Source organism: Schistocerca gregaria, chromosome X (assembly GCF_023897955.1).
Source record: "Schistocerca gregaria isolate iqSchGreg1 chromosome X, iqSchGreg1.2, whole genome shotgun sequence".
NCBI classification, from domain to species: Eukaryota; Metazoa; Arthropoda; class Insecta; order Orthoptera; family Acrididae; genus Schistocerca; species Schistocerca gregaria.
Genome location: NC_064931.1, coordinates 125,134,565 through 125,278,743, shown reverse-complemented (window position 1 = coordinate 125,278,743; position 144,179 = coordinate 125,134,565). Strand labels below are relative to the sequence as shown.

The 144,179-nt window shown below is 42.3% G+C and overlaps 1 protein-coding gene and 2 pseudogenes across 1 annotated transcript; 2 read left to right on the top strand and 1 right to left on the bottom strand.

Annotated features, from left to right (window-relative positions):
• Window positions 1-31,626: 31,626 nt before the first annotated feature.
• LOC126299204 (ITG-like peptide) lies at window positions 31,627-123,373 on the bottom strand. Its single transcript, XM_049990990.1, has 6 exons — window positions 123,119-123,373; window positions 102,792-102,984; window positions 81,280-81,403; window positions 38,053-38,196; window positions 33,670-33,758; window positions 31,627-33,549 (listed from the first exon to the last, which is right to left on the bottom strand). The coding sequence occupies exons 2-6, from the start codon at window positions 102,960-102,962 to the stop codon at window positions 33,409-33,411; spliced, it is 669 nt and encodes a 222-aa protein (XP_049846947.1). The 5' UTR covers window positions 102,963-102,984; window positions 123,119-123,373; the 3' UTR covers window positions 31,627-33,408.
• On the top strand, window positions 91,630-91,747 carry LOC126299691 (5S ribosomal RNA; annotated as a pseudogene).
• LOC126299888 (5S ribosomal RNA) lies at window positions 110,101-110,217 on the top strand (annotated as a pseudogene).
• Window positions 123,374-144,179: the final 20,806 nt, after the last annotated feature.

Genomic DNA, 144,179 nt, shown 5'->3' with positions numbered 1-144,179 from the left:
TTTTATGCAGACAATAGATTCCTAAAACGAATGGCCATCGTTTTTGGAACCTTGTATTAAGGAAAATCGACACAGAGATGCTCTATTTCATCCTATTTGTGTTTCAGAATAAAAACAAGTACATCAAACTATATTAAATACAAAATTCAACGGAATCTGTCTTTCACATAATGTAATACCTAACTATATACATGTAACTTTAAACAGTATGTGACCTGCAGCCCAACGTGCCAAACACAAAGCTGAAATTGAGTGGCTGAAGCAAGAAATTAGATACCTACATACAATTAAGCACGAACTCAATGTTGAACTGTTCAAAATTCACCTAGAACTAGAGAATCACATAAAAATCTTGGAAATATTTAATGATATCATGAATACTGTCAAACAAAATACAGAATCACAAATAAAAACAAAATGGTATAAACAACAACAAAAACTAAACGCCCTCTTAAAATGAAATGAAATCATTACACACAAAAATAGCAAAGCAAACAAACCACACATTCCACAAACGTCGGGTCAACCTTACTGACATTCACCAACCTAACCAAGAAATAATTTTCTAGAAAAAGACCCAAAATACAATGTCAACACACACATTGCACATAAGACAGTGGAGAATCTTATCACAGAAAGTGAATGCATCATAAAAGAAAAAGAAAGGAACAGTAACCCAAACTTCAATGTAGGTCTGACAAGGGAGTTAGTTGCAGAAGAAATACGATACATAGTAAAGAAAAACAAGAACAAAAATTGAAGAAGAAAAAACATGCAGAAAAATAAAACACAAACTTAAAAACAACGACGCAGACAAGGGCAGCACCATGATAATAATGAAACAGGATGAATACAAAGATAAAACCTTAAAATTTCTGGAAGACAACAACATAACAAAGCTAACCAGTGACCCAAGATAAAGATACCAGAAAAACACACAAACTCTTGTAAAAAGTATCTCACACATAGCCACAAAACAGGAGACGAAATGGCTGAAACAAAAGAATGCCCAAGCTCCCACACTGAACAGCCTATTAAAGCTCCCCAAGGAGGGCATTCCGATGCGCCCTGTTGTCAATTTCAGGAGTGCACCCACATATTAGTTAGCCAGAGAAATGCACACATACTTACAGAAACATTACACATACACTAATAACAGAAGCATACACAACACCGAAGAGGTGATACAAAAAATCAATATTCCCACCACGGAAATCATCAACATCAACAAACAACAATTAGAAGAACAGGCAGAAATTCCCAATCTCCACATAAAAGAAATAGCTAACATTCTAAAACTAATCATAGAGCAAAATTATTTATCATTTGACAATCAGTTCTACTCACAAGAAGACGGACTTCCAATGGGGTCACCAATCAGTGGACTTCTAGCCAACATTTTTCTTAAATAAAGTATTTGAAACAATAGTAGGACCCAAACAATGCCAGATAATATATTGGTATCGTTATGTAGATGACGTCATATGCTTTCTAGATGAAACACCCAGTCGCATCCAACAACTCCATAGTGACATGACCAAAGTCCACCCAAAAATAAAATTCATCTTAGAAACATAAAACAACAAAATGTTAAATTTTCTTGACCTCACAATACACACAAACCTATAGAACTCCCCCCCCCACACACACATACACACACACACACACACACACACACACACACACCTCTCTGAGGAATTCAAAACAACCGCCAATGACATCTTAACTGTTTCACTGTCTGCCATCTTGTTTTCACACCTTCTACTGTTGCACTGTCCATCATCTTGTTATTAGAGCTGGTAAACACAGTGACAGTGACAACTCAATACATGGAACTTGACAATGAAGAAGATGACGAAGAAAGAAACCGTAAGTGAAACATAATGTAAATAGACACACACACCACACACACACACACACACACCCCCCCACACACACACACACACAGACACACACACACCTTTCACATGAATTGTTAATCTCAGGCATCGCCATAACAGTTAAGAAATCGTAATTTTTGCGTAAATGTTTCGTCTACATTAAGTTGTATGTAGTTAACAGGTGACAAACTGTAAAGAAAAACAGTCACTATAAAAAGGTAATACAGCAGGAAAACCACACCATGTGGTAAGAAGGTATAAATACAAAATTTTATGTGCTTTTCAGAAACCTGTAATTACGATTTAGAAACTAATATTTATATGTATTTAAACAGTAAAGAACATTCCTTATGTTCAACAGCCATAATAATAAAAAAAACCACTAATGATGTTGCAACTGCAGTGAAACATGCCTGGGACAACAAACAAAATTGTGTTTTGCTAAAGGCGGACCCCACTCAAAACATACGTTATTGTTAAAGCAAACACAAACAAAAGAGCTTCAGCATCAAGACGATTAAAACGAGTACTATTTTAATTATCTGAACTAAGCCTACTTAAACACTGTTTTTTGTCATACAAAAGTTAAGAGCCTTTCATGTAAAAAATTGTTGTCGCTCTCTATCAATTGTTATTGACATTTAACCTGCCATCAGACAGTATTTCCTTACTCTGTTCTACATGTTGTTGCTGACGTAGACGAGACTGAGCCGGTATGTGCCATCAGCTCTGTGTTAAAAATTACGTATGTCTTCTTCAAGGTGGACTAGGTCAGCTCACGCATTCATATAATCTAAAATAAGTTATCTTGGAGGACACGGATGGGTCTGCGTGCTGGGTGAGAATGTGAGTCGGCCGAGGTAAGTTCCGAGATAGTCCGTGCATTTGCGGTAAACACAGCGGCCGGGTGGCGCAGTAGTTAACACAACTGCTGTTCTTTCCACCAACCTGTTTTCTTCTAAAGTTATGTCTCCAGCGCAGAAGACAGTTCATCGCTCGTGGGATCTTCTTCTGTGATCATGCTTTTTATGGGATGCCAGTTGCCCAGGTTAGTCTCTATGTCTACAGAGAGCAAGATCTATAGTAGTGAAAATGATGGTAGGCGACATTTCTTATTAATGTATCCTGTTTGATTACTATTTAAATATTCACTCACTTTACATTGCCTTTTGCAACACTCAACATAGCTTTCTTAATTGTACAGTAAATTTTCGATTCAACTTCCGATATAGAGTACGACACGTGCCCGTCCCCCCAGAACACCCAAAACAGAATTACGTGTCCGAACGCCCGAAACAGGTTGACTAGCGCAGCCGAAGTACTTCGTCTCTCAGGCGCGCCAAAGCGACCCGACGGTGTCTGAAGCACTTCGGTTGAAATATCGTTACTATTATGTTTCTCAAAACTAGTGAAATTTAATAAACAAAAACTATAGACTCGTAGGGTAACCATGAGATTGTCAGACTAAAAATTGGTTTAAATACAATGAAAAGTATATAAATAATTAATAAGAGTAGCTGAGTACTTCGGTAGCTCAGTTGTCAGTCTGCGTTCGGCAGGGCAGCAGCGCGCACCGCGCTCGGCCGTCCACGCCGCTGCGCCCGCGGAGTGTTTTGTTTACATCGTCGTCACAGCGATTCTCAGTCGACCACGCTCTAATGGCCAACTCTTACAGGAAGAACACTCTTAAGTTCACCTTCTCAAATGAATACGCACGACCCAAAGCACTGGCCGTCGAACGCTTCCTACGCGAAGACGTGAAGATCCCCCGTGACGAACTCATCGGCATACACCTATCGATCATTAGCAGCGTCGTTTATGTTAAGATGACTTCTGACGCTGCCTGCAATGAGATTATTCAAAGGACGCGACATGGACTAAAATTTCGGCACTCCGACGGAAACGTCGGGCCTGTGGATGTCGACCATGCAGGACTTGGCCTTCGGACGATCCATGTATTCGAACTGCCTTTCGAGGTAAATGAAGATGAAGTCATCGCGGCGCTAAGCCCGTTCGGAAAAGTCCAGAGGCACGTAGCCGAGACATGGGCACAGTTTACGACGTATCCGGTGCTTAATGGTGTGAGACAAGTCCGAATCGATCTCAAACGGCACGTTCCATCGTACATTTCTATCGGCGGCTGCCGCGCGGTGGTCATTTACGACGGACAACCTCGAACATGTTCCGGTTGTGGCAAAGAAGGTCACGTCGGTAATGAATGCCTGCAACGCCGCATCACACAACTAAGGCCCGACGATACGAACACCGACAGAACCACGACCACCCTTCCAGTCACCTATGCGGCGACACTGCACGTCCAGCCCACACAAGAGGCCGTTCATGGGCGTCTCTCTGGTCCGATACACTCGGAGGCGTCCCAGCACCTTGACACCGACGATGCCGCCCGTGAACATGTCCAACAGCCGGACGCACCCACGCTAGAAGATCACAAGGATGCCAGTGAGAGTGTTCTGGGGAATGACGACCGCATCATAGCACCCGCGGCTTTTGTACCCGAACGACGTGAATCTCTTCCTTCCTCAGACACCGAAACCCATTGCCGAAAGCAGAAGTCGCCCAAACGACGAAAGAAACGCCGCAAGACATCAGAATCAACCATTGAGCCCCCTCCGCAGGACGAAGAGATGGCACATCACTCTGACGGAGAACACGATAACACTTTCTCCTCTGCCACGGAGACGCGTCATCCAAAAGACGGTGAACCGTCCAACAGAGAGCGTGCGCAAGCCCCGCGCCCTGAAGCCATGGAACATAGCACGCCTGTTGTCACCGACGCAGCTGAGCCGACTCGGCCGGCGCTGCCATCTCTCGCCGATGTCAAACCTGTCGGAAATTTTTCATGGGCGGATGACACGGATTTCCCACCTCCATCTGATGCGGAAATGAGATCTGTTCCTCCGTTAGACCAACACTAAAATGGGGGAAGTTTCTACGGCGACTCCTGCCACTTCTATGGACTTCCAGCATCCACCACAACAATCTTCACCAGCTACGACCCTATCGGCAGCACGAATCTCCCATCAGGCGTACCTAATAGCTACTATCAATACTAATAATATCGGCTCCCACGCTAAACTTCAACTGCTCCGTGACACGCTAAGAGCAGCGGACATCGACATCGCCCTGTTACAAGAACTGAGGACAGGAACTTGGGCTGGGTGTTATGGATATGAGACGTACGCCGCCCCTGCAGCTATGGAACACACAGGCGCAGCCATCCTCCTCCGAGAAGGGATTGCAGTTTCCGATGTCGCATACCTCCCAACAGCGCGAGGGGTGGCCATCACAGTTGACGGACTCAAAATCATTAATCTGTACGCCCCATCTGGCACTGATAAACGGAGGGATCGCTCCCGGTTCTATGCAGAAGATATCACACCTTTATTCCTCGGCCTATACGATCATCTCATCGTAGGTGGAGATTTCAACTGCGTTCTCGAGCGCACAGACCAATACCACCATTTCACCACATGTCCGGAACTTCGCTTCCTCGTCCGCCGCCTTCGTCTCCTCGACACTTGGCGAGTGGTACACGGCGACCGCCTGGGGTATACACACATTACGAGCCACTCCGCCAGCCGACTTGACAGAATATACATCTCTAACGCTCTAAAATCAGTTCTCCTCGACGCGGAACGTTGGCCGTCTGCCTTCTCGGATCATGACATCTACATCTGTACCATGAACCTACGTCGACAATCTATATGGCGCAGTGCAGGACCTTGGAAACTCAATGTAGCACTACTGCAGGACCCTGAATGTCGACATCAGGTCACCGACACGTGGCACACCTGTGTTCAACGAATTACGCGTTACGAGACCACACTGCAGTGGTGGTTGCTGTGCGCCAAACCGGCCATCCGACGCACATTGACACACTATGGCAGAGCCAAAGCCAGGTGGAATGACCATACAACTGATTTCTACTATAGCGCTCTACGTGAACTCATGGATCAACCTCCATCCCCGGATCGTCTAAAAGAAGCTCAACGCATTAAGGCCAAGATTTTAACCTTGACCAGATGTCGTCTAGAGGGAGCTATTGTACGAGCACGCAGCCAAGATAGGATTAACGGTGAAGAACCTTCTATGCATCATATTATTCAAAATGTTCGTCGACGACGACAGGCTTTAATGACAACTTTAGACTTACCTGATGGACGCCGGATGAATTCGCAAGCTACCATTGCGGATGCATTCACAACGCACTATAGACTTTTATATCAAGAGGTACCTGCCGGTGCAGAAGCCATTGCTGAGGTTACCCAGGAGACACTTGGTACTCTAAACGCAATAGCTGCAACCCTCCTGACTTCTGAAGTGACCAACGACGACGTCCAAGGCGCTGTGGCTAAAGGGTCTCTGAATCGATCTCCCGGCCCAGATGGTTTACCTCTCGAATTTTACAGAACCTTCCAAGATTTGATGATGTCACGATGGAGGGACATGTACTGGGAACTTTTGTCCGGCGCGGCGAACCCGCCACCAATGTTCATGGAAGGCTTACTTGTACCACTCCCGAAACCCGCAGGAGGAACACGACTCGACAGTTATCGGCCGATCACGTTACTCAATTCTGACTTCAAGATTTTCACACGCCTTCTAGCAGTGCGACTCAAACATGTCTTACGAGACATTGTTTCCCACGAACAAACATCTTTAGGCGGCGATCGTAATATACAGACAGCCCTCAGTAAATATCGAGATGTGATCGCTGTGGCAACACACTCGAGGCTGCCAGGCGCTTTAATCTCCATCGACTTCAAACAAGCGTTTGACCGCGTCAATCATGCATTCCTGAACGCAGTGATGAACCGAATGGCAATTCCCCCGACGTTCACGCAAGTGGTTATGCGGCTCCTTCGTGGAGCAACGTCCAGACTTTTCGTCAACGGCAGACTTACAGAACCTATACGGATTGAACGCTCAATACGGCAGGGTTGCCCCTTGTCGACGGTGCTTTATGCCATTGCGATGGAACCACTCATTTGCGGATTACGGCGACGTTTGACAGGTATTCCACTCCGGGATCATATGTTCCGCTGCCGAGCTTACGCGGACGACTTGGCCCTCGTCGTACGTTCAGCGGCCGACGTACAAGCTGCGATGCAGTGGATTACCCGTTACAGTGAAGGGGCAGGGAGCGCTATGAACGTGGCAAAATCATGCGCCATGAAGATCGGCCGTGGCCTTCCCGCAGACAGCGTCGTCCCATTTCAACTGGTGGACACTCTTCGCTGTCTCGGGTTGGTGTACACGCGAGACATTCGCCGCACCTCGGCGATCAATTATCGGGCGCTGCTGCAACGCATCCGGGCCAACATACAAAATCACATTCTACGCCTACTGAATATGTGCCAGAGAGTCACCTTCGTCAGTAACCATCTGGCAACCCGGATACCCCATATAGCGCAGATTCTGCCCATCACTGCATCACTGCGACAATGGCGGCCAGATTACAGGCGGCTTTCGGCTATTTCATTTGTTCTGGACACATATTCAAACTCCAGTATGAAGCTCTCACCTTACCGAAGCGGGATGGTGGCCTCGACCTGGTTAATGTGAGAGCCAGGACTACGTCACTTTACACCAATACTATGCTCCGGTTATGGAAAAGCCAAAATGCTAGTTTTACTGGAATGTTGACCACCGAGCTCGCACCTGTTTCGAGACGCCCACCGACGTCTTTGGCGCACATCCCACCTCCGATGTCACACATCGACCGTTTCTTTTTGGAGTACAGCTACATATGCACCGAGCTCCCCAGGACCAGGAAGACGACCACCCGTGACATCTACCGCCTTCTCCGAAGGTCTCCACCACGCAGCCCCGCCGAAACACGTCAACCTCAGGTTTCATGGCCTACAGTTTGGAAAACGATCCACCAACCATATCACACCACTGACACCACCTCTATGTGGTACCTTCTCGTCAACGGTAAGTATACTACAAGACAGAAACTGCATCGTATCGCACTGGTGGACTCACCCCTGTGCCTCAAATGCAATGTCGAAGATACAGATTTACATCGTTTTGAGTATGGGCCAGCAGCAGCTGTCTGGACCCTCGTACAGAAGATTGTGGCTTTCTACCTCCGAGTACCACCAGATCACTTTTCTCCTACCATGATGATATATCCTGACACGACCTACTTTCCACCGGCTAAGTGGCACGCCGTCACATGGATCAGTGGCATGGCTGTCAACTACCTCTTCCGGGACGACATCGTCGAGCCGGTGGACTTCTGGACACGCCTCCAAGTACGTCACCACACCCTTCGCCGACATGGACACTATCGGGCCACTTTCGCGAACTATTTACAGAGTATTTTCACCAACCTGCCTCAAAGCTGGAATCTCAACGAACATTGCCAGCCAAGACTGGACGATCCCACGTTCCCCATCAATGGTCAATGATAGAATGCATTTTGTTCTGATGGCGCTCCAAAGTGGAGCATGGCGCGGAAAGTATTCCTATTTTATTTCACTTCTCTTTTCTCCTCCTCTTCTAAGTTTTTTTTCTCCTTATACATGTTTATCCCTTTTACACATAGCTCTCTACCTGCAGCCTATTTGTTTTTCTTTCTTCTATGCTCCCCCTAAACAAAAACAAAAAAAGACTAAAAAAAGTTTGCTGCTGATGGTGAGACTGTATACTCCTTTATGTTAACAAAAAAAAAGAATAAAAATAGAAGGCCTTTGCGGAAATATAATTTTCCATTTACAAAGGGTATTGTGTTATTTTATGAAGAACGTCGTCTCTTATTTTCATGCACAAGAGGTTTTTATAAAGTTTCTTATTTTAAAAAAAATGGTAGAGCGCGAAAGGTAAAAAAAAAAAAGTTGGGAAAGAAAAGTTGGTAGAGCACTTGCCCGCGAAAGACAAAGGTCAATATAAAAAATAAAAAATAAAATAAAAAAAATTAAAAAATAAAAAAAAATTAAAAAATGTTGGTGGAGCACTTACCTGCGAAAGGCAAAGGTCCCGAGTTCGAGTCTCGGTCGGGCACACAGTTTTAATCTTCCAGGAAGTTTCATATCAGCGCACACTCCGCTGCAGAGTGAAAATCTCGTTCTGGAAACATCCCCCAGGCTGTGGCTAAGCCATGTCTCCGCTATACCCTTTCTTTCAGGAGTGCTAGTTCTGCAAGGTTTGCAGGAGAGCTTCTGTAAAGTTTGGAAGGTAGGAGACGAGATACTGGCAGAAGTAAAGCTGTGAGTACTTGCCGTGAGTCGTGCTTCGGTAGCTCAGGTCATTCTCGCTTCGCGCGTCGGGCGACTAGGTTGTGCTCTTAGTTCCGCCTCTACCGTAGCGCAGCGTGTTTTCCTCCTGTCAGTTTAGTGCCGTGTTGGTCTCCGTGCGCGTCGCATCGCTGGTTGTCGGCTGGTGTTTGGTGTTCGTGCGGCCCTTCCTGTCGCGGCGTCGTGTCTCGCCGTGATGTCCACCATGGTTCCCACGAAAGTTCCGCGTACAGGTACAGTCAGTTTTACCTTTGACAAATCCACGCGTCACGTCCAGCCCGGTTCTTTGGAGATACATGACTGGTTAGTCGATACAGTTAAGGTCACTACTGATCAGGTGCATACCGCATATTTCGACAGCGAATTATATGTGTTTTTTGTTAAGTTTCTTGACCCGCTCCAGGTTGATAGGCTACTTTCTCGTCATGGTTCTCAGGTACCTTTTACGCACCGTGATGGTTCCACTAGTATGGTTCTCTTGGCAAATGCAGAAGTTATATATACGAATGTTCGGGTATTTAACCTTCCGCCCGAGGTTGACGACTGTTTTCTGAAGTCCGTTTTGCTTCCTTATGGGGACGTACGCCATATTCGAAAGGAACGCTGGTCTGCTCAGCACCGCTTACAGGTATATAGTGGTATTCGGTCGGTGGAAATGGTGGTCAAAAAACCTATTCCTTCTCACCTACAGGTATGTGGTTATAGGGTCCGTATCACGTACAGTGGCCAGGAAGGAACATGTTATTATTGTAATGAAACTGGTCATTTCCGTACTAATTGTCCGCGGCGTGTGGTGGTATTAAAACCTACATACGAACAGCGTAAAAAATTGACTTTAGCTGATCTTCTCCCGCAAGGATCTCGGACTGAATCGCTCACTGTTACTGAGGGACGCAGTGATCCGTTGCCCGACAACGGCCGTGATTTTCCCCCGTTGTCCTTGAGTAGGGATGTTGCTGCCCTTAAATCCGATGTGCCCGCGCTGATTTCTCACAACAAGCGTCGGCGAGCACAGGATGATGCGGCTGATGAATCTTCCTTATTGGCTCGCCCTTCCGATGGGCCTCCGGTAAAGGACTCTCTTTCTCAGTGGGAAATCGTGGATGAGGACGCCACAGGTGCTATCACGCCTTTGCAGAAGCTCCCTGACACCTTATCTGACGTTGTTCCTGCTGCCGCGGCAGCCTCTTCGGAGACGCCCGTGACGGAACCTGCTTCTGGTTGCCACGTGTCTTCTCCGGTTCTCTCTGACACTTCTCCTATTGACTCTGTTTCGCATCCCCCTTCTGGAATTTCTGTCGCCCCCTCTGGGTCACAGCCTCCTCCCATCAAACAACTGATTGATTCTCCAGAGCCAGTGGATCCCGTTGTTATTCACCAACTGTCCCACCGTGAACCCATGTCTGCGGACGAGTGGGATGTAGAGGCCTCTCTCCCGCAATCTGACACGGAATGTCTACATGATGCTCCCACGCAGCCGAACGCTGCAGCGTCGGCACCGCGGAGCCGCAGTCGAATCCGTAAACAGCCACAGAGAGCCGCGTCACGGCCGAAGAAAAAGCAGTGGGAAGATGAGGGTTCTGTTTCGTAGTTTTTCTCTCTGTGGTTCAGCGCTTGTTTCTGGTATGATTACTTGTATGTTGCTCCGTCAGCTGACGGCTCTCTACCGATCTTTGTTCTTCTTTCTGGGTTGAAGTTCCATGCAAGCATATACATTTCTTACTCTGAATATTAACAGAATATGTTCTGAGCTTCGGCTCGCCGCTTTGCGACAGTTTATCTATCAGTCTGGGGCAGATGTTGTTTTTTTACAGGAAGTCCTATTCGACCAGTTTTCCATTCCTGGGTTCTCGACGTTTTTTAATGTCGCTTCCGAACTTTCTACTGGCACTGCCTTGTTTTATAGAGAAGGCATTCCGTTGATGAATTTCGAAGTACTCGACAGTGGAAGGGGGATCGGGTGCACGTTTTATGATCTCAGTTTACTCCTTCTTTATGCCCCTTCTGGTTCGGGTTGTACTACCGCACGTTCGAGTTTCTATAAAGAAGAAGTCATTTACCTGCTTCGTAAATCCCCGACAAAGATGATTTTAGGTGGGGACTTCAATTGTGTTCTACGGCCGATAGATCAGTCTCCTAATTTTAATTTCAGTAAAGAACTCGACGACCTTGTGCGCTCCTTGCACCTGCGTGACGTGTGGGTTTCTCGCTATCCTACACTTGTGCGACATACCTACTTTACTCCCACGTCTAGCAGTCGCCTCGATCGCTTTTACCTTTCCGATTCCTTGTGTGGGCAACTTCTGGCTGTTGATGTGATACCAGCCTGTTTTACTGATCATTGCGCTGTAGCCGTTACGTTTAATTACGAGCGACAACCGGTAAAATTGTTTCGTCCTCCTTGGATGCTCAATATCGCGTATTTGCAAGATACCTCCCTTGGTATCGTCCTGGAGGACATTTGGACTCGTTGTTCTCGTACTATGGACCGGTACCCGTCTATCGTGGCATGGTGGACACTGTATGCAAAACCACACATCCGTAGGGCTCTCATGCGTTTTGGAGCAGCGAAGGTGGCAGAAGATCGACGAACGCAAGAATTTTACTATTCTGTCTTACGTCAACTGTACGATAGTGCTACGCATGCTCCCCTACGGGTTACTGATATACAGCGCATCAAAGCCAAATTGCTGCAGCTCAAACGCATTCAAATGGAGGGCCTGCGGACGAGGTCTCAACCACGTTCCCTTCTACAAGAGGAACTGACGTCACTCTACCATCTATTCCGTTTACGGTCGCGCCGGAAACGTGGGTGCCTTGCCTCCCTCACAACCGCTGACGGCCGCGTGTTCACCTCTCACCGTGACATTTCTGACTTCGTTTACACCTATTTTACTGATCTGTACGATACTCATGTCCCGGCGGAAACCTCTCTTGACGACTTTACCTCCTTGCTTCCTCGCGTCGTCACTCCTCAATTAAACGACGCCTTTCTGCGTCCCTTTCAGAAGGATGACATATATGATGTTGTTGCAGGATCGCAGTCCCGCAAGTCGCCTGGATTAGATGGTATTCCTAAGGAGTTCTATGTTCAATTTTGGCCGCTCATTGGTGACACCTTAACGTCAATGGTAACTGAAGTGATGCGGGGAGTCTCACTTGCTGCTCCTTTTCAGGAAGGCAGAATGGTCCTCCTCCCGAAATCCACAGGTCGACCTGCAATTCATTCCCTCCGTCCTATTACTCTCCTTAACTTTGATTATAAACTTGTCGCTCGAGCAATTAATATCCGTCTCTCTAAGCTGCTCGATACCATTATTGCCGCCCACCAAAGCTGTGTGCCTGGACGCACGATACTGACTTCCGTTCTCGAATGTCGCGATGTAATCTCGGTGGCGGCTGCCGCTAATATCCCAGGGGCTTTGCTTTTTCTTGATTTCCAAAAAGCGTTCGATCGCGTCAGCCATGATTTTTTATCGAGAGTGCTCACCGCTGTCGGCTTTAATAATGATGCTCGACAAGTCTTAACTAATCTTTTTACCGGTATCAGTGTCTCGGTGATTGTGAACGGTCACCCTACCCCCCGGATATCGATCAGACGGGGGTTCCCCCAGGGAAGCCCCTTATCCATGTCACTTTTTGTTCTATCCTTAGAGACCTTACTTCGCCATCTCACCATGCAATTACGTGGCTGGAATATATTGGGGGAAATTTTTGCAGTCCGTGCATACGCCGATGACGTCATGGTTTTAGTACGACATGCCGAGGACATACCGCGGCTTAAGGATACCTTGGATTCATTTTGTGGTCTTGCTGGTGCTCGCATTAATGATCGCAAATGCACGTTCCTGCCGTTGAGAGGCTTTGATCATGTCGTCATTCCTTGGGCGACGGTTGTCGATCGCCATAAGACCTTGGGGATCATAGTGGATCGTAATCCGATCAAAATGGCGGCACTAAATTGGCGTGAGGTTACGAGTCGTGTTCACGGGGCGATCCTAGAACATGACCGCCGTTCCCTTAGCCTCCTTCACAAGGCACGGGTTTTAGAGACCCATGTCTTCAGTAAAATATACTACGTTGCGCAGGTCTTCCCGCTTTCCGCGATGATGGCCCGCAGGCTGAAACAGCTGTCTAGTCGATTTCTGTGGCGCCGCCATGTCTTCCGTGTCCGGTATGAAGTTGTGGCCAGGCCTCGGAAGCTTGGAGGATTGGGTCTTTCAGATATCAAAGTGAAGACGGCCATCTTATTTGCCCGCCGCAATGTTTTAACCTGTACGCGGGCTCCGCATTCAGTCACCTCTCGTTTACTTTCCCGCCTCCGGCCGGCCAGTCTGACCCCTCCTGTTGATGTTGGACGGATTAATCCTAAATTGCGGCACATTCGTGAATACTTTGTACTTGTCGGTATTCTGGGTGCTGATATACTTTCTATGACGCATATTACTACCAACATGCTACAAATCCGTTGGGGTACAGCATGTTTCCCTTCTTCTGTTGAACTTGCTTCCCCGTCAACGTCATGGAAAACGGTCTGGTCTCATCTTAGTCTTCCCATTTTGCCGATGGAGATTGTTTCAACGTGGTATAAGGTCATTTACCGTCTGATACCTGCCGGTGATCGTCTTTTTCGTATTGGCCTTCGTCCGACTGATCAGTGTGAGGAATGTCATCAAACTGACACCTTACTTCACAGGCTAGTTGCTTGCGGACGGGATCATTGGCTCTGGGTCCGCCGTCAATTAGCTTTTCTTACTAGAGGGCCTGAAACCGCATTCCCAGACGACATCTTCTTACATCCGGACATCTCTTATTTTCCTCAGACGAAAACGAACACTATTGTCTGGCTCTTGGGTTACTATGTCCACTACGTCATTGAAGGCGGTAATGACCCAGATCCCCGCGTTTTTCACCATTATTTGTCAACTGCGCATTGGAAATGGCAGCGGTTACCACAATACCGAACGCTTTTTGCGAATATGCTTTTTCTTGTGTTTAACCGTCAAGGTGTTGGTTAAGTTCCCCTGTGATTCCTGTTTCTTCCCTGAGCTTGAGTCCCCTCCCTTGTTGTATTTTTTCGTAATTGTTTTTTCTCTTTTGCATGTATATATATACACCCAAAATTCATACGGGTGGGATAACGGGTTGGTCTTCCCCTTCAGAAGTAATGTTTTATTTGTGTTTCAACTAATTTGTTGATTTTCTTTTTGCAGCTAATATTAAATGATGATTTGACTATGGTTGTCTGAATTCTCGTGAAATATACCAAGTCAATCTGATAATAAAAAAAAAGTGGTAGAGCACTGGTTAAAAAAAAAGATGGTAGAGCACTTGCCCGCGAATGGCAAAGGTCCCGAGTTCGAGTCTCGGTCTGGCGCACAGTTTTAATCTGCCAGGAAGTTTCATATCAGCGCACACTCCGCTGCAGAGTGTAAATCTCATTCTGTAATCAGAAACAGTTCGCAGACTCTCCCACGGGACTGGTACATACTGTACCATCTGTCGCTTCTACCTCACTCCACTTTTGTACAATACGCTACTTCGTGTGTATCGAGCTGCATTAAGGCGAGCGTCTAGTAAAATAAAATACTGGCGGCCACAGCCAGGAATGTTACACATCCTCCTCCTTCTCTGATTTCCAAAACTTACCTGTTCTCGAAGATAACTAACAAGTTTGGAAATGAAACAATTTTGCCCCAATTGTGAAAAAAAAATATTTTCCAGTCTCTCAGTAGCTCCCCTACTCTCTTATTCATGGAAATTCTTAAAAATACACTAGGAAATTGTTGTTCCTAAAATATTACCTCAAATAACCAAAACCATTGACTTACTAATACAACATATACCTTCTCATCTTAATTCTATGAAGAAACTTTAAATATGCACTCATTACATCATTAACTTCTTCTTGCTACGAAATATCATTTATGATTTTCAGCACATAGCTGTCCTTTAAATTTTCTGTAGTCTTGTTATTGAACAATGAACATCGGCAATTGGGCTATTAAATCTCCTCATAAACACTCACTACACTTATTGATGTTTATATATGATAGGAACTAAGCAATATATGTTATCGGCACAGTGGTGTCCATTTTTACACAAAACACGTTTTTCATCTAATATCAGCTCAGGGCCGTCTATTTTTACATAATAACACCTTTTCTTATCTAACGTCGGTGCAGTGCCATCCACTTTTACCTAATAACACTCACATTTTTTTACTTATGCCGACACTAGGCCGTCCATATATGTTGTTTACTATCACATAACTCAAAAATACTTTAAATTATATCAGCATATAAGTGTCCTTACATAAAATGCATACATAGATGTGACATAGTTTTAAAATATACAAAATGTTGCATTGAATATAATAGAATAATATTTCAAATGCCTTTGTCATTGCTGTGGTAAGTACAGGTCTTTCATTTCAATTGTCTCATCATGTTTTGTTTTGGTTTTTCTAACCTTGACTCACCACTCAGTGCACTCTCACCACCTGTTAATGTTTTGTCGTTACACATCAGGCGTGACTCATACAAGATAGCGAAACAAATCCTGTTGCTTTAATTCGCTTGTAGCTTATTATGGACTTTGCTGCTCAAACATGTAAACACTATGAATATAACAAACATTTCTCATGTGCTTTATGTATTTGTACCTCAGTTACTTATTATTGTCTGTGTCCTATGTGAGATTCGTGTCTTGTGTTCATTAGCTGCGTGGATAATATTTCTGCATTGTGATACAATTAATTATAATGCTTTGGCAGGAATGCCTCGCCTACTGATTCCAAAATGTGTGGCCAACTGTCACGTCGCCTATTATATGTATTGCAGTTAAAACCTCATCACTGCTTGTAATAACTTGAAGACCATCTTACAATTGTTGCTAATAAAGTTCAATCTAATCGTCTCAGGACCATTGTGTATTGTTTGTTGTAATTGTGTCCACTTTACTTGGTTTGGCGTCGTCCTCTTCCTCTGTGTCAGCTCCAAGCTAGTTAAATAAAGAAATGTAGACGATTGTTTTCTCTATATATATATATGTTTATGTAATTTCTTTGTTTATCATAACATACATAAAAAGTTTCTTTACATAGTTTGTAGGGTGTTCTCCTGCCTGTATGGATAATGATTTTAGGTCTTATAGCCTACGTTCTGTACTTGTTTTGAAAACTTCATGCTGCGTGTTATCTTTTGTTATACATAAGTATAGTCTATGTTTGGTTGCTTAACTATTCAATTAGTACGTCTTTTGGTTCAATTGATCCCTTTTTTGTCTCTTTTTGTATATTTTTATCTTGAACAGAGAAGAAGGATAGATGACAGATTTTAGTTCAGAATGATGAAGAGGAAGAACCAACAGCATGAAAAGAATGGAAGTAAACTCTTAGTTAATTTGAGTGCCTGGTAGGTTCAGCTACCTAGAAATGCAAAGAGTGCTATTGCCCCCTGAGGTTACCCACGAAAAGGAACAGTTAAATGCTGGTTCTTTTCCCAGTAGTGCTGAAAGAACCCCTTATGACTATCGCACCCACTGTTTTCAAAGCTCCTAACTTCAAATATTTCTGTTTTTATACTGTTTTGTGTATTGTGGACCAGTACTGATTTAAGAATGCTCTAACAAATTCTTGATATGTTTTACATGTGTTACTAGCTCCTGTTCTCTGTGATATTGCGCCCCCTTCAAAACGATTGGTTGCAAATTTGTTTTTCTGGTGTTCTGTCATGTTGTCAGGTATGATGCCCTCAAACTGATGAATGAAAGCAACTGGATGTGTACTACCTTTGCTAGAAAAGTTACGAAATTTGTAAGCATTGGCATTACTGACTACTTCATTAATATGAACAACGCCCTTACGTTTTCCTGTTCAACCCACGTTTCTAGTTTGTTTTAACACAACTTCCATGTTATCTATATTTTTACTCACCTCACTTAGTTGAGGTATGTTTTCTATCTTCTGCTCTCTTTCTCTCAAACGACCCTGAATCGTTCTATTTGTGATATTTTATGACTAATGACTGCATTTTCGTCCTTTAAGTCCACGACTTGTTTGTTTTGCCTTTCATGGGTGTCTTTGCAAGTTTTGTTTATATTACTCTGATCATTACTTAATTTAATGACTTCACTCTTAACTGACAATACGAAAGTATCTTCCACTTGCATGAAATCATTTATTTTCGCTACTTCATCATCAATCTTATGATTAACCTCTTGCTTACATTTATGTAATTTTTGATCCCATTCCTTATTCTCACGTTCAGTTCTTTTCTCACAAGGCCCTACTCTAGTTTCATGAGACTCAACCCTGTTCTCTAAATTTTTAAACTAATTAATTTTTGTTATGTCTTTATCTGTTTCTTCAATTTTATAAGCAAGTAATGTTTGCCCTTCCTTTAATTCGTTTTGCACCTTTTCTACCTGTTCTAGCTTTATTTTTAATTTTTTCCCATGTTCTATCTTTTCTTCTAGCCTTATTTTTAATTCTTTTGCCCGGATACTAACTCCATTAATATTACAACCATAATTTTATTATTATCTTCTATAGGCAATGTATTAGCTGATGCTGTTCCATGGCTTAATCTACTTGTTGTACTTATTGATTCAATAGTAATGGTGGTGTCAACATCACTTCTGACATCACCATTCACCTTATTTAACTTATTACTTACATTACTACTTTCATCTGCCATGCCCTACAATTGGCTTCCCTCTTCAGTTTCATTACCAGGAGGCTGCACTGCCTCTCTACTTCTAAGATTGTACTACGTTTTGCTTTCTCCTGACATTTTGTTATTAAAGAAATTACTGCGAGACACTTTAACAATACTCTTAAAAATCCCTATGGTTGTCAATGCTAGCTTCCTCCCGCTAGCTGTAAAGTGATCAGCATACACGCTACCTTCTTCTCCGGCGCGATGCTGATGCTCACCCCATTGTCTTTGTCGTGTTGAGTGTCTTATGCTGCCGTAGTCGACCACAGACGTCTATCTCTGCCGTTCGCAGCTCGCTGACGTTGGACTGCAGCTGTTGGAGGCGACAGGTGTTGCTTCCATGTCATCTGCATCGCCTGCTGTACGCTGCTCTGCTAACTGATCCCTGAAGCGTTGTTCTTCGTAGCAGTGAATTAAAACGTAATCCCTTTGGACCATGCACATATTTATAACTTTACACTTCGACCTGCGTTTTCGCGTTTTCACTTTCAACTGCGCGACGCAGATTAATTAGCGACATTTATAAATTTTGTTGCCTACCAGTTCAAAGAAACTTACAAAAGTTCAAACAATATACAATTTCACAGTTCACACAGTGTCGCTTATCTTTTTCACTGTTCATATGCTACTGATTCGGTCGTTTTATGATAATCATTACAGTCCACTGTTGTCGCTATGATTTTCACGTCTCACCCAGTTCACAGTTCTCAAAAAATGGCTCTGAGCACTATGGGACTTAACTACTCTGGTCATCAGTCCCCTAGAACTTAGAACTGCTTAAACCTAACTAACCTAAAGACATCACACACATCCATGCCCGAGGCAGGATTCGAACCTGCGAGCGAAGCAGTCGCGCTGTTCCGGACTGAGCGCCTAGAACCGCTAGACCACCGCGGCCGGCTCACAGTTCTCACTAACGGATATTAGCCTCTCCTTTAAATAAACGTTCCCCGCAAGGGATGCCATGTTTAAATTATGTGTCCTTTGGGAGTCACATCTGGAAGCTGGAGACATCTGGAGAGACTGAATAAGAGTCTCTAACCGTTCTTTCTACCAACCTGTCGTCTCTTAAAGTTGTGTTCCCAGCGCATAAGACAGCTCGTTGGTCGTGATATCTTCTTCGGCAGAGGCTGCTGTGCTGTCGTCTCGAATCTGTGAGTGTGCTTTCTATGGGATGCCACTTGCCCAGGTTAGTCTCTGTATCTACAGAGGACAAGACCTTCAGTACTGACAATGATGGTAGGCGACGCTTCTCATTAATGTGTCCTGTTTGGTTATTATTTAAATATTCACTCATTTTACACTGTCTTTTACAACACTCGAGAAAGCTTTTCCATCCAACTCCTGATATATACTACATGTCCGACTCTCCAGAACGCCAGAAACAGAGTGACTAGCGCAGCCGAAGAACTTCGTGTCCCTGGCGCGCCAAAGCGACCAGAAGGTGTCCGACACACTTCGGTTGCAATATCGTTGCTGCAATGTTTCTGAAAACTAGTGAAATTTAATTAACAAGAACTATAGACTCGTAGGGTAACTATGAGAGATTTGCCACACTAAAAACTGGGTTAAATACAATAAAAGGTATATAAATAATTAATAAGAGAAGTTAGCCGTTTTGACACCTAGCACCCGAATGTGCCGACCAATCACAAGCAAGTTCACGACAATTGGCGGACTCTCCGACGGGACTGGTCGCTTGTTCCTCATTCCACTTTTGTACCACATGATCCTTCGCGTGTATCAAGCTGCATTAAGGCGAGCTTCTACAAAAATAAATTACTGGCGGCCACAACCAGGAATATCACAGCAGGAGACCTCCGTTCTGGTCTCCGCTGCTTCCACATAAAGTCCTAATGTTTCTGATATCAGCTTCTTCCCTCTCCTTTCTTCCCCCTCCATCTTCAATTTACATAATATGCATCACAGTTGCATATTCTACATCTATATCTACATCTACATGATTACTCTGCAATTCACATTTAAGTGCTTGGCAGAGAGTCATCGAACCACAATCATACTAGCTCTCTACCATTCCACTCCCGAACAGCGCTTGGGAAAAACGAACACCTAAACCTTTCTGTTCGAGCTCTGATTTCTCTTACTTTATTTTGATGATGATTCCTACCTATGTAGGTTGGGCTCAACAAAATATTTTCGCATTCGGAAGAGAAAGTTGGTGACTGAAATTTCGAAAATATATCTCGCCGCGACGAAAAACGTCTTTGCTGTAATGACTTCCATGCCAATTCGCGTATCATATCTGCCACACTCTCTCCGCCATTACGTGATAATACAAAACGAGCTGCCCTTTTTTGCACCCTTTCGATGTCCTCCGTCAATCCCACCTAGTAAGGATCCCACACCGCGCAGCAATATACTAACAAAGGACGAACGACTGTAGTGTAAGCTGTCTCTTTAGTGGACTTGTTGCTTCTTCTTAGTGTCCTGCCAATGAAACGCAACCTTTGGCTCGCCTTCTCCACAATATTATCTATGTGGTCTTTCCAACTGAAGTTGTTCGTAAGTTTTACACCCAGGTACTTAGTTGAATTGACAGCCTTGAGAATTGTACTATTTATCAAGTAATCGAATTCCAACGGATTTATTTTGGAACTCATGTAGATCACCTCACACTTTTCGTTATTTAGCGTCAACTGACATCTGCTGCACCATACAGAAATCTTTTCCAAATCCCTTTGCAACTGATACTGGTCTTCGGATGATCTTACTAGACGGTAAATTACAGCATCATCTGCGAACAACCTAAGAGAACTGCTCAGATTGTCACCCAGGTCATTTATATAGATCAGGAACAGCAGAGGTCCCAGGACGCTTCCCTGGGGAACACCTGATATCACTTCAGTTTTACTCGATGATTTTCCGTCTATTACTACGAACTGCGACCTTCCTGACAGGAAATCACGAATACAGTCGCACAACTGAGACGATACCCCATAGGCCCGCAGCTTGATTAGAAGTCGCTTGTGAGGAACGGTGTTGTGTCTGTTCTTTCGGACATGTCCGAATGAACAGACACCGCACATTCGTATAATCTGAAGTTTGGTTACAAACGTGAGCTTCTGTCACCCCATATCACATTCTGACCATGAACCATTCTTTATTTAATGAGCTGAAGAGACGCAATCGAGTCTTTCCATTCCCTAATGTGAAGTTTAATAGTAGGAAGAGAATATTATTACACACATCAAAAAAGTTTTGCATCGTCTCGGTTCCTAGAATTCCGGAGCCTGTACAGAAAATTGGAATAGCGATCAATATAAACATCATTTTTGCCCTTTTTATTGCTCATGAAAGCCGCACATTGCATGTTGCACCACCATAGAGCTTGACCTTCAGACGTGGTGGTCCAGATTTCGGTACACACCGGTACCTCTAATATCCAATACCACGTCCTCTTGTACTGATACATGCCTGTATTCGTCGTGGCATACTATCCGCAAGTTCATCAAGGCACTGTTAGTCCAGATTGTCCCACACCTCAACGGCGATTCGGTCGTAGATCCCTCATTGTGGTTGGTGGGTCACGTTGTCCATAGACAGCTCTTTTCAGTCTATCCCAGCCATGTTCGATAGGGTTCATGCCTGCTGGCCGCTCTTGTCGAGCGATGTCGTTATCTTGAAGGATTTATTCACAAGATGGACACGATGGGAGGGCGAATTGTCGTGCATGAAGACGAATTCCTCGCCAAATGCTGCCAATATGGTTGCACTATCAGTCGGAGAATGACATTCACGTATCGTACAGCCGGTACGGCGCCTTCCATGACCACCAACTACGTTGGCCGCACATAATGCCACCCCAAAACATCAGGGAACCTCCACATTGCTGCATTCACTGTACAGTGTGTCTAAGGGGTTCAGCCTGACCGGGTTGCCTCCAAAGACGTCTCCGATGATTGTCTGGTTGAAGTCATATGCGACACTCATCAGTGAAGAGAACATGGTGCTAATCCTGAGCGGTCCATTCGGCATGTTATTGGGTCCATCTGTACCGCACTGCATGGTGTCGTGGTTGCAAAGACGGACCTCGCCATAGACGTAGAGAGTGATGTTGCGCATCAATGCCGCCTATTGCACACTGTTTGAGTCGTAACACCACGCCCTGTGGTTGCATGAATAGCATTATTCAACATGGTGGCGTTGCTGTCACGGTTCCTCCTAGCCATAATCCGTAGGTAGCGGTCATCCGCTGCAGTAGTAGCCCTTCGGTGGCCTGAGCGAGCCACGTCATCGACAGTTCGTGTCTCTCTGTATCTCCTCTATGTCCGAACAACATCGCTTTGGTTCACTCTGAGACTCCTGGACACTTCCCTTGTTGAGGGCCCTTCCTGGCACAAAGTAACAATGCGGACGCGATCCAACCGCGGTACTGACCGTTTAGGCATGGTTGAACTACAGACAACACGAGTCGTGCACCTCCTCCTTCCTGGTGGCATGACTGGAACTGATCGGCTGTCGGACCCTTTCCGTACAATAGGCGCTGCTCATGCATGGCTGTTTCCGTCTTTGGGCTGGTTTAGTGACATCTCTGTACAGTCAAAGGGACTGTGTCTGTGATACAATATCCACAGTCTATGTCTATATTCTGGGGTTCTGGGAACTGGGGTGATTCAAAACTTTTTTTGATGAGTCTAGCTATTTTTCGGTACTGACACACATTTAATTTACTCTGTCTAGATTTTTGCCTTGTGTTTTACCACGCCAGTACCCTTATACACCAACGGAAAAAATCTCAACACCAAGGAGTTTTGCAACATAAACGAAAGTTGGTAGGCATGTCTGTACATCTGAAAGATGATATCTATTCAAATTTCGCGCCAGTCGCGTAAGAGTGGCGCTAGTTGCGCCACTGTGAGGATGGAAATCTGGTGTACTTTAAACACACGCTGTCACGGCGGTGAGCATTAGTTACCATTGAGGTTGGACATGGTGAGTTTATGCTATTCAAGAAAGCCTTTAAGGCGGCAAAGATGCTATTATCAACACCTCATTGAGTTTAAACGAGGTCATGTAATAGACCTACGAGATGCTAGATGTTAGTTCCGTGATATTGCAGAAAACCTTGGCAGGAATGTAGCCACAGTACATGTCTTCTGGCAGCGGTGGCCACGGATAGGAAAGGTCGCAAGAAGACCAGGCTTCAGATGCCATGTGCACTACCTAGAAGGAAGACCATCGTTTCCAGTGTATAGCTCTGGCGCAACGGTGCATCTGCAGCAGCAATTTGAGCACTTGCTAGAACCACAGCGACGCAACGAACTGTTACAAATCGGTTAGTTCAAAGAAAGCTCTGAGCCAGACGATCTGATTCCACTGAGCCCTGACCACCACTGTTTTCGACTTCAGTGATGTCAAGCGAGTGGTCATGGAGGGATGGGTGGAGGTCTGATGTACTTTGCTGTGACAGCTGCTTCTGCCTGGCAGTGACGGTCTTGTGTCGGTTAGGATTGGGAGGAGGCCAGTTGAGGATCTGCAACCAGCCTGACTGCGTATTAGACCAACTGGATCTACACCTGGAGTTGTGGTTTAGGATGTGATTTCATATGAGAACTGTAGCTCTCTCATGGTTAACCCATGCACCCTGACTGCAAATTTGTACATCAGTCTGGTGATACTGACAGCCTTGGGAGAACCAGTCATGACAAAACTCTACCATCTGGTGAGCAAGATGTATGAGACAGGCGAAATACCCTCAGACTTCAAGAAGAATGTAATAATTCCAATCCCAAAGAGAGCAGGTGTTGACAGATGTGAAAATTACCGAACTATCAGTTTAATAAGTCACAGGTGCAAAATACTAACGCGAATTCTTTACAGACGAATGTAAAAAACTGGTAGAAGCCGACCTCGGGGAAGATCAGTTTGGATTCCGTAGAAATGTTGGAACACGTGAGGCAATACTAACCTTACGACTTATCTTAGAAGAAAGATTAAGAAAAGGCAAACCTGCGTTTCTAGCATTTGTAGACTTACAGAAAGCTTTTGACAATGTTAACTGGAGTATGTTGTTGTGGTCTTCAGTCCTGAGACTGGTTTGATGCAGCTCTCCATGCTACTCTATCTTGTGCAAGCTTCTTCATCTCCCAGTACCTACTGCAACCTACTTCCTTCTGAATCTAATTAGTGTATTCATCTCTTGGTCTCCCTCTACGATTTTTACCCCCCACGCTACCCTCCAATACTAAATAGGTGATCCCTTGATGCCTCAGAACATGTCCTACCAACCGATCCCTTCTTCTGGTCAAGTTGTGCCACAAACTTCGCTTCTCTCCAATCCTATTCAATACTTCCTCATTAGTTATGTGATCTACCCATCTAATCTTCTGCATTCTTCTGTAGCACCACATTTCGAAAGCTTCTACTCTCTTCTTTTCCAAACTTGTTATCGTCCATGTTTCACTTCCATACATGGCTACACTCCATACAAATACTTTCAGAAATGACTTCCTGACACTTAAATCTATACTCGATGTTAACAAATTTCTCTTCTTCAGAAACGCTTTCCTTGCCATTGCCAGTCTACATTTTATATCCTCTGTACTTCGACCATCATCAGTTATTTTGCTCCCCAAATAGCAAAACTCCTTTACTACTTTAAGTGTCTCATTTCCTAATGTAATTCCCTCATCATCACCCGACTTTATTCGACTACATTCCATTATCCTCGTTTTGCTTTTGTTGATGTTCATCTTATATTCTTCTTTCAAGACACTATCCATTCCATTCAACTGCTCTTCCAAGTCCTTTGCTGTTTGTGACAGAATTACGATGTCATCGGCGAACCTCAAAGTTTATATTGCTTCTCCATGGTTTTTAATACCTACTCCGGACTTTTCTTTCGTTTCCTTTACTGCTTGCTCAATATACAGATAGAATAGCATCGGGGATAGACTACAACCCTGTCTCATCCCATTCCCAACCATTGCTTCCCTTTCATGTCCCTCGACTCTTATAACTGCCATCTCGTTTCCGTACAAATTGTAAATAGGCTTTCGCTCCCTGTATTTTACCCCTGCTACCTTCAGAATTTGAAAGAGAGTATACCAATCAACATTGTCAAAAGCTTTCTCTAAGTCTACAAATGCTGGAAACGTAGGTTTGCCCTTCCTTAATCCAGCTTCTAAGATAAGTCGTAGGGCCAGTATTGCCTCATGTGTTCCAACATTTCTACGGAATCCAAACTGATCTTCCCCGAGGTCGGCTTCTACTAGTTTTTCCATTCGTCTGTAAAGAATTCGTGTTAGTATTTTGCAGCTGTGACTTATTAAACTGATAGTTCGGTAATTTTCACATCTGTCAACACCTGCTTTCTTTGGGATTGGAATTATTATATTCTTCTTGAAGTCTGAGGGTATTTCGCCTGTCTCATACATCTTGCTCACCAGATGGTAGAGTTTTGTCAGGACTGGCTCTCCCAAGGCCGTCAGTAGTTCCAATGGAATGTTGTCTACTCCGGGGGCCTTGTTTTGACTCAGGTCTTTCAGTGCTCTGTCAAACTCTTCACGCAGTATCGTATCTCCCATTTCATATTCATTTACATCCTCTTCCATTTCCATAATATTGTCCTCAACTACATCGCCCTTGTATAGACCCTCTATATACTCTTTCCACCTTTCTGCTTTCCCTTCTTTGCTTAGAACTGGGTTTCCATCTGAGCTCTTGATGTTCATACAAGTGGTTCTCTTATCTCCAAAGGTCTCTTTAATTTTCCTGTAGGCAGTATCTATCTTACCCCTAGTGAGATAAGCCTCTACATCCTTACATTTGTCCTCTAGCCATCCCTGCTGAGCCATTTTGCACTTCTTGTCGATCTCATTTTTGAGACGTCTGTATTACTTTTTGCCTGCTTCATTTACTGCATTTTTATATTTTCTCCTTTCATCATTTAAATTCAATATTTCTTCTGTTACCCAAGGATTTCTACTAGCCCTCATCTTTTTACCTACTTGATCCTCTGCTGCCTTCACTACTTCATCCCTCAAAGCTACCCATTCTTCTTCTACCGTATTTCTTTCCCCCATTCCTGTCAATTGCTCCCTTATGCTCTCCCTGAAACTCTGTACAACCTCTGGTTCTTTTAGTTTATCCAGGTCCCATCTCCTTAAATTCCCAACTTTTTGCAGTTTCTTTAGTTTTAATCTACAGGTCATAACCAATAGATCGTGGCCAGAGTCCTCATCTGCCCCTGGAAATGTCTTACAATTTAATACCTGGTTTCCAAATCTCTGTCTTACCATTATATAATCTATCTGATACCTTTTAGTATCTCCACGCTTCTTCCATGTATACAGCCTTCTTTTATGGTTCTTGAACCAAGTGTTAGCTATGATTAAGTTGTGCTCTGTGCAAAATTCTACCAGGCGGCTTCCTCTTTCATTTCTTTGCCCCAGTCCATATTCACCTACTACGTTTCCTTCTCTCCCTTTTCCTACTACCGAATTCCAGTCACCCATGACTATTAAATTTTCGTCACCCTTCACTATCTGAATAAATTCTTTTATTTGATCATACATTTCTTCAATTTCTTCATCATCTGCATCATCTGCAGATCTAGTTGGCATATAAACTTGTACTACTGTAGTAGGTGTGGTCTTCGTATCTATCTTGGCCACAATAATGCTTTCACTATGCTGTTTGTAGTAGCTTACCCGCATTCCTATTTTCCTATTCATTATTAAATCTACTCCTGCATTACCCCTATTTGATTTTGTGTTTATAACCCTGTAGTCATTCAGACTGTTGCCGCTGCAACTACTGAAAAGGCTGCTGCCCCTCTTCAGGAACCACTCGTTTGTCTGGCCTCTCAACAGATACCCCTCCGTTGTGGTTGCACCTACGGTACGGCTATCTGTATCGCTGAGGCACGCAAGCCTCCCCACCAACGGCAAGGTCCATGGTTCATGGGGGGAGTACTCTCTATCAAATTCTGAAGGTGGCAGGGGTAAAATACAGGGAGCGAAAGGCTATTTACAATTTGTACAGAAACCAGATGGCAGTTATAAGAGTCGAGGGACACGAAAGGGAAGCAATGGTTGGGAAGAGAGTGAGACAGGGTTGTAGCCTCTCCCCGATGTTATTTAATCTGTATATTGAGCAAGCAGCAGAGGAAACAAAAGAAAAATTCGGAGTAGGTATTAAAATTCATGGATAAGAAATAAAAACTTTGAGGTTCGCCAATGGCATTGTAATTCTGTCAGAGACAGCAAAGGACTTGGAAGAGCAGTTGAACCGAATGGACAGTGTCTTGAAAGGAGGAAATAAGATGAACATCAACAAAAAAAACGAGGATAATGGAATGTAGTCAAATTAAATCGGGTGATGCTGAGGGAATTAGATTAGGAAATGAGACACTTAAAGTAGTAAAGGAGTTTTGCTATTTAGGGAGTAAAATAACTGATGACGGTCGAAGTAGAGAGGATATAAAATGTAGACTGGCAATGGCAAGGAAAACGTTTCTGAAGAGGAGAAATTTGATAACATCGAGTATAAATTTAAGTCTCAGGAAGTCGTTTCTGAAAGTATTTGTATGGAGTGTAGCCATGTATGGAAGTGAAACATGGACGATAAATAGTTTGGACAAGAAGAGAATAGATGCTTTCGAAATGTGGTGCTACAGACGAATGCTGAAGATTAGATGGGTAGATCACATAACTAATGAGGAGGTATTGAATAGAACTGGGGAGAAGAGGAGTTTGTCGTACAACCTGACAAAAAGAAGGGACCGGTTGGTAGGACATGTTTTGAGGCATCAAGGTATCACAAATTTAGCATAGGAGGGCAGCGTGGAGGGTAAAAATCGTAGAGGGAGACCAAGAGATGAATACACTAATTAGATTCCGAAGGATGTAGGTTGCAGTAAGTACTGGGAGATGAAGAAGCTTGCACAGGATAGAGTAGCATGGAGAGCTGCATCAAACCAGTCTCAGGACTGAAGACTACAATAAACAACCACTGGTGATTCGACCCGTTGTGCTGCGATTCATGGACAGCATTCCAGCAGATGTTTTACAGCTCTCGCCCACATACCGCTATTGTAATCAACATGCTCTACAGTTTGTCGACATGCTGCCTAAGCCTGCTCGATCACCAGATCATTATGTACTCCAATCGAGCACATATGGGACATCATCTGACGACAACTCCACTGTCGTCCACAAACAGCATTATCGTCCTTGTATTGATCGACCAAACGCAAGAGGCATGGTAATCCATCCCACAAAGTGATATTCGGCATATGTACAACAAGTGCATGTACGTTTGCACACCTGCATTCAACATTTTGGAGGTTACATCCGTTATTAATGTATCACAATTTCACATTTGCAGTGGCTTATCTCGCACTTATACTTATCTGTTACCTTGCAATATTAATCACTGAAATATTTTACCCAGATAAATGTATTCCCGAAATTTCGTTATTCTACATTAATTATTTTTTGGTGTTGCGTTTTGTTTCTGTCAGTGTATTTTGTACTTTCCTGGCGTATTTTAACATTTTACCTTCTTAGACTAATGTGAATTATTAATTTTTATGTGTTTTTCAGCATAAAAGATTTACAGTGGCGTTGAATTAGTGGACCATGGTTTTCCTTAATGTTCATTGATGAGGTAGGGAGTATTGTTCTTATGTTAGACAATGGACATGCATTTGATGTGCATGAGCATTATAATCCCATGACGTAACTTAAAATGGTTTTTAAGTGAACAGGTATATTTTTTCTTTAGTTTTTCTGAGATTTACACTATTATTTGGCTGTATTGGCAATTTTCGGTGATATATCCAAGTTAAGGGATTGATAGTTTATCACATGCTCTGGTTAGTTTATGCTACCATTTCTCCAGTTGAAACTACAGGTTAATTTTGTTATAGGTGTAATAATTCGCTGTGTCTCTCTTGCTGTGTGCTCTCAAGTATGCTACAGTGTGCTATGTTATCAAGGACTGTTTCTCTGTGAGGAATTATAAAGTATTTTAAAGTGAGTAGGTAGGATTTTAATATTAGAAGTTCATGGGTTTCATTGTGTAACCTTTACTATCCCTTAATTTTAACCGTAACTCCAGTGGTTTGTCGGTTCATTGTCTTTTTAAGTGGTCCAAGCTAATGGTATCAACGTCGAGGCTTAATATATCAATGATTGCTTTTATGAATTGTATTTTACTTTTATCCAGCTGTTTTAAGCAACTAAACTTAAATATTGAATTGTATTTACCTTGGGATCAATTTAGCATCTCTTGTTAATGTTAAACTTGTAACTACTTCTTCAATTGGAACAGTCTACATATATTTTATGAGTTGTTAGTTTTTACTACCGTGCCTCACCATCATTATGATAGAGTATAAATTTGTGGCATTCTAAGGAAATCAACCACCTGCTTGCACCCAGAAACTAGACATTTTTCTATTTTCTGAATGAGAATATGTTGTGTAATAAAAGAAAAGATTTTGTACTTCTGTATTTTAACATTGGTTAATGTAGATTAGGATTTCCTTTGTTTTATGCTACACAATTTCTTGCACGTAGTAATGGAATTTTGCATTTTTATTGAAACTGTCGTGATATGTTGTAGTCTGTAGAACTGTGTGCAACTATTACCCCTAACTAATACATGGAGGATGTTACTACTGTCTTTCAATTGTACTTAATCCAGTTCTAATGTTTTGCAGCGTGCTGATTATTGTATTATTCACCCAAATTATTGATTTGTAGGGAGTTAAGTGTTCTGTTAGGTTGATGATGCATTTTACATTTGTTGTCTTGGTGTCATTATGCAGCAGAGAGATAAATATTTGCTGGACAACACAAACAACTACCAATTTCTAGGGGCACATGTGAAACTTTAAAATATCTGTGCTGATTAAGTTCACCAATATCTAGCAATTTATTACACAGTGTTTAGCAGTGTAAACCATAAACTATTAAGATAAATTTTTTGATTCATCAAAATTCATTCTATTACTGTATTGTAATCATTCTTTTACAGTTCTGACTATCTGATTTACTGAGAACACTACAGACTTTCACAAAAGTTGACTATTTAATATTTCACTGTTTACTTACCTCAAGATTTTGATGAATGTGGCTATATGTAAGTGAAAGCAAAATAATTTTTAAGTTCCCAGCTCGAGAAAACCGTCGTACTAGGGACTGGCTGACAGCCTTCTGTAAACTATGTGACTCACCACTCCTCTGGAAAGGGGAAGCATGTACAACGTAGCAGCCAGTTAAGGACTATTTTAGGGAACTGACTGAAAAAAAATTATTTTAAAGGCCCCAACCAAATGTTTACAAGTTTTCTCCAACTGAAACTTCGGCGTTGCCCACAGGACACAAATTGCCTACCTTTCTGAATCAAGGCAGTTCTGTCCGGTTAAAGATGCCGACATGGGATGCCTTTAGCCCTCTGTTGAAATCGATAGCAAATTCATGTCTTTGATTTCAGCAGTAGTGTGTTTGGAAGGAAGGTGATGTGTGCGGATGCTGGAGGGCTCTGCAGAGCAGAACACAGCTGCTTCTCTCTCTTACGAACCAGACCTCGAGTAGAGCTGGCGTCTTTTCTTGGGAGGCAGAGGCTCTGGCACTGAACTCCATGACCGGTCACCAACAAAACTTAGTATGGATCACGTCCCCTCTCGTTGCCCACTTTATTTAGTTTGTTCGACCTCCTAGACTGAGAATATGCTGTGTAATAAAAGAAAAGATTTTGTACTTCTGTATTTTAACACTGGTTAACACAGATTAGGTTTCCATTTGTTTTATGGTACACAATTTCTTGCACTTGGTAAGGGAATTCTGCATTTTTATTGAAACTGTCTTGATATGTTGTAGTCTTTAGAACTGTGTGTAACTATTACCCATAACTAATACATGGAGGATGTTATTACTGTTTTCAATTGTACTTAATCCAGTTCTAATCCAAGTCAGGTGTCAATGTTTTGCAGTGTGCTGATTATTATATTTGTCATCCAAATTATTGATTTTTTTCCTACTCTAAGCACGCCCCTTGTATCCCATAGACTGAAATATTTTCTCTTTCTTTGACCAAATCTCCTGTTCTATGAAATGTATTCTCTTTCTTTGACCAAATATCCTGTTCTATCATTGAGTGTCAGCCCTGGTTGCCCAGTCACAAGTCCTGACCACTCGACCACCTGTACCCTGTCGTCACACGCGGGATGCAACAGCCTCCTTGTATCCACACAACTGTACAATGGTTTAGAGCATTTTAAATTTATTTAAGATAATAAGTCTGTATTTCTTTTGAATATATGATTGTTCATTATGTTTATATACTAAGCAGAATACTTCAGTTCAGTGTAACTGCAGAATATACACCATTGAGTATCTGACTATAGCGAATAATTTTCATATTACATATATCAGCTGGCGAACTGAAAACAGTACAGTACTATTCGATTGTTTCCTGTTTGGATTAAGCTGCAAGGAAGGGGATCCACAAAGTTTATACCGCAATGTAAATGCGTGTCCAGATTTATGATACCTGCACTTTCTTACTGAAATGCTCGCCTCCTGTTCTTGATGTATCATCAGCAAATGATTTCGAAAAAAATAGTGATTTTATAATGTGAAACAGAATTGATACTTCTGTTAATAATCGTGCAGGCACAACATTGTTACTGTGGAAGACAATAGAGAGGCATAGATATATGAAAGAAGAAAGAAGGAATGTTCATTTTTTTCTGATTAATGTTTTGTGGATAGAGTTAAGCAAAACAGGACATTTACTTCAAGTTATATATTTAATGGTACAGTTTAACATACATTAAATCTGAATGATGATCTTCCCTCTTAGTCAAAATAAGTTACAATCTATGTTGTAATATAGAAAAGATTTTCACAGAATATGAAAAATAAAATACAGACTTTTCATACATTAGACTGATGACAAAAAATACATATGACAGGTTTCAAAGGAATATTCCTTAAATTTCATTCTTGTCAAGACTATACTCTGAGAAAAAATAACAATTATACATCTGTTAATCTCATGCCATGAAGCTGTCTTTTAAAATTAATTATGATTTATGTTAAAAAAGTGTCTTTTGGATGGTACATATGTTTATACTTTAATTCACTCAAATGTATAAACAGTATATAATGACATATGTTAAAATATATTGATTCGTGCATTTGCCTTGATATGTGTTTGTGGAAAGTATGTTGCATTTTGCATCACCTCATATAAATATAATTCACACTAAACTTTAATAGATCTTATGAAATGTAAATTTCAGTATTAAATTATATTTAAAAATACTTTTCTTTATTTGATATGTATCGCAATGGATGTTTTTGTTAGTGTTTTAGAGATATTAAGTCATGTAAATTTCTTGTAATATTTTAAAGTATAATTGAATTAAAATATGTAGTCATATAATATCTTCAATGATGCAATTAGTTTACTGTAAATGAAATTAAGGAAGACAACTGTGTGGAAACATGTTGCAATAAAGTCATATTTCTCAAATATCACAACAGCTTATAATGAGGCCATAGACGAGAGGAACAGTGAACACTATCGATGAGGATGTTCTATACTTTTAAGAGATAACCTTGTGATATTATGCTGTAGTTTTTGTCAGTGGTATTTGTAATCTCTTACACATCTGTAACTTCACTTTTTTGTCATTATGTCAGCAGTTGTCTATATTATTCTCAACATTAAATATAAACATCGATTTATTATATATTTTATTCATACAGGAACATCAACATAGATACATAAATTTTCAGGGATTGCTGGGAGTATAGGACAGACTTGGTAATATATATGCAGCAGTCATTAGAGCATTTTTGTGTTAAATGAAGCTCATAATTTTATAACTTATGAGAGGATTTGTCAAAGTAACTTTCCAGGAATTTTTAGCCACATATTATAATGCTTCATAGGTTGCTTCGAATGCCCATCTTTTACTATAACGCTGAATGTGAATTTCATCAGAGCAATGTCTCATACACTTGCACCATGTTGTGAATGAAATGGGATTCACAATCATGCTATGCTTAATATCTCATCAAATATTTAAAAACAAGTTTTTTCTGTTCAGTATGAATTCTTGCTTTGTAATTTCGTAGAAATATAATATGCTTTTCGTTCATAGAACTTCATTCCTAAAAAGTTTTAAAGGTACTATGACAATGCAGCAGTATAATACTGTTCTCCTTATCAAAACATTTCAGTGACTTCTTTATTGAATAAATCCACTGCACTTAAGGATACAGAGATAAGGAAAACAGACTACCGCGAAATTTATTTAACTTGTTATTTACTACAACAATTTTATCAAAATCCTCTCATAATAACAATGCAAAATGAAACTCTAAGCCTGTGAACGTTTACGATGAACATGGGGAGTTTCAGAGATTAACTACTGCAAGGACACTCATTCATTCTATGTAATGCTTTTCAAAATCCAGAGAATTTTTGAATATTTTCTTTGTTTGTGTACGCCATAATCACAAGATGATTTATATAGGCCTTAAGTAATCATGTGTCTTCCAATTATTTGCGACGAATATGATTAAATGAAGCCACTTTCCCAGTAATACGTTTCTCCCCTGCAGTGTGCTCTATGTCTTCCTTCACTTGGTCGGCAGCAACAGGACCAATGCAGATGAGGGGATCTTTGAAGTACGAACAAACCTATAAGAGCAACAGACAAAATTAATGTAAGCCACATCACGCACTGGAATTCCGAAATTACTTCCTTTTGCAATTTCGGATTCTATTAATGGGTAGCATGTAACTGTAACTTGCACTAACCTTGCGAGGGGCCTGGCGGTGACGTCTCTGCAATTGGCAGCACAGACCTTTACTGATGTCACATTCACTGCTCATAGTACAGTCTTCACCTGGAAACAAATACAATTGTCAATTTCAGACTGACATAAATATATGCAAGGTTTAAGCTGTAAATGATATCAAAGCTTTTATAGCGGTCACCACACTGAGAATTCGCTGCTGCAAGTCCATCGCAAAGAGTAAACACTTCAAAAAGGGATCAAAATGTATTGTTGCTGACAAATTTCCATCGCCTCACACTCATTTATTCATTCGATCCCCGCGAAACCCTACATTTCAGCAGGATAATGCACGACCGCACGTTGCAGTTCCTATGCGAGCTTTCCTGGATACAGAAAATGTTCGACTGGTGCCCTGGTCAGCACATTCTCCAGATCTATCACCAATTGAAAACTTCTGGTCAATGGTGGCCGAGCAACTGGCCCGTCACAATACGCCAGTCACCACTCTTCATGAACTGTGGTGAAGCTGCATGGGCAACTGTACCTGAACACGTCATCCAAGCTCTGTTTGACTCAATGCCCAGGCGTATTAAGATCGTTATTACGGCTAGAGGTGGTTGTTCTGTGTACTGATTTCTCACGATCTATGCACCCAAATTGTCTGAAAATGTAATCACAGAAAATGGTTCAAATGGCTCTGAGAACAATGGGACTCAACATCTGAGGTCATCAGTCCCCTAGAACTTAGAACTACTTAAACCTAACTAATCTAAGGACATCACACACATCCATGCCCGAGGGAGGATTCGAACCTGCGACCGTAGCAGTCACGCGGTTCCAGACTGAAGCGCCTAGAACCACTCGGCCACTGCGGCCGACGCCTCACACTCAAGCTCACAAACACAGGACGAGATTAGAGCACAACATCAAGTCCCATCGCACAGAAAAACAAGTAAAACTTAATTTTTGTAAAACATCAAGCGTATAAAATTCGATATCTTTGGAGGGACAAAGAGTTGGCATAGTGTCTTAATAATCTGAAGCATTCACGGAGTCGTTAAGATAAAATATGAATGACATTTTAAATTTCTTGTGGCAGAAGAAACTCATTTCGGAAGACACGTGTTGTGTCAGCTGCCAAAATGCAGCAATGTGGAAGCTTTGCTCATTCCTACACAATAGTAATGCGCTCTACGAGAATGATCTGTCCTCTCTCTGCATTCCCCTGTTACAATCTCACCCGTCCTAAGCGTACAATCGAACGGGGTTTGGAGGTTGTAATAGCAGTTGATTGTAACGTAATCTTTGTTCCATTTTATCTCGTAATACTGATGTATTACATTTTACTGACGGAAATGGAAAACCACTCCAGTAAACGAGGAAAACGTAGTAAAAAAAAAACCTTAACAACCATGGCTACCAGATTTCTGATTGTTCATTCCGTACATCATTTTCTCCAAACGAGGTTTGTGAAGCATTATGCCCTAAAAAAAATTCACCAAAATGTAAAAATTGCAATATACAAAATATTTTGAATATTCATATTTGTGTCTGCGCGCTATTTGAAGTGTAGAGATATTTAGTTGTTGTTTTTGATACGATCAACATAGCTTTAGTATGACTGGATCATGATCGCTATTATAGCATAGATGTAGAAAGTATCCCCACTGCCATTTCGAGCGGTTTAAGAAAACAAAGAAGCAGTCGTACCGCAGTTCGAGCCTTGTCGCCGACAGTTACAATGCAACACCTACAATGAACAACATAATTAAAGGATCAGTTTTCCGAAAGCCCGTAACTGCGACCCAGTGCGACGCTTAAGTTTGAAAGTTCGCTCTAAGTTGCGTATAACCTTCTTGTGAAATGGCACAAAAGTGTGCCGCTCTGCGACGTCACCCTCGGGATCGACGAAAGGTCGTCACAGCCCGTCTTATCAACATTTCATCCCATTTCGACCGGCTTTGAATTTACGCATTCTTCTTATGAGTGGCGGCGCTGATGAGCTCGATGTTGAGCGCCCGTAAGCCCCAACACACACTTATGAGTGGCTGAGGAAAACATTCCAGACTCACCGCCGCTCAGAAAATGCTACACGTGGTGGCGTTTAGGGGAATCAATGCAAGCACCCCCTTCCGTGGGATATCGACTCTCGCACATTTCGCCATCAAAATAGACAGTTCGCGGTCACAACTGTTGCGAGTGCTGACTCCCTCAGTTGTTTTAACGCTTCTCTAAGGACAATTTGGGACTGCATCCCCATCAACGTTGTCGCACCCGTTATATGGAGTGCAACAATTTTTGCTCTAGTGTACAGATTGGAACATCCTGCCTCGGGCATGGATGTGTGTGATGTCTTTAGGTTAGTTAGGTTTAAGTAGTTCTAGGGGACTGATGACCTCAGAAGTTAAGTGCCGTAGTGCTCAGAGCGATTTGATTTTTTGAACAGATTGGAACCAGTAGGGACCATTCAACACCATTCGACGAAATCTGAACGTGATTTGAAGCAGATTAGGGTGCTTACGCTTTTTCAGCGCTCCTACTTTGTGTCCCCTTGTGCCGTGCTCAGGGGGACGGATGCGACATTAATACATGCATGAAGAAAACAGCAAACTGTCTCTCTAAGACCGCTTAGTTCGGCAAAACCCTCGGTGACACCTGCCCACCTTTATTGAGAATTTTAAAAATGTACAGGCAGATGCAGTGACGGAACCTAGGAGCTTCCACACCTGCAAGCCCTTCGATAGTCTAAGATCCCAGATGGCTGACGATCATGCGCAAGAGAAGCAATGTCGTGGCAAACGAGTAGCAGCATAGCCTGCCCGCAAACGCCTGGTACTATCTTTACGGCTGTGTCTGTACAGGCTGGTAACGAAGTGCTGGACCTCCACGCCTCCTCACAGAACGCAAAGGTCGGAGTCCTCTCCGCCCTGGAAATCGGGATAGACGGCTATCTGTCGCAGATCTGACGATAGAATACAGAGGTAGTGCAGGTACAAGTGTTCAAGGTCACTCCGTCACAGATCATTATATTGAAGATGTGGCTTCGCAATAGACGACCCCTAAGTGTTCCGCTGTCGATCCAACGATGTGGTCTGATCATCAATTATGGTTGCAGCGGGCATGGGTGTATCCATTTTCGACGTGAATCAATGGAAAGTGTCGGCTGGTCGGATGAATCACGTTTTTTGTTACACTGTTATCCAGGTAAATGGCTGCTAGCAACATGCACTGTGCTACGGACAGAGGCCAATGGGGGCAGTATTATGTAAAAGGGGAAAATCACCTGGAATTCTACTGAACCTGTGGCAGTAGTCGAAGCCACAATCACAGCTGTGGACTACGCGAACATTACTGCGTATCACCTATATATCTTCAAGTTTGATCTCTTTCCCAGTGGCAATGGCATGTTCAGCAGGTTAACTCCGTATCACGAAGACAGAATCGTGCTGCAGTGGTTTGAGGACCATGATAGTGAACTTACGTTGTCTTGGCCACTGAATTCGCTTGATCTGAAACCGATGGAGATATTTCATATGTTATTGGCTGCAGATCTCCATTCATAAACCACCAGCCCATAAATTGCGAGAACTGTGTGAACTGAGACTAAATACCTGGTGCTGTATACCTCCGAAAAACTACCAAGTACTTGCCGAATCCATATCACGCAGAATAACTGCTGCATTGCGTTCCCAAGGTAGACCAACACTTTATTAAGCAGGTGGTTATAACATTTTGGACATCGGTATATTTGGTTTAATATTTATCACAGATCCACAAATAAGTAACTAAACGAACATTTCCCACAGTAATTTTGCCATCCTCGTGTCATCTTTGTGATAGATTTAGAAATTTTAGAATGTCTTTCATGTGTGGAAGGAGGTAAGATTAAGGTTTTACATCCAGATGGTGATGAGGTCATTAGAGATTGAGTTCAAGATTGGACTGGCGAAGGATGGGGAAGGAAGCGGTTTAAAGTTCCGTCGACGTCGAGATCATTAGAGATGGCGGCCAAACTCCAACTGGGGATGGATGGTGAAAAAATGGTTTAACGTCCCGTTGACGACGACGTCATTAGGGACAGACCTCCAACTCGGAATGGGGAAGGGTTGAGCAGAAAATGGTTTAATATCCCACCGATGAAAAGGACATTATAGACAGAGCAGACAGAGCTTACGCTCAGACTAAGGAAGGATGAGAAATGAAATCAAATGAGTCATTTTTAAAGGAACCATCCTGGCAATTTCCTTCATTGATTTTAGGGAACTTGAACTGTTGTCTTCCTGAATGCGAGTCCTCTGGCTTAGTAGTGTTGCCCTTCGCTCCCTGGTCTGTAGAGCTTAGGAGTTGGAGACAGGTGAGGCAATGGGTTCTACAATGGGGAATATAATCAGAAAATACTTACTGTACTGCTTCCTGTTGGTGAGAGGTGGCTGGCAAGTGCGGCCATCTGCGGAGTCTGCACACAACAAACCCGTCTCGCAGTCGCTGTCTCGGCGGCACAGCTCCCCCTGTTTCAGCCCGTACGCGAATAGGCAGGACCCTACAACTGAAAAATATATCACCGCTGCTGCGGGCTCATCACGTCACAGCTTCCATAGGGCAGAATCTCACAGGCAAGGGACGAGGTAAGTCCTCATATTGACAATTTTGTGTCAAGTTAAAGAACACTGAGACAGTGGTACGACACCAAATGAAGGGCATGCGTTATCTGACGAACAGATTACACAAGCTTGCAATACTCGAACTGTAATTCTCTTATGCAGACACTAACACAGAAATAATCTTAGAAGAGGTAGCTGTTGTGGAAAACTAATAATTTTCTAATTTACAATGTGACAATGAAAGAAAACATAAATAGCGTTTTGCAGGACTCACTGCCATTCGACGTGGAAAGGCGATTGTGTACCTGAGATAGGAGCAACAACCAAGTGTAAGACACTGTCATCCAGAAAGTATCCACTTTAAATATTAGCTACATTGCAGCGAAATGAAAGTGTGACTAGCCTTGCACAACGTGAAAGACGTTCATTGGCCACACAGTAACGTATATTAGATACAAACGAACAATTGCGGGGGTCATTTTCTAAACTAAAAGATAACTAGAACCCACAAAGATAGTTACAGTCAAATGAGAAAACACTGATGAGCAAAGTTATCGGTGGAAATAAATGGAAAATTTATTAACATGAATTATAATAATAACTAATGAATGAGGTTCGTATTAGCATGTGACCATATGAGTAAGAAAACGCATAATGAAGTACAGCTGATGAAGTAATGATACAGCGAAAGCATCAGTGAAACAAAACATTTCCACTTACAGTCACAATTAATGAAATTCAAAAAAGACCGATAATCAGAGTGTCAGTTGCCTACAAGACACACCTGGTGCCTTTTTTTTATCGGAAACAGAGCTTAATATGTATAACCAAAACGTCGTTTCCTGTCGACAGAAAACTATTGCTACCACAGTTCAGCAGCACAAAAACGGTGAAGAGACACACCAACATAGGCACCCATGTGCCATAGGATTAACGACAAGTTGCACCTAACGAACCTCAGTAGTTACAATGAATATTTTTGGGGATAACTAGAATAAAGATTAACGTTCAACAACCTGAATGTGGCGAGATTATTTGAGACAGAACACAAGTCAAGATCAGGAAAGAAATGAGCGATAATTGTGTTGCCAAACTCGACACAGTTCTGTGAGTGGCAGCCGTCTTCAACTACAATACTGACGTCTGCAAGCATTAGCTTGTCAAAAATAAAACGACTGCTGACCTTTCTAATAAGAAGTTGAGGTATAGTGTGGCTTAAGCAGTCACTATTGCCTATTGTGGCTCCATGTGGGGTGGCTCTTTCCTCTCCAATACTTGTCCTATTAACAGCGTCACCCCCTGCGACTGACTTTTTTTAATGATTATTCCTTTTTATTTATGTGGGATCCTCCATCCACCCCTCACACTCCCGCCTGTCACTCACCGATTTCGCTTTCGTCAGCGCTGGCAAATAAGCCATAATTCCTCGGATTATCACTCGTAGGATATAACATTCACTACATCACGTTTACTTCCATATATGTCTGATATAAAATTAACAGGCTGATGTGGCGTGCGTCTTCTACTTTGAGTGCTTGTACTAAACAAAAACAGCGACTGCCTTCATTCTAATTGTTCCGCCCTTTATAACTTGGAGGATTCCATCCACCAGTCACAGACCTACATTTAACTTGCTACTATTGTCTACGTCAACGCTCGCACATTGGCCATAAGTACCCACATTATCCTTGGTAGACAAATGAAATTTGTTAGGGGCACTACGATCTTTTCAGTATGGGGCTCAGATTGTATAACCGAACTGAAATAGTAAATAGAATTGATAAACATCGGAGAGAAACTTCCAATGATGATAGTTCTCCTATTTGACAGATTTCAAAAAGTCAAAATAATGACACCTTCATTGGAGCCAGCATATAGACAACAATTACGCGAATTATTCGCTACAAATTGTATGTGTCTCCTACTGATTTTTAATACTTTTATTTGTACGATTACCTAGATTTTGTAGATAGTTTATATTTCCTTTATAGCTACATTTTTTGTACAGATACCTGATGATGGCAACGTCCAAAATATGTTGCTAGAATATGAAACTCAGCTTGGTACCAGAAAATGACTTTCCTTGAGAGACATAATCACGCGATTGTGGGCAGCACCAATTGATAGTCTGTATGTAATACCAGGCATACAAGAGTGAAACCGTTGACTCAAGGGTGTTAAGATATTTCTATAAAAAGTCTTTTCCTGTCAACAGGAGACTGCTGCTACAATAGTCCCACAGCGATAAAACGGTGAACACACAACGCTGTACAAACTTTTAGTACCTTCCCTTTGGATGTTGCTATAGAAAATAAGAAACGACATTCCAAACACTAACAAGGACATAACACACCAAACAATACGACACAGATATAAGAACACACTTACAGGTATTGAACAAGGGAAAGTATGAATATTCGCAATAAACAGTGGAAAGACAACAATAACATGACACAGCAGGAAATATTGTGAAATAATAAACACACATAATATAAATGCACATGGAAAAGTTAAATATCAACCTTAATACTAACGTACAGTATAACCTCGTTAACGGGAACTCGAATAAGCCGAACTCTCAATTAACGAAAAAAATTTTATTACCGGCAGGAAAACTGTATGTGCCAAAAGCTGATAATGAGGTGCAAGAAAAGCCATCGGAAGAAAGTGAAGAAGAAGATAAAGTGCTGGGTTTACGGAAGCTATCATTAAAATCGGCTGTGAAATTACGAAATATTATCGTTCCCATGACGTCAGCGGACTATGAACGAATATTATAACAAGAAGTTACGTACATGATTTGTGACTACTTGGACATTACAACCACTTTATTGAGTATACTTATTAAAATCTGTTTTTCATTTCACACGAATTTTTTAACACAAACTCCGGATTTTGCGGTCCCTTCGGATTCGGGTTAAAGAAGTTTAACTGTATTACATGCTTTCTCCCGAGACCGGTTAGGTCATTGACCCGCATGCACCAGTCTTTACAGCCTTTGAGCGCTTAACCTAAAGGAGGGACAGTGCCACTGGCCGGTTAAGTCCTAATGACTTGCATGCACCAGCCTTAGGCGTAGCACTAAAAAAATATGGGGACATAAAAAAAGTGTACACAATAAAATGACACAAAGACAAGAAAATACACTTGGCATAAACAGCAATGTCGGTGAATAAAATATGAAGGCGCCAACAAGTATGTATCATATCGCATAAAATCACACAGACACAATATATTCATAAGTATTCGATATGAAAGAAAGTGAAAATTTTCAAGCATAGAATGACAAACATGGTATACACAGCACAATTATAATTAAAAAAATGGGCATGTCATAATAAGTGATAGAAAATCACTTTGATGTCATTTAAATTGTAAGCTTATACGTACCACCTCACCCACAGATCCTTTGTCAGCTGTACCTCCTCTCGGATGTGATCATCTAGGGATGTCCACATCAATATGTTTGCATCTGTTTGGCACCTATATTCTGTGTGAGGCTAGCCACTCACACACTTAACACTTCCAACCAGATTGATACACAGCCACACCAATAGAGAATATCATATGCCAAAGGCATAATGATAACTCTCACAACTCGACAACCTGGGTATGGATTATGAAGGAGAATAAAGATGAGGGTTTAACACCCTTACAACAAAGAGGTTGTTAGAGATGGACCACATGCTGCGATTAGAGAAGCATTTCAGGGAAGTCAGATATATTAATTTCAAAGGAACCATCCATGTATTTGTCCTAAGCGATTTAGACTCAGCACAGAATTCTAAATGTGGATGGCCAGACCGGGATTGGGTCTGCTGTCCTCCCGAATGCGAGTCCAGTGTGTTACCACTGCATGACCTCACTCCGTATATTCATCAGGGTATAGGTACATTCGTCATTTCTGTGAGTATAACAGGCCTAGAAAACTAGATCAAGAGTGTTCCACCACCTGAACACACGCACGTGAAATAATTTAGCGGTGGCATTAAAGATGTTGAATGATGTTGCCGAACAACTCTACAGAAGAAAGACATACCTCACATTATGACTACAGAGAGCATCTAAAGTAGAACTGAAGCTTGAGAAACCTGCAGGCACTTAGAGCTACACTAATTAAGTGTGGATATTGGTTTCACCTAATGAAACAGTTGGCTGTATATTAGTTGTGACATGAAGTCATGCAGCTGTTATGGAACCGTGTTGAAACATACGTGAAGTTTTCAAAATCTGGAGTAGGTAGCTTTTGGTAAAGTCGTCCAGAGAATGGAAGCTGTATTTACTACTTAAGTTTAATAAGTTTCAGACACTGTCATTAGCACATATCTGTAGAAAACAAAATAAAATGTAGTAGGTGTAAATAAAAATAAAGTGAACTCCATGGGAAGAAAATCGGATTCACAAAAGATTGCAAACCATTTGAAGATACATACCCTGTAAGATCACGTTCATAATAGATACTGTAGTTACATGTTGCAGTAGTAACACTCACAAGCACAATGATAAAAGTGTGCTTATTTGTTATACTAAGATACATGTGCTGGCTACTGATACTCGGTGTGAGTGAGACTAATCACACATGTCCAACCAGACTGTTGAACACACACACCAACAGTGTAGGATCCCATGTAACAAATGGATAACGACGAGTCATACCTAGTATAGAGATACTGACGACTGAAGGCATTAGATTGTCACAAATTAAACGAATGCTGACCTTTGCAATAAGAGGTTGAGGTATAGTGTGGCTCAAGCAGTCACTGTTGCCGAATGTGGCGTGGCTCTTTTCTCTTCAATACTTGCACTAGTAACAGTGTCACCCCCTGCGACTGACTTTTTAAAAACTATTATTCCTTTTTATTTATGTGGGATCCTCCCACCGCCCATCACACTTCCGCCTCAATCACCAATTTTGCTTTCAAAAGCGCTGGCAAATAAGCCAAAATTCTTCAATAGCGTCAGATGTAGCGACTACCTTCATCCACCAGTCAGAGACCTACATTACACCTGCTACTATTGTCTTCGTCAACGCTCACACATTGGCCATAAATTCCCAGATTATCCTTCGTAGACAAATGACACTGCTTTTCAGTATGTGGCTCAGATTGTATAACCGAACTGAAACAGTAAATTGAATTGAAATAAATATCAGACACATTTTAAATAATGACAGTTCCCCTATTTAACAGGTCTCAAAAAGTCAACATAAAACACCTTCATTGGAGCCAGCATATAGGCAACCATTTCACAAATTATCATTCGCTAGGAACTGTATGTGTCTTCTACTGATTTTTAAAACTTTTATTTGACGATTACTTAGATTTTGTAGCTAGTTTTTATTTCATATAGAGCTACATTTTTTGTACAGATATATGATGATGGCAACGTACAAAATATGTTGCTATAATTTGAAACTCAGCTTGGTACCAGAAAATGACATTCCTTCAGAGACATAATCACGCGATTGTGGGTAGCACCAATTGATAGTCTTTATGTAATACCAGGCATACAAGAAAAAAACCTTGACTCAAGGGTGTTAAGATATTTCTACAAAAAGTCTTTTCCTGTCAACAGGAGACTGCTGCTACAACAGTCCCACAGCAATAAAACGGTGAACACACAACGCTGTACAAACTTTTAGTACCTTCCCTTTGGATGTAGCTATAGAAAATAAGAAAAGACATTCCAAACAATAACAAGGACATAACACACCAAACAACACGACATAAATATAAGAACACACTTACAGGTATTGAACAAGGAAAAGTAGGAATATTCGTAAAAAGAATGGAAAGACGACAATAAAATGACACAGCAGGAAATATTGTGAAATAATAAACACACATAATATAAAAGCACATGGAAAAGTTAAATATCAACCTTAAAACTAACGTACAGTATAACCTCGTTAACGGGAACTCGAATAAGACGTACTCATGGATAACGTGTAAAAAATATTATTCCCGCCAGGAATACTGTATGTGCCAATAGCTGATAATGATGTGCAAGAATGGCCATCGGAAGAAAGTGAAGACGATGAGAATACAGATAGCATTGCACCTTCCCGTCAGGAGATGTTTACAGCGATAGACTGATTAGAATGGTTCGCTTCAACATCTGACGTCAGTGCTGTGTTTACGGAAACTATCATTAAGATCGGTTGTGAAATTACGAAATACTATCGCCCTGATGAACATCAGCGAACAATGACCGAATATTTTCCAAGAAGGAACTTGGAATTTACAATCACTTTATAGTGTTATAAGTCTACAATAACGTGATTGAGAGTGTAGTGTATTACACATTAGTGTACTGCTGTACATGTATACTGCTTAAAATCTGTTTTCCACTTCACACGAATTTTTTTCACACGAACTCCGGATTTTGTGGTCCCTTCGGATTCGGGTTAACGAAGTTTAACTGTATTACATGCTTTCTCCCGAGACCGGTTAGGTCATTGACCCGCATGCACCAGTCTTTACAGCCTTTGAGCGCTTAACCTAAAGGAGGGACAGTGCCACTGGCCAGTTAAGTCCTAATGACTTGCATGCACCAGCCTTAGGCGTAGCACTAAAAAAATATGGGGACATAAAAAAAGTGTACACAATAAAATGACACAAAGACAAGAAAATACACTTGACACAAACAACAATGTCGGTCAATAAAAATTGAAGGCACAAAAATGAATATATCATTTCGCAAAAAATCACACAGACACAATATATTCATAAGCATTTGATATGAAAGAAAGTGAAAATTTTCAGGCATAGAATGACAGACATTATATACACAGCACAATCATAATTCAAAAAATGGGCATGTGATAATAAGTGATAAACGATCACTTTTTTTCATGTAAATCGTAAGCATATACGTACCACCTCACCCACAGATCCTTTGTCAGCTGTACCTCGTCTCGGATGTGGTCATCTAGGGATGTCCACATCAATATGTTTGCATCTGTTTGGAACCTATATTCTGTGTGAGGCAAGCCACTCACACACTTAACACTTCCCACCAGACTGATGCACAGCCACAGCAATAGAGAATATCACATACCAAAGTGATAATGATAACTCTCACAACTGGACAACCTGGGTATGGATTATGATGGATAATGTAGATGAGTGTTTAACACTTTTACAACAAAGAGGTGGTTAGAGATGGAGCACATGCTGAGATTACAGAATCATTGGAGGGAAGTCGGATATATTCATTTCAAAGGAACCATTCATCTATTTGTCCTAAGCGATTTAGGTTGGTGGGTTGGTTTGGGGAATGAGACCAGACAGCGTGGTCATCAGTCTCATCGGATTAGGGAAGGATGGGGAAGGAAGTTTGCCGTGCCCTTTCTGCGGAACCATCCCAGCATTTGCCTGGAGAGATTTAGAGAAATCACGGAAAACCTAAATCAGGATGGCCGGACGCGGGATTGAACCGTCGTCCTCCCGAATGCGAGTCCGGTGCTAAGCGATTTATGCTCAGCACAGAAATCTAAATGTGGATGGCCAGACAGGGATTTGAACTGCTGTCCTCCCGAATGCGAGTCGAGTGTCTTACGAATGCACGACCTCACTAGGTATATTCATCAGGCTATAGGTACATTCGTTATTTCGTTGAGTATAAGAGGCCTAGAAAACTAGATTAAGATTGTTTCTCCACCTGCACACACGCAGTTGAAATAATTTAGTGGTGGCATTGAAGAGGTTGACTGAAGTTGTCCAAGAACCCTACAGAAAAAAGACATACCTCATATTATGACTACTGAGGCCATCTAAAGTTGAAACCTTGAGAAATATTCAGGCACTTAAAGGTACACTCAGTAATTGCGGATATTGGTTTTTCCTAATAAAACAGTTGGCTTTTTCTTAGTTGTGACATGCAGTCATGCAGATGTTATGGAACCGCGTTGAAATATACGTGAAGTATGCAAAATCTGGTGTAGGTGGCTTTACGGTAAAGTCGTTCAATGAATGGAAGGTGAATTTACTACACCACTGTAATAAGCTTCAGGCATAGCTATTATCACATATCTGTAGAAAAAATAAAATAAAATGAAATAGCTAAAAATGAAAGTCATATGAACTGAAAGACGAAGAAAATCGGACTCCGAAAAGATTGCAAATCATTTGAAGATACATAACCTGTCAGATTACGTTCCTCATAGATACTGTAATTACATGTTGTAGTAATAACATTCACAAGCACACAGATAAATGTGTGCTCCGTTGTTATAGTAAGATACACGTGCTTGCTACTGATACTCTGTGTGCGTGGGACTAATCACACATGTCCAACCAGACTGTTGAACACACACACCAACAATGTGGGATACCATATAGCAAAGGGATAAAGACGAGTCACATTTAGACAACCTCAGTAGGCATAATGAATGGGTTTGAGGAAAACAGGTATAGAGATTAGAGTACAACATTCTTAAAATGACGAAGTTATTTGAGAGAGAACACAAGTTCAGATTAGGGAAGAACTTGTGTTGCCACACTCTACGCAGTTCTGTGGGTGGCAGCCGTCTTTAACTTCAATACTGACGACTGCAACCATTAGCTTGTCAAAAATTAAACGATTGCTGACTTTTTTAATAAGAGGTTGAGGTATAGTGGGGCTCAAGCAGTCACTATTGCCGAATGTGACTCCATGTGGCGTGGCTCTATTCTCTCCAATACTTGCACTAGTAACAGCGTCACTCCCTGCTACTGACTTTTTTTAACGATTATTCCTTTTTATTTATGTGGGATCCTCCCTCCGCCCATTACACTTCCGCCTCAGTCACCAATTTTGATATCGAAAGCGCTGGCAAATAAGCCATAATTCCTCAATACCGCCAGACTTAGCGACCGCCTTCGTTCTAATTGTTCCGCCCTCTATATTTTGAGGGCTTCCATCCACCAGTCAGAGGCCTACATTACACCTGCTACTATTGTCTACGTCAACGCTCGTACATTGGCCATAAATTCCCAGATTATCCTTCGTAGACAAATGACACTTGTCAGTGGCAATACGCTGCTTTTCAGTATGTGGATTAGATTGTGTAACCGAACTGAAACAGTAAATTGAATTGAATAGATACCAGAGAGAAACTTCCAATGTTGATAGTTCTCCTATTTGACAGGTCTCAAAAAGTGAAAATAATGACACCTTCATTGGAGCCAGCGTATAAGCAACAATTTCACGAATTACCATTCGCTATGAATTGTATGTGTCTTCTACTGGTTTTTAATACTTTTAATTGTACGATTACCTAGATTTTGTACCTAGTTTTCATTTCATATATAGGTACTTTTTTGATACAGACATCTGACGATGGCAACGTACACAATATGTTGTTAGAATATGAAAGTCAGCGGGTACCAGAAAATCACTTTTCCTCTGAAACAACATTACCCCATTGTGGGCAACACCTATTGATAATCTGGATGTAATACGTGGCATACAAGAGTGAAAACGTTGACTCAAGTGTGTTAAGATATTTCTACAAAAAGTCTTATCCTGTAGACAGAAGACTGCTGCTACAAAGGTCCCAAAGCATAAAAACTGTGAACACACAACGCTGTACAAACTTTTAATACCTTCCCTTTGGATTCAGCTATAGAAAATAATAAAAGACATACCAAACAAAATCAAGGACATACAATACCATAGAATACGACATAGATATAAAAACACACTTACAGGTATTGAACAAGAAAAATATGAATATTCGTAAAAAGAATGGAAAGACGACAATAAAATGACACAGCAGGAAATATTGTGAAATAATAAACACGCATAAAATAAATGCACATGGAAAAGTTAAATATAAATCTTAAAACTAACGTACAGTATAACCTCGTTAACGGGAACTCGAATAAGACGAACTCTCGGTTAACCCGTAAGAAATATTATTCCCACCAGGAATGCTGTATGTGCCAAAACCTGTGAATAAGGTGCGAGAACGGCCATCGGAAGAAAGTGAAGAGGAAGAGAATACAGATAGCATTGCACATTCCCTTCAGGAGATGTTTACAACGTTAGACTGATGAGAATGGTTCGCTTCAACGTCTGACGTCAGTACTAGGTTTACGGAAGCTATCATTACAATCGGCTGTGAAATTAAAATATTATCGTTTCCATGAACATCAGGGAACAATGGCCGAATATTTAAAAATAATTAACGTACATGATTTGTGAGTACTTGGATTTTACAACCACTTTATAATGTCATGCGTCTGCAATAACGAGATTGATGGTGCAGTGTATTACACATTAGTGTACTGCTGTACAAGTATACTTATTAAAATCTGTGTTTTTCAGTTGACACGAATTTTTATAACACGAACTCCGGATTTTGCGGCCCTTCGGATTCGGGTTAACGAAGTTTAACTGTATTACATGCTTTCTCCCGAGACCGGTTAGGTCATTGACCCGCATGCACCAGTCTTTACAGCCTTTGAGCGCTTAACCTAAAGGAGGGACAGTGCCACTGGCCGGTTAAGTCCTAATGACTTGCATGCACCAGCCTTAGGCGTGGCACTAAAAACAATATGGGGGCATAAAAAAAGTGAACACAATAAAATGACACAAAGACAAGAAAATACACTTGGCACAAACAACAATGTCGGTGAATAAAGTTTGATGGCACCAACAAGAATGTATCATATCACAAAAATCACATAGACACAATATATTCATAAGTATTTGATATGAAACAAAGTGAAAATTTTCAGGCATAGAATGACAGACATGGTAAATACAGCACAATCATAATTCAAAAATTGGGCATGTCATAATAAGTGATAAACGATCACTTTCATATCATGTAAAATGTAAGCATATACGTACCACCTCACCCACAGATCATTCGTCAGCTGTACCTCGTCTCGGATGTGGTCATCTAGGTATGTCCACATCAATAAGTTTGCATCTGTTCGGCACCTATATTCTGTGTGAGGCAAGCCACTCACACACTTAACACTTCCCACCAGACTGATGCACAGCCACAGCAATAGAGAATATCACATACCAAAGGGATAATAATAACTCTGACAACTCGACAACCTGGGTATGGATTATGAAGGAGAACGAAGATGAGGGTTTAACTCCCTTACAACAAAGAGGTCTTTAGAGATGGAGCCTATGCTGAGATTAGAGAACCGTTTCAGGGAAGTGAGATATATTGTTTTCAAAGGAACCATCCATGTATTTGTCCTAAGCGGTTTACTCTCAGCACAGAAATCTAAATGTGGATGGTCAGACAGGGATTTGAACTGCTGTCCTCCCAAATGCGAGTCCAGTGTCTTACCACAGCACGACCTCACTCGGTATGTTCATCAGGCTATAGGTATATTCGTCATTTCGTTGAGTATGAGAGGCCTAGAAAACTAGATTAAGATTGTTTCTCCACCTGCACACACGCACTTGAAATAATTTAGTGGTGGCATGAAAGAGGTTGAATGATGTTGTCCAACAAACCTAAGAAAGAAAGACATTCCTCACATTATGACTACAGAGACCATCTAAAGTAGAAGTGAACCTTGAGAAACCTTCAGGCACTTAGAGCTACACTCATTAAGTGTGGATATTGGTTTTTCCTAATGAAACGGTTGGCTGTATCTTAGTTGTGACATGAAGTCATGCAGCTGTAATGAAACCGTGTTGAAACATAGCTGACGTTTGCAAAATCTGTTGTAGGTAGGTTTGAGTAAAGTGGTTCAGTGAACGGAAGGTGTATTTACTACTCCAGTATAATAAATTTCTGACATAGTTAACATCACGTAAATGTAGAAAACAAAATAAAATGATGTAGCTATGAATGAAATTTAAATGAACTTCAAGACGAAGAGAATCGGACTCAAAAAGATTGCAAATCATTTGAAGATACATAACCTGTAGTATCACGTTCCTCATAGAAACTGTAGTTACACGTTGCAGTAATAAGAATCATAAGCACAATGTTAAAAGTGTGCTTATTTGTTATACTAAGATACATGTGCTGGCTAGTGATACTATTTGTGATGTGAGACTAATCACACATGTCGAGCCAACGAGTTGAACACATACACCAACTATGTTGGATCCCATGTACCAAATTGTATAACGAAGAGTCACACCTAGACACCCTCAGTAGGCATAATGAATGGGTTTGAGGATAACACGTATAGAGACTGGCGTTCAACATACATAAAATGACAATGTTATTTGAGGCAGAACACAATTTCAGATTAAGGAAGAAATTGTATTGCCACACTCTACAGAGTTCTGTGAGTGGCAGCCGTATTTAAGTTCAATACTGACGGATGGAAGCATCGCTGACCTTTTTAATAATAGGTTGAGGTATAGTATGGCTCAAGCAGTCACTATTGCCGTATTTGGCTCCATGCGGCGTGCCTCTTTTCTCTCCAATACTTGCACTAGTAACAGCGTCACCACCTGCGACTGACTTTTTTTGACGATTATTCGTTTTTATTTATGTGGGATCCTCCCTCAACCCAACATACCTCCACCGCCATCACCAATTTTGCTTTTGAAAGCGCTGGCAAATAAGCCATAATTCCTCAATAGCGCCAGACTTAGCGACTCCATTCATTCTAATTGTTCCGCCCTTTATAATTTAAGACCTTCCATCCACCAGTAATAGACCTACATTACACCTGCTACTACTGTCTATGTCAACGCTCGCACATTGGCCGTAAATTCCCAGATTATCCTTGGTAGACAAATGTCATTTGTCAGGGCCACTACGCTGCTTTTCACTGTGTGGCTCAGATTGTATAACCGGACTGAAATAGAAAATTGAATTGAATAAACATCGGAGAGAAGCTTCCAATGATGATAGTTCTCCAATTTGAAAGGTCTCAAAAACGGAAAATATTGACACCTTCATTGGAGCCACCATATAGGCAACAATTTCACGAATTATCATTCGCTAGGAATTGTATGAGTCTTTCAATGATTTTTAATACTTTCATTTGTACGATTATCTAAATTTTGTAGCTAGTTTTTATTTCATATATAGCTACATTTTTGGTACTGTCATCTGATGATACAAAACGGCTGAAATATGTTGCTAGAATATGAAAGTCAGCAGGTAACAGAAAATGACTTTTCCTCAGACATAATCACGCGATTGTGGGCAGCACCTATCAATAGTCTGGTATACAAGAGTGAAACCGTTGACTCAAGTGTGTTAAGATATTTCTATAAAAAGTCTTTTCCTGTTAACAGGAGACTGGAGATACAACAGTTCCATACGCAAAAAACGGTGACACACAATGCTGTACAAACTCTAAGTACCTTCCTTTTGGATGTAGCTCTAAAAAATAAGAAACAACATTCCAAACAATAACAAGGACATAACACACCAAAGAATACGACACAGTTATAAGAACACACTTACAGGTATTGAACATGGGATAGTATGAATATTCGCAATAAACAATGGAAAGACGATAATAACATGACACAGCAGGAAATATTGTGAAATACTAAACACACATAATATAAATGCACATGGAAAAGTTAAATATCAACCTTAAAAATAACGTACAGTATAACCTCGTTAACGAGAACTCGAATAAGTCGAACTCTCGATTTTTTGCGTAATAAATATTAATCCCGGCAGGAATACCGTATGTGGCAAAAGCTGTGATAAGGTGCAAGAAAGGCCGTCATAAGATTGTAAAGAGGAAGAGAATACAGATAGTATTACACCTTCCCGTCAGGAGATGTTTTCAACGTTAGACTGATTAGAATGGTTCGCTTCAACATCTGACGTCAGTGCTGGGTTTACGGAAGCTATAATTACAATCGTTTGTGAAATTACAAAATATTATCGTTCCCATGTACGTCAGCGAACAATGACCGAATATTTTACAAGAAGTAACGTACATGACTTGTGAGTACTTGGGGTTTACAATCACTTTATAATGGTATAAGTATGCAATAACGTGATTGATAGTGTAGTGTATTACACATTAGTTTAGTGCTGTACATGTATACTTATTAAAATCTGTGTTTTCCACTACACACGAATTTTTTTAACACGAACTCCGGATTTTGCGGTCCCTTCGGATTCGGGTTAACGAAGTTTAACTGTATTACATGCTTTCTCCCGAGACCGGTTAGGTCATTGACCCGCATGCACCAGTCTTTACAGCCTTTGAGCGCTTAACCTAAAGGAGGGACAGTGCCACTGGCCGGTTAAGTCCTAATGACTTGCATGCACCAGCCTTAGGCGTAGCACTAAAAAAATATGGGGACATAAAAAAAGTGTACACAATAAAATGACACAAAGACAAGAAAATACACTTGACGTAAACAGCAATGTCGGTGAATAAAGTTTGAAGGCACAAAAAAGAATGTAATATTTCGCAAATACACAGACATAATATATTCATAAGTATTTGATATGAAACAAAGTAAAAACTTTCATGGATAGGATGACAGACATGGTAAATACAGCACAATCATAATTCAAAAATTGGGCATGTCATAATAAGTGATAAACAATCACTTTCATATCATGTAAAATGTAAGCATATACGTACCACCTCACCCACAGATCATTCGTCAGCTGTACCTCGTCTCGGATGTGGTCATCTAGGTATGTCCACATCAATAAGTTTGCATCTGTTCGGCACCTATATTCTGTGTGAGGCAAGCCACTCACACACTTCACACTTCCTACCAGACTGGTGCACAGCCACACCAATAGTGAGTATCACATACCAAAGAGATAATGAGAACTCTTAGAACTCGACAACCTGGGTATGGTTTATGAAGGAGAACGAAGATGAGGGTTTAACACCCTTACAACAGTGAGGTCGTTAGAGAGGGAGCACATGCTGAGATTAGATATGCATTGCAGGGAAGTCAGATATATTCATTTCAAAGATCCATCCATGTATTTTTCCTAAGCGATTTAGGCTCAGCACAGAAAACTAAATGTGGATGGCCAGACGGGGATTTCGACTGCTGTCCTCCCGAATGCGAGTCGAGTGTCTTACCACTGCACGACCTCACTCGGTATATTCACGATTCCAGAATGAGATTTTCACTCTGCAGCGGAGTGTGCGCTCATATGAATCTTCCTGAGAGATTAAAACTGTGTACCCGACCGAGACTCGAACTCAGGACCTATGTACATTCGTAATTGCAAAACCTTTGAAAATACATAACCTGTAGGCTCACGTTCCTCATAGTTACTGTAGTTACACGTTGTAGTAATAACAATCACAAGCACACTGATAAAATTCCGCTTATTTGTTATACTAAGATACATGTACTTGCTACTGATAGTCTGCGTGAGTGAGAATTATCACATATTTCTAACCAGACTGTTGAACACACACACCAACGATGTGGGATCCCATGTACCAAATGCATAAAGACAAGTCACACCTAGGCAACCTCAGTAGGCATAATGAAACGGTTTGAGGATAAAAGTGTAGAGATTAGATTTCAACATTCTTAAATTGACGAAGTTATTTGAGACAGAACACAATTTCAGATAAGGGAAGAAATTGTGTTGCCACACTCTACACAGTTCGGTGAGCGGCAGCCGTCTTTAACTTAAATACTGACGACTGCAAGCATTAGCTTGTCAAAAATTAAACGATTGCTGACCTTTGTAATGAGAGGTTGTGGTATAGTGTGGCTCAAGACGTCACTATTACTGCATGTGCCTCCATGAGGCGTGGCTCTTTTCTCTCCAATTTTTGCACTTGTAACAAAATCACCCCCAGTGACTGACTCTTTTAAAGACTATTCCTTTTTATTTATGTGGTATCCTCTCTCCACCTATCACACATCCGTCTCAATCACCAATTTTGCATTTGAAAGGGCAGGCAAATAAGACATAGTTCCTCAATAGCGCCAGACTTAGCGACTGCCTTCAATCTAATTGTTCCGCCCTTTATAACTTGGGCGCTTCCATCCACCAGTCAGAGACCTAAATTACACCTCTTACCATTGTCTATGTCAACGCTCGCACGTTGCCCATAAATTTCCAGATTATCGTTGGTAGACAAATGACATTTGTCAGGGGCACTACCCTGCTTTTCAGTATGTTTCTCAGATTGTATAACCGAACTGCTAAAGTAAATTGAATTGAATAAATATCATAGAGATATTTGACAGGTCTCAAAAGTCAAAATAATGACACCTTCATTGGAGCCAGCATATAGGCAACAATTTCACGAATTATCATTCGCTTGGAATTGTATGGGTCTTCCACTGATTCCTGATACTTTTATTTGAACGATTACCTAAATTTTGTTGCTAGTTTTTATTTCATATATACCTACATATTTTTGTACAGACATATGATGATACAAAACGTCCGAAATATGTTGCTAGAATATGAAAGTCAGCAGGTACCAGAAAATGACTTTTCCTCAGAGGTATAATCACGCGATTGTGGGCAGCACCTATTGATAGTCTATATGTAATACCTGGCATACAAGAGTGAAAACGTTGACTAAAGGATGTTAAGATGTGTCTACAAAAAGTCTTTTCCTGTCAACAGGAGACTGCAGCTACAACAGTCCAATAGCAAAAAAACGGTTAACACACAATGCTGTACAAACTCTTAGTACCTTCCCTTTGGATGTAGCTATAGAAAATAGGAGAAGACATTCCGAACAATAACAAGGACATAACACACCAAACAATACGACAAAGATAGAAAAACACACTTACAGGTATTGAACAAGGGAAAATATGAATATTAGTAAAAAGAATGGAATGACGATAATAACACAACACAGCAGGAAATATTGTGAAATAATAAACACACATAATATAAATGCACATGGATAAGTTAAATATCAATCTTAAAACTAACGTACAGTATAACCTCGTTAACGGGAACTCGAATAAGACTAACTCTCGGTTAAAACGTAAAAAATATTATTCCCGCCAGGAATACTGTATGTGAAAAAAGCTGATAATGAGGTGGAAGAAAGGCCATTGGAAAAAAGTAAAGAGGTAGAGAATACAGATACCATTGTACCTTCCCGTCAGGAGATGTTTACATCGTTAGACTGGTTAGAATGGTTCGCTTCAACATCTGACGTCAGTGCTGGGTTTAGGGAAGCTATCAATAGAATCGGTTGTGAAGTTACAAAATATTATCGTTCCCATGAACGTCAGCGAACAATGACCGAATATTTAAAAAGAACTGACGTACATGATTTGTGAGTACTTGGATTTTACAATCACTTTATAATGTTATACGTCTGCAATAACGTGATTGATAGTGCAGTGTATTACACATTAGTGTACTGCTGTACATGTATACTTATTAAAATATGTGTTTTCGACTACACACGAATTTTTTTAACACGAACTCTGGATTTTGCGGTCCCTTCGGATTCGGGTTAACGAAGTTAAACTGTATTACATGCTTTCTCCCGAGACCGGTTAGGTCATTGACCCGCATGCACCAGTCTTTACAGCCTTTGAGCGCTTAACCTAAAGGAGGGACAGTGCCACTGGCCGGTTAAGTCCTAATGACTTGCATGCACCAGCCTTAGGCGTAGCACTAAAAAAATATGGGGACATAAAAAAAGTGAACACAATAAAATGACACAAACACAAGAAAATACACTTGACATAAACAACAATATCGGTGAATAAAGTATGAAGGCACCAACAAGAATGTATCATATCGCAAAAAATCACACAGCACGATATATTCATAAGTATTTGAAATGAAACAAAATGAAAATTTTTAGGCATAGAGTGACAAACATGGTATATACAGCACAATCATAATTCAAAAAATGGTCATGTCATAATATGTGATAAACTATCAGTTTTATGTCATGTAAATTGTAAGCATATACGTACCATCTCACCCACAGATCCTTCGTCAGCTGTACCTCGTCTCGGATGTGGTCATCTAGGGATGCCCACACCAACATGTTTGAATCTGTTTGGCACCTATATTCTGTGTGAGGCAAGCCACTCACACGCTTAACACTTCCCACCAGACTGATGCAAAGCCACAGCAATAGAGAATATCACATACCAAAGGGATAATGATAACTCTCACAACTCGACAACCATGGTATGGATTATGAAAATTTGTCAGTAGAAGGAGAATGAAGATTCGGGTTTAACACCCTGAGAACATTGAGATCGTTAGAGATGGAGCATATGCTGAGATTAGAGAAGCATTGCAGGGAAGTGAGATATATTCATTTCAAAGGAAGCACACATGTATTTGTCCTAAGTGATTTGGGCTCAGGACAGAAATCTAAATGTGGATGAGTTGACAGAGATCTGAACTGCTCTCCTTCCGAATGTGAGTCGAGTGTCTTACCACTGCACGACATCACTCGGTATGTTCCTCAGGCTATAGGTACATTCGTCATTTCATTGAGTATAAGAGGCCTAGAAAACTAGATTCACATTGTTTCTCCACCTGCACACACTCACTAAAAAATAATTTAGTGGTGGCATTAAAAAGGTTTAGTGATGTTGTCCAACAACTCTAGAGAAGAAAACCATACTCCATATTATGACTACAGAGACCATCTAAAGTAGAAGTGAAGCTTGGGAAATCTTCAGGCTCTTAGAGCTACACTCCTTAAGTGTGGATATTGGTTTTTCCTAATGATACAATTGGCTGTATCTTAGTTGCGACATGAAGTCATGCAGCTGTAAATGAACCGTGTTCAAACATACTTGAATTTTGCAAAATGTGGTGTAGGTAGCTTTGGGGAAAGTCGCTCATTAAATGGATGGTGTAATTTACTACTCCAGTATAATAAGTTTCAGACATAGTTATTATCACCTATCTGTAGAAAACAAAATAAAATGATGTAGCTATGAATAAAGTTAATATGAACTGCAACACGAAGAAAATTCGACTGAAAAATGTTTGCAAATCATGTGAAGTTACATAACTTGTAAGATCTAGTTCCTCGTAGATACTGTAGTTACATGTTGTACTTATAACAATCACAAGCACGCTGATAAAATTGTGCTTATTTGTTATACTAAAATACATGTGCTTGCTACAGATACTCTGCGTGAGTGAGACAAATTACACATGTCCAACCAGTCTGTTGAACACACACACCAAGGATGTGGGATGCCATGTACCAAATGGATAAAGACGAGTCACATTTAGACAACCTCAGTAGGCATAATGAATGGGTTTGAGGATAACATGTATAGAGATTAGAGTTCAACATTCTTATAATGACGAAGTTATTTGAGACAGAACACATGTTCAGATTAGGAAAGAAATTGTGTTGCCTCACTCTACACAGTTCTGTGAGCGGCAGCCGTCTTTAACTTCAATACTGACGACTGCAAGCATTAGCTTGTCAAAAATTAAACGATTGCTGACCTTTGTAATGAGAGGTTGTGGTATAGTGTGGCTCAAGCAGTCACTATTGCAGGATGTGTCTTGGCTCTTTTCTCTCCAATACTTGTACTAGTAACAGCGTAACCCCCAGCGACTGACTTTTTTAACTATTATTCCTTTTTATTTATGTGGGATCCTCCCTCCACCCATCACACTTCCGCCTCAATCACCAATTTTGCTTTCGGAAGCACTGCCAAATAATACATAATTCCTCAATAGCGCCAGACTTAGCGACTCCATTCATTCTAATTGTTCCGCCCTTTATAATTTAAGAGCTTCCATCTACCAGTGAGAGACCTACATTACATCTGCTACTATTGTCTATGTCAACGCTCGGACATTGACCATAAGTTCTGAGACTATCCTTCGTAGACAAATGACACTTGTCAGTGGCACTACGCTGCTTTTCAGTATGTGGATTAGATTGTGTAACCGAACTGAAATAGTAAATTGAATTGAATAGATATCAGAGAGAAACTTCCAATGATGATAGTTCTCCTATCTTACGGATTTCAAAAAGTCAGAATAAGACATCTTCATTGGAGCCAGGCAACAATTTCACGAATTGTCATTCGATAGGAATTGTAAGTGTCTTCCACTAATTTTTAATACTCTTATTTGTATGATTACGTAGATTTTGTAGCTAGTTTTTATTTCATATAGAGCTACATTTTTTGTACAGATGTCTGATGATACAAAACGTCCGAAATATGTTGGTAGAATATGAAAGTCAGCTTGGCATCAGAAAATGACTTTTCCTCAGAGACCTAATCACCCCATTGTGGGGCAGCACCTATTGATAGTCTGCATGTAATACCTCTCATACAAGAGAAAAAACGTTGATTCAAGGGTGTTAAGATATTTCTACAAAAAATCTGTTGCTGTTGACAGGACACTGCTGCTACAAATGTCCCATGGTAAAAAAAAACGGCGAACACACAACGCTGAACAATCTTTTAGCACCTTCCCTTTGGATGTAGCTATAGAAAATAAGAAAAGACATTCCAAACAATATCAAGGACATAACACACCAAACAATACGACACACTTACAAGTATTGAACAAGGGAAAGTATGAATATTCGTAAAAAGAATGGAAAGACGACAGTAACAAGACACAGCAGGAAACATTGTGAAATAATTAACACATGTAATATAAATACTCATGGAAAAGTTAAATATCAATCATAAAACTAACGTACAGTATAACCTCGTTAACGGGAACTCTAATAAGTCGAACACTCGGTTTTTTGCGTAAAAAATATTATTCCCGCCAGGAATATTGTATGTGCCAAAATCTGTGAATAAGGTGCAAGAAAGGCCCTCATAAGAAAGTAAAGAGGAAGAGAATACAGATAGCATTGCACCATCCCCTCAGGAGATGTTTACAGCGTTAGGCTGATTAGATTGGTTCGCTTCAACATCTGACATCAGTGCTGGGCTTACTGAAGCTATCGTTACAATCGGTTGTGAAATTACAAAATACTATCGTTCCCATGAATGTCAGGGAACAATCACCGAATATTTTCCAATAAGTAACGTACATGAACTGTGAGTACTTGGATATTACAATCACTTTATAATGTTATAAGTCTACAATAACGTGATTGATAGTGTAGTGTACTACACATTAATTTAGTTCTACACATGTATACCTATTAAAATCTGTTTTTCACTAAACACGAATTTTTTTAACACGAATTCCGGATTTTGCGGTCCCTTCGGATTCGGGTTAACGAAGTTTACTGTATTACATGCTTTCTCCCGAGACCGGTTAGGTCATTGACCCGCATGCACCAGTCTTTACAGCCTTTGAGCGCTTAACCTAAAGGAGGGACAGTGCCACTGGCCGGTTAAGTCCTAATGACTTGCATGCACCAGCCTTAGGCGTAGCACTAAAAAAATATGGGGACATAAAAAAAGTGTACACAATAAAATGACACAAACACAAGAAAATACACTTGACGTAAACAGCAATGTCGATGAATATAGTTTGAAGGCACAAAAAAGAATATAATATTTCGCAAAAAATACACAGACATAATATATTCATAAGTATTTGATATGAAACAAAGTAAAAATGTTCAAGGATAGAATGACTGACATGGTATACACAGCACAATCATAATTCAAAAAAATGGGCATGTGATAATAAGTGTAAAACAATCACTTTTCTTCATGTAAATCGTAAGCATATACGTACCACCTCACCCACAGATCCTTCGTCAGCTGTACCTCGTCTCGGATGTGGTCATCTAGGGATGCCCACACCAACATGTATGAATCTGTTCGGCACCTATATTCTGTGTGAGGCAAGCCACTCACACACTTCCCACCAGACTGATGCATAGCCACAGCAATAGAGAATATCACATGCCAAAGGGATAATGATAACTCTCACAACTCGACAACCTGCGTATGGATTACGAAAATTTGTCAGGAGAAGGAGAATGAAGATTAGGGTTTAACACCCTTAAAACAAAGAGGTCGTTAGAGATGTAGCACAAGTAGAGATTAGTGAAGCATTCCAAGGAAGTCAGAAATATTCATTTCAAAGGAACCATTCATGTATTTGTCCTAAGCGGTTAAGGCTCAGCACAGAAATCTAAATGTGGATGGCCAGACAGGGATTTGAACTGCTGTCCTCCCAAATGCGAGTCCAGTGTCTTACCACTGCACGACCTCACTCGGTATGTTCATCAGGCTATAGGTACATTCGTCATTTCGTTGAGTATAAGAGGCCTAGAAAACTAGATTCACATTGTTTCTCCACCTGCACACACGCACTTGAAATAATTTAGTGGTGGCATTAAAGAGGATGAGTGATGTTGTCCAACAAACCTAAGAAAGAAAGGCATTTCTTACATTATGACTACAGAGACCATCTAAAGTAGAAGTGAACCTTGTGAAACCTTCAGGCACTTAGAGCTACACTCATTAAGTGTGGATGTTGGTTTTTCCTAGTGAAACAGTTGGCTGTATCTTAGTTGTGACATGAAGTCATGCAACTCTTATGGAACCGAGTTGAAACAAACGAGAAGTTTGCGATATCTGGTGTAGGTAGCTATGGGTAAAGTCCTTAAGTGAATGGAAGGTGTATTTACTACTCCAGTATAATAAGTTTCAAACATAGTAATTATCACATATCTGTAGGAAACAAAATAAAATGATGTAGGTACAACTGAAATTAAAATGAACTGCAAGAAGAAGAAAATCGGAATTTAAAAAACGGATGCAAATCATTTGAAGATACATAACCTTTAAGATCACGTTCCTCACAATTCCTGTAGTTACATGTTGTAGTAATAACAATCACAAGCACACTGATAAAACTGTGCTTATTTGTTATATTAAGATGCATGTGCTTTCTACTGATACTCTGCGTGAGTGAGTCTTATCACACATGTCCAATCATACTGCGGAACACACACAATAACAATGTTGTATCCCATGTACCAAATAGATAAACACGAGTCACACCAAGACAACCGCAGCACACATAATGAATGGGTTGGAGGAAATCAGATATAGAGGTCAGAGTTCAACATTCTTAAAATGACGAAGTTATTTTTAAACAGAACACAAGTTCACATTAGGGGATAAATTTTGTTGCCACACTCTACAGAGGTATGTAAGCGGCAGCCGTCTTTAACTTCAATACTGACGTCTGCAAGCATTAGCTAGTCAAAAATAAAACGACTGCTGACCTTTGTAATAAGAGGTTGAGGTATAGTGTGGGTCTAGCAGTCACTATTGCTGAATGTGGTGCCATGTAGCGTGGCTCTTTTCTCTCCAATACTAGCACAAGTAACAGCGTCATCCCCTACGACGGAGTTTCTTACAGATTATTCCTTTTTACTTGTGTGGGATCCTCCCTCCACCCATCACACATCCGCCTCAGTCACGAATTTTTGATTTCGAAAGCAATGGCAAATAAGTCATGATTTCTCAATAGCGCCAGAGTTAGCGACTGCCTTCGTTCTAATTGTTCCGCCCATTATTATTTGGGGGCTTACATCCACAAGTCAGAGACCTACATTCCACTTGCTACTATTGTCTACGTCAACGCTCGCACATTGGCCATAAATTCCCAGATTATCGTTGGTAGACAACTGACATTTGTCAGGGGCACTACGATCTTTTCGTTATGTGGCTCAGATTGTATAACCGAACTAGAATAGCATATTGAATTGAATAAATATCGGAGAGAAACTTCCAACGATGATAGTTCTCTTATCTGAGAGATTTCAAAAAGTCAAAATAATGACACCTTCATTGGAGCCAGCATATAGGCAACAATTTCACAACTTATTCGTTACTAATTGTATGTGTTTTCTACTGATTTTTAATACTTTTATTTTTACGATTACCTACTTTTGTAGCTAGGTTGTATTTCATTTATAGCTACATTTTTTGTACAGATATCTGATGATGGCAACGTCCAAAATATGTTGCTAGAATATGAATGTCAGCTTGGTACCAGAAAATGACTTTTTCTCAGAGACCTAATCACCCCATTGTGGGCAGCACATATTGATAGTCTGCATGTAATAGCTGGCATAAAGTAGTGAAAGCGTTGACTCAAGGGTGTTAAGATGTTTCTACAAAATGTCTTTCCCTGTCAACAGGACACTGCTGCTACAACAGTCCCATAAAAAAGAAAAACGGTGAACACACAACACTGTACATACTTTTAGTACCTTCCCTTTGGATGTAGCTATAGAAAATAAGAAGAGACATTCGAAACAATAAAAATGACATAACTCACCAAAGAATACGACACAGATATAAGAATACACTTATAGGTATTGAACAAGGGAAAGTATGCATATTCGCAATAAACAATGGAAAGACGATAATAACATGACACAGGAGGAAATATTGTGAAATACTCAACACACATAATATAAATGCACATGAAAAAGTTAAATATCAACCGTAAATCTAACGTACAGTATAACCTCGTTAACGGGATCCCGAATAATACGAACTCTCGGTTAACGCGTAAAAAAATATTATTCCCTCCAGGAATACTGTATGAGCCAATAGCTGATAATGAGGTGAAAGAATGGCCATCGGAAGAAAGTGAAGAGGATGAGAATACAGATACCATTGCACCTTCCCGTCAGCAAATGTTTACAGCGTTAGACTGATTAGAATGGTTCGCTTCAACATCTGATGTCAGTGTTAGGTCTAGGGAAGCTATCATTAGAATCGGTTGCGAAATTTCGAAATATTATCGTCTCCATGAACATCAGTGAACAATGACCGAATATTTTCCAAGAAGTAACGTACATGATTTGCGAGTACTTGGATTTAACAATCACTTTATAGTGGCATAAGTATACAATAACGTCATTGATAGTGTAGTGTATTACACATTAGTTTAGTTCTGCACACGTATACCTATTAAAATCTGTTGTTCACATAACACGAATTTTTTTAACACAAACTACGAATTTTGCGGTCCCTTCGGATTCGGGTTAACGAAGTTTAACTGTATTACATGCTTTCTCCCGAGACCGGTTAGGTCATTGACCCGCATGCACCAGTCTTTACAGCCTTTGAGCGCTTAACCTAAAGGAGGGACAGTGCCACTGGCCAGTTAAGTCCTAATGACTTGCATGCACCAGCCTTAGGCGTAGCACTAAAAAAATATGGGGACATAAAAAAAGTGTACACAATAAAATGACACAAAGACAAGAAAATACACTTGACACAAACAACAATGTCGGTCAATAAAAATTGAAGGCACAAAAATGAATATATCATTTCGCAAAAAATCACACAGACACAATATATTCATAAGCATTTGATATGAAAGAAAGTGAAAATTTTCAGGCATAGAATGACAGACATTATATACACAGCACAATCATAATTCAAAAAATGGGCATGTGATAATAAGTGATAAACGATCACTTTTTTTCATGTAAATCGTAAGCATATACGTACCACCTCACCCACAGATCCTTCGTCAGCTATACCTCGTCTCGAATGTGGTCATTTAGGAATGTCCACATCAGTAAGATTGCATCTGTTCGGCACCTATATTCTGTGTGAGGCAAGCCACTCACACACTTCACACTTCCTACCAGACTGATGCAAAGCCACACTAATACAGAATATCACATACCAAAGGGATGATGATAACTCTCGCAGCTCGAGAACCTGAGTATGGATTATGAAGCAGAATGAAGAAGAGGGTTTAACACCCTTACAACAAAGAGGTCGTTAGTGATATAGCACATGTAGAGATTAGAGAAGCATTCCAGGGAAGTCAGATATATTCATTTCAAAGAAAGCAGCCATATATTTGTCCTAAGCGATTTAGGCTCAGCACAGAAATCTAAATGTGGATTTGAACTGCTGTCCTCCCGAATGCGAGTCCAGTGTCTTACCACTGCACGACCTCACTCGGAATATTCATCAGGCTATAGTTGGATTCGTTAATTCGTTGAGTATAACAGTCCTAGAAAACTAGATTAAGATTATTTCTCCACCTGCACACACCCACTTGCAATAATTTAGTAGTGGCATAAAGAGGTTGAGTGATGTTGTCCAACAAACCTACAGAAGAAAGACGTACCTCGTAGTATGACTACAGAGAGGATCTAAAGTAGAAGTGAACCTTGAGAAATCTTCAGGCACTTAGAGCTACACTCAGTAAGTGTGAACATTGGTTTTTCCTAATGAAACAGTTGGCTGTATCTCAGTTGTGACATGAAGTCATGATGCTCTTATGGAAGCGTGATGAAACATAAGCGAAATTTGCAAAATCTCGTGTAGGTAGTTATAGGAAAAGTCGTTCAGTGAATTGAAAGTGTATTTACTACTCCAGTATAATAAGTTTCAGACATTGTTATTATGACATATCTGTAGAAACCAAAATAAAAAGATGTAGCTATAAATGTAATTAAAATGGACTGCAAGGCGATGAAAATCGGACTCACCAAAGTTTGCAAATCATGTGAAGAGACATAACCTGTAAGATCACGTGCCTCATAGATACTGTAGTTACATGTTGTAGCAATACGAATCACAAGCACAATGATAAAAGTGTGCTTATTTGTTATACTAAGATACATGTGCTGACTACTGATACTCTAAGTGAGTGAAACTAATCACACATGCCGAACCAACTTGTTGAACACAGACACCAACAATGTTGGATCCCATGTACCAAATTGTATAACGAAGAGTCACACCTAGACAACGTCAGCAGGTATACTGAATGGGTTTGGGGATAACATGTATAGAGGTACTGACGACTGGAAGCATTAGCTTTTTAAAAATTAAACGTTTGGTGACCTTTGTAATAAGAAGTTGAGGTGTAGTTTGGCTCAAGCAGTCACTATTGCCGAATGTGTCTCCATGTGGGGTGGCTCTTTCCTCTCCACTACCTGCACTAGTAACAGCGTACTCCCTGCGACTGACTTTTTGAATGATTATTTGTTTTTAATTATGTGGGACCCTCCATCCACCCCTCACACTCCCACCTTTCGGTCACCATTTTAGCTTTCGTCAGCACTGGCAAATGAGCCACAATTCCTCGGATTATCATTCGTAGTATATAACATTTACTGTCCCATATTTTCTTCCATATATGCCTGATATAGTATAAACAGGCTGATGTGGCGTGCGTTTTCTACCCTGAGTCCTTGTACTAACAATAGATCCAGACCCAGCGACTACCTTCATTCTAATTTTTTCACCTTTTTAATTCGGGGGCTTCCATCCACCAGTCAGAGACCTACATTCCACTTGCTACAATTGTCTACGTCAACGCTCGCATATTAGCCATAAGTACCCACATTATCCTTGGTAGACAAATGAAATTTGTCAGGGGCACTGCGCGGGTTTTCAGTATAAGGCTCAGATTCAATAACCGAACTGAAATAGGAAATTGAATTGAATATAGTCGGAGAGAAACTTCCAACGATTATACTTCTCTTATTTGACCGATTCCAAAAGTCAAACTAATGACACTTTCATTGGTGCCAGCATATATGCAACAATTACGCGAATTATTCGCTACAAAATATATGTGTCTGCTACTGATTCTTAATACTTTTATTTGTACGATTACCTAGACTTTGTAGTTAGTTTATATTTCATTTATAGCTACATTTTTTGTACAGATATCTGATGATGGCGACGTCCAGAGTATGTTACTAGAATATGAAAGTCAGCTTAGTACAAGAAAATGACTTTTCCTCAGAGACCTAATCACCCCATTGTGGGCAGCACTTATTGATAGTCTATATGTAATACCTGTCATTCAAAAGTAAAAACGTTGACTCAAGGGTGTTAAGATATTTCTACGAAGAGTCTTTTCCTGTTGACAGGAGACTGCTGCTACAACAGTCCCATAGGCAAAAAAACGGTGAACACACAATCCTGTACTAATCCTTAATACCTTCCCTTTGGATGTAGCTATAGAATATAAGAAACCACAATCCAAACAATAACAAGGACATAACACACCAAAGAATACGACACAGATATGAGAACACACTTACAGGTATTGAACAAGGGAAAGTATAAATATTCGCAATAAACAATAGAAAGACGATAATAACATGACACAGCAGGAAATATTGTGAAATACTAAACACACATAATATAAATGCGCATGGAAAAGTTAAATATCAACCTTAAAACTAATGTACAGTATAACCTCGTTAACGAGAACTCGAATAATTCGAACTCTCGGTTTTTCGCGTAAAAAATATTATTCCCACCAGGAATACTGTATGTGGCAAAAGCTGATAATGAGGTGCAAGAAAGGCTATCGGAAGAAAGTGAAGAGGAAGAGAATACATATACCATTGCACCTTCCCGTCAGGAAATGTTTACAGCGTTAGACAGATAAGAATGGTTAACTTCAACATCTGACGTCAGTGCTGTGTTTACGGAAACTATTATTAAAATCGGTTGTGAAATTACAAAATACTATCGTTCCCATGAACTTCAGCGGACAATGACCGAATATTTTCCAATATTTAACGTACATGGTTTGTGAGTACTTCGATTTTGCAATCACTTTATAATTTTATAAGTCTACAATAACGTGATTGATAGTGTAGTGTATAACACATTAGTGTACTGCTGTATATGTATACTTATTAAAATCTGTATGTTTCACTTCACACGAATTTTTTTAACACGAACTAAGGATTTTGTGGTCACTTCGGATTCGGGTTAACGAAGTTTAACTGTATTACATGCTTTCTCCCGAGACCGGTTAGGTCATTGACCCGCATGCACCAGTCTTTACAGCCTTTGAGCGCTTAACCTAAAGGAGGGACAGTGCCACTGGCCAGTTAAGTCCTAATGACTTGCATGCACCAGCCTTAGGCGTAGCACTAAAAAAAATATGGGGAAATAAAAAAGTGAACACAATAAAATGACACAAAGACAAGAAAATACACTTGGCACAAATAACAATGTTGAATAAAGTTTATAAGGCGCCAACAACAATGTATAATATCGCAAAAAATCACACATGCACAGTATATTCATAAGTATTTGATATGATACCAAACGAAAATTTTCAAGGATAGAATAACAGACATGATACACACAGCACAATCATAATTCAAAAAATGGGCATGTCACACTTATTGATAAACTATCACTTTCATGTCATGTAAATTTTAAACATATACGTACCACCTCACCCACAGATCCTTCGTCAGCTGTACCTCGTCTTGGATGTGGTCATCTAGGGATGTCCACATCAATATGTTTCCATCTGTTCGGCACCTATATTGTGTGTGAGGCAAGCCGCTCACAAACGTACCACCAGACTGATGTAAAGCCACACCGATATAGGCTAAAATTTCGCGAATTGTTTGCTACTAATTGTATGTTTCTTCTACTAATTTTTAATAGTTTTATTTGAACGATATCTAGACTTTGTAGGTAGTTTATATTTCATTTATAGCTACATTTTTTGTACAGATATCTGATGATGGCAACGTCCAGGGTATGTTACTAGAATATGAAAGTCAGCTTAGTACAAGAAAATGACTTTTCCTCAGAGACCTAATCACCCCATTGTGGGCAGCACTTATTGATAATCTGGATGTAATACCTGTCATTCAAAAGTATAAACGTTGACTCAAGGGTGTTAAGATATTTCTACACAAAGCCTTTTCCTGTTGACAGGAGACTGCTGCTACAACAGTCCCATAGGCAAAAAAAAACGGTGAACACACAATGCTGTACAAACTCTTAGTACCTTCCCTTTGGCTGTAGCTATAGAAAATAAGAAACGACATTCCCAACAATAACAAGGACATAACACACCAAAGAATACTACACAGATATAAGAACACACTTACAGGTATTGAACAAGAGAAAGTATGAATGTTCGCAATAAACAATGGAAAGACGATAATAACATGACACAGCAGGAAATATTGTGAAATACTAAACAATCATAATATAAATGCACATGAAAAATTTAAATATCAACCTTAAAACTAATGTACAGTATAACCTCGTTAACGAGAACTCGAATAGTTCGAACTCTTGGTTTTTCGCGTAAGAAATATTATTCCCTCCAGGATTAGTGTATGTGGCAAAAACTGATTATGAGGTGCAAGAAAGGCCATCGGAAGAAAGTGAAGAGGAAGAAAATACAGATACCATTGCACCTTCCCGTCATGAGATGTTTATAGCGTTAGACTGTTGAGAATAGTTAACTTCTACATCTGACGTCAGTGCTGTGTTTACTGAAACTATCATTAAAATCGGCTGTGAAATTACAAAATACTATCGTTGCCATGAACGTCAGCGAACAATGACCGAATATTTTCCAAGAAGTAACGTACATGATTTGTGAGCACTTCGATTTTAAAATCACTTTATAGTGTTATACGTCTACAATAACGTGATTGGTAGTGTAGTGTATTACACATTAGTATACTGCTGTGTATGCATACTTATTAAAATCTGTGTGTTTCACTTCACATGAATTTTTTTAACACGAACTCCGGATTTTACGGTCCCTTCGGATTCGGGTTAACGAAGTTTAACTGTATTACATGCTTTCTCCCGAGACCGGTTAGGTCATTGACCCGCATGCACCAGTCTTTACAGCCATTGAGCGCTTAACCTAAAGGAGGGACAGTGCCACTGGCCGGTTAAGTCCTAATGACTTGCATGCACCAGCCTTAGACGTAGCACTAAAAAAATATGGGGACATAAAAAAAGTGAACACAATGAAATGACACAAAGACAAGAAAATACACTTGGCACAACAACAATGTCGTTCAATAAAGTTTATAAGGGACCAACAAGAATGTATCGTATCGTAATAAATCACACAGACGCAATCTATTCATAAGTATTTGATATGAAAGAAAGTGAAAATTTTCAGGCATAGAATAACGGACATGCTATACACAGCACAATCATAATTCAAAAAATGGGCATGTCACAATTAGTGATAAACTATCACTTTCATGTTATGTAAATTGTAAACATATACGTACCACCTCACCCGCAGATCCTTCGTCAGCTATACCTTGTCTCGGATGTGGTCATCAAGGTATGTCCACATCAATAAGTTTGCATCTGTTCGGCACCTATATTCTGTGTGAGGCAAGCCACTCACACACTTCCCACCAGACTGATGCACAGCCACACTAATAGTGAGTATCACATACCAAAGGGATAATGATAACTCTCAGAACTCGACAACCTGCGTATGGATTATGAAGGAGAACGAAGATGAGGGTTTAACTCCCTTACAACAAAGAGGTCTTTAGAGACGGAGCCTATGCTGAGATTAGAGAACCGTTTCAGGGAAGTAAGATATATTGATTTCAAAGGAACCATCCATGTATTTGTCCTAAGCGGTTTACTCTCAGCACAGAAATCTAAATGTGGATGGCCAGACCGGGATTTGGACTGCTGTCCTCCCGAATGCGAGTCCAGTGTCTTACCACTGCACGACCTCACTCGGCATATTCATCAGGCTGTAGTTACATTGATCATGTCGTTGACTATAACAGGCCTAGAAAACAAGATTAAGTTCGTTTCTCCACATGCACACACGGACTTGAAATAATTTTGTGGTGCCATTAAAGAGGTTGAGTGATGTTGTCCAACAACCCTACAGAAGAAAGACGTACCTCATATTATGACTACAGGGACATTCTAAAGCAGAAGTGAGAACTGAGAAATATTCAGGCAGTTAGAGCTACACTCATTAAGTGTGGAAATTGGTATTTCCTAATGAAACAGTTGGGTGTATCTTAGTTGTGACATGAAGTCATGCAGCTATTATGGAACCGTGTTGAAACATACGTGACGTTTGCAATATCTGGTGTAGGTAACTTTGGGTAAAGTCGTTCAGTGAATGGAAAGTGTATTTACTTTTCCAGTATAATAAGTTTCAGACATTGTTATTATCACATATCCGTAGGAACCAAAATAAAAAGATGTAGCTTTAAATGTAATTAAAATGGACTGCAAGGCGATGAAAATCGGTCTCACCAAAGTTTGCAAGTCATTTGAAGAGACATAACCTGTAACATCACGTTCCTCATAGAAACTGTAGTTACATGTTGCAGTAATAAGATCATAAGCACAATGTTACAAGTGTGCTTATTTGTTATACTAAGATACGTGTGCTGGCTACTGATACTCTGTGTGAGTGAGACTGATCACACATGTCGAACCAACGAGTTGAACACACACACCAGCAATGTTCGATCCCAAGTACCAAATTGAATAACGAAGAGTCACACCTAGACAACATCAGCAGGTATACTGAATGGGTTTGAGGATAACATGTATAGAGGTACTGACGACTGGAAGCATTAGCTTTTTAAAAATTAAACGTTTGGTGACCTTTGTAATAAGAAGTTGAGGTATAGTTTGGCTCAAGCAGTCACTATTGCCGAATGTGTCTCCACGTGGGGTGGCTCTTTCCTCTCCACTACCTGCACTAGTAACAGCGTACTCCCTGCGACTGACTTTTTGAATGATTATTCGTTTTTAATTATGTGGGACCCTCCATCCATCCCTCACACTCCCACCTCTCAGTCACCAATTTCGTTTTCGTCAGCACTGGCAAATAAGCCACAAATCCTCGGAATATCAGTTGCAGTATATATCATTTACTGCCCCATATTTTCTTCCATGTATGCCTGATATAGTACAAACAGGCTGATGTGGCGTGCATCATCTACTCTGAGTGCTTGTACTAAAAATATTTCCAGACCCAGCGACTGCCTTCATTCTAATTTTTTGCCGTTTATAATTTGGGGGCTTCCATCCACCAGTCAGAGAGCTACACTCCACTTGCTACTATTGTCTACGTCAACGCTCGCAAATTGCCATAAGTACACACATTATCCTTGGTAGACTCACGAAATTTGCCAGTGGCACTGCGCTGGCTTTTAGTATGTGACTCAGATTGTATAACCGAACTGAAATAATAAATTAAATTGAATAAATATCGGAGAGTCACTTCCAACATTTATAGTTCTCTTATTTGTTTTATTTATTATTATAGTAGTCAAAATAATGACACCTTCATTGGAGCCAGCATATAGGCAACAATTTCGCGAATTATTTTCTACTAATTGAATGTGTCTTCTACTGATTTTTAATACTTTTATTTGTACGATTACCTAGATTTTGTAGTTAGTTTACATCTCATTTATAGCTACATTTTTGTATAGATATCTGATGATTGCAACGTCCAAAATATGTTGCTAGAATATGAAATTCAGCTTGGTATCAGAAATTGACTACTACTCCGAGACCTAATCACCCCATTGTGGGCAGCACCTATTGATAATCTGGATGTAATATCTGGCATTCAAAAGTGAAAACGTTGACTCAAAGGTGTTAACGTATTTCTATAAAAAGTGTTTTCCTGTTGACAGGAGACTGTAGCTACAACAGTACCATAGGCAAAAAAACGGTGAACTCACAATCCTGTACAAATCCTTAATACCTTCCCTTCGGATGTAGCTATAGAATATAAGAAACCACAATCCAAACAATAACAAGGACATAACACACCAAAGAATACGACACAGATATGAGAACACACTTACAGGTATTGAACAAGGGAAAGTATAAATATTCGCAATAAACAATAGAAAGACGATAATAACATAACACAGCAGGAAATATTGTGAAATACTAAAAACACATAATATAAATGCACATGGAAAAGTTAAATATCAACCTTAAAACTAATGTACAGTATAACCTCGTTAACGAGAACTCGAATAATTCGAACTCTCGGTTTTTCGCGTAAGAAATATTATTCCCACCAGGAATACTGTATGTGGCAAAAACTGATTTTGAGGTGCAAGAAAGGCCATCGGAAGAAAGTGAAGAGGAAGAAAATACAGATACCATTGCACCTTCCCGTCAGGAAATGTTTACAGCGTTAGACAGATAAGAATGGTTCGCTTCAACATCTGACTTCAGTGCTGTGTTTACGGAAGCTATCATTAAAATCGGTTGTGAATTACAAAATAATATCGTTCCCATGAACGTCAGCGAACAATGACCGAATATTTTCCAAGATTTAACGTACATGATTTGTGAGTACTTCGATTTTAAAATCATTTTATAGTGTCATAAGTCAACAATAATGCGATTGATAGTGTAGTGTATTACACACTAGTGTACTGCTGTATATGTATACTTATTAAAATCTGTATGTTTCACTTCACACGAATTTTTTTAACACGAACTCCGGATTTTGCGGCCCTTCGGATTCGGGTTAACGAAGTTTAACTGTATTACATGCTTTCTCCCGAGACCGGTTAGGTCATTGACCCGCATGCACCAGTCTTTACAGCCTTTGAGCGCTTAACCTAAAGGAGGGACAGTGCCACTGGCCGGTTAAGTCCTAATGACTTGCATGCACCAGCCTTAGGCGTAGCACTAAAAAAATATGGGGACATAAAAAAAGTGAACACAATAAAATGACACAAAGACAAGAAAATACACTTGACACAAACAACAATATCGGTGAATAAAGTATGAAGGCACCAACAAGAATGTATCATATCGCAAAAAATCACACAGCACGATATATTCATAAGTATTTGAAATGAAACAAAATGAAAAATTTTTAGGCATAGAGTGACAGACATGGTATATACAGCACAATCATAAATCAGAAAATGGTCATGTCATAATATGTGATAAACTATCAGTTTCATGTCATGTAAATTGAAATCATATACGTACCATCTCACCCACAGATCCTTCGTCAGCTGTACCTCATCTCGGATGTGGTCATCTAGGGATGCCCACACCAACATGTATGAATGTGTTCGGCACCTATATTCTGTGTGAGGCAAGCCACTCACACACTTCGCACCAGACTGATGCATAGCCACAGCAATAGAGAATATCACATACCAAAGGGATAATAATAACTCTCGCAACTCGACAACCTGGATATGGATTATGAAGGAGAACGAAGATGAGGGTTTAACACCCTTAGAACAATGAGGTCGTTAGAGATGGGTCACAAGCTGGATTTAGAGAAACATTGGAGGGAAGTCAGATATATTCATTTCCGAGGAACCACCCATGTATTTGTCCTAAGCGATTTAGGCTGAGTCCAGAAATCTAAATGTGGATGGCCAGACCGGGATTGGAACTGCTGTCCTCCCGAATGCGAGTCCAGTGTCTTACCACTGCTTACTTTCACTCGGTATTTTTGTCAGGGTATAGACACATTCGTCATTTTGTTGAGTACAACAGGCCTAGAAAACTAGATTAAGTTTTCTTCTCCATTTGCTCACACGCACGTGAAATAATTTAGTGGGGGCGTTAATGAGGTTGAGTGATGTTGTCCAACAACCCTACAGAAGAAAGACGTACCTCATATTATGACTACAGGGACATTCTAAAGCAGAAGTGAAAACTGAGAAATATTCAGGCAGTTAGAGCTACACTCATTAAGTGTGGAAATTGGTATTTCCTAATGAAACAGTTGGCTGTATCTTAGTTGTGACATGAAGTCATGCAGCTATTATGGAACCGTGTTGAAACATACGTGACGTTTGCAATATCTGGTGTAGGTAACTTTGGGTAAAGTCGTTCAGTGAATGGAAAGTGTATTTACTTTTTCAGTATAATGAGTTTCAGACACCAAAATAAACAGATGTAGCTATAAATGTAATTAAAATGGACTGCAAGGCGATGAAAATCGGACTCATCCAAGTTTGCAAATCATTTGAAGGACATAACCTGTAAGATCACGTTCCTAAGAGATACTGTAGTTACATTCTGTAGTAATAAGAATCATAAGCACAATGTTAAAAGTGTGCTTGTTTGTTATACTAAGATACATGTGCTGGCTAGTGATACTATGTGTGATGTGAGACTAATCACACATGTCGAGCCAACGAGTTGAACACATACACCAACAATGTTGGATCCCATGTACCAAATTGAATAACGAAGAGTCACACCTAGACAACCTCAGTAGGCATAATGAATGGGTTTGTGGATAACAAGTATAGAGATACTGACGACTGGAAACATTAGCTTGTCAAAAATTAAACGTTTGGTGGCCTTTGTAATAAGAAGTTGAGTTATAGTTTGGCTCAAGCAGTCACTATTGCCGAATGTGTCTCCATGTGGGGTGGCTCTTTCCTCTCTACTACTTGCACTAGTAACAGCGTACCCCCTGCGACTGACTTTTTGAACGATTATTTGTTTTTAATTATGTGGGACCCTCCATCCACCCCTCACACTCCCACCTTTCACTAACCAATTTCGGTTTCTTCAGTTCTGGCAAATAAGCCACAATTCCTCGGATTATCATTCGTAGAATATAACATTTACTGCCCCATATTTTCTTCCATATATGCCTGATATAGTATAAACAGGCTGACGTGGCGTGCGTTTTCTACCCTACGTGCTTGTACTAACAATAGATCCAGACCCAGCGACTACCTTCTTTCTAATTTTTTCGCCGTTTATAATTTGGGGGCTTCCATCCACCAGTCAGAGACCTACATTCCACTTGCTACTATTGACTACGTCAACGCTGCCACATTGGCCATAAATTACCAGATTATCGTTAATAGCCAAATGAAATTTGTCAGGTCCACTACGCTGCTTTTCGGTGTGTGGCTCAGATTGTATAACTGCGCTGAAATAGTATATTGAATTGAAATAAATATCAGACAGAAACTTCCAGTGATGATAGTTCTACTATTTGGTAGATCTCAAAATATCTAAATATAACACCTTCATTGTAGCCAGCATATAGGCAACAGTATCACGAATTATCATTCTCTAGGATTTGTATGAGTCTTGTACTTATATTTAATACTTTTATTTGTATGATTACCTAGGTTTTGTAGCTAGTTCTTGTCTCATATGTAGCTACAGTTTATGTACATATATCTCATAATGGCAACGTCCAAAATATGTTGCTAAAATATGAAAGTCAGCTTGGTGCCAGAAAATGACTTTTCCTCAGAGACCTAATCACCCCATTGTGGGCAGCACATATTGATAGTCTGCATGTAATACCTGGCATAAAGTAGTGAAAGCGTTGACTCAAGGGTGTTAAGATGTTTCTACAAAATGTCTTTCCCTGTCAACAGGACACTGCTGCTACAACAGTCCCATAAAAAAGAAAAACGGTGAACACACAACACTGTACATACTTTTAGTACCTTCCATTTGGATGTAGCTATAGAAAATAAGAAACGACATTCCAAACAATAACAAAGACATAACACACTAAACAATATGACACAGATATAAGAACACACTTAGAGGTATTGAACAAGGGAAAGTATGAATATTCGCAATAAACAATGGAAAGACTACAATAACAAGACACAGCAGGAAATATTGTGAAATAATAAACACGCATAATATAAATGCACATGGAAAAGTTAAATATCGATCTTAAAACTAATGTACAGTATAACCTCGTTAGCGCGAACTCGAATAAGACGAACTCTTGGTTACTGCGAAAAAAATATTGATCTCGCCAGGAATACTTTAGTTCTTATGGTATGTTTTATCGATTAACACGAATTTCGGTAAAGGCGAATTATAAACTCTCTTTCAGTTCCTAGCGTAATTAAATTTCACTGTAACACAAACTTCCGATCTTAAAGTACTCTAAAGTGCAACGTTTTTTGCGAAATGAATGTAGGAAATGTAGCTACAAAGGTAATTATACTTATTGTCGAATCTTTTTTAACGTATTGTATGTCTGTAGCCGCGATTATCACCTCAACAATCAGCGTAAGCTGTACATTGTGAGACATTCAGTAATGTGTGCAGCAGGAGTTAGGAATGGACTCAATGTCAGATTTGACAGGTGCTATGTTAGTTGTAGCTGTATCAAGTTGGAATACTGAATACAAACTTCAGTTACAGCCGGTACCGTACCACGCAAACATGTCAAAGAGGAAACAGACAGTTCTAAATGGACAGTTAAAGCTTAAGATTTTAGATGATATGGACCGTGGTACCATGGAAAACAGCTATTGCAGAGCAATTTGGAATACCTAAATCTACTTTATTTCCGATTATTAAGAATCATTAAATAATTATTACTGCTATGGCATCAGGTTCTGGGTACAAATCTAAACGACTTCGTACCGCCAAGTATGAAGACATCGAGACCTTACTACTACAACGGTTAAATCATAATCGTGTATCTAACATACCTTGAACTGGCCCTGTGATTCAGTCAAAAGCAAATGATATTGCTAAAGATAAGGGCATCGAAGACTTCCGTTGTTCTGCAGCTCGGTTGTATCGGTTCCAAAAGAGACACTCAGTTTCATCTGTACAAATTTGTGGTGAAGCAAATAAAGTTGATGAAGAAAGTGTGAACATCGGGCTGCATGAATTCAACCGAGTGAGGGAAAGGTGTGCCTCGTGTGATGTGTTAAACATGGATGAAACTGGATTTTTCTACAATCTTTTTCCAAATCACACCCTGGGGATAAAAGATGATAAGCGTCACGGTGGAGCTAGAAGCAAACAACGTGTGACTGTTGTACTGTAATGCGGACGGCAGTGAGAAATTATGTCCGTGAGTTATCGGTAAATCCGAGATATCACGTTGTTTTAAAAACATAAATATGGACACTTTACCTTGCATCTACTCTTACGACAAGTGAGGTTGGATCGGTGGCAGATCATTTCGCAAGTGGCTTCTTCGTTTAAACAGTCGAATGATTGCTCAAAATAGACAAGTTCTTCTTACATTGGACAGATGTACTGCCCATAACGTTCATGATCTGAACCTATAAAAAATAAAAGTTCAGTTTTTTCCACCCAACGCCACAAGCTGCCTTCAGCCTTAAGACCAAGGCATAATCTCTCTCATAAAGAGAGCTTACGTAAGTGACTTGTAACAGCTGCAATTCGTGCAGCTGAAAACAATATTGAAAACCCAAATTGGAATGTGCTGGACACAATAAAAGCCATCGCAGCAGCCTGGAACTCAGTATCCCCACATCAAATAGGGAAGTGCTTTAACAGAGCTTGGAGACATAGCAACACTGATGGTGTCCACGAGTTAGAAGATGCCACTTCACCTGATGAATGGACAGTTCTTTAGGACGTTGCGAACCCTGGGAAGAGTCTCGAAGAATTCATTGGTGTAGACGATGATGTTGCCGTATGTGCTTCTGTGGAATTGGATGTGCCAAAAGCTGTAAACGAGGTGCAAGAAGGGCCATCAGAAGAAAGTGAAGAGGGAGAGAATACAGATACCATTGCACTTACCCATCGGGAGATATTTACAGTCTTGGACTGATTACAACGGTTCGCTTCAACATCTGACGTCAGTGCTGGGTTTATGGAAGCTATCATTACAATCGGTTGTGAAATTACGAAATATTATCGTCCCCATGAACATCAGCGAACAATGACCGAATATTTTCCAAGAAGTCGCGTACATGACTTGTGAGTACTTGAATTTTACAATCACTTTATAATGTTATAAGTCTACAATAACGTGATTGATAGTGTAGTGTATTACACATTAGTGTACTGCAGTACTTGTATACTTATTAAAATCTGTTTTTCACTTCAAACGAATTTTTTTAACACGAACTCCGGATTTTGCGGCCCTTCGGATTCGGGTTAACGAAGTTTAACTGTATTACATGCTTTCTCCCGAGACCGGTTAGGTCATTGACCCGCATGCACCAGTCTTTACAGCCTTTGAGCGCTTAACCTAAAGGAGGGACAGTGCCACTGGCCGGTTAAGTCCTAATGACTTGCATGCACCAGCCTTAGGCGTGGCACTAAAAACAATATGGGGGCATAAAAAAAGTGAACACAATAAAATGACACAAAGACAAGAAAATACACTTGGCACAAACAACAATGTCGGTGAATAAAGTTTGATGGCACCAACAAGAATGTATCATATCGCAAAAATCACATAGACACAATATATTCATAAGTATTTGATATGAAACAAAGTGAAAATTTTCAGGCATAGAATGACAGACATGGTACAAACAGCACAATCATAATTCAAAAAATGGGCATATCATAATAAGTGATAAACAATCACTTTCATGTCATGTAAATTGTAAGCATATACGTACCACCTTACCCACAGATCCTTCGTCAGCTATACCTCGTCTCGGATGTGGTCATCTAGGTATGTCCATATCAATAAGTTTGCATCTGTTTGGCACCTATATTCTGTGTGAGGCAAGCCACTCACACATTTCCCACCAAACTGATGCACAGCCACAGCAATAGAGCATATCACTTACCAAAGGGATAATGATAACTCTCAGAACTCGACAACCTGGGTATGGATTATGAAAATTTGTCAGGAGAAGGAGAATGAAGATTAGGGTTTAACACCCTTACAACAAAGAGGTCGTTACAGATGGAGCACATGCTGAGATTAGAGAAGCATAGCAGGGAAGTCATATATATTCATTTCAAAGGAAGCATCCATGTATTTGTCCTAAGCGATTTTGGCTCAGCACAGAAATCTAAATGTGGATGGCCAGACAGGGATATGAAATTCTGTCCTCCTGAATGCGAGTCCAGTGTCTTACCACTGCACTACATCACTCCGTATATTCATCTGGGTATAGGCACATTCGTCATTTCATTAAGTATAACAGGGCTAGAAAACTAGTTCAACATTATTCCTCCACCTGAACATACGCACTTGAAATAATTTAGTGGAGGCATTAAAGAGTTTTAATGATGTTGCCCCACAACACTACAGAAGACAAACATATCTCATATTATGACTACAGAGACCATCTAAAGTATAAGTGAACCTTGAGAGATCTTTAGGCACTTAGAGCTACTCTCATTAAGTGTGGATATTGGTTTTTCCTAACGAAACAATTGGCTGTTATGGAACCGTGTTGCAACATACGTGAAGTCTGCTAAATCTAAAGTAGGTAGATTTGGGTAAAGTCGTTCAGTGAGTGGAAGGTGTATTTAGTACTCCAGTGTAATAAGTTTCAGACATTGTCATTATCACATATCTGTACAAAACAAAATAAAAAGATGTAGCTATAAATGAAATTAAAAGGAACTACAAGGGGAAGAAAATCGGACTCTCAAAAGATTGCAAATCGTTTGAAGATACATAAGCTGTAAAATAATGTTGCAGATAATGTTCCTCATAGACTCTGTAGTTACATACTGTCACTAAGCTGTTTTTCACTATGTGGCTCAAGTTGTATAAACGACCTAAAGTAATAAATTGAAATGAAATAAATATCAGAGGGAAACCTCATTTGGGATTATGGAAGGTTTTCAGGAGAAGGAGAATGGCGATTGTTGTTTAACATATTGACAACGATGATATTTTTGCAGATAGAGTAGATATTCGGTATAGCGAGACATAGCAAGGAAGTCCACTGTCTTACCACTGTGCCATTTCACGTTGTTGTTTTATCAGGTTCTGATCACATTCGGCATGTTGTTGAGAAAGGCAATGTGAGAAAATTAGTTCATGATGGGTTCTCCAGGTGAGCACCCACACTTTGCTCCACAACACTATAGAAGACAGAGGTACTTCATATTATGATTACAGAGGCCGTCTAAATTAGAAGGGTCTCTTGTGAATGCATTAGGCACTGATATCGACTTTCACTAATTGTGGATATTGGTTCTTCCTAATGAGACTATTGGCTATAAAATAGATGCGAAATGATGTAATGAGGTAGTTATGGGACCATGTCTCCTGTAGCATAGCGGCAAACGGGGCTGCTCCCTCGACTCTGTTATGTAGTTCACTTGAAGATTGTTTTTAAATGCCTCCCGAAGAACTGTTGAACACTGCTTGGTGCAAAGCCTGCCAAGTAAGCTCTGTGTACGTAACTGTAGGATTTTCTCGTAAATTGGCGAAACAACTGGATACTGATTGCAATAGCGTTATTTGAAATCATTGTCCATCCAAAATGAAAATCGTATACACAATTCGTTTGTTGGTCGTTTGTGTGTGTTTTTTTTTTTTACTCTGGGATCCTTCATTAACCGATGAGGTGTTAAATATTTAAAGATAAGTTACGCCATCCAACAAGAGTTTGTTTAAGCAGTATGGGTGTTCGGAAGATCAAGGATACACTAACCAATACGTATCTGAAAGATATTCCTTACTCCCACAGACTTTGCGTAATGATGATGGTGATGAAATCTGAACAAAAAGTCGATCAGATCTTAGAGGCATGCTTACAGTTGTTCTTCTCGCGTCAGTACCCGCCAGTGGGGTGGGGGGGGGGGGGAGGGGGGGGAAGGGAAAATGACATTGGTACACAATCTACCCTCCACTATTCTGCCTATGTGTTTCGTCTATTGTAGAGGTATATGCAGAAGCACAGAAACACAGCTGTAGTAAAATTTTAACTTGAGCTGGAAAACAAATTGTAGGGTATAGGAGTACCTTTTTAAATGTTACATTAACGCTGTGATTTTTCATCTTTTCGGACGAAGAACATGCTTGATCGTTGTGATAAAGTAGCGCAGAGTGTCAATGAAAAAGGTTCCATGAAGAATATTTAAAAGGAAAATTTGAAAACTGGTAAGAGGATTGCAATAGAAGATAACCGAAACTTGTCTCGATAGAAGCTGACAGGAATATTAATTTCGTTGTGGTATGGGATAGAGTATAGACTTACAATGGAGTTCTCGTTGCGAAAACTTTTCTAGAGTATGCATTTATTTCAGTGCCATCCGACATACAATTCCTTCTGCGGCTTCCTACACCGAGAACTGATGAAAAGTTGTCTCAGTGTTACGAATGACAAATTGACTTTAAGTCGCTATTTCTTGTGATAGAGAGACAACTATGAGAAGTTTATATGTGTGGTAGCGAGTGCTGTACATACATTGTCAGCCATGAACAACGGCGATTGTTTGAGAAGTACCCTCAACTACCAGAATTGGTTACCATATAGAATTGAAGTGACTACAAAAGAAAGTGACACTGCCACACATCAGTAAGACATTCTTTACAGATACGGTTTTAGTTACACTGGACTAGTCTCGAATGTACTTAAGTCAGTGCGACGTCATGTCGTTTCAGTGCATAAACAGACAAGAATCATTGTGGCAGCCTAGAGGGTGTATACGGAAGCTACGAAAGTGATGAGACCAGCAGCAGTGAGTAAGATACTCACTTCCATCTACGTCCACGCAGACTGTTCCCGGGCAGCAATGCTCGTTGGAAGTGCATTTTTTCCCGTAGCAGGGCTCCTCATCTTCCTGTAGCTCCTGGAAGACCTCCACCGGATTGTGAAACCTCTGAAACAGAAAAAGAGTATTATTCACTTTGTTATTCATTGCATACTTTATTTCATGAACACGTAAGAGCATTACAAATGTCTTTTATGATTGTAAGAAATTGTACTGAGGGAATTATGCGAGGAAGTGTATCCGTGAAGACAGTAGAGTATGTGCTATTAAGAAACGGTGTTTTGGAATTTCCAGTTCAATGCACCCACCAGCTGTAACGCAGGGGATGCTGCCTAGTTTCCCAAGGATTACATATGAGGCAACTGACTCGTATGGTGTCTACGAGGATGAAAAGAATGCTGCAGCAATTCAGTATCTTAAACACGACGAACTCAGTGAGACGAGGTAAAGCAAAGACTCACGTATCGCAAAAAAGAGACCACTCTTAAAATTCAAGCGCAAAACCTTCCAAGAGGAGTCGAGGAACATACATTGAGGTGAAAAAAGACATAGCATACCTCGTAATACCGTGTCGGACCTCATTTACCCGGCTTATTGTAGCAGATCGACCTGGCATGGACTCTACAAGTCGTTGCAAGTCACGTGCAGAAATATTGATCCATGCTGCCTCTATAGCCGTCCATAATTGCGATAGTGTTGCCGGCGCAGTATTTTGTTCGAAATTGGCATCTCATTTATGTCCCATGGATGTTCGATGGGATTCATAACGGATGATATGGGCGGCCAAATCATTCGCCCGAATTTACCAGAATATTCTTCAAACCAGTTACCAACTATTGTGGATGGGTGACATGGTGCATTGTAATACACAAAAGTTCCATTGTTGTTTATATACGAGGGCTGTCCAGAAAGTAAGTTACGATTGATCGCGAAATGAAAATCACAGTGAAAATCAGAAATGTTTCATTTGTAACAGTTAGCTACACCTTTCAGCTACTTCTCTACGTAGTCGCCGTTCTGACTCAGACATTCGTCGTAGCGTTGTACCAACTTTCCAATACCCTCATCATAGAAGGCAGCCGCCAGTGCTTTCCGCCAATTCTCTACGCTGGCCTAAAGCTCGTTGTCTGTGCCAAAATGTTGTCTTCATAACCAGCGGTTCGTTTGAGCAGAGATGAAACTCAGTGGGAGACAATTACGGGCTGCATTGTGGGTAACCAAACATTTCCAATTGAAACGATGCAGGAACATCTTCTGCAGAATAAGGCTCAGAATTGTCTTGAAGAAGAAACCGCATGACAGTTATGTAATGTTGGTTGCATAGCTTCAGGGGAAAATTCTCAGCAGGCCCTCGTACTTGGCGGGAGACACTATTCTCTATAACATCTTTACGCACTCACTAATAGCTCAGGAATGGAAAGAGCGACATAATTCTACCTAGAGTCATACTAGAGACACTGCCCAACACATCTTTGCAAAGCTTTATCGGATTTTCATATTCGTTCCATTTCGCGACCGATCGTAACTTACTTTCTGGACAGCCCTCGTACATGAAGTCCACGAGTCCGAACATAACCATTGCCAGTCAATGATGGGTGCAGTTGGACCAGAGGACACAGTCCATTTCATGTAAACGCAGCCCACACCATTATGGAGGCACCAGCAGATTTCACAGTGACAACCTGGATCCATGGCTTCGCAGGGTCTGAGCCACACTTGAACCCTACCATCAGCTCTTACCTACCGAAATCGGGACTCACCTTACTAGACCACGGTTTTCCAGTCGTCTAGCGTCCAACAACCAAGGTCACGAGCCTAGGAGAAGATCTGCAGACGATGTCGCGCTGTTAACAGAGGTAATCGCGTCGGTCGTCTGCTACCATAACCCATTAACGCCAAATTTAGCCGCACTGTCCTGACAATTGCGTTCGCCGTACGTCTCACATTGATTTCTTCGGTTGTTTCACGCAGTGTTGTTTGTGTGCTAGCGCTATGACTCTACCCAAACGCCATTGATCCCGGTCGTTAAAGTGTAGGCCGTCAGTCACTGCGTTGTCCGCGGTGAGAGGTAATGCTTCAAATTTGGAATTCTCGGCACAGTCTTCAACACTATGGTTCTCGGAATATTTAATTCCCTATCGGTTTCCGAAATGCAATGTCCCATGCGTCTAGCTACAACTACCATTCCGCTTTAAGAGTGTGTTAACTCCCGTCATGGGGTGATAATCACGTCGCAAACGTTTTCACACGAACCACCTGAGTACAAATGACAGCTCCGCGAATCCACTGCCGTTTTCTACCTTGTGTACGCGATACTACCGCCATCGGTATGTGTGTAAATCGGTATCCCATGTCTTTCGTCGCCACAGTGTATGACTAGACTCCATCACACATAAGGAGGAATGGAGAATTGGTATAATGAGTGAAGTTCGATCTCGTGCACAGCGGAACTGGCAACTGTTCTTCTTGCCCTCCATTTGCGTGTGGAGTAAAAGATGGAGTAATGATACTGCTCCGCTGCTACCTTCCTAGCATCTTGTCGTTGTGGTCTTCAGTCGTAATTCTGGTTTGATGTAGCTGTCCACGCTAATCTATTTTGTTTCAACCTCTTCATCTCGGCATGACTACGGCAACATACATTCATCTGAACTTGCTTACTGTGCTCATGCCATGGTGTCTCGCTACAAATTTTATCAACATCTTTCCATTATCAAGCAGACGAGTCCTTTATACCGCAAAATGTGTTCAGTCAGCCGATCTTTTCTTTTAGTCAAGCTGTGCCACCAATTTCTACTTTCCTCATTTGCATTCAGTAACTCGTTACTTATTTTACCTGTCCGTTTAATCTTCAGCCTTGTCGTATAGCACCACGTTCCAACTGCTTCTATCCTCTTCTTGTTTGCGCTGTTTATCGATCACGCTTCGCTTTCATACAAAACTAAATTCCACACAAATTCGCCCAGAAAAGACTGCCCATCATTTAAATTTTCATCCGATAATAACAAAAGTCTCTTTCTCAGAAACGCTTTTCTTGCAAAGGCCAATCTGCATTTTGTATCCTCACAACATCGGCCATCGTCAGTTATCTTGTTACCCATATAAAAATACTCTTTTACTAGTTTTGGTGTCTCATTTCGTGATCCAAATCTATCAATATCTGATTTAACTCGTCTACATTCCATTACTTGCTCTTTACTCTTGATGGCGTTCATCACCTCTCTTCAAGACGTTATCCATTACATTCAACTAATCTTTCAAGATCTTGCCGTTTCTGACAGAGTTACAGTGTCATCGGGAAACCTCAAAGTTTTTTATTTCTTGCCTCTGAACTCTAATTCCCTTCCAAATATCGCCTCTGTTTCCTTTAATGCTTGCTCAGTGCACTGATCACAGAATACTGGGGAGAGGTTACAACACTGTCTTACTTCTTTCTGCGAAACGCTATTCAGAAAATTTAGAGGACTGGCATTTGAAACTGACTGCAGAGCGATTCACTGCCACCAACGTACGTTTAGCGCAAGGACCGCGAAGATACAAGAAATTAGGTCTCGTACGAAGACATATAAACAGTCGTTTTTCCCAAGCTCTATTTACAAGCAGAACAGGAAAACGAACTATTAGTAGTCGTACAAGGTACCCTCCGCCATGCACCATTCGGTGCCTCTCGGAGAATGTATGTGGATATAGATGTAGAACTACAGCTTTCTTTTCCTATCGTTCGATTCTCATAACTGCAGCCTCTTTCCTGTAAATGAAGAGAATCCTAAACTGAGCAATTTGAGACAATGAACTAATCGCCAGAGACGAATGTTTAGTTCCTTTTATAGGGACAAATATACGGAAGGGAAAAAATCACAATATGATGAAGGAGTTATGCTACATGAACGAAAGTTGCTAAGCATGTTTCTACGACTGAAAGATGATGGTTATTTAAATTCCGCCCCAGTCGCATAAGAGTGGTGCTGTAAGGGTCGTGAGCGTTAATTACCTTTGAGATTGAACGTGGTGAGTTGATGTTATTTAAGAATGTCTTTAAGGTGACCAAAACACCATTGTCAACACCTCCCTGAATTTGAATGGTGTCGTGTTACAGTGGAACGAGAAGTTGGATGTTCCTTCTGAGATACTGAAAAAAGACTTGGAAGGAATGTGGGCACTGTACATGATTGCTGGCAGTTGTGGTCATGGGGATGTACTGTCGGAAGAAGACCGGGCTCCGGACGACCACATGGCGCTACCGAGAGGGAAGACCATCGTGTTCGGGGTTCGGCTCTGGCGCATTGTAGTGCATCTGCACCAGCTGTTTGACCAGCAGTTGGTACCACAGTGGTGACACAACGAATTATTACAAATAAGCTGCTTCAAGGACAGCTCCGAGCCAGATACCCTGTAGCGGGCATTGCACTGACCCGAAACTACCTTCATTTGGGACTGCAGTGGTGTCAAGCGAGAGCTCACTGGAGGGCAAGATGCAGGGTGGATGAGGTTTGTTGTGTTTTCTAATGAAAGCTGGTTCTGCCTCGGTGCCAGCAACGGCCGTGTGTTCGTTAGAGGGAGACCAGTTGAGGATCTGCAACAAACCTGTCTGCGTGCTGTACCCACTCTACCTAAACCTGGTCTGGGGTGCGATTTCGTATAACAGCAGGAGCACTTTCGTAGTCATCCCACGCACCCTGATTGCACATTTGTACGACAATCTGGTGATTCGACCTATTGTGGTACCATTCATGATCAGCATTTCAGGGGTATTTTCCAACAGGATAACGCTCACCCACATACCACTGTTGTAACCCAACACGCTCTGCAGAGTGTCGACGTGTTACCTCGGCCTGCCCAATTTCCTGATCTGTCTACAGTCGAGCACACATGGGCCATAGTCGGACGACATCTTTAGCGTCATCCACAAACAGTATTAACTCTGCCTGTACTCACAGGACAAGTGCAACAGGCAGTGAACTTATCCCACGAATTTACATCCGGCACCTATGCAACACAAAGTATGCGTGCTTGCATTCAACATTCTGGTGGTTACACTTGTTTAATGGCTTATCTCGAGCTTACATTACCTTGTGATCTTTCAATGTTAATCACTTAAATATATTCGCCACTGTGTACTTAGCACGTGGTAAACCGTTCAATGAAATTACATTTGTATCCGTGGAAGGATATGGAAATGGCTCAATCGGCCCCCTTGGGCCATTCTGTTTTTGAAATGCAATTATTCCGTGTAATCTGACAATGTTTATTTGTTTTCAACAGATCTGGTATGAGACCACTTAGCTTTCTAGATTTTCTAGTTGCGGAAGAAAATTGTGCTTTACCCACCAATAAAGTTGAGAGAAGGCACTTGGTGTTATTCCTACTGTTCTGGATTCATAGCCACCGACAACAGTATCGTCGCAATTCACAGATTTAACGCTGTAGCACTAACCGAAAACGTTTGACTCAGCGTTTTAAGCGTCAAATCTAATCCGAGATCAGCTACTATGATTTTAACAGCTATTAAAAGAACTTGTGATTAAACCCACTACTCTTGTTTGGATCTTTTCTATGATCGCATCTTGATTTTTTTTTCTTCGAAACCGCACGCCCGATGCTTTTCCAGGTAAACTGCTTTTCAGGCAATGAGCCCCACGTTGCCTACAGCTGGATGGACGCTAAGAGATTCGGAGCAAATTTTAAAATTTCTAAGAAAGAAAACAAAAGAGATTAAAAAACGCGGAATTGGCTGGTTCAAATGGCTCTGAGCACTATGCGACTTCTGACGTCATCAGTCACCTAGAACTTAGAACTAATTAAACCTAACTAACCTAAGGACATAACGCACATCCATGCCCTAGGCAGGATTCGAACCTGCGACCGTAGCGGTCGCTCGGTTCCAGACTGTAGCGCCTAGAACACGGAATTAATACCAGAGCTAATGAACATAGCCTCCTGAACACAACAAATACAATGGGCTGGATTTGCACGGTAGGCATTTATGAAAATTATGTTGTTTTGCGCAATGGAGCGTGGCGGTCCCTAAATAAGTCATTGTACGTGACGAAAAATAATGTTTTTTTTTTAATTTTACAGAAAATTGACGTCAGGGATACGGATATAGGTTTTCTCATCGACAAACGATGTATCAACGAATGTGCAGGGAGAACGCGTCATAGTACCAATGTTAAAGTTACAACGGAAAATCTTAGATTGTTCTTACACACTCGCATAAGTGTGGCCTACATAACCTTAATGAGACGTTTGAGCACTGTCAGCAATGTTTACTAAATCACACTGAACAGTGAACGAATTTGAGGGTACTGCCCGCCCTGCGTCTTGCCCGTACTAGTCATAAAAGAAAAGGAATGATACAATTTAATCTCGTCGGAATCGAGGTCTTTAGGGAGACGCTACAGATTATTTGTAATGGTTAAAATGTTGAACTCGTACGTGGTAAAAAGTTATCCCCCTTCTTACTGAAGAAGCTGTTGCGGCACAGGTCCAAAGTAAAACAATAGGGAACCTAAATTGCTATGATCGGACAAAGATTTGAAACTGCCTTCTCTAGGTTACGGGTCTAGTGACTTAACCACTGCGCTAGGCCTGCCAACGGGAATAAGCAGAATTAGGCAAGTTACGTCTACGGGAGCTTACTGGCCATAATATCATAACCTCCCCTCCCTGCTTCATAGATGAGCATATCGGTGTCTTTGGATCACTACATATCTGGTACTGCTGACGTAAGCTATGTATGGCAGTTATGTGTCGTGTATGTGCCAGACGATTGAATGGAATCATCGTACTGAAACGTATCTATGTAGATGCGTGACAGAACGGCGCTTTTGTGTTTGGAACATGCCCATGACCATACTGTATCTGAAGTTACCCGATTTACTAATATCAGCGTGGACTCTGCATCGTTTCTATAATGAATGGTGTACCACCCCAAGTTGTGTAACAAGCAAAACGAGCAGGGTACCACACCTTGCCAGTGACGATCGGCTTCAAACCCGACAGGAATTACTACTGCCAGCGAACGCAGGTCCATTTCAAACAGTTTACGAGCGAATTTTGCGGAGGGATATGCTTATAATCGACGTTATGAATCAGGTATCGTGCAGTGGCACATAAAGCTGCATGCCTTCAACGGGACAAGCAACATAAAACTAGGTCAGTAGCCGACTAGAGGCACGTAGTGGACTTCGACGACATGCGATTTTGCCTCTTTTCAAATTGTGGTGTCACCGCCAGACACCACACTTGCTAGGTGGTAGCCTTTAAATCGGCCGCGGTCCGTTAGTATACGTCGGACCCGCGTGTCGCCACTATCAGTGATTGCAGACCGAGCGCCGCCACGCGGCAGGTCTAGAGAGAGACTCCCTAACACTCGGCCCAGTTGTACAGCTGACTTTGCTAGCGATGGTTCACTGTCTACTTACGCTATCATTTGCCGAGACGACAGTTTAGCATAGCCTTCAGCTACGTCATTTGCTGCGATCTAGCAAGGAGCCATATTCAGTTACTATGTCTTCTGAACAGATAATATTGTGACTCATGTTCCTTCAAGAGCGACGTTCATCATTAATGAATTAAAGTTCAGTATCTCACTAATTACGTCCGCTTTCTGAATGCTAATTTCTTGTCATGTTCCAGACCTCACGTCAGTATAGTCCTTCCCTCCTCACGCCAGCCTGCGTGAGCTAAACGCGTGCATTTCGGCCTCCAATAGTAACGCGGTGTTGGCTCTTCTGCCAACACTACACAAATATTGCAAGGCGATGACTGCACAGGCAGTCCAATGAGACGTTTAACGCTATGCGCAGATGATACCTTGGTAGACTAATTTTTTGTGCAGTGTACTCACGTTCTGCCTTAAGTAATTAACGACATGTGATCGTATGGTACTGAGTCCTCACCTGGGGAAGTTAGGCCGCCGAGGTGCAAGTCTTTATAGTTGACGCTACATTGATCGACTTGCATATCGATGATGATGAAATGATGATGAGTACAACACAACTCCCAGTCCCCGAGCGGAGAAAATGTCCGACCGGGCTTGCAATCGAACCCGGGCCCTCTGCATGGGAGTCACAGGCGCTGACCACACAGCTAAGGGGACAGACAGCAGCAGACAAAAATAGCAGATCAGGGACCAATAAAAAGCGGAACTTAAAAAGTGGTACATACTTAATTAACACAGGTACAAAAGAAAAACTAATGTTTCAGACCAATGTTGAAAAAAATCACAAAAAAGTATCGTATTTCGTGAAGTCGCCACGTGTCGCAATAAGATATTTTTTCCGTCATGGCGTCAGGCAACAGAGGTGTCAGATGTGTTCCTCATACACAGGGTGTTACAAAAAGGTACGGCCAAACTTTCAGGAAACATTCCTCACACACAAATAAAGAAAATATGTTATGTGGACATGTGTCCGGAAGCTCTTAATTTCCATATTAGACCTCATTTTAGTTTCGTCAGTATGTACTGTACTTCCTCGATTCACCGCCAGTTGGCCCAATTGAAGGAAGGTAATGGTGACTTCGGTGCTTGTGTTGACATGCTACTCATTGCTCTACAGTACTAGCATCAAGCACATCAGCACGTAGCATCAATAGGTTAGTGTTCATCACGAACGTAGTTTTGCAGTCAGTGCAATGTTCACAAATGTGGAGTTAGCAGATGCCCATTTGATGTATGGATTAGCACGGGGCAATAGCCGTGGCGCGGTGAGTTTGTATCGAGACAGATTTCCAGAACGAAGGTGTCCCGACAGCAAGACGTTCGAAGCAATTGATCGGCGTCTTAGGGAGCACGGAACATTCCAGCCTATGACTAGCGACTGGGGAAGACTTAGAACGACGAGGTCACCTGCAATGGACGAGGCAATTCTCCTAAATGTCGGCGTCAGAGAGGTTGCTGCTGTAGAAGGTAACGTTGACCACGTCACTGTATGGAGAGTGGCAGGGGAGAACCAGTTCTTTCTGTACCATGTAACCAGTTCTTTCTGTACCATGTAAAGCATGTGCAGGCACTATCAGCAGCTGATTGGACTCCACGGGTACACTTCTGCAAATGGTTCATCCAACAATATGTCAATCCTCATTTCAGTGCAAATGTTCTCTTTACGGATGAGGATTCATTCCAACGTGATCAAATTGTAAATTTTCACAATCAACATGTGTGGGCTGACGAGAATCCGCAAGCAATTGTGCAATCACGTCATCAACACAGATTTTCTGTGAACGTTTGGGCAGGCATTGTTGGTGATGTCCTGATTGGGCCCCATGTTCTTCCGCCTACGCTCAATGGAGCACGTTATCATGATTTCATACGGGATACTCTACCTGTGCTGCTAGAACATGTGCCTTTACAAGTACGACGCAACATGTGGTTCATGCACGATGAAGCTCCTGCACATTTCAGTCGAAGTGTTCGTACGCTTCTCAACAACAGATTCGGTGACCGATGGATTGGTAGAGGCGGACCAATTTCATGGCCTCTACGCTCTCCTGACCTCAACCCTCTCGACTTCCACTTATGGGGGCATTTGAAAGCTCTTGTCTACGCAACCCCGGTACCAAATGTAGAGACTCTACGTGCTCGTATTGTGGACGGCTGTGACACAATACGCCATTCTCCAGGGCTGCATCAGCGCATCAGGGATTCCATGCGACAGAGGGTGGATGCATGTATCCTCGCTAACGGAGGACATTTTGAACATTTCCTGTAACAAAGTGTTTGAAGTCACGCTGGTACGTTCTGTTGCTGTGTGTTTCCATTCCATGATTAATGTGATTTGGAGAGAAGTAATAAAATGAGCTCTAACATGGAAAGTAAGCGTTTCCGGACACATGTCCACATAACATAGTTTCTTTCTTTGTGTGTGAGGAATGTTTCCTGAAAGTTTGGCCGTACCTTTTTGTAACACCCTGTAATTTCTATCGCGTGGCAAAGAGATTAATAGCGCAGTCTTTAACGTACAGGTTGACGTACTCGGGAGAAATTGCGTTCATAATCGTGCACAAACTCACTGAGTGTGAACGAGATGGTGTGACAGGGCTACGAGAAGCTGGATAATCCTTTGTAGACAATGCAGAAAGACGTGGATGTAGGTACTGTACATGAATGGTCACGCGAATGTACGGTCGCGGGAAGACCGAACTCCGGACGGCCACGAGCGGCTATCGGGACGGGCGACCACTGCGTACGGCGTGTGGCTCTGGCGCATCGTACTACGTCTGCAGCAGCAACTTGAGCTACGGTTGGCATTACAGTGGCACAATGAACTGTTACAAATCAATTACTTCACGGACGCCCTGTAGCGTGCATTTCACTGACCCCAAACCATCGCATTGTCAACGGTCTAGCCGCAGTGGTAACACCGGTTCCCGTCAGATCACCGAAGTTAAGCGCTGTCGGGCTGGGCTAGTACGTGGATGGGTGACCATCCGGTCTGCCGAGCGCTGTTGGCAAGCGGGGTGCACTCAGCCCTTGTGAGGCAAACTGAGGAGCTACGTGATTGAGAAGTAGCTGACATACGGCCGCGAGCGCGGTATGCTGATCACATGCCTCTCCTTGAAATACTAAGCACCTTTTTCCAAAGCTGTTTCACAGAGGAAGACCGCACTGCAGTTCCTTCTCTAAATCCTCGCACAAAATGGCTGACATCGAAATAAGTGTCCAAGGAATAGAAAAGCAACTGGAATCACTGAACAGAGGAAAGTCCACTGGACCTGACAGGATACCAATTCGATTCTACACAGAGTACGCGAAAGAACTCGCCCCCCTTCAAACAGCCGCGTACCGCAAGTCTCTAGAGGAACGGAAAATTTCAAATTATTGGAAAAGAGCACAGGTAGTCCCAGTCTTCAAGAAGGGTCGTCGAGCAGATGCGCAAAACTATAGACTTATATCTCTGACATCGATCTGATGTAGAATTTTAGAACATGTTTTTTGCTCGCGTATCATGTCGTTTCTGGAAACCCAGAATCTACTCTGTAGGAATCAACATGGATTCCGGAAACAGCGATCGTGTGAGACCCAACTCGCTTTATTTGTTCATGAGACCCAGAAAATATTAGTTACAGGCTCCCAGGTAGATGCAATTTTCCTTGACTTCGCCGGCCGCTATGGACGTGCGGTTCCAGGCGCTTCAGTCTGGAACCGCGTAACCTCTGGCGTGCCACAGGGGAGTGTTATGGGACCATTACTTTTCACAATATATATAAATGATCTAGTAGATAGTGTCGGAAGTTCCATGCGGCTTTTCGCGGATGATGCTGTAGAATACAGAGAAGTTGCAGCATTAGAAAATTGTAGCGAAATGCAGGAAGATCTGCAGCGGATAGGCACTTGGTGCAGGGAGTGGCAACTGACCCTTAACATAGACAAATGTAATGTATAGCGAATACATAGCAGGAAGGATCCTTTATTGTATGATTATATGATAGAGGAACAAACACTGGTAGCAGTTACTTCTGTAAAATATCTGTGGAGTATGCGTGCGGAACGATTTGAAGTGGAATGATCATATAAAATTAGTTGTTGGTAAGGCGGGTGCCAGGTTGAGATTCATTGGGAGAGTCCTTAGAAAATGTAGTCCATCAACAAAGGAGGTGCCTTACAAAACACTTGTTCGACCTATACTTGAGTATTGCTCATCAGTATGGGATCCGTACCACATCGGGTTGACGGAGGAGACAGAGAAGATCCAAAGAAAAGCGGCACGTTTCGTCACAGGGTTAATTGGTAAGCGTGATAGCGTTACGGAGATGTTTAGAAAACTCAAGTGGCAGACTCTGCAAGAGAGGCGCTCTGCATCGCGGTGTAGCTTGCTGTCCAGGTTTCGAGAGGGTGCGTTTCTGGATGATGTATCGAATATATTGCTTCCCCCTACTTATACCTCCCGAGGAGATCACGAATGTAAAATTAGAGAGATTCGAGCGCTCACGGAGGCTTTCCGGCAGTCGTTCTTCCCGCGAACTATACGCGACTGGAACAGGAAAGGGAGGTAATGACAGTGGCACGTAAAGTGCCCTCCGCCACACACCGTTTGGAGGCTTGCCTAGTATAAATGCAGATGTAGACATATCTGCATCCAGTGACGCCTGTAGACTGAGGATGACATGGCGGCCGATCGGTAGCGTTGGGCCTTCATGGCCTGTTCGGGAAGAATTAGTTAGTTAAACCATCGCATCTACGACTTCAGTGATGTAAAGCGAGAGCTCATTACGGGGCACGTTGGAAGTCCCTTGTATATTCTGATGAACGCTGGTTGCGCCTGGAGTATCGACATATTGCCTCGGCCTGCTCGATCACCTGATCTGTGTGTAATCGAGCACATATGGGACATCACCGGATGAAAACTCCAGCGTCATCAACAAACAGCATTTACTGGCCTTGTATTGACCGGCCAAGTGCTACAGTCATGGACGTCTGTCCCACAAACTGACAGCCGGCACATTCACAACACAATACACGAACATCTGCGTGCTTGCATTCAACATTCTGGCAGTTACACCGGTTACTAACGTACCAGCATTTCACATTTGCAATGGCTTATCTCACGCTTACATTAATCTGTGATCTTGCAGTGTTAATCCCTTAAATATGTTACCTACAGGAATGTATTCCCGAAATTTCATTATTCTACATTAATTATATTTTGTGTTGCAATTTTTTTCCGTCAGTGTACCCAAGAAAAGCGTTGCCTATGGGCAGCCGCATTTCACTACTGTCTGTCTTCCCGATGCGCAAAAATATCGCACTTCTCATCTGTTTGATAGTAGTTTTCATTTTATTGATGATACATCTTCTTTTTTTTCGGGCACAGCTCCTGACGTTCGTACTGAAGACGACAGTAATCGTGATGTTTCTGGTGACAATTACTTTGCTGCTATTTTAGGACTGACCGAGAGAAATCCGATGGCTTCACGTTGCATCTAGCAAGAATTTACAATCTTACTGAGAGAGGAGCGGATTCACGCTGTTTTATGAGTATGTTGCCATTGTCATTTCTTGATATGACAGTGTTCAATTTTAGGCTGTCGAGGGCGTTGACACTCTTGGAGCGGGCAAGTCTACTGTAGAGCAGCTTCTTGCACAACACTGGACGTGACTTTGAAGGAAGAAGTGCACAGGTCCAGTGTTCGCAATCCAACGAATAATTACATTGGACCTTGGCCCGCCAAACGGCCGACTCTTTAGCATTACAGTGGTCTATGGCCCGCCAAACGGACGCTGCTGCATCCTTTGCGTTGGCCATCGCGGCGCTACGGCGCCCATGTGACACCACAACTGCTGCCTTTAAAGTTGAAGCTGCTCTTTCTAACAGAGCGGAACCAATTGCTCCACTACCACACGGAGACTTTTGTTTCTCTCAGACTGGAGGCTGAACTTCGCTAACTACGCTTTTGTAACTGTAATTCACTCATACCCAACAATCCCGTAAGTCCCATAAAGGTCACCGTAGACCACATAAAATGCCAAAAGAACCAACCGATTTGCTCGATTTGCCTAGGCAGGCGGAAGTGTGAAATATTCATACTATGAGTCTGTACTGTAGGATAGTGACACTAAGATAATCCTTCTGTTCATTATACAAATTGTCCCTAGCCCAAGGGATGTCCAAAACACTTGATCCTGCCTTTTTATTACCAGATGAACCCGAGGTATAATCACCGGAAAATTCAGTTTTAATGAGCGACGTTTTAGAGCATTTTAGGTACGCATGCTGTCACATGCTTGCCGATTAAGTATACCAATTTCCAAATTCACAGCTAGTTTTCGGACAGTAGAGTGGCATGAAAACTAAGTGTCTCGAAAACGGCAACGGATACTAGAAACTACAAGCAACGTTTAACAGGTGAACTCTAAACTACCTTACGTGAGGGCTTGCCACGTAGATGTGCTCGCCAGCTGACCGCTAGCATGACAGCCAGGTAAATACACATCTCCGTCGACTGACTGTACGTGCTGTCAATAAGAAATCCAATATACACACATCAAAAAAAGTTTTGCATCACCTCGGTTCCGAGAGTTCCGAAAGCTGTACAGAAAACTGGAATAGAGACCAACATAAACATCATTTCCGCAATTTTTATTGCTCATGAAAACCACGCATTGCATGTTGTAACACCATACAGCGAGACCTTCAGAGGTTGTGATCCAGATTGCTGTACACACCGGTACCTCTAATACCCAGTAGAACGTACTCTTGCATTGATGAATGCTTACATTCGTCGTGGCATACTATCCACAAGTTCCTCAAGGCACTGTTGGTCAAGATTGTCCCACTCCTCAAAGGCGATTCGGCGTAGATTCCTCAGAGTGGTTGTTTGGTCACGTCGTCCACAAACAGCCCTTATCAAACTATCGCAGGCACGTTCGATAAGGTTCATGCCTGGAGAACATGCCATCCACTCTAGTCGAGCGATGTCGTTATCCTGCAGGAAGTCATTCACAAGATGTGCACAATGGGGGCGCGAATTGTTGTCCATGAATGCCTAGCCAATATGCTGCCGATATGGTTGCACTATCGGTCGGAGGATGGCATTCACGTATCGTACAGACGTTACGGCGGCTTCCATGACCACCAGTGGCGTATGCCGGCCCCACGTCATGCCATCCCAAAACAGCAGGAAACCTCCTTCTTGCTGCACTAGCTGGGCAGTGTGTCTACGGCGTTCAGCCTTGCCGGATTGCCTCCAAACTCGTCTCCGACGATTGTCTGGTTGAAGGCATATGCGACACTCATCTGTGAAGATAACGTGATGCCAATCCTGAGCGGTCCATTCGGCATGTTGTTGAGCCCATCTGTGCTGCGCTGCATGGTGTCGTGATTGCAAAGATGGACATCGCCATGGACATTGGGAGTGAAGTTGGGCATCTTGCAGCCTATTGCACACAGTTTGATTCGTAACACGACGTCCTGTGGCTGCACAAAAAGCATTATTCAACATGGTGGCGCTGCTGTCAAGGTTCCTCCGAACCATAATCCGTAGGTAGCAGTCATCCACTGCAGTAGTAGCCCTTGGGCGGCCTGAGCAAGGCATGTAATCGACAGTTCCTGTCTCTCTGTATCTCCTTCATGTCCGAACAACATCGCTTTGGTTCATTCCGAGACACCTGGACACTTCCCTTGTTGAGAGCCCTTGCTGGCACAAACTAACTATGTGGACGCGATCGAACAGCGGTATTGGCCGTCTAGGCATGGTTGAACTACAGACAACACGAGCCGTGTTCCTCCTTCCCGGTGTACTGACTGGAACTGATAGGATGTCGGACTCTCTCCGTATAATAGGCGCTGCTCATGCATGGTTGTTTCCATCTTTGGGCGGGTTTAATGACATCTCTGAACAGTCAAATGGACTGTGTCTATGACACAATATCCACAGTCAACGTCTATCTTCAGGAGTTCTGTAACCGGGCTGATGCACAACTTTTTTGATGTTTGCAGTTAGAATTTCTACAGGAATAACCGCCAAATCTCTGGATGTGAAGCAACGAAAAGACATAAAGGAAAAGACCCTTCACTAAGGGTGAAAAAACTGGGGACTGACTTCCCGAACATTGATGGAATGTACTGAAATGTAACACTTTCCTCTCTTTTACACGCTCGCATTGCCTATCTGCAGAGATGTTTTGACAGTCGTAATGCATAGTAAACAGCTTATAATGGTGATTGCACGTGTAAATTATGACGTCTTCAAGGTTGTTCGTTGCTATCAGAGTTCTTATGTAAAGTGCATGACACACGCAATTCTTAAATTTTCAAATCTACTGTTTTCAGATGGTGCAGTTCTCTGAATAGCAAGTTCTTTGAAGTTATGCTAAAGCAATACACTATGTGCAGATGCAAGCAATTATTATTATTATTATTATTATTATTATTATATACTTTACTGTGATTAAGCAATTTATTATTATTAAATTAAAGCACTGCATATATTTTGGTACTATTATTGAAATCGTACGCATCTGTGACATATTAAAAGTTGGGATGGAGGCAAGTTATATTTCGGGGTGGGGGGGGGGGGGGGGGGGAGGGAAGGAAAGAGAAAGGGAAAGAGAGAGAGAGAGAGAGAGAGAGAGAGAGAGAGAGAGAGAATAAGGAAGTATGACTCTCCCAATATTGACAATTCGAATACCGGTTCCTGTATACGCACGTGCTGAAAGACGATGTAGAATTTTTCATGACTATTAGTATATGATCTGTTGTTCTCTTCACCACCAGTTTATTTGACCCTTCAGTGATACCAAGTTATTCAAATAAACTGGAGAGTACGTTGACTGGGCTTTTAGTGTTACATCAGTCCAGTCAACACTGAACCCTATGGCCCAAATTATTTGACATTTTACTGCAAGTTTGGTTGATTTTAAGGCACTCACGAGTAGATTGCAATTTTCACTATATTATTTATTAACCTACAAACTATGTATGCAGTGAGAAAGTTATAATAGCCAGAATAATGATAATGATTCTAAAACATTAGTAGTCCAAAATAATACCGAAGTAAAGAAATTTTCACAGCAGCGAACGTGTTCAGTTAGTAAAATATGAACCAGCTTCCTGACTTAAGCGATGAGTATTTACTTACTGTATAGTTATTTCAGTTACTGAAATCAATCAGTTATTGGTGACCTTTTCTTTTCTATGTGATTTCAGGTAACATTCTTTTTCTCCGGAAAATTAATCGTCCTCATAGCAATGACACAATCATAGCACTCGACGTTTGCACTGGTCGTTCTTTATCTTCTCTGTCATCTACGTTGAAATTATTTTGAATTGCAGTTTCAATGCCTTTGATCAGAACTTCAGTTATCTTGAAAATTTCATTGGTGCTCTAAAAAAATCAATAACACCATTTCATAACACTTCTTCGACGTTGTTCATGAATCATTCGTCAAGTGCGTCGGAGTGCTCAATAGTTTATCCCTCCAAGTGAGGAAACGTTCTTGTGTGTACTTAATATTAATGCGATTCATAATCCAACTTCCTCTAAGTGATAAAATTAGAGTCCAGTATTTATGGGTTATGGACCTTTTCATGCATAATGAATAAATTACTAATGCTGTAGTGTTTATCAATGAAAAAACTTGATACTCATAGCATTACATTTCGAGAAAATCTGACTCTCTGAGGTAGAAATTTATAGACTGATATTTAATTTGTTGTGCTAAAACTAACATTAAAATCATTTCTCTTGTACTGCAACATTTCGTCAGTGATATGAACGGAATCTTCTAAAATCAAAGGTTCACTGTTCATAATTGTAATGGAGGGGCTACCACTTTCTTACTCCGACTTGCAACTCAACATGTAAATATAACCATGGGTAGACGTGCTCAGTATTACACCATGATTTCCTATAGTTCAGTCACTTTAAATATTGGAAAAGACCTTGCTACCAGTCAGAGAACTTTTTGATCACTATTTTGATGATTTTTGAACTTCATGTACCATACGAGTTTGAAACGAAGCGGCTGATGGGAAAATATTGTTAAAAAAATACTATATTGTTAAAGTTAATGGCACTTTACAATGGAAACAAACTGGAACAAAAGATACAGAAACAGGAGGTGATATTAAGGGTGAATATTATTTTTGTCATTACTTACGTAACATATGCTTTTGCTTTTTCATAAATGGTTGCCCGTTCTATCTTTTAGAGTGAAAGAAGTGGATTAACATAATCTTCGAATCCAGGGACCATACGTCCAGCAGAAACTCGGTTACCACGTTACTGTTTCGTGACTTGGTAGCTAAGCTGTTCTCGATTTGAGCTACTCTGCGTACATGCAAGCTAAGTGACTGCTCGAAGCGAATACGTGAAACTCGTAAAGTTCTCCTGAAAGGGCGGAGCAGATCCAGAAGCTGATTCGAGAACGAGTTGCAGTAAAACGGTGACACGAAATTTTTGTCTCAGATACGGCTTCCAAGGCCAAGAATTAGCCGCCCACTTCGCGTGCAGCGTCACGTTGCGTGAGATTAACAGCAGCGTTCGCAGAGCTACGCCAGCAACGATAAGGATGCAAATTATTCGCTTTAAAAATCGTCTCGTAAGAAAATTTTCTTGGCCGTAATTAGCAAACAACAAGGCTGGAGAGGTACAGTCACGCAAAGTTCCTACTGATAGCATCAGTTGTTATTCTATCCTTGCTAAGGTAACTGACATAGCAGCCACTTAATCCGTTCTGGACATCCCGTGAAGTCCCACAGGATTATCGAGGTATTCTCTTCTTCCTTTTGGTAAGTCTAAAGACTGATGTATAAACGATAAAGAAAGGTACTAAGTCGAAGAGTTTATAAAGGACAAGCAATCTTTAAAAGCAAATCTGCTTCATCCGGCGAAGAGAGGAACTGATATATTGTCAAACTGAAAGTGTTTAACTTTGGGAGAGTTTGTGCTCACGGATACCCCATGGACTTACCACGCAACTTTGTTGGTTGTTTGATTCCGGGGAGGGGACCAAACAGCGATATCATCAGTCCAATCGGATTAGGGGAGGATGGGGAAGGAAGTCGGTCGTCCCCTGTCAAGGGAACCATCCCGGCCTTTGCCTGAAGTGATTTATGGACTTAACGGAAAATCTGATCTAGATGGCCAGACGCTGGTTTGAACCGTCGTCCTCCCGAATGCGAGTCCAGTGTGCTAGCCACTGCGCCACCTCGCTCGCTAAGGAATTTTGTGTTTCAAAGTTTACACAAGGTTGGAGTAAAAAAAAATGTAGTACTGCGGACCTGTTATCTAGGAGACCCAGAGGAGTTTTATGGCTTTATGTACGATGACACCTTTATTTGTCCTTGTATTTAAGCATCGCTGATTGATATAGGCGACAGCGATTAAGGACGGAATATTAACGTCCCGTGGACGACGAAGTCATATGAAATGGGGCACAATATCGGCTAAGGTAAGGGTAGAGAAGATAACCGACTGCGTCTTTTTCAAATGAACCATCGCGGAACTCACCCTAATCGATTAAGACAAAGTTCAATCTTACTTCACCGACGAGAATTTGAACCCCGCTCCTTGCGACTCGATGGAAGGAAGCAAGGTTAGAGTTTAACATCCTCTCAACGACGACTCCATTACAGAGGGAGCACAAGCGATTTAGGGAAACCACGTGTAATGACGCTGGACCATGCCAGAGCCTGGTGCTGAAATCCAGGCTCTAGTACCATGCACTGGTTCAGCATTACGCCATGGCAGCAGTTCCGCAACCAGCTGGGGCAATCAGTAGTGTTCGAGATGACGCTGGACCATGCAAGAGCCTGATGCTGAAATCCAGGATCGTAGTACCATGCGCTGGTTCAGCATTACGCCATGGTAGCAGTTCCGCAACCAGCTGGGGCAATCAGTAGTGTTCGAGATGACGCTGGACCATGCAAGAGCCTGCTGCTGAAATCCAGGATCGTAGTACCATGCGCTGGTTCAGCATTACGCCATGGCAGCAGTTCCGCAACCAGCTGGGGCAATGAGTAGTGTTGGAGATGACGCTGGACGATGCCAGAGCCTGGTGCTGCAATCGAGGCTCTTAGTACAATGCGCTGGTTCAGCATTACGCCTTGGCAGCAGTTCCGCAACCAGCTGGGGCAATGAGTAGTGTTCGAGATGACGCTGGACCATGCCAGAGCCTGGTGCCGAAATCCAGGCTCGTAGTACCATGCGCTGGTTCAGCATTACGCCATGGCAGCAGTTCCGCAACCAGCTGGGATCATGAGTAGTGCTCGAGACCTTTTGGCGGCGCTTGGCAAGCTGCGTGACCCCTGGAGCAACATGACGTGCCCTGTTGTGTATGAACGTTAGCTGCGCGACCAGGCTGATCACGGGTGCAGCTGCGCTACGAATCGGCGTTCGCTTTGTACAGGCCTCCGCCGCGAGGCCGACAACGTTCTTCCAATATCTCGAGGAGACCGCGAGCCCGAGGGTTTAGACGGGCAGAGGGTCGAAATAAGAGGCTCCCATCCCAGAGCCATTGGGGTCCGCCAATGCTAGCCACCGCTTTCCAGCTACTGGTCTGGGGTTTGGCCCTAGACAACGCCACGGACTACCACTGGGCGGGCCGACCCCGTGGAAGAGCGGTTCTAGGCGCTTCAGTCCGGAACCGCGCGACCGCTACAGTCGCAGGTTCGAATCCTGCCTCGGGCATGGATGTATGTGATGTCCTTAGGTTAGTTAGATTTAAGTAGTTCTAAGTTCTAGGGGACTGATGACCTCAGATGTTAAGGCCTATAGTGCTCAGAGCAATTTGAACCATTTGAACCACTGGGCGGAATATTGGATCACTTCACTCACAGTTCCCTGAGCAACGCGCGGTCGCGTAACCTGGTACTGCGAAGCAACTTGGAATATGCAGCTAGGCATGGTTACTCATTGCAGAGCATGGTGGACAAGTAGCGTTGACATTGGAGTGTCAGCACCAGTCCGCCTGGATCAGAGGTTCATCATTCTCCGCCTGACACCCGGCACTCGTGGGAGCGTATTTACAATGCACGTCTATTCAGAAAGTCAATAATTTGTATGGTCAGTCACTGGCTGCCTTCATCTTCTACCCATCCACCCCACCTACACCAAAAAACCACGCGCCCACACCCATCTACACCAGCACACAAAGACAACCAAAACGTAGATGGTTTGATTTTAACCGCCGTACTGCCAAATGCGCATCCAGTGCAATCACTGAGCGCCCCTTCGCTCTGTTCTGAATGTGCAACCTGTGCCAGCCAACCTCATCCAGTTCACTCCAATGACTGGTTGTAGGGCACGTGTTTGTTCTGTCTGGTGATCCAGGTGACAGAGAGTGCTTGCAAATACCCTGATTTTCAAGAACTGTATCAAGGTCGCTGCCGAAATTAAGGCTCAAATCCGAAGAACCGAGAAACACCGACTTTTCCAGATGTCAGAGAAGTTGGGTTGGGTTGTTTTTGGGAAACAGACCAAACTGCGAGGTCATCGGTCTCATCGGATTAGGGAAGGAAGTCGGCCGTGCCCTTTCAAAGGAACCATCCCGGCATTTGTCTAGAGCGATTTAGGGAAGTCACGGAAAACCTAAATCAGGATGGCCGGACGCGGGATTGAACCGTCGTCCTCCCGAATGCGAGTCCAGTGTGCTAGCCACTGCGGAAGTTTTAGGGTTAACTCTGAATACAGATAGCCGGTTTGGTGAACAGAAACTGACTCTTTCTGACGTGCGTTAGGGACCTCGGGTGCGGAGGTTGTTTGTAAGAATAGAATAGATGGACTCAGGCTTCGCATATGGCTCTAACAATTCTCGGATTGCTCGTCTGGTAGAGAGATACTCGCGGAAGGCAGATGTCCAGATTCGAATGGCAAAATGGAAGAACAGTGAAGCAAATGTTAGGAAAGAGAAGTATTGGTGGAAGTAGAGGTGTAAGGATGGGTCGTGAGTCGTGCCTTGACAGCTCATTGTGTGAGGGCACTGTTCCTGGTTTGGGCCCAAAATCTAGCACGAAGTTTCCAAATTAATGAATTTTGAGAGAGTAGAGCGTTTTACCTGCAGTAAAGGCTGCGAGGAGCGGTAGGCGCCGTAGCCGTGCCCGCCGTAGCCCAGGTTGCTCAGCATCTCCGGGCTGAAGCGGTTAAACAGCCCGCCCCAGCCGAGGGCCCCTCCATTCAGCAGCGCGAGCACCACCACCACCTGCACGAGCCTCCCAATCAGCCACATGCTGACGTCACAGTCGCTTTCCCTGCGGAAAAAGAAAACCAGTTCTCGGTTTCACGGTGGTAACAGACCGCCAACAGTGGTACCATGGCGAGTCGTTCGTCTCTAGCAGCCACTGCAAACTGGACAGAACCCTGAAAGTGTATTTAAACGACATGTTTCTGCGTGCACAAAGAATAACATTGAACGAGGAACATAGTAAGCAGATATAGGACTAGATGGCATCTAAACTGTGCGTGCTGGTGGCTGTAGACACTGCGAGAAGTGTTCCACAAGTACACTACTGACCATTACACTTGCAACACCAGACGAAGTCACAATAACGAAATTTTGCTTGTTGTGCATCCAGTATACAGTATAGTAGGAAGAGTACACGATTATTGTAGGCCGTTTGGCGGTATACACAGGTGTGGAATCTAGTACACAGAGCTCCCACTTTCGGCAGCAACACTGGAGATCTGGCACCAGCAGTGGAGATAACCCGAAGTCAAAGAACATGGCATCAACTTGAGCGCCGTTATCTACAACGCTACGGATGTTATGGACGAACAGAGCGAGCTGAGTTTCGCAAGATTTCTGTTTGCGGAATACGCGTTGAATTAATAGAGGAGATTTTAGCTCTCCAAAACACAACGTGCCGCCTGGGATTAGCCGGGCGGTCAAAGGCGCTGTGCGGCTGGTCCCGGCGGAGGTTCGAGTCCTCCCTCGGGCATGGGTGTGTGTGTTTGTCCTTAGGATAATTTAGGTTACGTAGTGTGTAAGCTTAGGGACTGATGACTTTAGCAGTTAAGTCCCATAAGATTTCACACACATTTGAACATTTTTTTGAACAAAACACGACATAATTCTTGAACATAAAACATGTCCCACATTACTACAACAGATTGACGTCAACGATATAGGTCTACAACTATATGCAACTGTCCTACGACTCTTCTTCAAAACGGAAATGACCTGCGTTTTTCTCTCCAATTGCTAGGTACCCTTCATTCCTCGAGGTTTCTGCTATAAACTTCTGCTAGAAGAGGCGCAAGTTGTTTCGCATAATCTTTGTAGGATCTTGTAGATATCTGATCTGATCCTGATGTCTTTCCACTACTAAGCAATTGTAGTTGCTTTTCTATTCCACCACCGGTTATCTCAATAAGTGCCATTCCGATTTTCGCACTTTGATTGAAAGGAGAGACCATGTTACGATCTTCCGCCGTGAGACAATTTCGGAAGACCGACTTCAGTGTTTCGGATTTATCTCTGTTGTCTTCAGTTTCGGTATCAGTACGGTCACTGAGTCAATGAATAGAGTATTTCAAACTGCTTACTACTTTTACGCAAGACTAAAAGCTCTTACTGTTGTTACTCATACCAGTTCACAAGATTTTACTTTGAAGGTCATTGAACGTTTCTCTCATTGCCCTCCTTACGCTCATTTTCGCTTCTTTCAGCTTTCGTTTGTCACATAGATTTTGACTTCTCTTGAATCTATGATGAAGCTCTGTTTGTTTAAGTAGCAGTTTTCGAACACGGCTGCTAAACCAGGATGGGTTTCTCCCATTCCTTAAGACCTTGCTCAGCACATACTTTTCTAATGCATATTGAACGATGCTTTTGAGTTTTATCCATTTGTTTTCCTCATCTTCATCCTCACCATTGAATATTTGATGCCCATTACTCAGATACTCTGCAATTTGTATTCTGTATCTCTTGCTACGCAAAAATATTTTCCTGCCTTTCTTAACATTCCTTGTAAAGTCTGTAGTCATAGTTGCTATCACAGCTTTTGATCACTGGTGCCTTCTTCTACGTTAACTGATTCGGTTAGCCAAGGGCTGCTTGTCGCTAGGAGGTCTAAGACGTTACCTTCATAGGCTGTTTCTCTAGTTAGCTGCGCGAAGTAATTTTCGGACAAGACTCTAGTCAATCTATAGCTGGCAATTTGAAGGCACACCCTATTACAACGGCATGATCACGCAAATTATTAACGATATTCGTCAAGTTCTCTCTGAGGGTCTGTACCACTACATCTCCAGACCCAGGCTTTCTATAAAAGCATCTGATTACTGCTCTGATCGACCCTTGCTGTTTAACTTCACCAAAATTAATTCACATTCGGAATGCGTGATAACCTCCCTAAATATTATATAGTTCTTTACTGCAATAAATTCGCCTCCACCATTGACGACTAACTTATCCTCAAGATAAATGTTCTGATCTGAACTTAGGATTTCGTTGTTGTTCACTTTCTGTTTCAACCAACTTTCTGTTGCTAATACTATCTGAGTGTTATAATTCTGGGATCTTTCCTTTGATGCTCTTGCAGTTTACTAACAGAATATTAACATTTTCTATATTCATCATTGTGGCTTATGTAACTTTTATTTTAGCAGGCAATGCGTCCTGATTCCAACGTTTGATTTTTCTAACCTAAAAATACCCCATGTGCACGCGACGCGTTCTCCGCTACTCCAGTAACTTCTTCCTGCTTGTTGTGCACGCCTGACCTATTAAGGGGAACCCTAAAATTCTCCACCCGATAGCGGAGGTCGAAAACAACGTACCAATTCCGTCGCATCGTGCAGTGCTAGTTGCCTTCATCGAATCAGCCACGCTCTGAAAGGAACCTTCAATAAGCGATACTGATGGCATCGGAACCCAAGAGGCAAGCGTCATTCATGCCGACATGTGCCACCATTTGCATCTGGTGCACCCAGTGTGCTCGATAGCTGCTAGCACAGCCTGTTTCATGTCGTAGACGAGAGCCCCGGCACATATTCCGAGTCTTTCCTGCCCAACATGCAATTTCCCTGAGGGACTCCATTATCCACCCTACATTGGAGCTCCCAATGGTTAGCATATGTACCTTCTACACTTATCCAGACTCTTCAGGAAAATCTGTCGCTGGTGCAACAAAACAGACATCCAGTGCCGGCTCAGAAGTACACTCCTGGAAATTGAAATAAGAACACCGTGAATTCATTGTCCCAGGAAGGGGAAACTTTATTGACACATTCCTGGGGTCAGATACATCACATGATCACACTAACAGAACCACAGGCACATAGACACAGCAACAGAGCATGCACAATGTCGGCACTAGTACAGTGTATATCCACCTTTCGCAGCAATGCAGGCTGCTATTCTCCCATGGAGACGATCGTAGAGATGCTGGATGTAGTCCTGTGGAACGGCTTGCCATGCCATTTCCACCTGGCGCCTCAGTTGGACCAGCGTTCGTGCTGGACGTGCAGACCGCGTGAGACGACGCTTCATCCAGCCCCAAACATGCTCAATGGGGGACAGATCCGGAGATCTTGCTGGCCAGGGTAGTTGACTTACACATTCTAGAGCACGTTGGGTGGCACGGGATACATGCGGACGTGCATTGTCCTGTTGGAACAGCAAGTTCCCTTGCCGGTCTAGGAATGGTAGAACGATGAGTTCGATGACGGTTTGGATGTACCGTGCACTATTCATTGTCCCCTCGACGATCACCAGAGGTGTACGGCCAGTGTAGGAGATCGCTCCCCACACCATGATGCCGGGTGTTGGCCCTGTGTGCCTCGGTCGTATGCAGTCCTGATTGTGGCGCTCACCTGCACGGCGCCAAACACGCATACGACCATCATTGGCACCAAGGCAGAAGCGACTCTCATCGCTGAAGACGACACGTCTCCATTCGTCCCTCCATTCACGCCTGTCGCGACACCACTGGAGGCGGGATGCACGATGTTGGGGCGTGAGCGGAAGACGGTCAAACGGTGTGCGGGACCGTAGCCCAGCTTCATGGAGACGGTTGCGAATGGTCCTCGCCGATACCCCAGGAGCAACAGTGTCCCTAATTTGCTGGGAAGTGGCGGTGCGGTCCCCTACGGCACTGCGTGGGATCCTACGGTCTTGGCGTTCATCCGTGCGTCGCTGCGGTCCGGTCCCAGGTCGACGGGCACGTGCACCTTCCGCCGACCACTGGCGACAACATCGATGTACTGTGGAGACGTCACGCCCCACGTGTTGAGCAATTCGGCGGTACGTCCACCCGGCCTCCCGCATGCCCACTATACGCCCTCGCTCAAAGTCCGTCAACTGCACATACGGTTCACGTCCACGCTGTCGCGGCATGCTACCTGTGTTAAAGACTGCGATGGAGCTCCGTATGCCACGGCAAACTGGCTGACACTGACGGCGGCGGTGCACAAATGCTGCGCAGCTAGCGCCATTCGACGGCCAACACCGCGGTTCCTGGTGTGCCCGCTGTGCCGTGCGTGTGATCATTGCTTGTACAGCCCTCTCGCAGTGTCCGGAGCAAGTATGGTGGATCTGACACACCGGTGTCAATGTGTTCTTTTTTCCATTTCCAGGAGTGTATTACAAACACTGTGTACACGTTATACCTGATGCTAAGGCGTGTTGAGTCAGCCGTGTGGCTTGTTCCTCCCCGCATTCTGCCCGTTGACACGTGAACCCACCGCTGTCTGCCTCTCACTCTCGAGTCAAGGCGAGCCAGTCAGATGTTGCTTATCAGGAGATGCGGGAACATCCTGATCCACAGAAGATTCCAACGACACCAAGGAAGTCGGAAGTCTCGTCACCAGCGCCCTGATATCGCTGCAGCTTTGACATGTAGCCATAAGCCTGTCTATTGTGGCAAGCACAGTGCCTACCCATATCGTACTGTGTATAAAGCTGAATAAGATCTCAAAAATACAAAGCACTGAGGAGTAATTGAGAAAGTACAAACGTACCCCCCCTCATGGAGAACGCACCATGACGACGTACAGTTTATCGAGTTGGAGAGTGAGGAGGCAGGCTTTAGTGCGCTGCGAGTTCCTGTGGACATAAGATATTGGGGAGAGCACGTCAAGCTCGCTAGCGACGGTGTCGTGAAAATTTATGGTGTCCCGATGCCACCCCGCTGCTATCTGACCACATACCTTTGTGACTGCAGGTTTTTCACACTTGAGCCATCAGTGCAACATCGGCGTGTACTGTGAGAGATAATTTTCACCAGACGCTCACGTACTGGCAATACGTTGTTCTCAGTGCAGGTTTCCAAGTAGGGAAGTGTTAAGCTTCCAGGACCCTTTAATGCGCCAGACCGTCTGAGGATGGCACAATGGTCATAAAACGTGAGGGACCATATTTCCGCTTCGAAGAGTTCGTTTCTATGGTGGGTAGCGACATAAATGCGCTCGAGTCTGCTCGCAGATGTGTTGTGTAATGGGTATAATCAGGCTTCTGGTTCTTCAGGTGGAAGATGCAGTTGAAATAGCCGGCCACAGCGAAGAGATCATAGTGTCCGGAAAACAGAGGTTTCTACAGACGTCTATGAGTCATAGCCATAAACGGGGGGGGGGGGGGGGGGGGGGGGGTAGCGTGGTAACACCAGCTTCCAGAAGAATTGCGATGCGACATCAGAAGCCTGTAGCATACCGCAGAAGAGCTGCAGTTTTGTTGCGGAGCTCGACATGTTGATGCTCAATGTGGTGAACCAGTATGTCTGTTCTAGCAGTGGTGGACGGGCGTCTACCATCGCTGGGGACCGCAAGGTGAGCCCATCTCGATGGCCGCCATGCGTCGAGACTGATATTAATGAGCAACCTCGTTGGGGGGATTAGACAATCCTGTGGAGGAGGCATTTCGTCCTCCACGTCATCACACCACGCGCCTGTGACGCGGGATAGTCCAGTGTCTTTCTGAATGTCGTGTTGTTGAGAGAGATTATGAGGCATCAGCAGGGAGTCAGGCATGTCAACCTGCACACAGGTCGGTACTATGTTCTTGGCGGCCTGCCCTGATTGCGCATCGGGCAAAACGTGTTGGTTATCGCTAGTGCCGTCCACCGACATCTGCATGGGACCGTCGCCTGGGTAGGCGACGTCTCCATCGTCTTCGGTAAGAGTGTTGTGAGGACCCATGAGCCAGCAGCGATGACGCTTGTGCCGACGGGGGGAGCGTTGTTTGAGCATGTGTTTCCCAGTGTCGGACGACGACAAGGGGGAGCGTCGACCTTGTTCTAAGGTCTCAATCAGTACAATGAAGAAATCAAGGGATGTTGCGGAGTCCATCGGGGTAATCTGGATGGAGGCCATGCAGCCGCGTGGAGCGGCTGCACCACCCGAAGGGTGGTGGGATAGCGAGGCATGCTGATAGGAGAGACCATGCGACGGGCTGGTGGCGCAGAGGCTTCTGACAGCGGGAACTGCATGACACGTCGTTGGACGTAGTCATATTGCTCTTCTTCCCGCAACTGAAACAGGTGCTGGGCTGACAGTCATATATTATGATGGCATGGCAGCCTTTGATAATAAAGTAGGAGGACACGTGAGTCTACAGGTCGATACGAATATGCCTGACAACATTTAAGACGGGGTAAGTTGGGAATTGTACCCGTATTAGGCGACACGTTCCACAGCGTTGCTGTAGGGTCGGAGCGCCGTAATGATGGCGTCCTTTGGTAGTTCGAACGGCACTTCGATTTTCTGTATCGTTGGTAGACCAAGACCGGCGTGGCCTACGGTAATGACAGAAACGTAGTCCATGTTAGTCCTCCTGTGGCACCATGTCGCACGCTGAGTCGTTAATCGTGTAGTACTATGAAAGGGAGGCTGCCAATGAGATCCTGTGGTAGTATTTTAAGGTCGTCGGGAAGATGTGACGGGCGAATCCTGAAAAAAAAAAGTGAAACGTTAAGTCGTTTCGTGATTTTTGTGCGCTAGGTTGATCTATAAGGAAGACGGCACTTAGCAGTGGCCAAAATAAACACAACACGCTCGTGTGTCCCGCTATTGGTTCTCTGGCGCGTGATTGTAGCACTGCCGGCGGCTGATTGTGACCAGCCTATGGTCTTAACAAACCAGACGCCATGTAATGTTGGCAAATCTCATGACTTGATTGGCACAAAATCGGCGGAAAGGCGGAGGTTGGGGTTAATGTGTGTCTTGAGCAAACGACCATTGCACGTGTCTCTGAATGGCCTGGGTGCAGCACATTTCATTCATGTACTGTAATATGGAAGTACACTGATAACATTACGACCACCGCCAATCGAGAGATTCAGTACCGCCTGGTTGTGCTGGGAGCACGTGACACGGTGCGGGTTGTATATAAGCGCAACATAGACGAATTAGAGACATTGTAGTGGGAATACGCCAACGGCCTTGCCGCAGTGGTAACACTGGTTCCCTTCAGATCACCGAAGTTAAGCGCTGTCGGGCTGGCTAGCACTTGGATGGGTGACCGTCCGATCTGTCGAGCGCTGTTGGCAAGTGGGGTGCACTCAACCCTCGTGAGGCAAACTGAGGAGCTACTTGGCTGAGAAGTAGCGGATCCGATCATGAAAACTGAAAACGGTCGGGAGAGCGGTGTACTGAACACATGTCCCTCCGTACCCGCATCCAGTGACGCCCTTGGGCTGATGGGATGACACGGCGGCCGGTCGGTACCGCTGGGCCTTCCAAGGCCTGTTCGGATGGAGTAGTGCGAATACCGGCCGCAAATGGGGAAATCCAGCGAGCTAAGCTGTTTTTGACAAAGGGCAGATTGGTATATCGTCTTGGAACGAGCATCTCGCAAACAGTGAAGTCGGTCGGCTGTTGGCACACTACTGTCGTCAGCATCTACGGAAAGTTTTTGAAGGACAGTAAAACCAAAAGCAGGCGATAAGTTGTTGAACCCCCACGCCTCATCATGGAACAGGGAAAACAGAGGCTTGCCCGCTCTGGTAAAGTAGGATATGGGACATCTATAGTAAATATGAGGACAGAGTACAATGATGGTGCCAACGCAAGTGTTTTGGAGCACATCATGCAGCATCCATTGTGAAACCTGGGGTTCCTCAATGATCGACATCTACTGTACCCATGTTGACCCACAACATCGTCATTTGCGACTACAGTGGGCACCGGAGCATCTAGATTTGAAATCGGATCAGTGAAAACTTGTCATCTGGTCGAATGAGTAACATCTCTCGTTACACCAGATGGATGCTCTTGCCCAAATACTCTGTCATCCTGGCGAATGGCTGCTCGAAACATGGACTGCGCCACGGACCCAGGCCTCTGTGGGTAGTATTATGCCGTGGGTGACATTTACCTGGGTTTTCAGGGGATTTGTGGTAGTAATCGAAGGCACCATGGCAGCTGTGGACTACATAAACATTGTTGCGAACCTCCTACTTCCCTTCATGCTTGATGTCTTCTCCGACGGGGATAGCATCTTCCAGTAGGAAAACAGTCCGTGTCACAAGACCAGAATTGTGCTACAGTGGTTTTAGGAGCATGATAATGAACTCACGTAGATGTTTTGGGCTCTAAAATCACTTGATCTGAGCTGACACCATAGGGCTCCAGCTCCTGCCCAGAAACTGCCAATCGGAAATTTATGGGAATTGCTTGATCTGTGTGTAGACATCTTGTCACACATATCTGCGGAAAGATACCATTTACTTTCCGAATCCATGTTACGCAGAACTGCTGCTGTACTTTGTTTCAAAGGTGAGCTATTCAGCAGGTGATCGTAATGATTTAGCTCATCAGTAGAAATGCAGCCTAGGCTCATGGACCTAAGCGTGTAAAGGCCATTCGCTAAGGACCCAGCTCAGTGGATTGAGGTACTGACATAAAACGGCAAGGCAAACACCTATGTTGGGCACAATGAATATCCCGATATCCTTCTTTACGTTTTTGGAATAAGGAGCAGTACAAATATTTGTCTGCCGTGGTAGAAATCAAATAAGGATAGAATTGAACGTATCATCCATGACGAGGTCGTTAGATACGGACCACACCTCAGAAGAGAAGGAAGTTGGACATATCCTTTTGATTGGAATGTGATGCGGCTTGGGAAACCCATGGAAAACTCAAACCTGTATCATCGGATGCGGATTTGAACTGTGCTCTTAAACACTGTGCCACTTCGTCCAGTGTCAGGCTTGTCCTCATACTTCTGAGAATTAACTGATATGTACTGGCTATTACCCCATGTATGATCAGAATCTGCCTATCTCATCCATTCTGATTGTAAAAATCCATTAGTTATAATTTAAGTAGTATGTCTGTTATTCATTATTGCTGGTAGGTGGATGAACTAATCTAGATATTTACATATAAAACACTGAGGAAGAAGCCTGCTGGACGAAATGAGAAATTCGATGTGCTGAAAAAGCGCTCTTGTGCAGCAGCAAGTCTGAACTCACGTACTTAAATATTACTCAAGTTAATATTTTACTTTTTCTTCAATGGTAAAGACCTCGTCCTTTCCATAATAATACACCCTGAGGCATTAAAAACGACGAACCACAAAGGAACTATGCGAGTGGAACGGAAATCAATAGATGTGATTCACATGTATAGAAGAATTATTACTATTTCAGAAAAAAACTGGATGATTTATTCAAGAGAAACAGTTTCACAAATCTAGCAAGTCAATAACGCGCTGGTATACTTCTGGCCCTTATATAAGTAGTTATTCAGCTTGGCGTTGGGTGACGGAGTTGCTGGATGTCCTCCTGAAGAATACCGTGCCAAATTCCGTCCAATTGGCGAGTTACATCGCCAAAAAGACCGAGCTGATTGGAGGGTCCTGCCAAATTCCGTATGGATTGGCGCGTTACATCGCCAAAAAGGCCAAGCTGATTGGAGGGCCCTGCTATCAAAACGTTCTCAATTGGGGAGAGATCCGGCGACATTGCTATCCAAGTTGGACTCTGGGAAGCATGCAGACAAGCAGTAGAAAATCTTTCTTCATGCTGGTGGGCATTACCTTGCTGAAATGTAAACTCAGGATGGCTTGTCATGAAGGAAAACAAAACGGGACGTAGAATATCGCCAACGTACCGCTGTGCTGTAAAAGTGCCGTGGATGACAATCAAAGGTGACAGTCAGATTGGTATTCCTCAATAGACTGGGGCGTCTCCAGATGCGTCTTCGCTGGTCGTCGGAGCTCAGTTCGAAGTGGGACTCATCACTGAAAACAGTTCCACTCCAGTCAATGAGATACCATGCCAAATGTGCCAGACACCACTGACAACGTACTTGTTGGTGTGCAGAGGTAGTTGGCTCAAGGGGCGCCATGAGCTCATTCCCCTTTCTGTGATCCAACCATTAACGGTCTTTGTGGTCACTGAACACCAGTTGTAAGTTGGATCGATGATAATGATGAATTTGGGACTATCTGACAATTGCTCCGTCTTCACGTTCTGTCGTCTCTCTAGATCGACCGCTTCCTTCCTGACGCTGTGTTCGGCCATTCCTGCCGACATCGTCTAATTGTGGCATCGCTCCAATTCAAATGTCGAGCGAATCACCGATTACTCCAACCGGCATCTTTGAGCGCTACTACATGCCCTCTCTCAAATGGTGACAGCTGTGGCTATCGCAATGAGGTCACGGCATTCCCTCAAGGCAGTTTGAAGGGTAGCCCCACAACCACGAGTAGTCTGTTCTGATGAAGGGACCACAAGTAAGACAGTGCTTATGCGCGCCACTAAGAGGCACGTCTAGACTTTATGATCTGCATTCATTAAGTTCAGAGGGCGGTAGGCGATGGCTCAGGCACGGGTAAAAGAACCCCAGTGAGAAACTGGAAGAACGGAGTAAAGAGTCTCTGAAGCATCTCCATCCAGCAAGGTGGTGGATGCTCGGTAGAACTTCACCGGCAGACAATCTGGTCCTGGCGACTTTGTCTTCGCACCCTTGTCCATCGCGTCCGCCGCCACGTTTGCTGTTATCACAGACATCATTGATTTCTACTCTGCAATGGCGAGGGTCCATTCAGGAGCGGGGTGGAGGTCGTCAGGAAGTGGCCCCGCCATCAGATCGTCGTCGTAAAAGTTGTGGTAGTGACCGCCAAAAGCAGACAACACCGCAGCCTGCGTTGTGTGGAGAGTACTATCGGAGGTGGTGATGGTAGAGACGAAGAGTCGACGTCAACGACGGTCAGATGCAACGTTGACTGAGGACGCCGATTCCTAGTGTAGAAGGTTCTGTTGTCGCGAACGCACGTCGACACTGTACAGTTTCTCACGCCGAAGAATGAGAATCCAGGCTTTAGCATGCTGGCGTTCCCCACGGACGTCAGGTGATGGGTAGACCGCATCGAACTCTCGAAGGTCGGTGTAGCGAAGTTTGGTGGTGTCCCAATGGCATGCTGCTGCTTTCTTTTCACATTGCACGGAGACCTTTGTGATTGCAGGTTTTGCACACTTAAGTCATCAGTGTAATGTTGGTGCCTACCATGGGAGACGGTTTTTGCATGAGGCCCATCTAGTGGCTATTCATTGTCGGCAGTGCTGGTCTCTAAACAGGGAAGTGTTAAGCTCTCAGGACCCTTTGCTGCACCAGGCCGACTGAGGTGGTACAGTCGTTCTAAAAGGCAGCAAGGGACCGTTTTTCTACTTGGGAGACTTCGTTTCCAACGTGGACGGAGACATAAAATGGTCGAGTCTGCTCGCAGAATGTGCTGTATAACGAGTATAATCAGGGGTGTCACCGTGAATCTTGTCCCAAACGTCAGTGAGATGAAAGTCTTTGACCAAGATATGTAGCATCCGGCATAGTGAATAACCAGGTGTCGGATCCTTTGAGTGGAAGACGCAGCTGAAATTACCGTCCTCAACGAAGCGATCATAGTTTCTGGAAAACAGGGGAGCCACTTCGTCTCCTACGAACTTGGACCGCTGCCGACGACTCGTGGAGCCAGACAGGGCATAGATATTGATGACATACATGTAAAAAATGGTTACAGATATGCCTCAGCTGGACAGGAGGAGTATCATATCTGTGACCAGGATGCATACGCATATCTAAAAGGCCACTCCGCACCACGCCTACATATGAGTTACAGCTGTAAACTGGTGGTAGCGTGGCAAACTTCTTGAAGAAGGGCGACGCCGGCGCCAGAAGCACGAAGCACATCGCAGAAGAGCTGCAGCTTTGTTGGTGAGTGAGTCACGGTGATTTTAGATGTCACGAATCGGTACGTCTGTGGTAGCAGTGAAGGACTCACGTCTACCAGCGCTGGAGTGATGTAGGATAGGGTCCCAAAGGAGGCCCGTCCCACTGGCCACCATGCGTCGTTTCCGATATTAACGAGCAACCTCGTTGGAGGCGTAGACAGTCCTGTGGAGGAGGCGTTTCGTCCTCCATATCGTCATCCCATGCGACGCCCCTGGGCTGAGGGTCAGTCTAATGCCAATGTGAACATCGCCTTGGTGAGAGAGATCATCAGGCTCAAATGGTTCAAATGGCTCTGAGCACTATGGGACTAAACTGCTGTGGTCATCAGTCCCCTGGAACTTAGAACTACTTAAACCTAACTAACCTAAGGACATCACACACATCCATACCCGAGGCAGGATTCGAACCTGCGACTGCAGCAGTCGCACGGCTCCGGACTGCGCGCCTAGAACCGCGAGACCACCGCGGCCGGCAGAGATCATCAGGTGTCCACAGGAAGACAGGTGGGTACTATGTTCTTGTCGGCCTGAGCTGGTTGCACATCCTGCAAAACGTGTTGGTCATCGCTAGTGCCGTGCGGCGAGATCGGCATTGGACCGTCGGCTGGTTGGACGGCGTCCACATCGACTTGGATAAGAGTGTCTTGAGGATTCTTGAGCCAGCAGCGACGACGTTTGCGCCGACATGGCGACCGTTGTTTGAGCACGTGTTCTTCACTGTCAGAGCGTGGGAGCGTGGACCTATTCGCAGATCTCAGTCGGTGAAGTGGGTTGTTTAGAGAGGTACTAGTCTCTGTGGCGTCCGTCGCCGTAGTTCGGGTGGCGGCCATGTTGTCGGGTGGAACGACTGCACCATCCAAAGGGTGGTGGGATGGCCGGACGTGCCGATCATTGCTGTAGCGCCGGGATCGGTCACTTGAAGTTAATTCAAGTATATTCTCAAAAGCGTGAAATGACTTAATGTTCTGCAGCAATCTGATATTGTGCTGTTGTAAAAACTTGGGGTAGCTCTCGATGGGTTCTGCAGTTATCCTCGTCCGGCCATCCAGATTTACGTTTTCTGTAGTTTTCTAAAACTACTTCTGCTGAATTCCTAGTTGTTTCCCCCCGGAAAGGCCATGATCAATTTCTTGCACTATTCTCGTTGATTCCGACGTTTTTTCCGAAATTATTTATTACTGATGCTGCAAGGTATGGCGCTCTTTGAACATATCGAAAATGAGATAGCTATCATCATGCCATTAAGAACCTGTGAAATCGCACATAAGACAATGATGCTTTCCTGCTGAGATGACAAACGCTGCAAAAGGTTGAATTCTGTGATGCGTAGTGGCCTCAAGATGTATCTACCTGTTAAATGTATGTGATATACTTACCGTTATTGCTAAATGGCTCTTGCAATTTGAACGCTGTGGCCTGTTTGAAAAACATCCTGGTAGACACCAGAAATAATTTAAGTACCTAAATTAGTACATACTGATTGACAACGTATTGGCTTCGATGGCTTGTATTGAATCACTGGGAATTTAGAGGCAGAGCTCTTTTCCATGTACAATGCGCAACAACAATTAAGGGTCATTTCCTGGCAGATTAAAACTGTGTGCTGCACCGAGACTCGAACTCAGGACCTTTGCCTTTCGCGGGCAAGTGCTCTACCGACTGAGCTACCCAAGCACGACTCACGCCCCGTCCTCACAGCTTTAGTTCTGCCACTACCTCGTCTCCTACCTTCCAAACTTTACAGAAGCTCTCCTGGTTGGCCAGAGACCTTACATATCAGCATAAGTCTTTGATTCAGCAGATTATTTGTAATTTTATAGCCTCTCGCATCGCCCCGAAGTGTGAGCTGAAACGATTGTTGACGACTGATTAAGGATTCCTTCTCCTCAGCCAGCCTACAGTAGAAGCAAACTTTACAACCTTTTTTTTCAGAAACTAATGAAGCAATCAACGTAAATATTTTTTCATACTGTTTATTGATGCCTGGACAACATTATCTGATTTTTTGGAGAAATTCCGTCATCTTGAAACCCCCCCGACACCTGAGGAGTTAATATTGCTCTGCCCAAAATGAGATTTGCCCATGACAGAAGCCATGGAATCTGCAAATTTTATCTGAGATAAAAAAGAAAGAATTTTTTTAATTCATAGAATACTGCTCATGGAGTAATAGCATAGATTTTTGAAATGTGACGAAGTAATAGAATGTTAGACGTTTCAAACGCTGTTGTAGTTTTTTCATGTGTTTTTGGCTCTTTTTTGCAGTAACTATTGAATAAATTAAAATAACAATTAACCTTTCGCTCCTTCCAGACATACTTGAGGAGTAATTCAACCAAACTTTAGAGAGATATCTTTATTAGTATGTCCGTAATCCAGTTTGTCGGCTTGACGTACACTGTACCTCAAGCAGGCGGAATTGATTGCGGGCTCACTAATAAACATATCATTTTTTTTTAAAATTTGGCTGCTTTAGTCCTCGGACATGTCCGCAGTGAGTTATAGGCAAATATTTTTATTTTACTTTGTTCATTAGTTACTACAAAAAACGTGATCAAAATCACATGACAAAACTAAATCTTTGTTTCAGACGTCCACCGTTTTAGTGTTTCGTCAAATTTCAAAATACTCATATACACTGCGCAAGATAATTAGAGGATCACTTTTTTAGAGGCCGTAACTGCCTCCCATTCCGATGCATAAGTATGAAATTTATCTCAAAGGTGCCTAAAAGATTCCTCTGTAATGGAGTAAAAACGTGGCGTCCTGTGACGTCACCCTCGAGCTCGGCGATGCATCAGACAAAAAGGTGTCAACACATGCGAAAAAAAAAGGCCACAGCTCGGAAGTTCATGTGAGCCGTAAGGTGGGTTAATGATGTCACACTGACATCAAATTTTGTCAAAATTCTGTCCAACACCACTGTGGGGGTGTCACACCATGAGAAGACCATCATGGCCTCTCTTACCTACATTTCACCCCTTCCTTTGACGTCACTGCGATGGAGGTCAGAACCACAACACTCAGGGTTGAAATCTCATAGTTTTCTTATGGGTGCCAGAGGGAAACATTTCAGAAACGCTGGCGTTCAGAATCGACGAAAAGGCCTCAGGAGGTGGCGTAAAGGTCGTCAATGGAACCTCCTCTTTCTATGGGGTGTTGGTCCCCACACATCACAAGCTTAAAAAAGACCGATCACAGTGCGCTGAGTAACAGGAAGATGTTCTTGACAACCTTTGACACTACTGACACCCTCGAACGTTTCAACCATTCTATAAGGATATTGTGGGTCTGCATCCCCAGTGAACGTTGTCGTACCTCTTTGGTGTGCAGTGCGGCCGCGATTTTTGCTCTCGTTTACAGGTTGGAACCGTTAGGAACAGTTCAAAACCATTTGACGAATTTGAGCGTGATCCGAAGCAACAAAGGGTACGTGTGCTTTTTCAACACTTCCGCTTTCCGTCCTCCTGTGTTGTGATCAAGCTGTTGTGTAACATTAACATATGCGTGAATTGATCCGCAGAGGGTCTCTCTGAGGACCTCCAGTTCGGTAACACTTTCGATGTCATCCACGCACCTCAGTTAAGCATGTTAGAAATATACTTTCAGAAATTTCAACACAGTCAGCCTGGCGGCTATTCTAGTGCCTGAGGGTTGCGCAATCCCTTCCCTTTGGGTGAGATTTGCGCGTTTTCAGGCGCTAGAGCAGCTACCACGCTGAATTGATGTCAAATTTTCCGGCATGTATATTTGTAACATGGTCAAGAAAGGTGTGTGGGTGCCGAACTGGATGGTTCTTAGAGTGACCCTTTGTCGATCTATTCAGGCGCATGTTAATGTTTCGATCTGGCCTGATCACGCCACAGGTGGGTGGAAAACGGGATGGTTGCAAAAAGTAAGTGCCCTTAGTGCTTCGAATTACGTTCAGATTTCGTCGAATGGTTTTGAACGGTCCGTACTGGTTCCAAACTGCACAAGAAAGCAATAACTGCAGTCGTGCTGCACTCCAAAGGGCTGTGATTACGTACAGTGGGGATGCAGCCCCACAATGTCAATGGAGAAAGGTGAAAACGTAAGGGGGTATCAGTTGTGTCAAAGTTTGTCAAGAACATATTGCTGTTTCTCATCAATCTGCGAACGGTCTAACCGTGAAATGTGTGGGAACCAACGCCCCTGAGGAAGGAGTGGTTTCATTGTCTCCCTTTGTGCCACACCCTGAGGCCTTTCGTATAGATAGATTCTGAGCGGCGCTGTGTCTCAAATGTTTCCCTCCGCCAGCCATAAGGCAACTGCGTCATTTCAACGCTGGGTGTCGCGGTTCTGATCTCCATCGGTGAGACGTCAAAAGAGGCGATGGAATGACTAGGAGAGACTGTGACGATCTTCTCATCGTGTGACACGCCCACGGTCACGTTGAGCGGAATTGGGAAGATATTTGTTGCCAGTGTGACATTATTAGTCATCTTACTGCTCACATGAACTTCTGAGCTGTCGGTTTTTTTTTTTCCCGCTTGTGTCGATGCTTTGCTGTTTGAAACGTTGCAGAGTCCGAAGATGGTGTCGCAGGGTGCCACGCTTTTGTGCCATTAAAGAGGAATGTTACAGGCACATTTGAGGCAAATTTTAAACTTATGCGCTGAATGGGAGGCAATTACGGCTTTTCGAAAAACTGATCCTGTAATTGTGTTGCGCAATGTATATATTTCTTATGCACAGATCCTAAAAAAATGGGACCTTTCATATTGTTATAAATCGCTTATTCTGTCGAATATTTACAATTTTGTAGTCAGTCTCTCATTCTGTCTCGAAATGTGAACTGAAAGGATCGATGTCGGTGGATGAAGGACCCATTCTCGTCAGCCAGTCTATAATATAAGCGAATTTTACAATTTTTTTGGATAAACTACTGAAGGAATCAATATAATCTTTTTGCTCATTATATACTGGTTCGTGGACAACATTTTCTGTTTCCTATTTTAAGAAATTCAGTCGTCATTAAGCACCTCATCCGAAGAGTTAAATTTGCTCTGTCAAAAACGAGGCGTGTCCACGACGTAACGTCCTGCAGTCTGCAACTCTTATCTGAAATAAAAAATCAAACAATTTTCTTAAACTATATGATATGTCGCACGTAGTAATAACACAGTTCTTTGAAATTTGACGAAATAATAAAATGGCGGATGTCCGAAGCAAAGATGTAGTTTTGTCATGTGTTTTTGGTCACGGCTTTTGTAATAACTAATGAATAAACTAAAATAAAAAAATAGCCCATTATTCTTTCCAGTCATCTCCGACAAGTAATTCAGCCAAATTTCAAAAAGATATCTTTATTTGTGTGTCTGCAATCCATTCCGTCAGCTTGACATACAGCGTATTTCAAGCTGACGAAATGGATGGAGTGCACACTAATAAGATATCTTTCAGAAATTTGGCTTAATTATTCGTCGGGTGTGACCGCAAAGAATAATAAACTAATTTTTTATTTGAATTTATTTATTAATTACTGCAACATATGTGACACGAACACGCGACAAGGCAACATCTCTGTCGAAACGTCCGTCATGTTATTTTTTGTGAAATTTCAATAAACCGTGCTACTACTCCACGCAGAATATCCTATAGATTAAGAAAACTGTTTTTTACTTATTTATTTATTTATATTTCAGATTTGATTTGGAGACTGCACTGGTAGCACTTTGTTTTTGTCAGAGCAGCTTTACCGTCTCTGATGGTGGGCTTAGTGATGACTGAATTTCTTAACAAAAATCAGAAAATGGCGCCCAAAAATCAATAAATAATCTGCAAACAGATTTAAGTTAATTTCGTCATTATTTTTTTCCAAAAATCGCAAAAATCTCTTATTGATTGAGGAGAAGGGGTCCTTGACTGTGAGTGAAACCAGGTTTGAAACTGATATTTTGACGTTTGATGAAATGTGCTGAACTATCTGAGCAATCACTAAGAGTCTTCCTCGCCAACTACAAGTTTCATTGTGTTATCGCTTCTCTCACCGTTGGAAACATTACTCTTCTGAAGAGATGTATAGCGGTGAATACCTTAAGCAAAACTGGGGAGGGACGCTCAGAGACAGAGAGAGAGTCAGAGCGAGAGAGAGATAGGGAGGGAGGGAGGGAGAGAGAGAGAGAGAGAGAGAGAGAGAGAGAGAGAGAAAGATAACGTCTCAAGTAGACGCCCAGGCTCGAACTTTAGTTCAAAGAGAAATATGTGTGAATTTTTTTCACCAATGTATCTAAGTGTGTCTGAGATTTTTACCGAAGGGAGAGTAGAAAATAAAATAAATGTAGAGACAAGTCACTTGAAAACGAAATGGCGCATGAGATGGGGAATTAAGCGAATTTGAAAGAAATGCATCTGGGGAGAGCTAAAAAATTTACAAGCAAACGAAACATTGGTATCAAACTCCTTGTCAGAGTCTCTAATTGCCTAAAATGTGCAAAGAAACGTGGAAATTTGTTTTCATTGCTTCTCTCTTCGAGTCGAATCTCTTCAAGAATTCTGTACATTCCAGTGTGAGTTACAAGATTAAACTAGCATAAAATTAGTTTAGACAGTCTTTACTTTTTATTAACAGATGTCGTCCTTGTGCTCTCATGGGAATTGAACGCCGATACAACACTTAGCTCTGTTTTACAGTACAAATGAGACCTGTTTAGATTGCCGTTTGCTGAAGCTGCAATTGCGATAAGCCCTATGTGATTCGAATTGTGTTTAATAAATTCTGTTACTGTGTTATAAAAAAGATTTCTATTTATTGCTAGAACAACGAGGTTGCCTTGTAGAAATAGCATTGATCAAACCCATCGTTGTAGACATCTGCAATCTGCGTCGATGTCCGAAGAAGCTGCAATTGAAACATTGACAAAGAACTTCCAGTTGGTTGATATGCACTTTATTTTTCTGGCATGTTATTAATGAGTCAACATAAAGACTGCTATGGAAAATATGTGGTGATTCTCATTTCACTTACTTTAACTTTACTATTGCATTGAAAATCAAGTTTCGGGAGAGATGAAAGTTAAGAGATCATGTTAGTGTTAATAAAGCCATTTATGAAAACTTTCTTAAAAACACATTTGTTTTCTGTGAGATACTAAGCTAATATTACTAGTAATCACTTTAACATTTTAACTAAAATTCAGAGTTTTTACTTGAGTTTGAGTTTATATTGAATTGGTACAGTAGCTGGCTCATACAATGTTTTTCAGTTTACCAGCCAGCCACATTTACCTCATTCATATTTCAGTTTTTTCATATTTTTAGAATCTGCTATGACATTTTTCTGATTGTTGCGTTCATGCTCGTGAATATACTGATTTCTCTGAATGGAAATGGAACAGTGACTCCAGGATTTCTGCATGTCAATTCAATACAACAGTTGAATGACACGGGCGGCTTATTCTAAGAACTTACCTTGTGTTGACTCGAAACCAGCGTATACTAGAGGAAAAATGTATCTGGTGCTGAAATGCAAGACTTTGAAGTTAAACAAAAGAACATACACTTTGTCAGATGGAAATAACATTTTTTCTGTGCATTCAGTTTTTAATTGTTATATGCTCTTTTAAATACACTGTAAGAAGAATTATGCGAAGGTTTGTAAGATCTGTGAAGCACATCGTATGTCACTAGTGCGATATCTTATTGACAGCTATATCAAGTTACTCTGACAGAAAATATTCGAGACACGCTTTCTGATTTGTCACCGGTTAGATTATCTACCACGGGTGCAGGAAGAGAGAGATTTACGTCACAAGAAGTGTCTCGTAAAATCTTCGTTATTAAGACAAAATATGCAATGATTCTATAACGTTCAGGAACAGTTATTATTTCGATGCACATTACTTAAAACTTGGAACGAGAGTCGATATTCTTCTATAGAAATGTGCGGCGTTAAATTCCGAAAGCTACACTTTCAAACAAATTACAAATAATTCTGTTGTTTCAGAAAAGTATTTTTGCAAAAAAAAAAAGGACGGATAATGAGTGAATGCAAGCAAAAAGATTGCTCTCTCTCTCTTTCTTGTACCCGATTTTGAAAAGAGCAGTAGTAATTCAAATCGTCCACCACCTGAAAGGTGGCGTGCGAGCTAAGAATGCAAATGTAGTGGACTGTTGCACGTGGCAACTGAAAGGTAAGATGAATGTGGAAGCTGTCGGGTTTACAAGTTAGGTGCTCTGTCGCAAGACCTACCTGTGTAGGGAAGAGGGCAGCTGGCGCTGCTCAGGGAAGAGGCAGCTGGCGCTGCTCAGGGAAGAGGGCAGCGGGCGCTGCGGTGGCGAGCCGGTGGAGGGCGTCGAGCGACTGCGGCCGACCCGGCGCTGGCGTCGGACTTATATAGGCCGGCAGCCACCGCCCACGCTCCGCTACCCCGGGCGTCCCGGGCGCGCCGCCCCTGGGCCAGCGGTCGCCGCGCATGCGCACTCGCGCCCTCCGCGTCGATCTGGTCCCGCCGAATAGCAGCGATGCGCGCCAGGTGCCGAATCAATCGCGAGCGAGTTTCAGGTGCTCACGACGAATGGCAGTCGAGAACGTTCATCAGATTGATCTGCGCTGCCGGGGTCGCAGTTATTGATTGAAACTAGCTGCAGCCCCCGGTACACGCGAGGGTGGGAGCTCGGTTCTATTATTAGCTTGCCCCGCCCTAACGACGTATGTCCAGGATCCTCCCTAATTACGACTGTCCCTGATAGTGGCTCCTCGTTTTTCTGACGTATCAAATGTAAATTTGCAGCAGATTTCTGAGACTGCCTGTCTCGTTTGTGGGAAGTCGATTCCCTTTGTTTTCGCACGGCTCCAAACCCGTGAAGTAACCGGTGGCCCATCTCGCTGTCGGTTAACACAGAGGCAGTTCTCGGCACTTCTCCGAGGTAGTAAGCCGCTAACATCCGGGGCTGCCTCGTTAGGAGCAGTATCGATGACTCTCAAAGCAGGGGTCGCGGGTTCGAGTCCCATCTCGGGCGCGGTTGCATGATGGAGAGGCACATATGTCTCGGTACTGCACAGTGGTGGCGTTGAAAACCATAAAATTTTGTTTTTGACACGTCAGTGATTGTTATGTAAAAAGACTGATGTCAATTTGGCAATCTGACTGACACAACTCTTTTATTTACTCGGTATTTTAAAGCACACTTGTTGCAAGTGATTCGTGAAGATCAATAAACTGAAATTCCGTTACATCATGAAATTCCGTTACGTCATGAAATTCTTTGTTTTAGGCGTTTTTTTTTTGCCAACAACGGAATCAGAGTTGGCTAACCTTTATAAGCTTAATTTACAATAGATAAGAAATTACAGTTCTCTTGTAGGCGTTCCGATTGACTGGCAAGCAAAGAGACTGAAGTGGAGGAGGTATATTTCGTAGTATCGAAGGTGAAGAAGTGATCATAGCTCTTAAGATATGCATTTTAGAACCATATTAACAGAATCTTCCGTCGGTTCTTGGTAGAACAACATTATAATAAATGAAAAGCAGCAGTTTGCTTTTGTTCTACAATATTACTTTTATTGTTAACCGGTTTTCGGCTTACTAGGCCATCTTCAGACATTTAGTAAATGTTTGAAGATGGCCTAGTAAGCCGAAAACCGGTTAACAATAAAAAAATGTCTGAAGATGGCCTAGTAAGCCGAAAACCGGTTAACAATAAAAGTAATATTGTAGAACAAGAGCAAAGTGGTGCTTTTCATTTATCATTTTAGAACTCTTGTTTTACTGACGTTTCTTTCTTCTTTTGGTGTAAGGAACCTGTCCCTAAGTTTTATCGGTGTTTTTCTGTGACTCCCTCTATATCAGCATAAACAGATACATCTAATTTCATGCATAAAATGTTTCAAGCGACGTCCAGTGCAAACGAAAAATGTAGATTCGGTTCTCCATCTTAGGCTACCCTGAAGACGTGGGATTTCAAATATCTGCCCAAATACAAGAGATGACTCTTAGGAGAGATATCTGGTGTGTGTGTGTGTGTGTGTGTGTGTGTGTGTGTGTGTGTGTGAGGGAGAGAGAGAGAGAGAGAGAGAGAGAGAGAGAGAGAGAGAGAGAGAGACGGTAATTGGAGGCGCGGGCCATGTGGGGTATCTGGTATCTACTTGATCCAACCACAGAATTAAAGAAATCTATCAAAACATCTAAAGCTCATCCCGGAGCTGACGTTATCGATGGAATTCCACACTCATAAATGTTACTTAATCGTTATAGTTGTTCCCAAAGACACGAGATATAAAAATAACGAACGCTCGAAGGGCACAAGAGAGAAAAGAAAGGTTTAAAATTGCGCGCAGTTCGTTTCTTCCGCAATGTCCTGTCGAGAAACGGAACACAGCTATCTTGATGTATGCCGCATATTTAGACGCAGATGTTGTCTCACATGCTACCACACAGGAAACTGTGGAGAAGTGCGGTGAAACTTGGAATAAAACATTTACGTGTCTGCCAACGACGCACATGTTCTGTCGTGACGACGAACGCTACACTCCTGCCCTATTGATGGAGACGGGGCAACAGGTGTCCGATTCAGTAACTGGACTACTTCAGATCACAGGAAAGAAGATCTCTTACTCAGAGGTCTGTGTTTCAAACAAAGTCGAATCGGTGAGTGCAGTACTTGATAGGCATAGTACTAGAAGGAAACAGCGTAATTAAAAAACAGTAATGCTCGTGAGCAGTGCTGGAGTCTTTACACCGGTCACTAGAATAACCCACATAGTGTGCGAAATTATCTGATACCTCATTTCAAATCAAATCTGATATTTGGGTTGTAAGTAGGCTGTTTAGGTTTTTACGTTGGTAACGCCACGTAGCGCTCTGTATGAAAATCACTGACTGTGCTGTGTGCAGTCTGTGGCTGGTTTGCATTGTTGGCATATTTGCTAGTGTTGTGGTGGGCAGCTGGATGTGAACAGCGCGTAGCGTTGCTCAGTTGGAGGTGAGCCGCCAGCGGTGGTGGATGTGGGGAGGGAGATAGCAGAGTTTTGAGAGCGGACGATCTGGACGTGTGTCCATCAGAAAAAGGAAATTAGTGAGACTGGATGTCATGAACTGGTATATATATTATGACTTTTGAACAATATTAAGGTAAATACATTGTTTGTTCTCTATCAAAATCTTACATTTGTTAACTATGCCTATCAGTAGTTAGTGCCTTCAGTAGTTAGTGCCTTCAATAGTTAGTGCCTTCAGTAGTTAGAATCTTTTTATTTAGCTGACAGTATTGGCTCTCGCTGTATTGCGGTAGTTCGAGTAACGAAGATTTTTGTGAGGTAAGTGAGTCATGTAAGGTGTAGGTTATTGTTAGTCAGGGCCATTCTTTTGTAGGGATTATTGAAAGTCAGATTGCATTGCGCTAAAAAAAAAATTGTGTCAGTTTAATGTTGATCAGAATAAGTAAAGAGAAAAATGTCCGACTACGTTCAGTTTTGCTCAGCTTTCTGAAAATCAAATAACGTAGAGGTTTACGAGCACAGTCATTTATAAATTTTTCTAAGGGGGCGTTACATATGTCGACCTTTAGCCAAGTTTACCTCACTGGAACCTTCTGATTTTTCTTGTAGTTTGTGTAATTAGTGTAGCTATTGTTTATTGCTAGCGCGTAATTGTAGAGAGAATTTCATTTGTGGTTGTAGTTTGTTATTGTTGTACAATGTAGACAAGTGTAATGTGCTGCTAATACATAGAAAGACAGATCCCTTATCATTTAGCTACAAAATAGCAGGTCAGCAACTGGAAGCAGTTAATTCCATAAATTATCAGGGAGTACGCATTAGGAGTGATTTAAAATGGAATGATCATATAAAGTTGATCGTCGGTAAAGCAGATGGCAGACTGAGATTCATTGGAAGAATCCTAAGGAAATGCAAACCGAAAACAAAGGAAGGTAGGTTACAGTACGCTTGTTCGCCCACTGCTTGAATACTGCTCAACATTGTAGGATCCGTACCAGATAGAGTTGATAGAAGAGATAGAGAAGATCCAACGGAGAGCAGCGCGCTTCGTTACATGATCATTTAGTAATCGTGAAAGCGTTACGGAGATGATAGATAAACTCCAGTGGAAGACTCTGCAGGAGAGACGCTCAGTAGCTCAATACGGGCTTTTGTTAAAGTTTCGAGAACATACCTTCACCGAAGAGTCAAGCAGTATTTTGCTCCCTCCTACGTATATCTCGCGAAGAGACCATAAGGATGAAATTAGAGAGATTAAAGCCCACACAGAAGAATACCGACAATCCTTCTTTCCACGAACAATACGAGACTGGAATAGAAGGGAGAACCGATAGAGGTACTCAGGGTACCCTCCGCCACACACCGTCAGGTGGTTTGCGGACTATGGATGTAGAGGTAGATGTACAGTAAAACAGTTGTGGCATGCATGTAGGTTTGCACCAAGTATTTCGCAGCTGTGCTTGCAATTAATTAGGTATTACTTTCAGTACTATTTGAATGTGTTTTCTTATTTTACTCGTCAAATTGTGCCTTTCTGTGTTACCGTGTGAAATATTGTCACAATTATGGCGTGTGAAAAACGTAATACTAGGCACCAAAGTAAACTGAGAAATGACAGTGAAGACGAGAGTAGTGTGTTAGCGCCACCGTGTAATGAATTAACTAATGTTCAACATAGTAATTTGGTAATTGTGCATAGGGGAATGGACCAGGCAATAAATAATGGTGTAGACAGTGAAACAGTTAGTGAACATGGTAGTATTGTCGACCGATCGGTCGGCAACAGCTCACCTCAGGAACCCGAAATGATGGGACACAGTCTTGCAAATACCGTAGATTCAGGTTTTGCGTCCTCACCTTTTTCTCAGTTAAGTCAAGACATATTTTCTGATTTTCAAAATTCGAATGTTACCGGTGCAAATGCACTGCTGAAAAGCATAGAGGAACACATTCCAGACACTAATACATTATTATTGCAATTAATGCAACAAATGAAACAAAATAAAAAAATGGAACAAAATCAGAAACAAATTAAAGAAACACTTCAACAAACACGTGAAGATTTAACTACTGAGTTACAAAACATTTTCTCAGGTATTGTTGAAAGTAAAGTGCGAGTATTAGTTGAGGACCAATTGGATGAAAATCGGTGTGGGTTTAGGCCTCATAGAAGTTGTCAGGATCAGATCTTTAGTTTACGGCAAATAATGGAGAAGTGTTATGAGCGGAACAGGGAACTGTTTCTATGCTTTATAGATCTAGAAAAGGCATATGACCGGGTTCCTAGGAAGAATTTATTGTCTGTTGTACGAGATTATGGAATAGGTTTTTACATGGATAGTCAGGCAGCAGTTAGAGTTGACGGTATATTGAGTACATGGTTCAGAGTAGTTTGAGGGGTAAGACAAGGCTGCATCCTGTCTCCACTGTTGTTCATATTATTTATGGATCATGTGTTGAAAACAATAGACTGACTGGGTGACATCAAGATATGTGAACACAAAATAAGCAGTCTTGCATATGCGGATGACTTAGTTGTGATGGCAGATTCGATTGAAAGTTTGCAAAGTAATATTGCAGAGCTAGATCAGAAATGTAAGGACTATGGTATGAAGATTAGCATCTCCAAAACGAAAGTAATGTCAGTGGGAAAGAAATATAAACGGATTGAGTGCCAAATAGGAGGAACAAAGTTAGAACAGGTGGACAGTTTCAAGTACTTAGGATGCATATTCTCACAGGATGGCAACATAGTGAAAGAACTGGAAGCGAGGTGTAGCAAAGCTAATGCAGTGAGCGCTCAGCTACGATATACTCTCATCTGCAAGAAGGAAGTCAGTACCAAGACTAAGTTATCTGTGCACCGTTCAATCTTTCGACCAACTTTGCTGTATGGGAGCGAAAGCTGGGTGGATTCAGGTTACCTTATCAACAAGGTTCAAATGGCTCTGAGCACTATGGGACTCAACTGCTATGGTCATCAGTCCCCTAGATCTTAGAACTACTTAAACCTAACTAACCTAAAGACATCACACACATCCATGCCCGAGGCAGGATTAGAACCTGCGACTGTAGCAATCGCACGGTTCCGGACTGCGCGCCTAGAACCGCGAGACCACCGCGGCCGGCTATCAACAAGGTTGAGGTCTACGGATATGAAAGTAGCTAGGATGATTGCAGGTACTACCAGATGGGAACAATGGCAGGAGGGTGTCCACAATGAGGAAATCAAAGAAAAACTGGGAATGAACTCTATAGGTATAGCAGTCAGGATGAACAGGCTTAGATGGTGGGGTCATGTTACACGCATGGGAGAAGCAAGGTTACCCAAGAGACTCATGGGTTCAGCAGTAGGGGATAGGAGGAGTCGGGGCAGACCAAGGAGAAGGTACCTGGATTAGGAATGATTTTGAAGTAATAGGTTTAACATCAGAAGAGGCACCAATGTTAGCACTGAATAGGGGATCATGGATGAATTATATAAGGGGGCTATGCTCCAGACTGAACGCTGAAAGGCATAATCAGTCTTAAATGATGATGATGATAATGATGTTGCAAAACATCGAATCGAAATGTCAAAAAGTCTGTAATGACGTAAAAACACAAAGTTTTGAGCATTTTCAACCCATTTTTTCGCGTCATGAAAATGCATTACAGAATCACGAAGCAGCAATAAAAGAACTGCAAACCATTGTTCATGAAAATCACGAGACCTTGCGGACTAAAACTGACTCAGTTTCGTCTACCAATTCGGTTACGCAACTTGCAAAAACTCTGCAAAACTTAAAGGACACAGTAGATATTCTGAAAATTGGTTCAGAAAGACACATGGAGGAAATCATAAAATCATAAAAACAGACTCAGGGAGAAATTCTCCACCAAGTGACCGACAAGAAAGAAATTACAGAAACTACCGACATGACGACAGACGATATAATCTCAGCGACAGACCTGAATTTCTTCAGAACTGGCGGGATTCAAACAGGGCAGGGCCCTCTCGGCAAGATGAATTTGTAGAAGTTAGGTCCCAATAGCGACGCTCACCAACAGAGAGACAGTAGACAATGACTCACACCGCTGGCAGCCACAAAACGCACTTATGAAGTCGACGACACACCTGCCGTGGCTATTAATTACGTAAAAATGGAAGACATTAGAGACATCTTATTCCAGGAACACGACGTAGAACAGAACAACATATCCTGTAATTCACATTACAGTAAATGACGTAAAATTTACGGCAGTACTTGACTCTGGCAGTCCCATTTCAGTAATTAGTGAAAACGCCTTTACCAAATGCAACAAATAGAACGATTGCCCCACACTTCCGTTACATGAGATAAAATTACAACGTGCAATCTTTGGAAAAAGTGTAGATGTACACCAAAAAAGCAACTTATAATTCTTTTGTCAAAGCCACAGTTTCTCTATGAACTTCCTTGTCGTTCCATTATTGTCAACAGAAATTATATTGGGAGTAGACTTTTTGAATGAACACAAAGCCTTCTTAAATTTTCACGATGCTGAAATAGTTTAGAGAAAGAAGGTGTCAATAGTTTTGAAATTTGAAGATTGGCTGTCAAAACATGACGAGGAAATTAGACAACAGGTCAGAACTTTTGACAGAGCTTGACACTAACAATCACTCAGAAAGTATTGACAGGGATGATATCGACGGCATATTTGATATTAATGAGTTAATTCAGAATAAAATTCAGACAATTGAGAATTGTAATGACACCGATAGGCAGGACCTTTTTGAGATTTTACAAGCACCTTCCACAGTTTTTACCCACAAAACAGGAACAATCAAAGGATTTCGATAACAATTTCGTGTCGTGAACATATTAAATTTTGTGTTAGACCATACGTAATTCCGGCACATTATAGGGACCGTGTTAGAACAGAAATACAAACTATGCTTAACGAGGGCACTGTTGAGCCTGTCTTAGATTCGAGGCAAATCAATACTATCATCATCCCTGAAACAGACAGGCCGCAAACGTTGGAAGAACTTCTTCAAAATTTTGATAGTGTAAAAGTGTTGTCTTCTATTGATCTCAGATCTAGCTTTTATCAGATCGAACTTCATCCAGAATGTAGAAAATACACAGCTTTTCTTTGTTTAGGTGTTTGTTATCAATTTCGGAAACTTCCTTTTGGTTTGAAAATTTCTTCGGCAGCATTCATTAGTGGGCTAAATTCCATATTACCTGTGTTCTATGTGGACGATATTCTAAAAGCAGAAGCTTCATGGGAACAAAATAATCGTATCCTCAACAGTGTGTTACGTACTTTTGCAGAATCGGGAATTACAGTTAACTTGGAAAAGTCAGAATTTGGTAGGTCTAAGGTGAAGTTATTGGGACATATTATTTCTTCTAAAGGCATTCAGCCGGATCTTGAAAAGTTAGAAGCAATCACAGCCATTCCAGTTCCATCTACAAAAAAAAGAAAGTCCCCAGGTTTCTAGGTCTCGCAAATTTTACCGTCGTTTTCTGAATATGCAAATTCTTGTTCTGTCACTGGAAAAAATACTATTTGGAACTGGCACAAACATGCACAGTTGGAATTCAATTCTTTGAAAGAAGCGCTACAAAACGCGCCAATATTAGCTCATCCAGATCTGTCACAAGATTTCTGCCTAAGCACGGAATCTTCTAAAGTCGGTCTTGGTGCCCATTTCTTTCAAGAAGCCGTAGAAAATGACACTACTGTTCAGAAAACCATTGCGTTTGCTAGCCGTGTGCTAACAAAATCTGAAAAAAAAATTATTTCGTTACTGAATTAGAAGCTTTAGCTATCGTTTGGGCATTTAACAAATATCGTTTCTCTCTTTCTGGTAAACACGAAAAAGTATACAGCCATCATCGTGCATTACAATTTCTTATGTCTTCAAAATTAAATCATGACACGTTAAAACATTGGGCATTGTTTTTGCAAGAATACCACTTCACAATAGTCTACATTCCCGGCAAGGAGAACATTGTTGCGGACGCACTGCCGCATTCACCGGCCAGGCGTGAAAAAAGTTACACAGAAGGCTACCTCGAAAAAAATTTCAGTATTCTTTACATTCAGAAAGTCGGCTTTGAAAACTTCATCACCACATCTTTAAAGGACATTGCTCATGAACAAGATAAGGATCCAGTTTGGAAAGACATCAAAAGTAAATGGCATGAAAGAACAAACACGCAGATTCGGTTTTATTATTTGGTTAGAAACAACATACTCTTGAAACGCTGCGCTGTTGATGACAAGCTTGGGTACTTTGCATTCCCGACGATTTTGTTAATAAGCTCATTTGGTACATTCATTCCAGCTACGCACATATTGGTCCACGAAAATGTTATCATATTCTTCGGACAACTTGTTATTTTAACAATATGGAAAAGAGAATTCGAAGAGTCTGGTTTATTTGTAAAGTCTGTCAAAATGCTAAACCATCTACCATCTCACATCGTGCTCCGTGGTTTCCTATCATTCCTTTTAAATTAAAAGAATTTGATGCTGTTGATCTCTTGGGACCCCTTGTCAGAACACCGAATGGATTTTCGTACGTTTTATTCGCTGTTGAACTTACTTCAAAATTTGTTTCTGTCACACCGTTACGTAAATCCACTGGACGGTCTGTATCCAACGCCTTTGTTAAAAATTTCTTACGTGAAGTTGGCCACGTTGTTAAAGTCATTTCGGATAACGGACCGCAATTCATATCTGCTGTTTGGTCACGCATTCTTCGGAATCATAAAATCAAACCTGTTTTTATTTCATTGTACTTTCCACATTGTAACCCGTCTGAACGGATTACGAAAGAAATCAATAAGCTTTGCAGACTTTATTGTCACAGAAAGCATCACTACTGGGACAGATATTTACACTTATTTCAAAACGTGCTGAATGAAATGCCTCATGACTCCACTGCTTTACCACCTATTCTTGTACTGAAGAATGAAGAGCCACCGAACAGTATCAGAGAGCTTGTACCTTTTCCGAATATACGTAAACTTCGACACAAAGACATTATTTATTTGGCTATTAAAAATATACATTCTGCTGCAGACAAAAGGAGAAAACTACACGGTATAGCAAATGCAAAGACACTATATTTTATTCAGAAAGTTCTCATCAAAGCTCATTCATTGTCACATAAGAAGAAACACTTGAGTCACAAATTCTTTCTGATTTACAATGGACCTTACAGAATCCGACGTATACCACATGATAATTGCGTTGAAGTTGAAACTCTGCGTACTTGGAAGAGTAAAGGATTGCACCACATTTCACATGTAAAACCGTTTATTGAGAGATAATCTGCTTTTTAGCTTAGTCTTTGCCATAAAATCTTTCACTTCACATTGCTATTACGCTTTGTCACATTTAGAAACTGTTAACATGCAACAATGTTTTAAAATTAACTATCCAGACAAGAACCAAGGGAACTTATTTAGACAGTAATTACGAATGCATTTTTGTAGTGAACAGACGGCACAATGTTACTGTGTGCACATTCTTCCTTGTTCGTTGCATGATTATGCAACGACTATAAGGGTTACATACTTAGAACATATACCGGTACTGCAAATGAGATTTTGGTTTACTTGAAAGTACATCCTGGATGTAAAGTACTTTCTGAGATATACCAGATGACACAGTGGTCAGTTTATTTGACAGCTACACGATTATATCACGACGCTACTAATGAGTGATACAATTTATATTATTGCTTTGCGCTGTATTTATTTTATATCTAGACAGTTTTTCTGAATTCTTCTGGAAAGTAAAACATGTTTTAGTAGTAACTTTTGTGGTATAGCTACAATGAGACAGCATTTTATGTAGCACAACAATACGTTATAATCTAGTACTTTCTTGATCACGGTAATGTACGTAATAACTACGATATCACAAACGTATAAGTATGTGGTATCACGTAACATTCCGCCAGTGCCGACGGTATTTGCTTCGTGATTCGTTACCAGTGATAAAATGGACCGTTTACCAATTGCGGAAAAAGGCTGATATCGTGTTGATGTATTGCTATTATGTTCAAAATGCCCAACGGGCGTGTGCTATGTATGCTGCTCGGTATCCTAGACGACATGATCCAAGTGTCCGGACTGTTCGCCGGATAGTTAATTTATTTAAGGAAACAGGAAGTGTCCAGCCACATGTGACACGTCAGCCACGACCTGCAACAAATGGTGATGCCCATGTAGGTGTTTTAGCTACTGTCGCGGCTAATGGCACACCAGTAGCAGACAAATTGCGCGCACACCAGTAGCAGACAAATTGCGCGAGAATCGGGAATCTCAAAAACGTCGGTGTTGAGAATGCTACATCATCATCGATTGCACCCGTACCATATTTCTATGCACCAGGAATTGCATGGTGACGACTTTGAACGTCGTGTACAGTTCTGCCACTGGGAACAAGAGAAACTACGGGACGATGACAGATGTTTTGCACGCGTTCTATTTAGCGACGAAGGGTCATTCACCAACAGCGGTAACATGAACCGGCATAATATGCACTACTGGGCAACGGAAAATCCACGATGGCTGCGACAAGTGGGACATAAGCGATCTTGGCGGGTTAACATATGGTGCGGAATTATGGGAGGAAGGATAATTGGCCCCCATTTTATCGATGGCACTCTAAATGGTGCAATGTACGCTGATTTCCTACGTAATGTTTTACCGATGTTACTACAAGATGTTTCACGGCATGGCAGAATGGTGATGTACTTCCAACATGATGGATGTGCGACACATAGCCCCCGTGCGGTTGAAGCGGTATTGAATAGCATATTTCATGACAGGTGGATTGGTCGTCGAAGCATCATTCCATGGCCCTCACGTTCACCGGATCTGACGTCCTCGAATTAATTTCTGTGGGGAAAGTCGAATGATATTTGCTATCGTGATCCACCGACAACGCCTGACAACATGTGTTAGCGCATTGTCAATGCATGTGCGAACATTACGGAAGGCGAACTGCTCGCTGTTCAGAGGATTGTCGTTACACGTATTGCCAAATGCATTGAGGTTGACGGACATCATTTTGAGCATTTATTGCATTAATGTGGTATTTATAGGTTATCACGCTGTAGCAGCATGCGTTCTCAGAAATGATAAGTTTACAAAGGTACATCTATCACATTGGAACAACCGAAATAAAATATTGAAACGTACCTACGTTCTGTTTTTTAATTTAAAGATCCTACCTGTAACCAACTGTTGGTCTTAAATTGTGAGCCATATGATTGGACGTAGAGGCTTATCTCACTGGGGTAAGATAGATATAGCCGACAGGAAAATTAAAGAGACTTTCAGAGAAAAGAGAACCACTTGTATGAATATCAAAAGCTCTGATGGAAACCCAGTTCTAAGCAAAGAAGGGAAAGCAGAAAGGTGGAAGGAGTATATAGAGAGTCTATACAAGGGCGATGTACTTGAGGACAATATTATGGAAATTGAAGAGGATGTAGATGAAGATGAAATGGGAGATATAATACTGCGTGAAGAGTTTGACAGAGCACTGAAATACCTGAGTCGAAACAAGGCCCCGGGAGTAGACAACATTCCATTAGAACTACTGACAGCCTTGGGAGAGCCAGTCCTGACGAAACTCTACCATCTGGTGAGCAAGATGTATGAAACAGGCGAAATACCCCCAGACGTTAAGAAGAATATAATAATTCCAATCCCAAAGAAAGCACGTGTTGACAAATGTGAAAATTACCGAACTATCAGTTTAATAAGTCACAGCTGCAAAATACTAACGCGAATTCTTTACAGACGAACGGAAAAAAAAGTAGAAGCCGACCTCGGGGAAGATTAGTTTGGATTCCGTAGAAATGTTGGAACACGAGAGGCAATACTGACCCTACGACTTACCTTAGAAGCTAGATTAAGGAAAGGCAAACCTACGTTTCTAACATTTGTAGACTTAGAGAAAGCTTTTGACAATGTTGACTGCAATACGCTCTTTCAGACTCTGAAGGTGGCAGGGGTAAAATACAGGGAGCTAAAGGCTATTTACAATTTGTACAGAAACCAGATGGCAGTTATAAGAGTCGAGGGGCATGAAAGGGAAGCAGTGGTTGGGAAGGGAGTGAGACAGGGTTGTAGCCTCTCCCCGATGTTATTCAATTTGTATATTGAGCAAACAGTAAAGGAAACAAAAGAAAAATTCGGAGTAGGTATTAAAATCCATCGAGAAGAAATAAAAACTTTGAGGTTCGCGGATGACATTGTAATTCTGTCAGAGACAGCAAAGGACTTAGAAGAGCAGTTGAATGGAATGGATAGTGTCTTGAAAGGAGGGTATAAGATGAACATCAACAAAAGCAAAACGAGGATAATGGAATGTAGTCGAATTAAGTCGGGTGATGCTGAGGGAATTACATTAGGAAATGAGACACTTAAAGTAGTAAAGGAATCTTGCTATTTGGGGAGCAAAATAACTGATGATGCTCGAAGTAGAGAGGATATAAAATACAGAGTGGCAATGGCAAGGAAAGCGTTTCTGAAGAAGAGAAATTTGTTAACAACAAGTATAGATTTAAATGTCAGGACGTCATTTCTGAAAGTATTTGTATGGAGTGTATCCATGTTTGGAAGTGAAACGTGGACGATAAATAGTTTGGACAAGAAGAGGATAGAAGCTTTCGAAATGTGGTGCTTCAGAAGAATGCTGAAGATTAGAGGGGTAGATCACATAACTAATGAGGAGGTATTGAATAGGAGTTTGTGGCACAACTTGACTAGAAGAAGGGATCGGTTGGTAGGACACGTTCTGAGGCATCAAGGGATCGCCAATTTAGCATTGGAGGGCAGTGTGGAGGGTGAAAATCGTAGAGGGAGACCAAGAGATGAATACACTAAGCAGATTCAGAAGGATGTAGGCTGCAGTACGCACTAGGAGATGAAGAAGCTTGCACAGGATACAGTGGCATGAAGAGCTGCATCAAAACAGTCTCAGGACTGAAGACCACAACAACAACAACAACAACAACATGTTTGTGACTATTACAGCTCCATCTACCACAAAGTGAAAAACGAGACCCAACAAAAACATTGATATTTCTTTACGTACTACACGAATATGTAATAAAAATGGGGGTTCCTCTTTAAAAAAATGCATTTGATATCCGTTTGATCTATGACAGCGCCATCTAGTGGGTCAACCATAGTGCCAGCTGGTTTTTCCCTTCAAGCTAGACAAGTTTCGTTCTTTGTAGTTTTTTCGTTTGACGCTTATTTCGTGAGATATTTGGCCCGGTCACGATCAATGGACCACAATGTCATCATTGAAACTTCGTGTACTTATTGTCAAAATGGTTCAAATGGGTCTGAGCACTATGGAACTTAACTGCTCAGGTCATCAGTCCCCCAGAGCTTAGAACTACTTAAACCTAACTAACCTAAGGACATCACACACATCCACGCACGACGCAAGATTAGAACCTGCGACCGTAGCGGTCCCGCGGTTCCAGACTGCAGCGCCTAGAACCGCTCGGCCACCCGGGCCGGCGCAATTGGTTTTCATCTTCTGACTACTTCGCTAGAAGGTTAATGACATCATCTGAAAACAATTTAACAGGACTGCTCAGACTGTCCTCTAAATCGTTTATACAGGTTTTTGTTGTTGTTGTGGTCTTCAGTCCTGAGACTGGTTTGATGCACCTCTCCATGATACTCTATCCTGTGCAAGCTTCTTCATCTCCCAGTACCTGATGAATCCTACATCCTTCTGAATCTGCTTAGTGTATTCATTTCTTGGTCTCCTTCTACGATTTTTACCCTCCACGCTGCCCTCCAATACTAAATTTGTGATCCCTTGATGCCTCAAAACATGTCCTACCAACCGATCCCTTCTTCTAGTCAAGTTGTGCCACAAACTCCTCTTCTCCCCAATCCTATTCAATACCTCCTCATTAGTTATGTGATCTACCCATCTAATCTCCAGCATTCTTCTGTAGCACCACATTTCTAAAGCTTCTATTCTCTTCTTTCCTATTTATCTTCCACGTTTCACTTCCATACATGGCTACGCTCCATACAAACTCTTTCAGAAACGACTTCCTGACACATCTATACTCGACGTTAAGTCATTTCTCTTCTTCAGAAACGCTTCCCTTGCCATTGCCAGTCTCCATTTTATATCCTCTCTACTTCGACCATCATCAGTTATTTTGCTCCCCAAATACCAAAACTTCTTTACTACTTTAAGTGTCTCATTTCCTAATCTAATTCCCTCTGCATCACCAGACGTAATTCGACGACATTCCATTATCCTCGTTTTGCTTTTGTTGATGTTCATCTTATATCCTCCTTTCAAGACACTGTCCATTCCTTTCACCTGCTCTTCCAAGTCTTTTGCTGTCTCTGACAGAATTACAATGTCATCAGCTAACCTCAAAGTTTTTATTTCTTCTCCGTGGATTTTAATTCCTACTCCGGATTTTTCTTTTGTTTCCTTTACTGCTTGCTCAATATACAGATTGAATGACATCGGGGAGAGGCTACAACCCTGTCTCACTCCCTTCCCAACCACTGCTTCCCTTTCATGCCCCTCGACTCTTATACAGGTTGAACATTATTAAAACCGACAAACTGCACGGATGGATTCATGACTGGAGATGGATAAAAAAAGGTCCTACGAACATGCGTCCGGAAGAATAGTTGTCATGGTAGATGGCGCTGACGAACGGAATTTCCTCTGCAACGTGCCGTGTGTTTCTTGCAGGCTGTGTGACTGATGCAGCTTACTGCAAGCAGCAGAAAGGTCCGGTATTCATGTCGGGAAGAAGCCGAAATGGTATTATGCACGGTGAAGCAGAAAGTGAAACGGTCGCGGGGCAGAACGGCTAAAACAAAACAAGTACCCCACAGACAACAACCACATCACACAACATTTCAATCCCTCTTTGGGTATTTGTGTGATCTTGGGTCCTTTCAAACCGACGAAGGTACAGGGAGGCGGCAGACTGTGTGTTTACCATATTTGTAGGACCAGTTTCTACAAGAAATTGGGACGAGTACAAGCTACAGGCAAGTGGTACTCCAACGTGGCGTTAGCCAAAGTACGACTATGTGTATTCTGCACGGCAACCGTTATTATCCCTAACACCTTCAATCCCATGGAGGCCACTTTGATCATGTGTTGTGACGTAGATGCAACGCAGCTCCGTACTGTGCTCCAGGACGATTTGTTGTCGTTGCATGCTCACCGTCCATTTCGAGACACATACTCATAAGACTTTTTTTCCAACATTTCGAGATACACTATGTTATCAAAAGTATCCGGACACCTGGCTGAAAATGACTTACAAGTTCGCGGCGCCCTCCATCGGTAATGCTGGAATTTAATATGGTGTTGGCCCACCCTTAGCCTTGATGACAGCTTCCACTCTCGCAGGCGTACCTTCAACGAAGTGCTGGAAAGTTTCTTGGGGAATGGCGGCCCATTCTTTACGGAATGCTGTACTGAGGAGATGTATAGATGTCGATCGGTGAGGCCTGGCACGAAGTCGGCGTTCCAAAACATCCAAAAGGTGTTCTATAGGATTCAGGTCAGGACTCTGTGCAGTCCAGTCCATTACAGGTATGTTATTGTCATGTAACTACTCAGCCACAGCTGTGCATTATGAACAGGTGCTCGATGGTGTTGAAAGATGCAACCCCCATCTCCGAATTGCTCTTCAACAGTGGGAAGCAAGAAGGTGCTTAAAATATCAATGTATGCCTGTGCTGTGATAGTGCCACGCAAAACAACAAGGGGTGCAAGCCTCCTCCATAAAAACATGACCACACCGTAACACCAAATCCTCCGAATTTTTCTGTTGGCTACATTCCCTGGCAGATGACGTTCACCGTGCATTCGCCATACTCACACGCTGCCATCGGATCACCACAATGTGTACCGTGAATCGTCACTCCACACAACGTTTCTCCACTGTTTAATCGTCCAATGTTTACGCTCCTTGCATCGAGCCAGGCGTCGTTTGCCATTTACCTACATGATGTGTGGCTTATGAGCAACCGCTCGACCATGAAAACCAAGTTTTCTCACCTGCCGCCTAACTGTCATAGTACTTGCAGAGAATCCTGATGCAGTTTGGAATTCCTTTGTAATGGTCTAATAGATGTCTACCTCTTACACATTACGACCCGCTTCAACTGTCGGTAGTCCCTGTCACTCAACATACGAGGTCTGCCTGTACGCTTTTGTGCTGCACGTGTCCCTTCACGTTTCCACTTCACTATCACATCGGAAACAGTGGGCATAGGGCTGTTTAGGAGTGTGGAAATCTCGCGTACAGACATATGACACAAATGACACCCAGTCACCTGACTACGTTCGAAGGCCGTGAGTTATCTCTGCTCTCTCACGATGTCTAATGACTAATGAGGTCGCTGATATGGAGTACCTGGCAATAGGTGGCAGCACAATGCACCTGATATGGAAAACCTATGTTTTTGAGGGTGTTCGGATACTTTTGATCGCATAGTATAGGAATCCGTCCCTGGAGTTTGTCGGTTTTGTTAATGTTAACTCTGCATAGATTAGAAACAGCGAAGGCCAATAACTCTTCCTTGGTGAACACCAGATATAGCTTCTGTTTTACTCGATTACTACGGAGAGTCCAGTCGCACAACTGAGACGATACTCCGTAGGCTCGCAATCTGACTATAAGTCGCTTGTGAGGAACGGCGTCAGAAATCTTCCGGAAGTCTAGAAATATGGAACCGATTTGATATCGCCTGCCGACAGCACTCATTACTTCGTGTGTATAAAGACCTAGTTGTGTTTCACAAGAACGGTATTTTCTGAGTCTCTGCTGACAGTGTCAGTAAACTGTTTACTTCAAAGTACGAGGGAGTGCTAAAAGGCAATGCTTCTGATTTTTTTATGTGAAAATTCTTAAAGCTTTTTAAATACAGAAAATGTTATTAATATTTTGTATCTATACTCTCCATGTAGACATATTTATTTCTCAGCATAGTCATCCTGGTGACGAAGAAATTGTCCCAACGATAGATTAGTTTGTTGACACCGTTACTGTAGAATGTTTGACTTTTTTGGCGCAGCCACAACCTCAGTCTGCTTGCACCGATTCATCGGTGACCTCGAAGGTGCACATTAAGTTATGGGAACAGATGAAAATCGGATGAGGCCAAGTCGGGACTGTATGGAGGATGATCGATGACAGTGAACCCAAGGCTTCGGATTGTTGCAGAGGTCGCAGCCCTCGTGTGTGGTCTAGCATTGTCATGCTGAAGGAGGGGATGCTCCATGTGTGGATGAACTCTTCGAATTATAAACTCAATTACAGCACGATGCTTCTCCCGCGCCGGCATAGTTACGTTACACATCGCCGTGTTAAACGCTACAATTCGGAGCCCTCTAGCCGCAGAAGACTGCAAATATGTAGTCATGAAGAATAAAGATGTAGAATGTTAATAACGTTTCGTTTATTTAAAACGCTTTAAGAGTTTTCACGCAAAAACCTTCGGAGATATTACTTTTCATTATGGCCTCTTAATCCGTAATGTACGAACACAGTGTACGTTCTAAAATTCAGCAGATTACTCTTTGTTACGTATTGGTGTGACGTGTGCAATTTTCTATTGTTTAGGTACGTATGTTTCGTTGATGCTAACTATAGGGCTCTTATGTCTGCATGCTCTAAAAGAAAACTACTTGTTACATAATTTTTAAATTAAGTGTTTTTATCAATTGTTTTAAGCTGCTTCGATAGTCCTGCGATATCTAGTTATAAGTTACTCATGTTGGCAGCTACTCGTCTTTCGAATTCTGGGATATTTACTTCGTTTGTAACACGGGGAGAGGGAAAGCCCATTAACTCACTGTTGCGCAAAACTGAAAGAGTAACTTCCACTTGATAGGCCTATATCACTGCCCAGTAACAAAGCTCGATGAAATTTGGAGCATATACAGAAAGAACTGCTACAGTATAGAACAGAACTAAATGAAATACGCAATGAGATGACACTTTTACTCAAAGGCAATGATTAAACTGAATTCATTGCGATTCATGATGATTTCCTGCACATTACAAAAAGCGAGACATAGTTATTAATAGGGTGTGTAATCACCACGGACGGAATGCACGGTCTGCATCGCACTTCCATGCTGGCCTTATGGTTGATAAGATGTTCTTGTGGTAAGACGTCAAATTCTACCACTAGCGCGGTTGACAACTCTCACACACTACTGACCATTACAATTGCTACACCAAGAAGAAATGCAGACGATAAACGGGTATTCATTGGACAAATGTATTATACTAGAACTGACATGTGATTACATTTTCACGCAATTTGGGTGCATAGATCTTGAGAAATCAGTACCCAGAACAACCACCTCTGGTCGAAATAACTGCCTTGATACGTCTGGGCATTGAGTCAAACACAGCTTGGATGGCGTGTACAGGTACAGCTGCCCATGCAGCATCAACACGATATCACAGTACATCAAGAGTAGTGACTGGCGTATTGCGACGAGCCAGTTGCTCGGACACCATTGACCAGACTTTTTCAGTTGGTGAGATATCTGGAGAGTGTGCTGGCCAGGGCAGCAGTCGAACATTTTCTGTATCCAGAAGGGCCCGTACAGGACCTGCAACATACGGTCGTGCATTATCCTGCTGAAATGTAGGGTTTCGCAGGGATCGAATGAATGGTAGAGCCACGAGTCGTAACGCATCTGAAACGTAACGTCCACTGTTCAAAGTTCCGTGAATGCGAACAAGAGGTTACCGAGACGTGTAACCAATAACACCCCATACCATCACGCCGGGCGATACGCCAGTATGGCGATGACGAATACACGCTTCCAATGTGCGTTCACCGCTATGTCGCCAAACACTGGTGTGACCATCATGATGCCGTAAACAGAACCTGGACTCATCCGAGGAAATGACGTTTTACCATTCGTGCACCCAGGCTCGTCGTTGAGTACACCATCGCAGGGGCCCTGTCTGTGATGCAGTGTGAAGGGTGTCCGAGCTGATAGTCAATGCCGCTGCAAACGTCGTCGAACTGTTTGTGCAGATAGTTGTTGTCTTGGAAACGTCCCTATCTGTTGACTCAGGGATCGAGACGTGGCTGTACGATCCGTTACAACCATGCCGATAAGATGCCTGTCATCTCGACTACTAGTGATACGATGCCGCTGGGATCCAGCACGGCGTTCCGTATTACCCTCCTGAACCCACCGATTCCATATTCTGCTAACATTCATTGGATCTCGACCAATGCGAGCAGCAACGTCGCGATACGATAAACCACAATCGCGATAGGCTACAATCCGACCTTTATCAAAGTCGGGAACGTGATAGTACGCATTTCTCCTCCTTACACGAGGCATCACAACAACGTTTCACCAGGCAACGCCGGACAACTGCTGTTTGCGTACGAGAAATCGGTTGGAAACTTTCTTCATGTCAGCGCGTTGTAGGTGTCACCACCGGCGCCAACCTTGTGTGAATGCGCTGAAAAGCTAATCATTTGCATATCACAGCATCTTCTTTCTGTCGGTAGCAATTTTAAATGCCAGTAGTGTAGTATCGCCAAAAATTCTCTTTACTTATGGTAGCAGGACAGCATAAACTCATAAAACTACATCACCATCTTGCAAATAATACTCTATAATTCCTTTGCGCAATTTATGTATCGCGACGTTGGTAGCGGCAAGTGACATGCAGCATATGCATTCATGCATCACAGGCATTTTCTGAGGCTCGTCCCTGTGATACACGGAATCAAAAGCACTCTATAATTCATGCTCCTTATTAATTTAAGAGTACACCTCAGTGAGTTCGAGTGAACTGTGATGAATTCACCAGCGTTCAAACTCTGATCAGGATCGCTAGTCTATTTTCCGTTTGGCTAATGCAAGACGCGGTAATAGGAGAGCTACGTAATCTCTGACGCACCCCTCAGTCCAGCTTCTCGAGGTCCTGGTTTCGAGACCTGCTGAGGTCCATTTTTAATATATCGATCGACTGTATGGCTGCACTTTTAATCTATGCAGTAGATATCGTAGGTTAATAATATAATAGAATTAATTTATATTAGTGATTGTAAATAGTGGTCAAACTCATGTCACAAAGTAACGACATTTACCTCTAATGGTAATGGCTGAAATGAGCAGCCCCTACTTGGAAACTGCATCACGTATTCTCCATCTGGACGCGCTTGCGGAGGGTATGCTTTCCAAGAAATTGTATGGCATGCTGATAGGGACAAGCAAAACATTTGACATTCATTTCTCTCTCTGT

Excerpts from the sequence above, each read along its gene's own strand:
- LOC126299204 (XM_049990990.1), bottom strand. The coding sequence starts at position 102,962 with ATGTGGCTGATTGGGAGGCTCGTGCAGGTGGTGGTGGTGCTCGCGCTG. Across the intron at positions 33,759-38,052 it reads CACCAACAGGAAGCAGTACA|GTGAAGACTGTACTATGAGC; the intron begins GTAAGTATTTTC and ends ATTTGTTTCCAG. Across the intron at positions 33,550-33,669 it reads ACCGCCAGGCCCCTCGCAAG|GTTTGTTCGTACTTCAAAGA; the intron begins GTTAGTGCAAGT and ends TTGCTCTTATAG.